Here is a 141,673-nt window from a genome sequence, read left to right as displayed (position 1 = left end):
TGTGTCTGTAAATTCAGCCCTAACTTGTAGGTTTTGCTCTGGAAGATATGAATTAGTAAGATGTAAACTTGTGTGGAGTCAGTGCATCTTAGAAAATATAATTTCAATGGATTATGGTTCAGTTATGTTCCCTGACTAAAGATACTGAGATGGACACCCGAGGGTCCCAGCCCAGTGACAAAAAGGGTACTGCCTCAGTGACAGTGTCTTACCTTTTTTTCTGAGAGTGTGTATATATATATATATATATATATATATATGTATATATATATGCACACACACATTGATCAGTGTTAGAGTTTGAGCAGTCTAGTGTTGCTGCCTGAATTTATTGTGTTGTTTTTCAGAAGAATTTCAGATAATTGCTTCATTATCTCAAAAGGTTCTGTTCGATTTTAAATTGGTAATAATTACAGTCTTTTCAAAACTGCTTACCAGTTTGAACTGCGAGTTAAATGTAATTGCCTAACAATTTTTCACCTGCCCAAAGCTAATACTACCTGGTGTCAAGCACCGAATTGAATCTTCGGACACTTGGAAGCACGCTGCCACCGCTAGCGGGTCCCCAGACCCTCTAAAATGTCACTTCAGCCGAGGACTAACATGCGACACTCCAGGTCAGCGACACTGACACACTATTATCTGTCTGGAGGAGAGAGGACATGGTGATGTCAGAAATGCATGTCTCTACACATGTATCCATCAGGCAGGGGGCAGATGGCTTGGATCGAATTATTTTCGTGTAAAAGCCCTTGTGAAGTTCAAAACGATTACTGCCGCAGATGCCTCTTGCAAGAGAGGCATAATAGAGGAGCATCTTGGGAGGATCCAGCAGCCATACGGATGACGCTGTGGCTTTCTTCTGCACTCAGCCCAGCAGAATAACAAGAGAATGCATTACAGTGCCGCGGGGCTCCCAACAAATATGGGCTTGAACATCAATGAATCTATTGTGCCTTCTCTGAATGTTAGCTCTAATGCATGAATACAGTCTCCTGCCAGTTCCACATTGATTGGCCTTGGACACTGTATGTTGGCCGCTATATAAACTTAAGTAAAGTCAAAGAAAGTGTGGTCTTCAAAAGTACACAAAGAGCGAAAAAGAAGGAACCCAGATTGTGCACCAGTTAATATGTAAATATTTCTGACATACATACGTCAGCGAGTGAACATCATTAGAGGCTACTGAACAAGTCTCATAGGGGCCTGTCTTCTGTTACTTAGTCACTGGCTTCATTAGCATTTAGCATCCGTGCATTCTCTGAGCCCTCTCCTGCATGAATATGTACATATGCCTCCATGTTGATTATTATGGGCTACAGTAAGTTTCTCCAGATCCTACTCCCACACACGGCTACGCACCCCCCTGTTTGGCCCAGTAAAGGCCCTGTTTAAGACTCAGCAGCTTCATAGCACATGGCCAAGGAGCTGATGTGACAATATAGAAGCTCTAGAACCTGTGAGGAGATGATTTCCTTAGAGCAGGGCTTTGTCTCTGCCAGCCTCCTGCTTGTGCAGGGCTGAGGACTGCATGTCTACCTGAGCACATATACAGACCCTTTACCCGGCATCAGCAGCAGCAGGAGAAAGAGCTCACAGCAGGGGCCAGTGTGTGTGTGTGTGTGTGTGTGTATATCTCTGTGTTTGTGTGTATTTGTTAGGCTTTCACTGTAGTCTCTGGTGATTGACTATTGTGTGCGTTCTTTAACCCACAGGAATTAATTAGCCAATCTTTTACCCAAACAGAGGTGCCTATTGTATGTTCGGGCATCACGCTGAGAGGGTTGATTTTTTTTGCCAGAGATTTCCACAAGAAAGCACTTGACATAATTCTAATCATCTCTCTCTTATGCAACGCATGCTAACCTGGACACTTGAATTGCTTCTTTTAACAAAAACAAAGCTTTATTTTCATACTATTTTTGATTAATTTAATTTTTATGCTGGAAGACATATCATGTACAGTACTGTGCAGATGAAAACAGTTTATAGCTAAATGTCTGTCTTTTTTATTTTTCTTTATATATTAATATGACACCTTTTATGTTTTTTTAAATATTTTTTGATATTTTTCATTTTTTTCACTCTTATAAGAACTGCACATCTGAGGGGATTTTAAATATATTTAATGTAGACAAGAAATATACATATCCTATAGGTTATGCATGCAGTTGTTTATGTGTATACACAAATGTTGTATACATGTAAACTCCAAAAATAGTGAATATAAAAAAATTAACGTGTATAAACATGAAAACAGTAAAGGAAATGATAAAAAGGATGTTTTCTTCATTTTCAGTAAAGTTTTTATATGTTGGTTGGAAGAATACCACCACTGTATGAATTGTACATGTTACTGTATGAGCAGCACACCTGATCTCATGTATTGAAAGATTGGTGAGATAAGTACTGGATGGAAATTGAAATGGGTCTTCCATAGTATCAAGGAAAACTGGTTTGATGTTGCATGTAAACACTGTCAAAGGTCAAAATGTACCATTTACTCCCCAGGCCGTATAGTCCATACACAGAAACTACACATAAACCAACACTCACACTGAAGTTATTAGGAGTGTTTCCCTGGACTGCTTTTTGAATAATGCACAAAACAGGACAGCCAATCAGAGCAGAGCACATTTGCATATATCAGTCTTAAAGGCACAATAACAAAAATAGTCTGCTTTAAGGGTTAAAGACTGTTTTGAAGTGGACCTGAGATAAAAAAAATAAAATACAACACAAATGTAAAAATGTAAGATATGTCTATACTATACTAAAAAATTACTAACTATAATATTTTATTTAACAAACAAATGCTTACTGCTCAGAAACAATAATGTTGCATTTCATGCTCTTAGATAACGATATTCAATAAGAAGTCACGCTGCAATATTCAGCACACGACATTGTTATGCTGGGCATTTTGAAATACCATCATTGTGTTTTAGATGCAATTTCACCAGAGATTTTTTAGATAGGCAGATGCACAATGCTTCCACCACACTGTCACATTGTGATCCCATCATGGTAAAGACTGCATTGCTGTCTTTTCAGACTCGACCGCCCAGTCAGGAAAAAAACACATGATTAAAAAAATAAAAAAATGTATAACCAGGATCAGATTATTGCATATTATTACAAATGACATTCAAAACATTATATGTATGTACTGTTTAATCAGTATTGTGATAAAATCATAAACCATGATAAAATGTTAAGGGGCTATTAAGATGTAAAATTTTGCCTGCCTAACACTGATATACCAATATGTGTCACTTTTTTTTATTTTATCAATATTGATAAGTAACAAAAACCTATAACAATGTATTTCTCCAAAATATTTCAAAAGAACCGTTTAAAATGCTGTGTATTGGTGTACTGAGATCCAATATTGTGATCTAAATGACAAGCATGCTACATAAATGTACAGTACTTTAGGCAGCAGAGTTACTGCATTTACTGAAGTTAATATTTACAGCACTCATACTGTAATGTTTGCTTACGGTAATGGCATTGTACTACTTTTTTTTACAAAACTACATATTGACAACAGTATATTAGTATAATTAAGAACATGCTCTTTTCTGAATATTGGATGTATGCACATACTTATTAGAAGGTGCAAGAGCTAAAACAGCAGCTATAAATTTGCAGTTATATTACATCTTAAATACTTTTTACAGAGTCAAAAAACCCAGCAAAAAAAAAAACTGGTACATTTCAGATTTTTCAGAAATATACACAACTATTCCATCAAAAGCTAACAGGCTAAAATGCTCCTCTAATAATAATCACAGTTAGGCTTTAGGTTAAAGTATTTACTAAAGGATTCACTAAAAACTGCTAAATCTAAAACAAAAATATGTTATCTGCAGCTTCAAAAGTCAGTGTCTAAGCTCAAACTGTACAGTATTAAACTCAATGTGGGGAAGTGAATGTACACCACCATTAGCTTGGCTAAAACACTGCAAATCCCAGAGAGACTGAATCCCATTGCTAGCTAAAATTAGCATTATCATAGCAGTGGTATTCAGAAACTTATAAGAAAAATGTAGCTACATAATGACTTATGACAAAGTCAGTGATGATATGCTTTATGTTTTGTTGATACAGGTGATGCTAGGTAAGATAGCATGCTATTAGACTGATAGCTAGCATTAGAACTAACCTTACTACTAATTAAGTATAAACTTGTTGCGTGGATCCTGGTTAATGCAGCTCTGCTCTTTTAACATTTGAATGACGGAAAACAAAAAAAAAATTAATTGATGATGATGATGATGATGATGATCATTTGTTTTTTCAGTAAGTTTTCAGACGTTTTACAGTAAAAGAGATGATGCTGTAGGTTTTTTTATTATTTTTATGTGCTATCCCTACATAGCTGATCACCAGCAAAACCAGCATATGTTGTGTTTTGGATGCTGGCATGCTGGTCAACAGCACAACCATGCCGAGTGGCCAGCTAAACTAGCATCAGACCAGCACAAATCAGCTTAGCCATCTCTCTAGCTCTCTCTCCCTCTCTGTTTTTTCCCCCCAGCGCGATGTGTAGACAGGCAAGTTGGCTGCGCCTATGCATATGCATACACAGTAGTGGTTGGATTGTTTAGACATCAGGTAAGGGGCGAGTGCCACCCGCTGTGTTTTGGTGAGGATTAGACTCAGCTAGGCAGGTTAGATTTGTTTCTTTGGTTCATTTCTTCAGTACTGTTCACCGTGCACCCTTGTGGTTGGTTGGGTTCCATTAGTCAATGTTCTTGCATACTTAACGGTTTGTCAACTCCTTTTCTTTTATTCTATACCCAGTTTCAGCTCAGCTTATTGTATCATCCCTCTTTCCATGCAAATAATGTTCATGTGTCATACACTTTTGCAAGAGGGAAGCAAAGTAAAGCCTTGAATGCAAACGCCACTACTAGATTCTTGTGTCCTTCCCTTCCGTCTCACATGCCATGTTAATTCCCCTCCACCCCTAGCTACATCGGAGGGGAACATACCAGCCAACATTTTTTCAGGATTTTGCTAAAATATTACAGTAGCCATACAGTAAGGTGTCCGATGGAGTCTAATCTGCCTGTGCTGTAAATATTTACCTAGAACTCAACAAGGGACGCTGTATAAAACATAAACACAGTGCAATGTTGTAGAACTTACTTTATAGTGTAAAACCACAGATAGCGTGGCTCAGCATAAGAGAGCATACTATGGTGTAGAGACACATTATTCACTTCCCTCTGACTCACACTGTATGAAACAATTTTGCACACATGTAGAGAATAGCCTGCTCCCCCACCCCAAGTCATTAGCGAGGAAGATATGGGCATCTGTGGTTGTGACACAGGGAAACAAAGACCTGTGATCTGGAATGGACCTGGTCGTTATCTGTTTACACAAACGACTCGGATGAGATGGTATCATTACCTTCTGCAAAAGCTCACTGCACGCCCCCGTGGGATGAGTGCAATGTACCACCATCATTCTGCTATGCTTAGACCCTCCACACGGCCAGGGCGGGCCACTTTGTAGTGCCGGGCCAGAGTCAGAGTGCAGTAACGTTGAGCAAAACGATTCGGTAATTGCCCCTAACTCAGCTGTTTAGGGGACGTCAGGGTCAGGGGTGAGGGGTTTTCTTTCTTTCTTTTCCTATCGAAAACCACTGGCAACAAAAATGGCTGCAGAGCAGCATTCCAATTAACAGCACTCATTACAATCCTCCCCTCGACACCTGTCAGTCTGATCCCACCTCCTCCTCCTCATCCTCTGGCCTTATCACCTCACCTCCCCCCTCCAAGCCAACCACACCAGACCTTCCTTTGCAAAGAAAAAGGAGGGCTGTTAGTGCGCATGCTACCTGAAAGAGGAGACTGATGTTGTTGCCTGTTGTCTGACAGAGGTCTCCATGCAAACCCAGCACCCCCAGCGCATGTAGCACATCAGCAGCCTGCGTCGGGTTCATTGTGATCCAAATTAGAGTGGGACTGTGCTCACCTCGCCGACGCTACCTTATCAGAATCTTAAGTATCTTATGCAAACTGTGAGCGTGTTTGTTGGGGAGCGCTGGCAGCGCCTGATGAGCGTCTCATTATCTCCACACCAGCCGAACACACTGTGCGGAGCATAATCAAAGCCTGGGGGTACGTATTAATTATCCTTTTGAATAGTGATGAAATTTTAAAAAGATCTCCTTAAGGCTCCCATCATCAGCAGATGAAACAAAGCTCGGCGCAGCTTGCACGCCGAGGCTCACATGTGTTTTTACATCTGTTCAGGATATTTCAATTTGATGCTCAACAAGCTGAGCCCGAGATTAAAGGATCACGCATGTCATCCACACAAACATCACTTCCAGAGCGAGCAGAAGCGTTCCAGCACAGCCAGCACCTCTCCAGGAGAGAGGCGTCACCACCGCAGACGACGCAGCCACACTGGTGGTGTGCGTGCGCGTGCGAGTGGTGCGTCTTCGTTCAGCATGTCTGCAAGTCAGGGCTGACGTGATGCCTCTCACATGTTTCAGTTGTCGAGGAAGGAGTCTGTCTTTTTTGTGTGTGGAGATTTGCTTTTTAGAAATATTTATGAGGCGGTTCCTCTCCCACCCCCCCCTTTTTTTTAAAGAAAGTGTTGTCTTTAATGAACATGTTTTAGAAATTGTTTCAACATCTATAATTTATAGAGTAAGACTTCATCTGTGAACAGGGTTAGTTTGTAAATGTGAATACTTAATAATAATGAAAAAAAAAGCATTTCAAAACCAGCTGCTGCACTGCCATAATATGACACTTTTGGAGCAGATGGATATTCTCCACACAAGGCCGCTATGTGGATGAGTGTATATGCCTGTGTGTTAAAAAGGAGGGGTAAACACTCCCCACTTATGAGTGGGACTGCGGTTGTTTTGGCAGCGTCTGATTCTGGCAAATCAATGTGCACAAATGGCCTCCCATTCAACAATACCCAGTGATGAAGATAAATCTAATTACTATTGTACATACAATTAAGCCTGTTTCTGCTGATTAGTGTCCTTTTTGTATCATAACAGCTCTTTTATTAATCTACTAATGTATCCATTGGATGGCACTTCTTCCAACACTACTGCTTCACAAAGATCTTGCAATTTGATCTTGAGGGGGGAAAAATACAAGATAAACCTGTGATATCCTCAGTGCCTCCAGTGCATGAACACACACAGTGCAGTGAGAAACTAACCTTTGGAGCTTGCTGGAGATCGCTACCATCCGCCTTCAGCCCTCTCTCCCCCTATACTGCCCTGAAGCTTCTGCATTCTCCACTGAGAACACTACTTCTCATCTACGCTAGTGGCAAAAAATTAATAATCACTCCACGCCAGGATTCACAGTTTCGCCAGGCCTGCTTTCTTCAAAAGTCTGAGCTGGTGCAGACCAATATATCATCTTTACTGAGATATGGACATACCGTGATATTGTTTTTCAGGTTTAGCATTTTTTTAGGGGCTTATTACCTTTAATAGATAATATCCATTTTACCCATGATACAATACCCATAAAATAGCTTGCATTTGTGTTGCCAAGAGGTTTGTTCTTTTCAGTATTTTTTTCTGGTTTGTGCACTTTCGTGGTGTTTGAAGTCAGGACCATTTTGGAACATTTGGCGGCCCTAAGTGACATCTTACTTCACCCTACGACCTCATATTGCTTCATACTATCACTGTCCAAAGAAAAACAAGTGACTCCGAAATAATAACTTTACAAGAGAAGGCGAAATAATCTTAACTTTTAATGTATGTTATTGTAAAGAGACTTTATTTTAAGTAATTTTGGAGCATTTCTATTGGTCCATTCATCATGAAATTTTCACTAAATAAAAAGGACAACTAGCATGTTCAAATGATGCAGAAAGACATAAATTGATTGAGATTTATTTTTGAATTTTTTTTTGGAAAACCACATGGAAGAAAATAATTCATACTTAATTAAAAGTTATTTGTTTTGCTATGCAATATTCTCTAGCACAGCATCCATTTGACATAATTTACAATTTCATATCATTTTCATGCTTTCATCAATGTTTCTCGCTACAGTACCCAGCATGCACTACATACATACGTCACATAACCATTTTGGTGTCAACCAATCCTGCCTAACCACTGATCTATATGCTTATAAATACAACCAGGCTAGTATTAATGTAACTCTTACCACAGTCGTCAAACAAAATTGTAGAAACAGTGATTCTATATAAAATTGATGCCAGAGGTAAGTTTTTTACTCTTTAACCCATTGAAAAGGAGCCAGACTGAGGTGCAGTATAACTAGGCACCTACCTTGCTAACTGTAGCTTTTAGCATGTTATCTTCCTCATTTGATTAATCCCTTGTCTCTAGTGTAATGATGACCACAGTTCTACTGCTGGGATAAGATATTCAGCTTTTTAGCTGTATTCTTGGCTATCTGACCTTCTTCTATAATCACCAGCTAATGAAAAAGTCCACCCTAAAGCAGGATCTTTTCTATATCCTCCCCACCTTCAAAATGCACTATTAGAAGATGGTTTTCTCACCACTTATGGGATGCAAGTAAGCATGCTTACAAAAGATACATTTATATTATATTACATTTATATTTCGACCAGAGTGTTCAGTGTTCACTGCCCTTTTTTGAAAAACAATCCTGAATACAATTTTAAAACAGACATATTTGAGGCCCCCTGGTGGCTTGGAGGCTCTAAGCAATTGCTTATACTGCTTACAGTAAGAAACAGGCCTGGCTACAGAGCAGGCCACTGCAGTAATGGGTGCTTCCAATTGTTCTGAAAGAAAAGTACAACATGTAATAAAAGCAGTACGTTTCTTTTCTGAAAACATGATTTCTGGCTAAGTAGTGCTTACAATAGTGTGTGAGGTACAATTTTAAGAAAATTGGAGAGAAAAAACAGACCAGCTAAAATAAAGCTACTTATTTCATGGTATTTCATCGTGGTCCAAAAAATAAATAAATCAAATAAAACACACACACATACACTAAAAAATCTCAAAATTGGTCACTTTACAGGAGAAGACAAAAGCATTTTATGTTTTTAATTTTATTCCATGCAGCTTTGAAACATTTCTATTGGTCCATTCATTATGAAATTTCCATAAGATGTAAAGGGCAGCTTGTGTGCTCAAATTAGGCAGTAAAATTAATATAGAGAAATATATTTTTTTAAACGGTGATGATTTGTAAGACATTTTCTTGCTTAAAGTAGTAGTATTCATGAAAACGTTATTGATGGAAACTTAAATCTGATTTATTCTGATACCGTGATGAAAATATCGGCAGTATTGAATTGTATCGGTATCGGGCAGCACTAGCTTGAACCAAAAAATCTTCTGGTGTCTTATCAGGGACTGGTAGAACGACGCAGAAGTTTGATCGATGTGCAAAGCCGATGACAACGTAGCTTCCGTCCTTTGAGTCCTCTGGTTCAGTGTGATTTGTCTGTCTGGTGTCTGCTTCCATGAGCACGCAGGAGCGTCTGATCAGCCTCTTGAAATGGAGGGAGCACAAGTCTAATCGTGACAGGCCCGACGAGCAGGTGGGGTCACAAGCAATAACGGCTAATGAATACCAGATCAGCCTCGGCACAATCAGGCTCCTTCTCTTTTTTCCACCGCGGCTCGAGCCCTACACTCCTCAAATGGAGCTTTATTCTGCGCTGAGGGGTGAGACTATTAACACAGGAGGGAAAAAACCCCAGCTGTCAGACTCTCGGCCTGTCTGCGGCTCTCTTTCCGCTGCCGCCGCCACACTTTATGTACACGCGCCGCATTTGCAAGCGATTCTTCCATTTGTCAAAGCTGTTGGCAAAGCTGTCACCCTCGCCCGGTGAAAAGCAAATAATTTATTTATTTGAGTTCAACATAATTAGAGGCAATACCACGGCGCTTAGCAGTGACACCTTTTTATGCAATCAAGTGCCAAAGTGCGAGGAGTTAAGACATGCCTGTAGGATGTGGGAAAGTTTTCTCTTTTTTAAGGCTCTAATAAAATTAAATGGCGGCAGGGTGGAGGAGGGTTTTATTTAGGTTTAGGTGTTTTTTTTTTTCCTCCTCTGCCTCCTCTGGAAATCGTAGACAGCCAGAGGATGATGATGGAAGAAAAAGGAGGACATATTTGCCTACAACGGGCTGGAATGCATCTAGCAAGGAGGCTTTTTGTTGACGTGCAGTGTGACAGTGAGGGCTTTTCAGGGCCCTCATAGAAAAGTCACACAAATTTCATCTGGGGAAAAAAAAAATTCACGTGACACCATGTGAATAGTAAGTGATCACACGTGACATACAATCACAAAAATCAAGAGTCCAACCTTCATTTATTTCAAAACAGCCTTAAGTACAGTTTATCCATTTTCAGCATCAAAGCATGTATGTAACATCGAATTGCACAGAAGCCTCAACAACTAAACATGATTTTACATTTTTCAGTATTTAGTTTGTCCGCCTTCTCTCATTGTCCAGCTTCTATTCTTTTCAAGAGACTCGCTATTTTTAGACACCTCCAAAGTTCAGCCTTAGAAGTTGGTTGCATTTTATGCTTCTCACAATCCAAGTAATGCCCAACACATTCAGTGATGCTGAGGTCTGGACTCTGGGGTGGCCACACCAGCAGCTTCTTTGTTTTATTTGCAAATTTTCTTTTCTCGCTAACAGCTCTGAGTGTTGAGTTGTCTTCTCACAGTGGAAGGATACGCCTATGGAGTGGAGGCTGATTTTCTCCTCTCTCTCAAAGATGAAAGCCTTAAGTGCTGTTGATCTGATGGCGACAGTTTTGGTGGTCTATCAGGTTTTGCACAGTTGTTAGGAGTCCCAATTTTCCTATAACATTTAAAGATTTGTGAGCTCCAGTTTTGGAGAATTTTTTTTTCCTCTTGTTTTTCTTGACTTTCCCCTTCCTTATGAAAGTCAATGATTTTATATCTAATCCCCTCAGAACTATCTCCTGAATAATGAATAACTTGTACTTAATGGTCATTTTGACTGGGAGTGAAATAAATGGAGGATGCTCTGTGACTTTTGAACAGTACTGTAATGTGAGTAACATGTGATCCTGTGGCACAATAATGTAAATACCTCTGACTATATTTGGCATAATAATGACAATAATGTTTGAACACGTGCGACATCATGTAAACAATGTGATCACGTGACATCATGTGAATAATATGTGATTATGTAACATAATAATGTGATCACAGGATGATGTGGATGTTATCATAAGAGACAACAACGAATCATTTGTGATCACATTTGAAATAATCTGAATACTATGTAACATAATGTGAATAAATTGTGATCACATGTGATGTGAATATGTGTGACATGACATCATATGAATAATATATGATCACATGGCATCATGTGAATAACATGTGATCACATGTGACATGTGAATATGATCACGTGTAACATACTAATGTGAATAATCTGTGATCACATCTGACATCATGTGAATAAGTGATCATTAAATGTGAATGACATATTAATAATTAATAATTTCATGTTACATTAATCGAAAAGACCACATGTAAAAAAACACTGTGTGACTAAATAAGGTGATTATTGACAAGTGAATCAATGTGATTTCTGCAAGTGATATGTGGGGAGGTGCTGTGAGCCCAAGAATCCAATCGGAGGTGTTTGTTTCCATTTCCGGCTATTTGGCGAAGCCACTGTATAAATGTTATTCATTCTTGCTGAGCAGTGAGGCTTCAGAGAGAAGATGTTGGTATTGGTGCCTCTTTTCTTTAACTCTAAATAATTGAATAGAAAGGAAGGCCTCTGTAGAGCTCATATTGAGTTTCTATGCCACAAATCCCACACATCACAATTTATTTCTCTGATATTCAAGAAAACAGGCTGGATGACAAAATAAAAAGGTGGCTTTCCTCGTTTCTTTGAGCCTTTGACTAAAAAAGAGCGTAAAGGAGCCCAGCACAGGTACAATATGGTCAGCCTCCGGTGGGTTTGCCAACAGTAGCATTTGTCATCCACCGTTTACTGCCTGGGGCCCGTGACAGGCTCGACGTGGTGTATTAAAAACAGGTTGATGGGACCAAAAAACAAGGCTGGTGGAAAAAGAGATTGCGGTGTTTTACATCTCCCCGTAAGTGCCTGCTTCAGGGACAGTTTATGTGCGAGAGACAGCGGCTCTTTGACACTGTCAACTTCTGTCACGTCGCCACAGTTAGTCTTCGATCATGGGGCTCCACCTGCACGCTCTTTAGGCAGCGGGTAGAAAAGTGCGAGTCTGCTTTTGCTCTTTGTGCGGAATGTCTCGGGGCCTTTATGATAATGAATCTTCCCCCACTAAAACATTACAATAAATAAAACATGCCACTCCAGTGAGGTTGAGATCTGTGTGTGTGTGTGTCTGTGTGTGTGTGTGTGTGTGTGTGTGTGTGTGTGAGTGTGTGTGCGCACGGGTGTAGCTATGTGTGTATCAATGCTGGATTTTGTTCATTTAGCGACAGTAGTTTCTCTCTCTCTCTCTCTCTTTCTCTCTCTCTCTCTCTGCACACAGCACTGTAAATGTTTAAGAGAACAATCCACCAGGGACCGAGGTTCCTTCCCATTTGCCAGGCAGTAAAGTACAATGTATAATTAAAAGTAGAAAGTGTTAAAGATGTAATTGTTAGACTGTTGATTATCATTAAGTAGTTCTAAAGAAACATGACTGTAAGCCATATTTAGCGTACTTCATTTATTAATTGAGCAAGCTGTTTGTTGCTGCTCTTATGCAATCTGGAGGGTGTAGGAGCACTTCGGCTGGCTGTAGGAAAGCTACCTAAAGAGGAGTGGCTAATCACATGATTGAATTCTGACACGGATGGCCTACATTCTTAAAAATAAGGGGTCTTAAACAGTTCTTAGCTTAGCTTAGATGTCCGTTTCTGGGATAAACTTTTCTTTAATTACAGAGATTCCTCACAGACATCCACCACATTTACCAAAATGCTTCTTTAAATGGTCATATTGCAGAAAAGTTTTTTGTACCATTTTGAGTTTGAAGTAGTATGTAAGCATTAAAAGTTTTAAAATGGACTACTCACTGTCCTTTCCATATTGTCTATCTTTGGATACAGATACATAATTTTTGTGACATCATAAAAAGCAACACACACACACACACACACACACACATATATATATATATATATATATATATATATATATATATATATATATATATATCCAGCCCACAGCCTATAGCGGTTTAGCCCCGCCCATTCACACTGAAGTTACAGGGAGCATTTCAGTCAGGATTGGTTTTTGAGTAAGTTACAGTACAGAGCAGCCAATCAAAACAGAGTTTATATATACGGTGTACACAGTCATTAATTGTCGTGTGAAATTGTTGATGGTACAGAAACTTAGAGAACTTATAAATGTCTTTACAGTAGTGGTGATATGAGTCTTAATTTCCCTTTAAGGGTGTTCATCAAAAGAATCAGGAAATTAGTCCAGTCACATTTTATTTGACAGTTTTGCTTTGAGTGTCAGAAGAACTTGAAACATAAGATTTGCAAAGCAAGTAGATTCAGACAATAGTTCTGATAACTGATAAGGCCGGTCTATTCTAAACAAACCTTATTTCCTCTCTCATTCATTTGAGCACAGCTGCTTTGTTCACTGGGCAATTCCCCACGTTCCCCCTGTGAGATAATTTCTTTGTTTTCACAAGAATTTTGTGGTCACGGTTTGCATGCCCCCCTTGGTTAGTGCTCAGGTGCTTGCAGCGGAACACTTGCACAGCCTCTTCAGCACAGCTCGGCTCAATCACATCCACCCCCAGGCTGTAGGTTTGTGCATCAAAGGAAGTTTACACCACGGAGCAGTTGGTTGGAAGAAAAAGATGAAACATTGATTAAAAAGTGTTTTTTTCTCTCTCTCCCTCTAGAAGCGCTGTAGTTTTGAGAAGTTCAAAAGCTCAATTAGAGTGAGTGAGTTACAAGTTTGGCAGGAAAAATTATTCCAGATCTCTGCTATGATCAGTGTACGAGAGCGTATTGGACATTGTTGTTAACATTGTGGTTATGAGCTGTTATTGAATTGCGAACATTGCAAGGCCTGTATGGAGTGTAAGTGAGATGCACTTAGCTCACAAGTCATGCAGCCTAACTCTAAAAGTCTTACTGTCTACTGAATTCTGCACTTGCAACACCTTCCGCACTACACACTTTGTCAAAGAACATTTCATCATGGCAGTTTCAAAGCATTTGCATTGCTTTTCACAGTTACTACCAAATGTCTGAACTCCTCAGCCACAAGAATCAATGTAATATGAAGAGCTTGTACAAACATGAAAATCTTCAGCTTTATGGTGCTGTTTCTGTGGTAGCTTCGGAAAAGTCACAAGTAAGACCTGTGAATGAAAACTGTTAGAACTAAGACTCTGACATGATTATTGTATTACATATCAAGTATGTAATTGTTTTGGGTTTGGGTTTATCTGTAAAACCTGACCAAACTGTAGAATGTCCAGTGGGAAATAACAACATAGAACCTGTTGACTTAAAACAAACCAATAAAACAAGTCAGTGGACACATGCAGAAGCAGTTTTCTTCTATTATAAGATCTATTATAAATACAGTCTTTATTATGAGATATGTACATCTAGAGCGGGGTGCCCAAACCTTTTTGTGGGCCAAGGGTCAGAAAAGGACTAAACACTGCACAAGTAAAGAAGATTGATAGGTAGTAGTTTTTTTTATAGTAAGTAGTTTATTTATAGTAGTTTGATTATAACATTACATCATATTTTGTACTAAAATCCTTCAGAAATGCAGCTATAAACTGAAAATAACATTTTAGTAAATGAGCATTTTAGAACGTTCTGTATGGTAGACGTATGTTTGTTTCCTCTTTGGGTAATGGGATAGTGTTACAGAAACTTTCTGGTGGGCCAAATCAAATGTCCTCACTGCCCAACTTTGGCCTGCACTTTGGGCAACCTTGCTCTATATTAGTCAAATCTGGACCTTGAAGTCTAAAATGGATTTTGTGAAAACTGTTAATTTACTGAACACTTAATCTAACTGATTAGACTGTTTAACTTTCAACACTCCTGATAGGGACGGGATGGTGGAAAATCTATAATACTTGAGCCTGTGATTTAATATGACGAACTGTGTTGAAAATCTCGGAGTGTTTGCAGATACAGAGTCCAAGCAGCCTTCAATCCAATTGTGCAATGAAAAAATTCAAATAAACTTTGCTGAAAGCATCAAATCATCCCATAAACAGTGCAAGGCTTGTTAATGCTATAAAACCAAAAGTGCTTAGGCCTAATTAAACACCCTAAATAGTTTTCATGGCTGAGTGAAAACAGTGTCTACAGAAGGTTTTGTTTGCACTTCATATGGCTGTAATACGGGCTCTGTGTACAGAGAGTGAAACGCTATACCATGCTTGTGTTCTTCAGGCCTGGCCCAACAAAAGCTAAGTGTAAAGGAAACACTGACTGATCTGTAAACACTTAAACAGGTGTGAACTGAAGTGTCTTGTTATCCATCAATCCATCCACATAGCAGAGTCTTTAACTTTATGAGTGTATCTCTTAATGAGCACTTGAATTATCCTCTCCTGCTCGTGTTTGTTTTCCTTCTGTCCCTCATCATCAATCATGGCTCTAAGGAGCACGTGGCAGGAGCAGATTCTCAGTGCCCTGGCTTTGCGATGGCGTCACACTGAAACTACACATCTATTATGCAGGCAGCTACGCATTAATCTTTTAAATCAGCCTTCAAATTAACCTACATCCTCCTTTTACGGTGGGCTGTGATGCTGAGAGGAGCGTGCTCCTTGCTGCCTTTGATATGTCTCAGCCATACTCATGCTCTTTAGAATAGTCAGAGTGCCCTCCTTTGTCCAGTCTCTGTATTGCACATTGTTCAGAAAAGAAGCAGATCAGATTTCTGTGGATGTTCATGGGCAAAGAAACATATGTGGCCAACCACAACACTACGATTACCGCTGTTAAATGATCAAAGGTATATTTGATAGGAAAAACAGGCACATCAGTAATAGAAAATGTTCAGGTTTTTATTAAAACAAAAAATCCTACAGCTTTTAATGGCTACACAAACTCAGACAAACCACACAGTGGCAACCAAACTTACTGAAAGCTCTTTTAGAAAGCCATTTAACCAACCGTCAAAAAAGTTCCTTAAACCTTATAGAGTGATGCCGAAACAAGCACCCAGGCACTTTTATTTTGTTATTCAAAATACCTTCAGCGCATATATTCACTTCAAACTGGCACACATCATGTCACACATCCTGTCTTTTGACTTTGTACTGTGAACAATGGGCCTCATTTACCAACCCTTCTTAAGAAGAAGCTTCTTTTTAAAACCCACTTACACAGTTTTCATGAAGATTCTGAAATTCACCAATGTTTTATTTTTTGGGATTTGTTCTTAGGTAAGAACAGAATCTATACACACTCAAAGTGCACAAAGGTGTACGCCAGAAGGAACGTGCCATGAATCTGATGTAGACTTTTTCCCTTCTCAACTTTTCTCAATAACATATTTAAGATACAAAAAACAATAATACATACATATTGAAGGATTTGTTTTGTAAAAACAACATTTATAGGTTAAAAAAAGTATTTAACAACATTAGTACTTTCTTACAAAGCTGTTGTTTACAGTTGTATCTATCTAAGTAATTAGCTTTTGTGGTTCAATTTTTGGAAATTTTGGCAAATTGTCTTCAGTTTGTGAGTGTCTGACTGATGGCCTGATTTCAAAGTTCCACAAGGTTACAACGGTTCTGCTGATGGCCATAAATTTTCAAAGGGATTCATTTCAGAAGGCCATCCAAGCATGTTTTTGAGAAACCAGTTATTCTGGCTATATGTTTGTTGTCATTGTTTTGAAACATCCATATTCTCATCAGATTCTGTTGTTTGGCTGATCCAAATAAATTATTTTCCAATATATCATGGTTTCATTCAACGTCACGTCATTCATGTCTCCTTTATGGGTATGGTTTTCTAAGGACCATAAGCACAACTCTTATTTCTCTGAATATGGCGAGCTGAATTCACAGTGTCAGACAGTTGTTTTTTTTTTTGTCTGAGCAGAGTACATTGTTCCAAGAAAGCTCTGATATGTCTAAATACTTGCAAATATGAGCAGATTTTAGATATGCATCTCTGTGCTTCCTTTTTAGCAAAGGTGTGTTGTGTGGGGGTGTAGGAAGAGTTCAATGTTAGCGGTGCATTTCATTGCTTATTGTTCCCTGTGTAATTGCTGCTCCTGCTGCTTTCAGGTCGTCTCGCAACTCTTTTCAAGTGAATGCTGGCTTCTTGTCTGGAGATGATTAGTTTTGGTTCCATGAGCTTATGGCCGGCATATTATCAAACCAATTCTGTCTGTTTGAGGTTTGAGGTGTTTGCTAGGGCTCTGTAGCTTTTTCCATTCAAGTGTTGTTTAATAATGCTGTCCCTGAGAACTTCAAGAAGTTCCTTCAACCTTCACAATTACTGCATAAAATCTTCCCATATCGAAATTTGTTTGTGCAGCATTAATATCTACAACTTCATCTCTGCATTTAACCCATCTGTACAGTGAAACACCACATACACACTAGTGAACACACACACATACTGAGCACACTTGACCAGAGTAGTGGGCAGCCCTATCCACACAGGGAGCAGTTGGGGGTTAAGTGCCCTTGCTCAAGGGCACTTCAGTCATGCCCTGAGGATTGACCCGGTGACCTTCTGGTCACAAGGCTGGTTCCCTAACCTCCAACCCATGACTGCCCAAAAATCACTCATATGTATACTGAATGCTGTGATTGAAGACTTCTCTCCTGTTCATTATGTTTTTCAAACGTCTTTGTTTATGCCTATGAGTACATACTTTTTTGTTCATATTTACAAGTACAAAGTCAAAAGACATTATTGAAGTGTATATATGCACTTGAAGGACATATTAAATTATAAAAAATGAAATGTTTTTTAATTGTCAGTATTTAAATGACAATGTAGCCTGATATGGTGTGAGAACACTGTGGCACCGCATTGACCTCAGGTGAATCATGTGAGTACATGCTGGTATTTGCAATAAGGCCTTGGTCATGGCTTTCTGGGGAAGCATTTGTAGGTTTCTGTTTTGGTTGTTCTTCAGTAATTTCAGACTTCTGATCCTCCCTCTCATAGTCCACCTCAATTTCTACTATTTCGCACTCTTCACACGTCTCTGAAAAGCTGGTGAACCACTTCAAGAGAGGGAGAAAAAGAATGAAAGTGTGAGTAATTGTTTTCCAGCATGACATATTGTTCTGTGGAAGTCCGCATCACCTCTACTGGACTTACCTGGAACTGTTCAATGTTTAAAATTCTCTCCTGAGTGTGCTTTGGATCTGGAATTATAGGAAGGACAAGTCTTCTTACCCTTTGAGGAGAGATTTATCACATCAACACACAGGCCTACTCTTAACCACTGCACTTTTTGAGCTTTGTGCAAGTTCAAAAATACAAGAGACAGTTTAAAACACGACAGACTACAACAGCTACTTTGTAGGAGATGAATAAGAAAAGATCCAGAAACTTACCGCTCCTGAGTTATTGCAAAGACAAGCAGTAAGCATGTCACTGGCAGCACAGTGACCAACAGATAGTCCCTGATGCCAGCTGATGATTTTTCTGCAATGCAGAGACCTGTTGGAAAACAGTAAGCTGTGTAAAGCCTTAATGTTGACTAGGACTGTTTAAATTATCTGTTGGGAATTTCTCTCCGCGTCTGACATTTGGCACATTTTCACAGGAAGTGGGCATTCACCTGCTTAGTCTCTTGGTAAAGTGGTTTTGAGTAACAAAAGTTTTCAGCCATGGCCACTCATGGTGAGCAGTGAACCAACCCCAACATGGCTAAACGCATCATACTGTGCAGTTTTGCACAGGATTAAGAACATTATGAGCAAAGTATGTCATTCCTTTTATGTTTAAGGTCCTGTTCATAACTCCCAGAGCGTAATGGTCAGCTATGACATGTCAACTTAAAAAATGTCCCTTTTATAGTGATGAAACATGACTGTCTAGCAATCATTTCATGGCAGTAATAACTTGTAGCTGACAGTAATCAGTGGGATTTTCCACTCTTTACTGTGTTTGTGTGCTAGTGCTACCTTAACGTTATTTCCCCTGACCCCCAGCACTGCAGGTTCACCTGCCCCAAAACACCTTATTCAGCTCATGGAGGGCTCAATAATCAGTTGATGAGCTGAATCAGGTGTTTTGAAGTAAGAAATGGTTGTAACCTTGTGAAGCTGTAAGCCACTAAATGTGGGGCTTAGAAAACTGATTTTAACAGTTGTGAAGCTTACATGTAGCCCTTTAGTGGACACTTCTAAGTTAGTCAGCATTGGCAGCTGGTACAGCTTTGTTCAACTATGTTTACCTAATATTCTTCCATTTCCACAATATACACTTTTTCCACAGCTAGGCACTTTACCCTGAGTGTGTGACACATTAATAACTTTAAAGAAATATGAAAATCATTGTTCATAATGCTGGACATGTGCAATTGTCTTTGGAAATACTGCCCTCAGCACAAGGTGTATGCTGGGGGCAGTCCACACCTCATGAGGTGAGCGTGACTATGTGTTTGTCACTCCAAATCAGTTGACCAATAGAGAGTACAGGCGAACACCCTCTTCCAAGAACCACCCCTGTTAAAAAGTGGCAAAAGTCAAAAACCAAAGCCACATTTCATAGGAAAAAGGGCGATTTCAGAAAAAAATGAAGGCAAGGACTGTAAAAATGAGTCAAAAAGTTGTAATCTTTATACATCCATTAAAAAAAAACAGTATAATAACATTCTGATCTGCAGTTAGGGGCTGTTTGAATTTTAGCACTTATCAACAACAACAAATAGACACTTTCATAATCTTAAAAGTAGGCAATATAAAATAAAAATTTTCAGTAATCAGATACTGAATGAGGAAAGCAGTGATTTTGCTCATTGTGTTTTAAACATACAGAGAATAGTGTTGTGTTTTGTGTTTGATTGTGTTATTGATGATCAAAAATTATAATAAAGGGAAATAAGTTCATTGTGGACTGCCGGTAAGGATGGCTTGCACTTGGCCGATCTCAAGAACAACTTACTATTAACAAAGAAATAGTTTACAAAAACAATTTACAAAGCTCTCCTTACTCCAAGACAAAAATAAATTAATACAAAAATTAAATAAAATTAAAGTTAATACAGAGACAAACTTAAGGCCAATAGACTGCATGGCTGATGCCTTCACCTGTGTCATTCCTCCAGTATTTCTCTTGACTCCATTCGCTCCAGGTCCCATTGATACAATGCAGCCTTGCTCGTATTCTGAAAGCATAGTTCTTCCTCATATCTGGAGCAGGCAACTTAAAGGAGAACCCTTTAATGTCATTAACAATCTGTAAAGAGTATGGATTAAAAAAATCAGCTTGATTAAAACTCAGTGAGATAAACCACATAGAGAAATTTAAGCTCTTATATTTTTGCACTTACATACTTCATTTTTAAAACAGTTGGGGCACTATGTGAAATGCTAATAAAATCAGAAAGCAGTGATAAGTGATAGTAATAGTAAATATACACTCATTCCAAATTTGATGTCTCAAACATGTCATTCCAGAGGAAGTGGTGGCTTCACACATGGGCACTAATACATACCAACCCCATACCACGGCTTTTAAACTTTCCACTGATAACGGTCTGGATTGATCTTTTTGTTCTTTGGCCTGGTAAACAACAGCTATCATTTCCATGAACAGTCTGAAAGGTTGAATTGAATATTTGAAGGTTATTATGCACCATGGAGGGTGAAATCCTTCCAACTGCTTGTTGATGATGCTCGTTGTTCATAAACTGCTGGTTTATTGGCTCATGCATTTTTTTGACTTGTGTTCGCTTGCCTCGACCCTTTCTTGCGTATAAATGACTACGCCTTTCCTGGCTGCTCCTTTTATAACCAAGCAAGACTGTATCAACTGTTTGAGATGTTCTTTTGAACATTTCACATGATTTATGGTCTTACGTTACCACTGTCCCAACTTTTTTGGAACATGTTGGAGGGGGCAATTGGAAAATAAGTGTATATTTACAATGAAGTTGATCTTGGTGTTGTCTTTATAATGTGTTCTCTGTAAATACAAGCCAATGTGGATTTAAAATTCCTCTATGAATGTCTTAGTAAATTTAAATAATTACTATAGTTTACTATAGAATACTACCTTAGTGTTACAGATTACTATAAGACAGAACCTAAAAGTGAAAATGTTTCGATTAATTGATATAGAAGGATTATACAGCACCATAAGAATCTTATAGCTACTTATAATTTTACAGTTTTTTTGTGTTTTTGTAGAGAACAGCCCTGTATAGACAGACATGCAGTACCTTCCAGGATGAGTCACAGAGATGCCTGTACTGCACATCAGCTCTGAAACACGGGTCGCTCTTTCTTTTGTCTGGATTTTCCCATGTTATCGTTATACTGTCTGATGTGTTAGTAATTCTCATATTAATAATTTTATCTGGAACGATAAAAAATAAGAAAAAAAGGCAAATAAAAAGACACAATTTATTAAACATCCTGATGATTCATATTCCATCTGATAATAATCACAGGGTAAAGTTACAACATGCATCATACAGACTTTTTTCCCTTCATGAACAGGATACCCACAGTAGCTTGTGAACACCAGCGACTTTTGATGTGGCTTCTCTCTCAGTTGTCATGCCGTGACGCACCTAACCTTATCACTGCTGTTTCAATGACTTTGGCAAAAGTTTCTCCACTATAATGCTGTCTATGTGGTGAGATGCTCCTCCCTACTTGCGTGTGACGTTCCACAATCTGTGTGAATCTGATAGAAAAACTGTTCTGTATTTCTAAGTTAGAACATTAATGTACTGTTGTAGATCCAACTGTATAATCAGTTTATATAAATACAAATGGGGTGATCATAAAGAATACTGACGTTTTCAGTTGCTAAACAACATCCTACTCAAAAAATATAGTATTTAACAGTATTTAACAACAACTTACTTGCTACTCAAATGTACTGGTTAAACAGCTTTAGCCTCTTAACCTATGTAATTAATACCAATATTCATTAAACCTGTAATATCTATGTTAATCTGGCCAGTCCCAATCTCAGCAGTTTTTAAAGGGGGGGGGTCCAAGTGAAAAAACTATCTAAGTCAAAAACTAAACAGACTTACCTGCTGAAGAGCTTTCTGCCCATATTTGAAAGCAGAGGACCACAGACAGGACGAGCAGGACCCAGCGGTTCCAGCACTTCATGACTGCTCTTCTTCACAGTCATTGAGTGAAGCGTTCTCACCCTCCCCTACATGAAGAAAGGATTGCTGCGAGATATATCACCACCACTAGAGTAATTCTGCTTTCTCACTATCACTTCCTTCCTTTCTACACCTGCCTGTAATCTCTTCATGGGACGGCTTACTGCACAGCTCCTAACATATTTAAGTAGCGTTTAAATTCTATGTACAAGTTCTTGTATAATAATTCATTGTTTAATGAATTATTCTCTCTCTTCTATCTATCTCTATAATTTACAAAGGAAGAAAAACATCTGTCAGTTCATTTTATCAAATTTTAAGAATTAAATTTTATAAGCATTTCAAACTTAAGTACAACAACAACAAGTTAGACGTGCTGGCTGAAGTAGTCTTGCCATGCAGTATCAAAGCATGGGAAACAGTCATTAAAGCTTTAAGTGGGGGAATTTCCTAAGAACATTTGGCCTTTGAATTGATCTTATTCATACAATGTTAAACTGCCAGTAAACACCCACTCTGTGATTTTAAGGTGTGTGGTAGGGGGTGCTCATTTTTTTTCTTACTATAAAAAATGCATTAATGAGTGAAGGGATGATATACAAACTCAACTGTCTTTGAACTCTAACATCAGTTTCTAACATCATTATCTTCTCATTTATGTCAAACGTAACATTCCCTTCACCCTAATATCTCAATTTAACTTTATTCACATCACTGTAATGTTATGTAATGTAACTCTTATGGTAAGATTCACTGTAAACAAAACAGTCAACCCAATGCCTCAAGAGAGCTCACCACCTGGTCCTTATCCTAGCCCTGCTGTCGAGAATCAACTTACTTTTCATGGAGTTTCACTGGACTATCCAAATAAAATGGAGTTTACAAATGTACTTGCCAAAGAACATTTTGATCTATTCCAGTGTTTCACAAGCAACACTCTTAAAAATAAAGATGCCAAAGAAGCAACAGAGCTTGGGAGCGATGTCACAGAAGAGCAACTTTTGAATGGCGGGACTTTTCTCGAAAAAACATTTTTGTCAAGTTAACGGTATAGAGTTAAAATGTTAAAGTAAGTCCACATAATGTAAAGGTTCTAAACCAATTCAAGGTGTTTAGAACTGTATGCCCAAGAACCAAGTAGGAACCTTTTTTAGAAGTGCAGATACAAGACAAGGTCTCATCTGATCTCACATATCTTGGCATATCCATCATGGATTATTAAAACAAACTTAGCATGGTTGAACAAAATTCAGAGGTCACCTGTACACCGAGGCATTACTAAGAAAGTGAATTAGCAAAGTTAAGCTGAAAGAAGATGCATCATGACGTTTGTTTCTGAGAAGCTCATAATTACTTGTAATATTCACTTCACGTTTAATCTTTTACCTGAATTTACCTTTATCTTTTTATGAAACCTAAATTGATAAAACAGAAGAACATCTTTACTAATTTCATTTCAGTCCTGCAAGAATGCAAGCCAGATAAAGCGTTCTTTGTAATTCAGTAGATGCATGTCCAAAAGTTTGTAGACAACTGCTCCTCCAGCGTTTCTTCTAAAATCATTTAATTGGGAGTTATTAATATTATTATTAATAATATTAATCATATTAATAGGGAGTTTGTCCCTCTTTTCTGCAATATCAGCTTCAACTCTTCTGTGAAAGCATTTGTGAAATCAGGTACTGATGTTCGGTGATTAGTTCTGGATCTCAAATGCCATTCCACCTCATCCCAAAGGTACTGGATGGGGCTCCTTTACTAAGTGAACGCAATGTTTCACTGTGAAAAGTGGAAAAAGCACAAGTTGATTTGAAGCAGTTTAAACTGTTGTAAAATTTTGCTTCACTTCATTTCATTCAAATACTTACAGTTCATTTCAGTTGAGTAAACCCAGTTAAATTGCCTGTTACCACATGAAGTACTTTTTAATAATAGATATCTTTCTAGAAAAGTGTATACTGGGATCACATCATATAGCTTCACAGTTGTATGCAAAAGTTACATATTTTGTTGATTTTATAAGTCAAAAGAAGTCATCACAACCTCTACAGCAAACTATTTAAAACAGATTTTCCCCAAATGCTACTTTATCATTAACTTAAAATAGTAGTTGTAATATGTTAGTAACTTGTAACATGCAAAGGTTTGGACAACCTAATTAATCAGTACTCTAATCAGCAACAACTCTTTTGGCATCACAGCTCTCACAGCTTGCAAACTCATTTTGCTAGGCAGCTGTGAGACTTTCTATTCCTGGTTTAGGATTTTCACTCTTCGCTTCTTGGTCTATGATTCATGAACCATCTTGCATGCACAGCATTTAAGGTCTGCCCACAGATTTTCAATCATATTCCGGTCAGGGGACTGTGAGGGTCATCCCAAAAGCTTCAGTTTGTATTTTCTGCAGTAATTCATGTTGGATTTTGAGGTGTTTTGGATCATTGTAGTGTTGTAGAATCAGCCTCTTTTCAGCTTTAGTTTTGTCACTGATCATTTCACAGTTACTCCAAGACTTTGCTGATATTTAGTGGAGCTCCTCGTGCAAAGTTTCCTATGCCATTGGTTGCCACACAACCACAAAGCATAATCGATCGACCCCCATGCTTGACAATTATTCTTTTCATCAAATACTGATCCCTTTTTCCCCAGGCACACTTTTGGTAACTGAGGCTAAGGAGTTACATTTTTACTTCATCTGTCAGCAGCACTTGTTTGCAAAATTCCTCTGGCTTCTCAAGATGTTAATTTGCATACTTTGGTCATGGGGTGCTTGGTCCTGGTCCTGGAGATCTACCACCCTGAAGAGTTCAAATCCAGTTGGCTTTAATATTCAGACACCCCTGAAAGCCTCCATTACCAGGATCAGGTGTGCTAGATTAAGTGTTTAAACCCCTGTTTTAGATGACATTTGTGATGAGATTGCAAGTAAGGGATCTTCCATGCAGATCAAGTTTTAGCAATGAAGCACAGCTCATGTTGCTCCAGTATTCCTGTGTCAGATAAACCTTCCTCAGGTCCATTTCTGTCATATAGGGGTTTTACTTGGCCTTTCTGGCCAGAATACAAGCAGTTTATTCAAGAGTTCTCTTGCTTTTCCAGATCTTGCTTTGACTTCCACAGTTCCTGACTGACACTTCTTAGTGACATTTCGGAAAGTAGAATTTGATGTCTTTTTTTTTTTTGATGTGACAGCCTTTTATTCCTGCTTTGAAGGCCAGTCAATTCAAATCAAAATTTATTTATATGGTGCTTTTTACAATAGCTGTTGTTACAAAGCAGTTTTACAGAAAATTTCGGGTCCAAGTCCCCATGAGCTAGCCAAGGGTGACAATGACAAGAGGTAGAAAAATTGAGAGGAACCAAAGCACAAAAGGGGAACCCATCCTTCCCTGGTCAACACCAGATAGCAAAACAAGAATAATATGGACATAGGTTTTATATATAAAGTATAAAATATAAAAAAATAGAAGTAAGCATCATTTGTTTACATTGTCACATTATCAGCTAGCTGCTTAGAGGAGCCCATGGTTGTTAAGTGTCAGGCCAAACTTGGAAGAGTCAGATAATTTAGTATGGTCTGGAATTATCATCAGCTGACAATTCCTAATGACAATAAATGACAAGTCAGTTAAGTCCTAATGAGTAAATTACGTTTTGTGACTTTAAACTGGAAGAGTGTTCAAACTTTTGCATATGCCACCGTTACTATCTTCTATTTTTAAAGTGAATCAAGTATAAAGTAACTGTGTGTTAACGTTAGCAGAACAATATAATTTTTACAAATATTTTGCTATAGAGGCTGTGCTTATTTCCTTTCACCACCAAAAATTAACAAAATATATGATTAGGAAAAGGGTACACAAACTTCAGCATTTTATAATCAATCTATCAATAATCAAGAAAGTGAGAACCGACAGTGATGTATAAAGACACAATTTCAAATGAACAAGAACACACAGCATCACTGACGCACCACTTTTATGAAGCAGCAAAAGCAATTTGAGTGCCAGGAGCTCCCCCTTCTAAAGAATTTTCCACCTGCTAAACACGAGTGAGTGAATGAATTTCAATCCAGTTCCATCGTGCACTTTGCTTCTTTAAAAATGCAGCTGTAGTTTTTGGTTTGGGCCAGTTCACAACCAAAAGAAAGTATTCTATAAATGCTGAGGTTGTATGTATTTATTGTGGTATTATCTCAATGAATGCCCCGGGTTTAAATAGGTCTTAACATGGTAATTAGTTTCTTTATACTAATTTTTCAAAGTGACACGAGAACACTTTTCCACTAAGCTTACATCTTGGTTTCCCAGAAGAATTCTAATTCTGTTACCTATTTTATCAACGTGAGGCATCAGAACAATTTCTCTGAACACCCTACCACAGTCTAAAAAACTCCCCCTGCACTGCTAGCAAAGGAGAGAAGATGGACCAGATAACCAGCTGAGTAATAAAGGCACCAAGCAAAGTAGCCTTAAGGTTCCAGCAAAATTAATGTTCTAGCATTAAAGATATATTTTAGTATTCAAATAGTATTAAAATAGAAATACATATATATTGGAACAAAAATCATAATAAGATGCAAAACAATAATATTTTTTCCTCAACAAAATGGTGATTTGACTGTCCAAAAAATATTTATGTAGTATATCTATCACATACCAGATCCTGTAACAGCATATCCTTTAACCAATTAGGGTTTTAATAATAATAATAATAATAATAATAATAATATTAACAACAACAACAACAACAGGAACAGGAACAGGAACTGGAACAGGAACATGTAGACCTGCTTATATGTGCTTCAATGTTGAAACCTCAAACTGCAATTTATCTCAGCCCAGTGTGGAAACTGTCATTTTGAAATGTGTTTTTAGGTTTGTGTCAAGAATCTCAGTCACTTTTTTACATAGAGAGGATGTGAGAAACTAACATAGGGGTAATATCAGTCACTTAAGATAACGTTCTGTACACCCTACGGGGCAAACCCTTTGTAGAGGTCACCACTCATAATGTTTTTAGCATGTAACCAATCAGTGGGGGGAGAGGCTGCTACTTAAAGCTAGACAGCAGCTAAAATAGATCTAGATATGTGACTGGAGAAAGAACCATAAGCATCTTTAAGCTCTCCAATGACGTTTAAGCTTCCAATTTGCAGGTAGCTACATCATTTCATTTAATTAGATTTATATCACCACCTACCAACTTGAGTAATGTTTGCACATGCATGTTTCAACATTCAGTATCAGTGACTCAACTTTAGAGGCTGGCCCGCTGGGTAGTTCATCAAAAACCAATAACGTTGAAGCCTTTGCTTCCAAATGCGGTTGGGAGCTAATCTCAAAAACGATCAATTCCTCGATTCAATGCATTCAGGAATTGAGAGTCAACTCTAAAGCTTTGGTTTAATTCCATACTGTGGTGTTCAAAATTGCCAGCACCTGTCTGCACACATAGTGTAAGATATTCTGCTGTTACTGTAACAACCTGTAGTCCTTTCAGACTCATAGTAGTCCAGCTGTATTTTGCTGCAGACAAAGTGGAAAACAAAGAAAAATGTAAAATTTGTATTAAAAATGGCTCATAATCAAACAACATTGTCAGTGCCAAATCATCTATTCACCTGAAGTAGTTTTCAGAGGAGAATCAAGTACTACATTTAGCAACAGTTAGCTTTCCAAATTTCTTTCCTAACGCAAATATAATTAATATTGTACTCTTTATTTTTTCAAGGTGTCCCTCTCTGTATCTTGCTTTTTTGGAATCAATATCATCCACACAATAATATCCAAATAAGCTCTTCATCCAAATAATCAAGAAAACAGGAACGATGTGCATTGACACATTGTCTTTTTTATTTAATATTATTTGTATTGATTTATTTGATTTATTATTTTTTTCACTGCATTTATGCTGTTTAAATAGACAAGTTATTATTTTTTGGTTAGTGGTTAGGTTAGTTGTCATTTCCCCCCAGTTCCTTTATTATTCAGCCACAAGAGTATTAGCAAGGTCAGGTACTTTTGAATGTTAAATGATTAGTTCTGGATCACAGCTCATCCCATAATGTACTGGATGAAGTTCCATCATTCCAGAGAACGCAGTTTCTCTGCATCACAGCCCAATGCTTTCTAAGCCCTAGCTGACACTTGGCATTCAGCATGGTGGCCTTGTATGCTCTTGTGTAGTTGCACCAGAGCAACCTATTCTACTGGCTAAGCTTTTCTACTGAATACTTGTGTCGGCAATTGATGCACATTAAAAGTAGCTGAATTCACAAATTAAAAGTGTCTGGATACTTTTTGAAAATCCTGAAACAATTTAGGTGCACCTGTACATGATGTGGGTTACTAGGGAATAGGGAATAAAGAAAGACCAAACTACTGTGCACCATTTATTCCAGTCTTTTAAAAATGAGGTTTAAAACTTCTTATAATCACTGTGGCCACGTCTCAGACTGTGTTCTAAAATGTCTTTATCTTGAAATAAGTTTTTGAAGCTAGATCTGCCACTCAGTATTCATCACCGTCCACTACAAACACACGGACCAGAGCAACCAAGTCGAGATGATCCAGCAGCTGAGAGGATTGTACACCGATCCAGTCTAGAGAGGTCAAGACAGAGAGTGAAAGGGAAAGGCAGAGTAAAAGAAGCAGGAGAAGGCTTTGAGAAAAGCTCAATTCCTCACCGGCTACAGGGCTCCTCCTCTGGGAAGGACTGTGTGTCTGAGGAGAAGTCGAGCTAAGACAAGGCCTGTCAGGAACAAAGAGTGAAATTCCAATGATATGTTTAGCTAAAAGGGTGAGAGAAAAGTGAATCAAAGCACCACAGGATCAAAGAAACACTACAGTAAAGTCAACACGGCTGCCATGGGAGCAGCAGGAGATGCATATCATTTCTAAGTTGTTCTTCAGCCCCTTCTGATGTTGGAGAATTGATTGATATTGTTGGTGGAGAGAGGTTCAGTGAAATGGCGCGTAAAGGTGGAGGGGCAGTCCTCCACAAGAGGAGGAGGTCATCACTTGATTGCGTTCAGAGTGTGGCGTTCTATGATGTGTGCCACAGTGCCAAACAGCGACATGGCACCTCCGACACGTCAACAGTTTGAGCCCACCATCATGATCAAAGCACTAGAGATGCATGTTTGTTTGCCTTTGTCATTAACTTACATTCAACTTCCATTTCAAAGTGTTTTAAACATGTTGGTTGACTTGAATGTAAGGCAACGTTTTTTCATTCCTGCTATTCATAACACGAGCAAAGTGACACATGCAGCACGTACACTGTGTCCACAGGTTTGTAGACACCTGCTTGTTAAATACATCTTCTCAATCAGGGGTATTAACAGGGTATTTGTCCCCCTTTGCTGCAGTAACAGCTTCTACCCTGAGAAGGCTTAACACTAGATGTTGGAATGTTGCTGTGACGATTTGATTGCATTCAGCTACGAGAGCTTTAGTAAGTTCAGGTACTGATGTTGGAGGATTAGTTCTGGATCTCCACCTCATCTCAGAGATGTTGGATGGAGCTCCTCACTCCAGAGAACAGTTCTACTGCTCCACAGCTCAATGCTGGGGGGCTTTATACCCTTCTAGCTCATGCTTGGTGTTTTTTTAGAAGTCTTGCTTTCTGTTTTTCAAAGAAATCTGCAGGGATATTTTTCCACACCTCCAAAGTTCAGTCTCAGAAGTTATTGTCCACTTATGATCCAAATAGTCCCAAACACGTTCAGAGATGTTGAGGTCTTTTTGTCTATTTCCTTTTCTCACTAACAGCTTCTTGACAGCTACACATCCCTTCAGACTCAAAGTATTAAGCTGTCTTCTTACAGTAGAAGGATGGACAAAATCACCTGTGGATTTTTTCAGATCTGAAGCAAGAGTGGAGCTTTAAGTACTGTTCATCTGATGGTAACAGTTTTGGTGGTCTACCAGATCTTGCACGGTTATTACACTGTTGTTGAGGCCCATTTTCTCTTCAACTTTTAATTACCCCAGTTTTAGTAATACCTGCTTTTTCATGTAGTTTAGTTTGGCCTACCCATTTCTTATCAGCGCTGTCCAAAGAAAAACAAGTATCTCCAAAATAGTAACTTTATAGGGGAAGGTAAAAACACTCCTTTCCATGTAAGTCAATGTGAAGAAGTTTTATTTTAGAGCATTTCTATTGTTCCATTCATTAAGAAATTTACACACAACGTAAAGGAGTGCTGGTGTGTTGAAATGATGTAAAAATATTAAGATGGACAAAAATGGTGTTTTTTTGTTTTTTTTTGGAAATCAACATTATGCAAGTGGGGTTTAAACCTGATCTCCTCAGAAACATCTCCTGAAAATGAATAACTTCTACTTACAGGCTATTTTGACTGAAAAACAAATAAAATAAAAGGTGGTCTGTGATGTTTGCACAGTACTGTACACTATAACTAACAATGAAACAAAAGATTTAGTTTCCAAAAGAAAAACAAAAACTTAACCTTGAGATCATGTAACCTTTACAGAGCAAACATTCTGATTGCATTGCTGCACTGCTGCATTGCATTTTGACCAGGTCACAATAAGTTAATGATAAATCTTTTCAATCTCACTGGAGTTGGTTGGTTAGGAGAACATTGAAACCTGGCTTTTCAGAGAAAACATGTTTGTCAAGAACACAACCACACCAGCCACTGTTTCCTTTCACTGACAAGGGATTTTTGAGACCTTTCCCCATATCAAAGGTTTTATCGCCTTATGTGCAGCACTGTTGAACCCTGTCATCTTACATTGTAGAGCTTTTTTTTTCCTTGTTAAGAGTCTAGACTCAGTGCTTCATTGGTCTCCTAACTGACCTGTAATAATCAAAGACATAAATGCAAGGAGGAGCAGAAGTGAAGCTTGTAAAGCAGATGACCTAGTTGCTTATCTGTCAGGGAGTGATTGATAATTGACTGACAAGAAGTTCTCTATCAAGCACTTACAGAGGTGCGCATTCAGTCAGAGCTGTCAAGATATCTTCGAAGCTGTAGTGCTTCAGTTCGTACCCGAAAGGATAAAAAGATATTATAACTGAAAGCTACTTATTGGGGCATAAATATATCAGGGAATCATGATCGCATTAGTAGAACGACATGCATTTTTATTTCAAAAAGAAAACAGTGTGGCGAAGGGTGCACGACAAGGAGACTGACTTGACAATGAAAGCCACGCAGGATCGTGTAGCAAGCCATGAGCGTATGTGTGTTGATGTGAGGCGGGCTGCTGCCTGCTAGGTGAGAGTGGTCTTTTGGGACAACCCAAAATAACAACAAAGAGTCATCAGAGTGCTAGATGAAAGGCTTGTCATGAACTATTTTCGCTCTAATGGTCTTTTTGTCACTGGCTGACAGGGTCTCCTTTTACAGCATGGGGCACTTTGACCATAGCTTTTATACATTTTTTTAACAGCATTTACAGTGTAACTGCTGTTACTGCTTTATCATATAGTTTTTTAATACTGTATCTGTGAATATGTACTTGATAAGATTATTAAATAACAAAAAAGTGCACTCTTTCTGTAAGCTTTTAAAATTTTACATTCATACACTCTTAAAGACACTTCTTCAAGGGTTCTTTAGCAAAAGGACTGCTTCTATTTAGAGGCATGTTTCTATAGAGCACCAAAACGGGTTCTGCTACAATGTCAAGATTATAATAACTCCTATCTGAAGAGCCTTTTCACCATGTAAAGAACCATTTAAGCATGAAATGGTTCTACATAGAAGTCAAAGTTCTATATTCTTTACCAATAATTACATATATATATATATTATATATATATATATGAATGTAGACCTGGACTAGCTTTTGGTTACACTGTTGGTGCTTGTATAGCTTGAGAAAAGCCTGTGGCAGTAGACCTTCTCATTTCTGTAGGTATGTTTAGTTGATATATTCTATTATAATTTCAACAGTGCCACCTAGTGGATGTATTTGGAAAAAGAAACAAAATAAATGTTTGGGGTTAGTATCTAGGAGATATATCACAATACAGGACTTGTATTAATAAACTGGGAAGCATAAGCCAAAAATTCCAAAAGTTGAGGGCTGTCCAGTAGGAACACCCATCAGCTCTTCTGGTTTGGCTTTTAGCTTAGTCAAGATCTCAAACTGTGATCCTTCAGGACCAGTGCAGTACAGTCTGGTGATTTCCAGAGTTGAGTCAAGGGTGTTGGAGCAGGAAAATCACCAGACAGAGCTGGACTCTGGAGCTAATCGATGTTCCAATTGGACAACCTTCAACTTCTGGAACGTCTGACTTTTACCTCTGGCCATGACTGTACTGGACACCTGCCCATCTGTGTGTGTTTGTGCATGTGTGGAGAGAATATGCATTTAACCATTCAGAAAATGTGACAACCCCATCTGTACAAGCTTTGTTTGCTGACAGTTGCTCAAATGGGTAACAAGGTTGAAAGGTTTTTTTTAGCATTTAAAATTTTAAACATTTTTTAGCAATTTGAAAATACACAAATAGACAAATTACCTTTAGTATCCATAACACAAGTATACAAGGACTATTTAATTGTTTTCATATATACACACATACATGAAAATTTTGTCTTGCTAGATCTGCATCTGTCAACTGCAAGTACTACTGTTGTGAAATGGAAGCACCTCAGAGCACCAACTGCGATAGACCATACAAACTCAGAGTGTGGCTGTAGACTGCTACGGGGGTTGTTTTCAGGTGTTGGCCATGAGTCCTTAATTCCAGTGATAGGAAATTTCAATGCTTCAGCAGACCAAGACATTTTGGACAATTGTATACTTCCATGCATGACTGAGCCCCTGTGCACAAAAAAAGGTCCATAAAGGCCTGGCTGGGTGAGCTTGATGTGGTAGAACTTGACTGGCCCACACAGCAATAACAAACAGTAACAATAAACAGCAATAATATATAATAGAAAAAGTGCAGTAGTGTCTTCCCCATAGAGGATGTGTTAATTTGTGGTAATGTGGTATTTTCACTTAGAAAATCAACAAAACATGATGTTAATAAACTTTTTTTACAACTGTGTAACTTTGAATGTTTAGTCCTACAGTTTGACTGAGCCGAAACATGTGAACCGATTTGTTTTCACAAATAAATTTTAAAGAATTATAATCCAAAAAGGCTGAACTTAAAGCTAAGTAAACTAAGTGCCTCCTGTTTACTGCTGGAGGAAGCAGATAATATGTCACTGCTATCCATATACGCTGCTTTCCAAAGTATCAGCATATGGAAGCAGTTGTAGATTTCCCGCTATCTGAGGACAGTTAATGGTTTTAAACCAGTCATTTTAATATCAAAGCACTTAACACGAGTATTATAATTACTTACAGGTTTGGCAATTCCGAGGCCTTGTCAGAGCCGCATTTGAAGAAAATGACTTAATATTTATCTGACATGTACAGTATGCTAGGAGTCAGACGAGGCAGCTCGCGTTACAGAAGATTGCTCAGTTATGTGGCCATTCCAGTAAATTACGTTGGCCTTTGATCTCTGCCTAAGTTGCTTGGCTTGCATGGTTTCCATTACAAAGACTTGCGAAGTCTCTCTGTTGATACTAGTAAACAAAATGGGAGACATTATGGAATGAGTGTGCCCAGCTGCGATTTCAGACCAGCCTGATTGCAGACTCTTTGAAATACTCTGGTTCAAGGGAGTCCGCCAGGCAACTGTTTCATCTATTATTTCCATATTTAGATTCTTATTTAAATTCATCTACAATTCTCTTCCAGTGCTGGACAAAGCTGTACTGTGTTAAGGCTTATTTTATTAGTATACTAAGCAGCAGGGCCAATATATCCGTGCACTGTTTAAACGGTGACCATATGTGTAGTCGCTACAGCAGAAGAGCAGATACTATATTTTGAAATTTATTAAGGGGAAAAAGTTTTATAATTACTTAAAAGTGGTTGTCTCTACCACATTCAAAATTAGACAGCACACACGTGAAAAACACATCTAAAAGTATCCGAGGTATTCACTTTTATTGAGTTTACAAGCATTCCTTTTGTTCAGTCAAGAATAAAGACATCTCTGTAAATATGGCCTCTCAAATGTATGCTGTATCATCGGATTACAATATGTTTTACATGCTGGATGACTTCACATTGTAAATGTCTTACATCAACTTAAAACGGCCTTTTCTTTGTTTCCTTCACTTTCACATTTATGTTAACAGCATCTACTTAATCAAGATCAACCTGGCACAACGAAGACTGAGACCGACAAGAAAATCACCATGAAAACATGACTCCCCTCATTATTGGAGAAGGAAAATACTTTGGCGGCGTTCCACAGAGAGAAATAATGGAAATAGGGGCTACTTTTCATGTCACCCAGGCTCTGAATGTGAAGACTCTATGGCCTCTGTGCTGGAGCCATTTACTGCGCTGATCTCTCTTCTAATGTACGGCAAGAGAGATAAAGGGTAAATCTGATGTGCATTAAAGCATCATGTCTGATTTAACATAATACTAACTCTGTACCTTGGAGTGAAAAGAAAGGAAAAACTCCATGACCTGATTTCCATTCTGTTTGAGCTTTTTGTTTTGATATTTTATACCCTTGTTATTGAAGATTGTGGGTAAGCAGTGCTGGAAAAACAGACATATCTTGTGACAATATATTACACAATCAAAAACAAAAAGACGTAAAAAAAGATGTAATCGTGCCATCTTGAGGAGACAAAATGCTATTGCACATGGTGGTTGATTTAGAGGCAGTTTACTTTACTCATTCCTTTGTTCCCTGTTTTTTGAATGTCAAGCCTAAGACACTCAGAAATGGTTGCTTATGGGACTGATAAAGATTCACATTATTATTGGTATATGTGTTAACTTTTACATTACAGCCCGGTACATGGGCAAATATGGACAAAAGCTATCATATGATCATAAGTTTTTCTGTTTCGAGGTGACGCATGTGCATTCACAAGAAGGCAAAACATTCTCAACTATAGATGAGAGAAAAATAAAAGTACAGTTTGTGTATTAAAACATACAACTAGCAACACATTCACATAGTATTTAAATAAATACCGCATAGGGTGAAGAATATGATGTGGGCCTCTATTTCTAGATAACTCATAATAGAACTCATCTATACATTGCTGAGAGAACAGAGAAAGCTGGGGAAAGCTTGACAAACTTCATTAATAAGATCTATTCTACTAGTTTTTTTGTTTATTCTCAACAGTTGGTGTAATTAAACAAATTTCTTAAATTCATCATATAGCACAAGCACAAATGCACCTCCCATGCCTCTGAGAACGTTGGACCAAGCCCCTTTGAAGAACGCTTTGGTACCCTCGTCACGTGCAATCTTTCTCCAGCAGTCAAGGGTCCCAGTGTACATAATATCCGCTGAAAGGACAAAAGACAAAGACTCATACAAATGCTCTCATTATGGAGAGCAGAGGGAGTCGCTCAAATGCACTCACAATATAGTGCTACAGTCATTGTGCTCTATATTGTGACTGCTAAGTGTGCAAAAGTTTTAGGCACCCAAAAAATTATATTTTAAAAGCCTATTTAACTAGACAGCCAACATTTGTTTGCTCGGTAAAACACTCAGAATAAGTACAAATGACATTAATACAATAAGTAGTGATTAGATATATACTGTTGGCTTTCCCACCTCTCCTCATGCCAGCCCAGTATTAATTAAAGTCACCATATAATATCTACTTTGTCTAATAAATACTTTATTAAAGCAGCTCTATGTTTAGTTTTCTGTCACTACGTTTTTTTAACTGGAATAAATAGCATTATTGAGTCAGAAGAAAATAAAAAATATAGTAAAATATGGTGTATATGCACTGCTGTGACTAGCTCTGGAAAGCCTGAAATAATTACTTAAAAGTCAAAAGGTATGGGGTCAGATATTAAAGGAATTTTCAAACCACGTCATCTGTCTTGACATATTAATGTCACACACACACACAGGCTAAAAAAGGAGATCCGGTTTGATGTTTAGGTCTCAAATGCAAAACTTATTCCGCTGAAGATACAATGACAATTCATTTAGGCCTTATTCAGACTGCCATCCCAAATCTGACTTTTGGCATATCCACATAGTATGCAGATTAATATGTGATAGACGGCAAAAAGCACACAACAAATCAGAAATTTTGTGAATCCGATCCACAGCGCATTTGGAGGAGGTTTAGAACATGATTCCACTTTGTACATATGTGTCAGTGTGGATGCTCTGGCTGCTCAAATCAGTTTTCAGAGTGTCACAACGCGACTAACAACAACCGAGGCCAAATCCAGAGTGACGGAAGTGCTAGGATTCAAGAAGAGCACCAGAAAATTTGTTTTGAGGGCAAGACGCACCTCCATCTCTCCTATATCCACATTTGATATGCGTCACCAGTGTAGCTATGTAGATGCTGATGCCACTACCACATATCATTACCACAGCAACCCATGCAGATAGGTTGGTGGTGTCTGGACACACAATTCTGATTTGATCATTTGCAAATTACTGTGGACAGTCGTGTGAAAAAATCTGATTTGAGAAACAAATTTGATTTGTCTGCAGCATATATTTACATACTCAAAAGACATGTCCTTAAGCAAGTTTTAATAGAGTTCTCTTTGAACACTCTTTTAATGCACTCATAGTATCAGATTCATCCATGTGGGGAAGGGGTCAAAAGCACAACTGATGTTACAAAATGTTCTTCTGTACATTGTGTGCAATTACCCTTGTCCACCACAGAGGTCTCCAAATCCCTAAATCTTAAATAGTGCTACTTTAACTAAATCAGGTGAGCTGGTGATGGAATCTGATCAATCCATGCAATCACTGGCAGCAACAAAAAAAATCTAGAACGAAACCTGTTCCTCTTCTATTTATTTTTTACTCTGTTTTTATATAGTGTTTTTACTGTCAGTGTGTGGGTGTACCTCCTTTACGTCCAGACTGCATCATCATGCGACGCCTCACTGTGTCGAAGGGGTAAGAGACAACACCAGCCACTGCCGTCACACTCTGTGCAATCATCCAGCTGACCACAATGTGGGTGTTCTTTGGGTCAGGAAGCATGCCTGTCCACCACCACATACAAGAATGCATGTAAATAAGCATGTCAAACACCATTTATGCACTTCACAGCACTGAACATACAGATGACTTCTGTCCCATCAGCTACATTCTTATAAATAAAACTTCTAAAAGTGTTCTCTGCAGTTCTCTGAAGAATGTTCTTTAAAAGAATACCTAAAGGAATCATATTTTCCAATCTAATCTCTATCTGCGTCATTTCTAGCATACAAGTCATTACCACAGACAATTTAGATGTGCTTTCCTGTATTTGTTGACTCATGACTGGGTTTCCTGTTCTTTTTATCTCCAGGACTGAAGTTGAGGATCACTGCTTTAGGTATCCAAATGGCACTGTTACCAAGAGACCTTCATTTATGTGTGGTGTGGCCAACTAAATTTACCTTTAGCGGTGTCATAGACGCCAAAGTAAGCCGCCCTGTAGATGATGATGCCCTGCACAGACACGTTAAAGCCCTGGTACAGGCCTCGCAGTCCATCAGACTTGAAAATCTTTGTCAGGCAATCTCCCAGTCCGTTGAATTCTCTGGAGGAGGCAGCTTTGCCCACATCAGCAGCCAGCCGGGTACGGGCAAAGTCGAGGGGATACACAAAGCAAAGGGAAGTGGCTCCTGCTGCGCCCCCGGATGCGAGGTTTCCAGCAAAATAACGCCAGAACTGTGTGTGCTTGTCCACACCACCCAAGAAGATCTGCTTGTACTTGTCTTTAAACGCAAAGTTGAGAGCTTGTGTGGGGAAGTAGCGGATGACGTTGGCCAGATTACCGCGCCAGAAGGAGGCAAAGCCTTGCTCTTTGGGAATCCTCACGACACAGTCGACAATGCCTTTGTACTGTTTGTCTGCACTAATTTGCTTGCTTGCATGCTGCACCTGTACAGCCAAAAAAAAGGATCAGTTACAATGTAGCCATAATTGTTTTTTTTTCTCCTTTTCCTAGAAACACCCAGAGAATTAAACTGCTTAGTGAAGCTGATCCAACACTTCAGCTACTTGTCATGCCCTGAATTTTAGGAAACGCATTAAAACAAACCTCATCTGCAAAGGGCCAGTGTGGCTGCAGGTTTTCTTCTCAATCAGGCAGAAGCGCACCTGCTTACACTCGTTCAGTCAGTTGCTCTCAGCCCTATGAGCAGTTAGGTGAGGTGTGATCCTGCTTGGTTGGAATGAAAATCTGCAGCCCCACTTGCTGTCTGTGGATGAGACTGGTGACCCTTGCACTAATATAGGGGTGCACAACTCCTGGAGGGCCAGTGTCCAGCACAGTTTGGTGGTACCCATACTCGAGCACACCAACTAAACCTCCCAATTAACAAATGAGTTAAATCAGGGGGTTCTGATCAGGTAAATCACCAAACGCTACTGCACACCAGCCCTTCAGACCCGATGCTATGCACCCTGCATTGAATCATGCAGCACTGAACACCAAAACTACTAAACTTCAGATGATTACGCCCAGAAGGTGATGACAGTCGAATAGGTCAAGCCTGGCAGCTCTGTGCAGCCAGAGGCTACAAATTCATGAAGCAGCCAGTACATTTCTGAGGCAAAGCAACCCACTGGAATATTTAAAACGTATCATAAAATACAGCCTTTGCAGTGAGATGAGACCGCCTGTCGCTGCAGGCGAGTTGTGCAGCAGTGCAGATGCACGCAGCTGCAGGGATGCTGCTGCAGAGGACTTCAACATGGCCTCCCAAGGATAAAGCCGGACACCGCAGTGACCACTACAGGACACTTTATACGCTTTCAGTGAGTTTTCAAGCCAGCACTCAGCAATGTTGCATTAAAAAGTGATTTCCATGGCTGAGTAAGAGGACAGAAGTGGAGCTCGACGTGTTCTCACCTGCAGCAGCAGCTTCACCCTCTCGATGGGAGCTACTGCGGTTTTAGAGATGGCAGCCGCCACTCCGCCGGCTAAGAAGTCTTTAGCGAAAGAAATCGCGGCGTCGGCCATGGCACCTGGTCTTAAGCTGGCTGAAAGCTGCGAAACGGCTGGCTCGGATGGCAGGAGAGGCAGAGGTGATGGTTAGCTGGAGCAGAGAGCAGGATGTGGTGCGCAGACTCGCAGCGAGCAGGACGGACAGTGAAATCTCGCAGGCCCAGCTGCTGTTATCGCGAGAGGTTCTGTGCTAAGGGCCGGCTTGATTGGGGTTTGCTACAGAACCATCTTTTTAAAGATGTGTGGACTTAATTCGTTCCCACAAAACCAGTCCTGTTTGCCCGAAGCTGTTTGCCTGGAAGACGCCCGTTCTAATGAATGAAATCGGCTATTTTAAGCTGCTTCTATTTCTAAAATAGGTGTCCACTTCCATGAGCACAGCTTGTATAATAGAAAAGCACAGAAAAGCATTGCCAACACAATGGGGCACTCTGGGGCAGCTTCTCAGAGGGGTATAAAGGAACACAAATCCTCTCAGCTTTAGATCCAGAACTATTCATCCAACATCAGTATTTGACCTCACTAATTCTCTTCTGGCTGAATGTAATCAAATCCCCACAGCAATGTTCCAACAACTCGTATTAACTCTACGCAGAAGAGTAGAGGCTGTTCCTGCAGTAAAGGAGGTACAAAGTCCTCATTAAGACCCTTGAATTCAGAGGAAATGTTGGGTGAGCAGGTGTCAAACTTTGGCATGTAGTGTTTTATTAGACGTTACAAGAGCAGAGTGATCCGCTGAACGGAGGTGCCCTAACAACAGCAAAATGAGGGTGTATAATACACAACAAAGTCAAACAGTTCACACATTTAAGCTTTGTTGTTTGCATTTGAGTCTTTTATGTAGGCAATAATAAGCGGCTTTGAAAATGGATGGATGTAGGCAATAATATTAATTAAATTTAAAAAATAAATTTAATTAATTAAAACAAATAATGTTAATAACCTGCAAAATACTGGAATGAAAACCAAACTGAGTAAGGAGTTGCTTATTTTTCAACTTAAGATTCAACTTAAGATTCTTCAACTTAAGATTCAGGGAAAATGTCCTGTTATTTACTGCTTGAATGCCAAAATGGCATCTAAAAAGTTCCTTGTGTGAGACACTCTCATCTGGGAAAATCCATGATTCTCCAGCAACTGTCTATAGTGAGTCGAGCTCCTCTCCCTGCCCTCCGTCTGCACCAGCATGTTCAGAGACTGCATGTAGGCCCTGCTGGCCCACGGCTTGGCCTCGTCCAGCACGGTCTCGGCTAAGAGCACAGCACAGCCTGCCAGTCGAAAACACAAGGATTATGAACTAAAATTACCCTTGAGAAATTAAGCTTGTTTGGCTTCTGTGGGGTATAGAGTCAGCACTGAAGAAAAACTTTGACACTATTTTCTAGTAACAATGGCATTTATTCATTTAGAACAAATCAAGAAATATACCTCTCACAGAGATTAATGATAATTATACAGACATGTACAGCAGACTGTCAAAATAGTCAAAGTAGTGCACATTTAAGACATTTCATTGATGATAACTATTTCCTGTACAGTTAAAGCTGATGGCTAGCCAGTTAAAAAAAAAAGAGCTCAAAACTAGCATTTCAGGTAACCACAACAGACTCAGAGGATAAAATTTGCAAAGTTTTATCAACATTTGGGTCCTCTTTTACAAAAAGCATGGCGTCCAGCAGGTTATCTGTGCATTGGGTATGTACAGGAGTGAAGCCGTGCTTCGTCAGTAAATCGCTGTACTCTGCAGCACTCCTCTGCCGCCCTTCTGTCATGCTGAGGGCCTGGAGCAGCGCCCTACTCGGCCTGCTCCTCTCCTCGTCCAGGAATATCTCTGAGACCAAGAGCCCACAGCCTGCACCACAGCGACAAATGCACGGAGCATGCAACTTAATGAATGACCAGTACTGCCCATTTTGAAATTTTGCTAACTTCTCTCATTCCCAATACATTATCAGCTACTGTAAATGAAATTAACACAGATGAACCCTGTGGACTCAAACCAAAGATCTCCTGAGGATTTCAGCTGCTTCCTTAAATGGTGTAAAAATGTAAATGCATTTGTAAGAGCTTTTTAGTATTTTAAACATACCAGTAAGGGCTGGAGGTTCTTACCTGGAGTGCATGCCTTGGAGAGTTTGCTCAACAGCTCATGTACTTTGTCATCAGACCAATCATGGAGAATCCGTGAGAGAATATACAGGTCTGCTTTAGGTAGCTCATCTTTGAAGAAATCTCCTATTCAGACCAAACATTAAAAAATGAGAACAAATAAACGAAAAAGCACATCATGCAAGCATTCTAAAACCAAAGTGACTACAACTTCATAATTTTTATACACCTTTCGTTCACCTGCAATAAATGACACTCTGTCATCCTGTTCTTTAGGTTGGAAGTGGCTTCTCATTTCAATAACTGGTGGCAAATCAAAAACTACTACAGACAGTCCAGGATGGGCTTTGGTGAACTCATACGCCATGGCTCCAGTACAGCCTATGGAAGGAAATAAAATCCTTTAATTACAATTATTTACAAACAGATTTGAACTTCAACAGGGTTTTTGATGCAAAGGTTGCTTGTAAAAACAACAGCTACCTCCAACATCGCAGGCTGTTTTAAAGCTGGACAAATCAAATGCTGTGGCCACATCTTTTCCAGTCACCTTTGCAACGCTGTGCATTGCATTCATGAATCGCATCTTAATGTCATCCTTTCTGAAGTAGCCATCCTGGAAGAAGAAAAGCAGCACAAAAAAAGTTCATTATTATCTTCACATCAATTTTCAATCATTCCTTATAATTCAATTATTGAGAGTTTGATGTGAAATGGTAAACTGTAGCACACTTCTTAATTCTTGAGTATCTTTACAATACTGGTGACAGACATCATTTGAACTCAATACGTTTTGACTCAACAGGTTTCTTTAGAATGCACCATTTCACATCAAACCAAGTCAAATTACTTTGTGTACTTCTTACCGATTTAACTTTACAGAACTTTAGGATTTAACTTCATCCCACAAATAACATTGTCAATCAATATGTCAGTGATATGCTGTTAAACCTGAAAAAGGTTTTCAGTCTTCTTCCCAAAAGCCCTCTCATACTGATTGGTCCCCTCTCTGACAGCGCTCTCTAGGTGGGTGAACAGAGGCCAAACCAGGTCATTGCAGTGCAGGATATAACCACACAGAGACAGAGGGCTGTCCAATACCAGGAACCGACTGGCCTGTTCTGTGTTCCTGTACACTGGGGCAGACAATGCACACAATGTGACTTTCACAGCGAGCCTTCAGTGCAGTGACACATGAGCAAAGTCTCCATGTAGAGGAAATGTATGAAGGGATGATGATGTTTCTCTTTTCTTGGCAGGCACAATGTTTGCAGGTTATACACAAAACTCTTATCTGATCTCCTCATGCCCATATATTCAGCTACTAAGTGTAAGGGCTTGTTACAAACCCAAATCCAAAAAGGGACAGTACAAAATGCTAATAAAAACAAAGCAGATATTATTACACTGGAAATGGTACAAAAATACACTATGTTCTACCAACCTCTCAATTTGATGCCTGCAACACATTCCAAAAAACTTGAGACATGCTGTGCTGTGTTACTTCCCCTTTCCTTTTATCAATATTTTAATAGTTTGGGGACTAAAGACACACAGAAAGCTGGAATTTTGTGTGACATCCCATTCTTAATCCATAGGGTTTACTATGATGTCGGCACACCCTATGCAACTATAAGAGCTTCAACTCTTCTGGGAAGGCTTTGCACAAAGTTTAGGAGTGTGATTATGGGTATTTTGACCATTCTTCCAGAAGCACATTTGTGAGGTCAGACACAAGAAGGCCTGGCTCACAGTCTCTGCTCTAATTCATCCCAAAGGTGTTCTATCGAGTTGAGGACAGGACTGTGCAGGCCAGTCAAGTTGTTCCACACCAAACTGACTCATCCATCAGATTGTGCGACGGAGAAGCGTGATTCATCACTCCAGAAAACAAATCTTCACTGCTCTAGAGTCCAGAGGCAGCGCTTTACACCACTGCATTCGATGCTTTGCATTGTGTTTGGTGATGTATGCATCACTTGGATGCAGCTGCTCAGCCATGGAAACCCATTCCATGAAGCTCTCTACACACTGCTCTTGAGCTAATCTGAAGGCCACATGAAGTTGTTATGTTGAAATATGCACTGGCATCCCTGAGAAATACATTGTCAGGAATGCATTTAGCACCAAAGGGGTCTTCACAGATATACCCCAATGACACCCACCCATATCCTAACAGCCCCTGGCTTTTGAACTTTATACTGGTAATAAACTGAATGGTCCTTTTCTTTTTTTTAGCCCCCAGAACACACTGTTCATTATTTCCAAAAAACTATCTGAAAGGGTCGAACCACAGCACTGTGCATCAGTCAATTTCAGATGAGCTCAAGCCCAGATAAATCAGCAGTGTTTCTGGATGTTGCTCTCATTTGACTTTCGTTATGCATAGTTTAGTCTTAATTTGTGTTTGTAGATGCAGTGATGGTCAGTGTTTGACAATGATTTGTCAAAGTACTCCTGAGCCTGTGTGGTGATATTCATCACAGAAGTGTAATGGTTTTTAATGCAGTGTCATCTGATGGGTCGAATGTCATGGGCATTCAGTTGTGGTTTTGGCCTTTATATACAGAGATGTCTCTGGATTTCCTGATTCATTTGATGTTATTAGCACTGTAAAGGGGTTACCTATCTTGTCCTTCTACTGTTTACATTCAAATTTAGGTAAAAGTAAACTTTAAACATCACTGTCCCAACCTTTTTGGAGCTGGGTTTGTATTGGGTATGTACTAAGTAATATGTCCTGCCTATGCCAATTTAAATATTTTTACACACTTAAAAAAGTACACTCTTACTAATCTTATCTTCAACTTTGTGCTTGTGTAGCAGCTCTAAGGAGACAGCAGCTTCTAGCAGCCGCTCAGTGCCCAGCACTGAAGCTTTGATTTTGTCAGCTACTTCCTCCACCGTTAGGCCTTCAGAGTCACTCAGAACATCAAACACCCCCAGCTTACAAGCTGTAAACAAAGTCTGACAGAGAGCAGAAAAGAATTAGATACAATAAGGTTAATGTGTCAGCTATATGCTGTATGTACACTACATATAAAAAAATATGCAAAAGCCCATTCTAATTTGTGGATTTAGCTATTTTTTGATGCGCCCATTGCTGACACAGGTATCAAAACGCATGCACACCGCTGTGGAAAACCCAATAGGATGGGACAATCTGGAGCAGTGGCAGGTAAAAAACCTCCCCAGCATTGGCATTTTAGAGTGGTGGAGCACCATCGGAACACCTCTAGGATAAGTTGAAGGAAGAGTTTGAAGAAAATTTACCCTAGATGTAGTAAATCAGCAAAGACATGTATGGCATCCCAATTTTATGTCTTTAGTTTAGTGCTGGAGCTATGACAACAATGCTGCTAAAAACATTGATAGTCATGGGATAGGGATGTTGATAGTCACCCACATTTTTTTTTTGTACATACATCCTCTAAGTCATCATTAAGGTCATTAAGGTAAAAACTAACAAAACTTCACAATGTAGTTGAAAGCAGCTGGCAACCACCTTAACAGGTGTTGTGACAAGTAAATGTTTAAAATACAGAAACAACAGAAATGTTGAATACTATCTAGCTTCCATGTGTCTGTGTAAAATGGGTTCATGCAGCCTGGAACTGGATTATGTGCAGGGGTCGGAATTTGACACCTGTTCTATAAAGTGGCTGCCACCAGCATTTGGGTGATGTTTATGTCCATTTTTATAGTTCACAGTAGGTCACGATGTCCTCTAAAAAGACTTTGACGAGTCTGAGAAACCCTAATGAAGACATGGATGGGATTTGAGCAGACTGGGAGTTTAGGGCTTGTATTTATGGAAAAGTTTTGGGTGACTACTCTCTAGTAGTGTTTGGTAACAACACTAGCCTCGCAGCTCCAGCACTAAACTACTGAAGAGCAATTTGGACACCAAACATGTCTTGGCTGATTGACTACCTGAGGTACAAGGAAAATTGTGTAAAAAAGACTTTTTGTTCAAAAGTAATGCACATATATCTGGATATTTTTTAACAGAGTGTAATTAAGTAAAAACACAGCTTTTACATAAATGTCATATGTACCAATGGAGATACTACTAATGACAGACATTAATGCACTATGAGTTTACTTTACCTTTGATGCTTTGAATCCATCCAGTAGATCCACTATCTTGTGGGGGAAGCCCTCGTTGTTGCACTTCGCACACTCAGGCCCGACCACATTCTGCTCTGGAACTGGCGTTTGGCCAGCTGAGTCTGAGCTGTTGAAGTTGCTGACCTCCCCATTCTCAGTGACTTTGGACAGGCTGTTAACGGGGGAACAGGGCCCGTCAGTTCCTCCAGAGTCCTCTCGTTTCATCTTGTGAGAAGGGCTCTCGAGCGGGCTGTTGTAAATCATCTCCAGCTGTTTGCAGAAGTGATTGAGAGGGAAGCCCACCACATTAAGAAAATCTCCTTTCACATACTCCACCAGCATGCCACCCAAAGCTTGGATCCCATAACCACCAGCCTTGTCCCTGTCAAGAATAAAGTACAAGGATCTGTAAGAGATTCTACATGTATTAACTTTCTGTAGAAAAACACCTACACGGGGGTGGGGTGTGGGGGGGGGGGCAAGGAAACAGTGTCTTTAATTCAACTGAACATGTGACTGCAGTTAAGCATGTGTCTGCAGTTCAGCATTATTTATTCCACATATTTCTGAGGAGTTTTGCTTGCAAATAGTGTCAGTGTTGTTCATTATACAGAGTATTATATAAAAAAAACATTTCAGCTTGCATGATAACTCTTGCCATGTGAGGAATTTGTTCTGGAAAACAGCCAGTACAGATTTATAAAAAGCTGATTTAGAAATATCAAGCATGACACACACACACTAGGCAAAGAGAGACTAATTATTAGTGTTTTTACCTAATGTGCAGTTATAAAGATCATTACAAGACATTTAAACATAAATATCTGAGATCTTCTCTCATTAACGTCCTAAAATATTTTAAAGTACATATATTGTGACAAACACTATGTGACTAAAAACTATACTAATAACACTAATACATTTCTGGCATGCCTCTTAAATGTTATATTTATAAAGTGTCTAATTCAACAGGTTAAAGCAAATATATAAAAGAAAGCAACTGCAAAAGTCCACAAGTTTAAAAATTCAAAATTTAGCTGAGACAATTACAGCAAGTAAAGCAGACAGACACAAAATACACTTACATGGGTTCTCCACTATTGATGTATTCCCATAGCATCTCTTCAGACAGCTCTGCAAACTTTACCTTAGTCTCCTCATAGAAGTCTACCACCTTAAATTCTGTACCTCCCTCTGAAATAAAAAATAATAATAGTAATAATAAACACAGATTATTCCTAGCCTCAGTAAACTAAGCATTTTACTAGACTTACCCTGTCTTTCATGGCACAGGACTATGGCCACTCCTGTATACACACTGTGTTCTTTTCCACTCAGTCTGAAATACATTTAAGGGAGATGAAGAGCCCTTAATGGCATTCTGTAAAATGAACATGTCTGTAATATATTCTCTATATTCTAAAGCAGGTTGAAAAACCAACCTGGACAGCATGTGATACGCATCTTGTTTATCAACAGGTTTCTCCAGGATCAAACCATCCACTGTCTAGAAACAGAAGATGAAGGTTCAAGAAAAAAAGTCACTGACAGCAGTTAATGACTGTAAGCATGTAACTGTAAGCATGCCATCATTTAGAAAAGTTTCATTTAACGTCTTTAACAGCAAAGACTCCACTCACCACAACAGTGTCTGCTCCGATCACAATATCCGGAGTTTTCAGGTGTTTCTGAGTCATGTAAAGTTAGACGGACATGTAAAGTTAGATGCCAAAGGCATAAACAACTGATACTTTAACACTGACCACTGTGAGAATCTGTGGTAGAAGGAAGAAAAATCACTCACAAAAGGCATTCTTTGGGCCACCTCCAAAGCCTTTTGCTTTGCTGTCTCCACTGCATATTCATAGGGCATTTTAAACAAGGTTTTATCCAAAGTTTCTTTGAACCATGAAGGCACTACTTCAAACCGTAAGCCCTGTATTACAGACAAAAACATCATTACTAATATCAGTAGTAATAACAGTAGTAGCAATGATGTTACTACGCCAGGTCATTGCTTGCAAAGAAAGTGGTACATTTTTGCTACTCACTATGTTGGTCAAAATCTCCAGCCTCCTTGGAGACGCACTTGCCAGTACAACAAGCTTTCCGCTCAGTTTAGATATGACTGGATTCAATACCATGTTCTGCCCCTTTCTGTTGTCGTCTCTGGAGGTACAATCTCAGAATCAGTCAGAGACAAAATCATGTTTTTAATATTGAGACAGCGGTTTGATAAAACACATGGCTGACTTCCAAAGCAGTGAAGCTGTAGCTGTGAGACTGAAAGAACCCAAATCTACACATCTGGCGCAGATTCATCTGCAGCTTCAGAAGACCAGGATGAAGCGTGGACACTATTTTGTTCGCCCTGTCTGTCATTAATAGCGCTGTTGTAAACGGCTCCATCACTTTCCACTTCGCCTAGTGCAGGCCACAGCTTTAGACTGAAACTATTTGACTACGCGGTACGAGGTCCAAGTCAACAGTGGGCTCTTGGAGTATGTCCAAGCGCGTTTCACTACATGTTCTTCACACTGAATCTTCTTCCACACTGGCGCTACAGCGTGCGTTTTGTAGTTAGCCTCTGCTCTAAAACACAGCCGTTTATAATGTGGTTTTACTTGTAGGTTTCTTATGTCAAGAGACTTGAACTGAACATCTTTAGAGGACTGCCAAACGACTCCACACGGCTTTAGTATTGATAAGCACATTATTACTGCGTTCCGCTTTGACTTCACGTTGTAATTAAGTGTCTTTGTTTTTATTTACCTGGTCCGGAGTCTTAGCTGTGTGTTGTCGGCCTCCTTCTCCAACACACCGAGCTCTAGGGCTGAGGGGCGGAGACCGAGGGCGCATGCGCCCTGAGAGAAGGAGCGGGGTGTGTTCCACACCGCCAGCCGTTCCTCAGCGTTGTCCAGTCCTTTTTAAACTTTCCCTCACCCGCTTCCTCTCCACTCGGACGTCTGTGCAGCACCTTGTTTCACAAGTGTCCACTCGCGGCAGAAGGAGAGCAGCAGACTACTCAAACCAACAGCTTAGCCCCGGAGAGCTGACTGACTAGCCTGCGAACTTTCCACAGCAAAACGTTTCGTAAACAGTTTGAGCGCAAGTTGCACCGCATGTCCCGCCCATTGGTTCTTCCATGAAGGAAAGAGGGAACAGCAGAGAAAATGAAGACGTGCCTGCTTAACATAAAGCAGCCTCCTCTGCCGCATATACGCCAGTAACTTTTACAGTATTTTAGTTTTAAAAAGAAAACAGAACCTAGGAATGTAGTGGGAAAATTTATACTTAGTTAGCAGTGGTGGACAGTAACTAAGTAAATGTAATTAGTTACTGTACTTAAGCAGTTTTTTCTGTATCTGTACTTTACTTAAAATTTCCATTCTGGGCGACTTTTTACTTTCACTCCACTACATTTCAAAGTGAAATATCTTACTTTTCACTCCACTACACTTTGAGAAATCTGTCGTTCCTTTTGTTTTTTGTGTTTGTAAAAACGTAACATGTCAAAACAAAAGAGCACCAATCAGGCACAGCGGTCACTTTATTCTGAGCTTGTTTTGACCTGTTGGTCATACCGACCCAGTGTAGCACACGGCTCAACATCAGTGCAGCAGCGTAAAAATCTGGGAGCACATACGTCACTAAATGATGAACTAACCTAACTTTGTGTAAATACACCACAATATAGAAATATGTACACATATGCAGTTTGACTGGCAGGTTTCTTTTTTCTGAATTCATTCAAACACTTTAATTTTATAGTAAATTAGTTTGGGTTAGTTTATGTTTATGAACAGAGACCTACAGATCAACACAGTAAAGGAAAACTTATTTGTGATCCTGAGTTTAAAGCAAGTTTTTATTCAACTTGTAACTAATTTACAAAATAATCTTAAACTGAAACTTTGCTTGTTTGTAAAAGTGATTTCAGAGCCACTCGGTTCTCCCTGATGGAAACTGTTTACCTTCAGTGTTTTGTGCTTATGATCATTTTAATAGACATCAGTGTCACTAATTAATGATGTTCTATTAAAAGACGAGTCTTGTTACAAAAATGATAATCGGACATCAGAGCCACAATTAATCTTTTAGCACTTTTACTTTCGATACTTATTTACAATCGAAGGCAAATGCTTTTGTACTTTTATTCAAGTGGAGGTCTAGAGTAAGGACTTCTACTTTTACTGGAGTAATATTTTACCTTGGGTATCTTGACTTTAACTCCAGTACATGATTTGTGTACTTCGTCCGCCTCTGTTAGTTAGCACCAGTAGATAAAAGCCACTGCTAGCCCTACATACTGTGTATTTCCATAGAAGGTGGTAATCATTTACTGATATGAAGCAGCTATACACACATGACAGTGATTTCTATAATAATATATGCATCATTTACTTTTTTATTGTTTTTAACTTAAACTTTTTAAAACATGAATTTAAAACAGAAACACTGGTATCAATGTGACGCAGTACTGAGGCAGGATTTCAGGAATTAAGCACTTGTACCAAAAGAAAACTTTAAAAGCTACTCAGGCAGTGAGAGGCAGGAAGACACCCAGTTGTTGGCATGTATGCACAGCGTTTCTTAGTAGGAGTAGGTGTGTTGATCTAGGATCATATTTCTTATTTAGTATGACTTCACTAACAGGAAAAGGTCCTAGATCAGCCATCTGATGAATACAAGCTACTGCTGCATAAAATGCTGTCTTAAGATGCAGGATGGAAAAGTAAAGTACCTTTTTTCTGAAAGATAAAAGTACTAAAAGCAAAAGCCTTGATTCATCTGCATGTACCTTCTAATCAAACTGCTTCTAAGTGAAGGCAGCAAGGCATCAAGGCAGCAGCCTTTACTTTCAGACACAGCCTAAATGTTTAGAAGCACAATATTAATATCAACTAAAAATGATAATTCAGTAAAATGCAGTTCAATTTTGGTGCGATTCAATTTACTAAATCAGTCCAACTCTGCATATCAGCCCCAAACAATGGAAATTAGTTTGTAAAGCTGAAGTTACAGCCAAGAACATTTCATGGATTTTGAAATTCAGTTTACATAAAAGAAAAGTTAATTTCTCTAAAAAGTTCAGCAAAGTCAGTAAGCATCTGCGCCACCACAGCCACACACCTCAGAGCTCCCGTTCTTCCTGCAGGGATAGCGGGTGCCAAGACTCTTCTTCAGAATCACGTTCTCTAGAAACTGCACTCTGTCCTCTCACGTCTTACACTCAACCAAGCTTTTATGTAGCTGCAGCAGCCTGAAGAATACATACAAATACAAGCATAAGGAGATGTTCATCTCTGACTCAAATCATAGAGTGTTAGAAAGTTCAAAATAAATTAGGAATGTCTAAACTTTACGTTTCTGTTAAGTGGTTCTAATTAATGTGCAGCATCACTACACAAATAACCTGAGCCTAGACCAAGCTGAGTGTGGCTCATCCATGCTGATCTCAGCTTAGGTCTTGAAGAAGGAGGACACTGACCTGCCTCTTCTCTGGATGCAGTCCATCAGGCGAGCAGATATCCTGCACCCTGTGCATTCTGGTGTGTCCCGCTGCATCAGAGAGGGAATGATGTCCACTCGGGGCAGTGTGGAGGGGGTCATCACATTACTGAGAGAGAATGAGATACACATTTCCAGTGTTTTCTCATTAGTGATCTTTTCTTCCTCTCTCTGTTTTTTCTTTTGTGCCAGCCTCTCCTTTAAGGCCTGCATCTCTCCCTTTAGACTCTCTCCTCTCTGTACTGAGTATTTTCTCTTTAACCTTCTCCAGCTTTTCTTTCAGCTTTTTGTCTGTCTCTTGTAAATCTCATGATCTCCATCTCATGCTGTTTCACAGTTTCCTCCAAACGTCTGATCCCATTCTCTCATTAATCTGCTCCATTCCCATCCCATCACCTCCTCATGTTGGCTCTTTGCAGACTCCTCTTCTCTCTGTTTTCTCTTTCTTTTTCTTCTGCTTTCTTTTCTTCTTCTTAAGGTTCATCTCTTGTCTTTCTCTCTGTACCTGTTGGAGTGCTCTTCCTCTCTGTGCCTCTCCCGGATTGTGTCCTTCTTGTTGAAGAGGGTGGTTTTAGGCAGTTGTTCCACCACCCTCAGGCTGTGGGACTGAGTGGGTGACTCGGCTCTCCTACCTGCTCTGTCCCCTGTGGAGTAACTGACTATTAGACACAAAATAACTGTGTTAATACAGTTGTGGTTACGAAGTGTTTGATAAAAAGCTGCTGTGGACTAGTATTGTTGTACTTGCATCACCTTTCACTGCTTTTTGATTCTTTTCATCTTTCCGACTTCTGCTCTTTCCTCATACAGTTGTGTTCTGGTTTGGTAAACCACAGAAAAAAAAACATTCATAACAATTTATACTTATTGATTTTGTTTAAGGAACTAACCACTTCACCATCCACTGCTTCCTTATCTAAAGAGTAAGTTTACACTCCAAATTAAGCATGAAACTGTCCAATTCAATTTCAAATGCTGTCCTTAATGTAAAAAACAAAAACTACTGGATAATATGCATGAAATATGAAGCGTTTAATGCTGATGCGCTTCCTTGTTATTAACTTGTTATTAACATTCACTCACAGTGATTCTCCATTGTGCGAAAGTGTTTAGTAGTTGAGCTAATGTTAGAGACTGAAGCTGTAAAGCTGGGGCTGGTCAGACGAGTTTCTAACAGCTGTTTTTCCAGCAGCACAACTTCAACTGAAAGTAACTGAGTCAAAAAGAGCTGGTAGGAAAGAACGATTTGTGAATCACAAATCACTAGTAGAGTTTGTTCACAAACAGCTACTGAACTTTAGGTTTTTTCCATTAATGGAGCTGCATAAATCTGAGAGTTACACTGACCTTTGGTGATCTCACGCTTGTAGCAGGTTCCTCTGCATTAATTAAAATTTAGACTGTCTGAAAAAAAGGTATGAAACTGTTACTGGGGCTGTACCCCTCTTGTTGCTGGGGTGTTGCTGTACATCTCAGAACCTTTAATCTGGGATCATAATTGTAACGTAATCCACTAAAATCATATTTTTGTGTTGACTGACACTCAGTATTGTATTGACTCCACACCCGTCTCGTTTCCAGGCCTTTTATTTTATTGTTCTGTTTTAAAACATTAAGTTAAGAAAACAAATGTGTACTTTTCACCAGGAAAAATCTCATTTAAGGTGCACAGCTGGACCTTAAAGCCACTGTTACATTTACACTGTTACATTTACACTTTGATGAATGAAAAACGAACCGGAACAGAACCTGTTTTTCTGACAGTTTACCTGCTGTGGTTCCCATTAGTCAGAGGGGCACTGTGGTTGTGGCTGTATAAAACAGTCTTATTAACAGAAAAATGAATTAATATCTTTGCATGCTTTTATTTCTAAAGCAAAAATAAGTCAAATCATTTTTTCATTATTTAGAGCTAAGTGATGTCAAAGACCTTATGGAAAAGTCTGTTCACTCGGTGGCCATCAGTTCAATCACACAAGACCAGGCTCCTGTCTTTTTGAAAGGAAAGAAACCTAAAACTCAGAAAAGAAGGTCAAATTACTCGCTAGAAAGTACATTTCACTGGTAAAATGGCTACTGCGATCACATAGATCTCTGCAACTGAACCAGAGGGGGGCTTTTTGCACTTGTAGCATAAGCAAGCTGATTTTTGCTGAAGGGTGGGTTTTTCTTTGTAAACAGATGACATGTTTAGCATTATGAGCTTTCTTATTCATTTTCCAACAAGTGACCCGTCTCCTCCTTTACAATGTCTCAGTTAATGTCTGTACTTCCTCAGCTGACATGGCAGAACAATTGATTCATTTTAAATGTTTCAAATGATTCGCATTAAGCATCATGACTGTACTTCTGGCGCTGCTGTGGGTGGCAGCCTTTCCAGTAGCTCCGTGGTAAATTTTCTTTGGGATCAATAAAGTGTCTGTCTGTCTGTCTGTCTAGTGCACAGCGGCATCAATGAATAAATGACCTTAAGACACAGAAAAGACAACAGACACAAATAGTGGTCAGAATAAACTAAGGTCAACTTAATCTACAGTGCTAAAACCAATAATGGCTCTGAGACTCCATCTGCACCCACAGGCAGCCAGTCTGCCTCTTAAATACATCATCCAGACTGGACATTTTACAGGTGAACTTGCACTATCACAATAATTGTTTTAAACTTTACTTTTAGTTTAATTTAAAAACATCCTTACAAAAGCCTTAATGGAGTTTTCAATCACAGACACTAGGGTATTACTATTTAACATAAGTATCCGTTCAAAAAGACAAAGACGACCACTGACTCCTCCACTCAGAGCTGCACATTTATTGGCGCCAGTGAACTAGAAACTACAACTCCCATCAACCCCCAGTGGTAAAGTCTTTGACCTGGAACAAATGGGGTGCATTATTTGGAAGGAAATGCATTCCCTCCTAAATCTGGCTCCGCTGTCATTAAACCCAGGAAACATACACAGGTAATGCTGACAGCAAAGACGAAGCTCTGCGAAGCAGTGGAGCTTTTCTAAACTGTATTTAAATAGATTCCGAGCTAAGCTTTTATAACCAGTGCACACTAATGACACCTAGTGGTTAAAAGCATGAACAGCAGCCCTGACCGTCCAAATCTTTGCCTTCTGGTGTTTTAAAAGTATTTGGTTCGTTATTCAAGTACTAAAGGTAATTATATAAACATGACGCAGGGCTGCCTTATATGACCAAATGTTCCTTCACAGGCCTCATATATGAAATCGAAATCAACATATAAGCGTTTGGTTTTGGCTTAAGGCTGTTAAAACCGAGCATATGCAGCCCGGAGAACCAGTGGGCGTAACGAAGGGGCGGAGACACTGTCAATCATTTCTTGCATCGGCCAATCATATAACAGAATAACAGATGGCTTGTCAATCAAAACTTGCTTTGACCAATCACAAGTGTGAATGACCTGCGTCTCAGTTTGTGCATCAGCCAATGGTTTGAAGGAAAGTGCAAAAGGGGCGTTACATACTGTTCAGGCAAGTGGGAAGATCGTTTGAAGTTGCCAAATATCAACTAATTCCTTCTTTCAGATCAATACATTATTATAACTATTGTTTCACTACACACACACACACACACACACATGTAATTCGTTACTGTACTTAATTATTTTTTTCATATATCTTTACTGAAGTATTTCTGTTATTTTTTTACTTTAACTCCGCTACATTCACACGTCTTATTTTTCTCCACTACACTGTGTGAAATCTGTCGTTCCCGTTGGTTTATGTGTGCAGGTGTACCTGCTTGTGTTCACGCAAACACTGACGGGCCATCACACACAAACGCTTTAGAGAACTGATGGAGCATGTTCCTCCTGACTTTGTGGGCAAATACATGAACACCATATAGAAATATGCGCAGGCGTGCAGTTCTGACCGGCACGTGTCTGTTTCTGAGTTGATCCCAACTCCGTTTCCACTTAAACTCCGCTTGTTTACAAAAGGTTATTCCGCGGCCACTTGGCCCCTGATGGAAACTGCCTGCCTTCAGTGTTTGTGCTTATGATCCTTTCTGGTCTCCGGTCTGCAGAATTTCCCCTTCTCACACCAGCTACCCAACTCGATCACACGGTGACGTCTGGCTGCTTCTGCCAGGCGGTTTCATCACTTAATCCGCTCTTCGCCCGAGAGAGCTACATCTAATCCCTCCGTGTTGAAAAAGTCACAGAACCCATTAAAAGTGTCTGTCGGTTCCTGGTGGTTTTCAGTCGCTAATGGTGTTCTGGGTTGATTTCGCAGTCTGAGGGATTCGGGTCGTTTAATTGGGTGCTCTGGGACTGATTCCATATACAGTTCTTCGTTTCCTAATGGTCTCTAACGGCAACCATCAGCCAATTCCCATTAGGAAGCAAAACCATCAGGTTTTATTCCTAACGGTCCTGATCGTCTTCAGCGCGGTGATCGTGAGTTTCAGCAGTAGCGTTTGTTTTCTCTGGTTTTCTCTGACCTCTACTTCATCGTCGCGGTTTTATTGTTGAGGCTTCCATATTAAGCTGATTAGTCTGACACCGTTCATTCACGCTCAGTGTGACTCTCGCGGTCCAGCAGCGCGTCTTTCGCTGTTTTTCCTCATTAAACCAGCAAAAAGCCCCGTGGCGTCGGAGCGGCGCTGACGGCGTTAACGGGCTGGTGGACCGGTCTGCAGTGCCGGAAATGAAGACGAGGAAAGGAGGTGCGGAGATAAACGATAAAACAGAAAAGCCATCGAAGAAGGAGCTGCGTTTAAAGAATGGCTGCTGTATTGAGTAAGGGAGCGGCAGGTCTGCATGCGAGAACTACGACAGCCTAACGCTAGCTAGCTAGCCAGGTTAGCTAACTAGCAGTTAAACATCCTCATTTAGTGCTTCATTGTGCAACACAAATACTCAGAACATGAATAGATATGGAAGACCATTCGGCAGTTTGACGGTTGAAGTTTTGAGTGACTTTCCCCGGCGCTGCAGGATGTCACGTGACAGTAAACTCCCGCAGGATCAAGGCGGCTGCAGTTTTTGAAGTCAGGTGCTGCGTGAGATACAGCGCACATTCGTGACCTCTGAGCGTCACCCTGGTTGGCTGGAATCATAGATGACAAGCATGACGTGTGTGTCACGTATGGTAACAGTTTATTTTAAAAATGCATTGACGTCAGAATTTACTGAATAGAATTGTGTTCATATACTGCAAGAGGAAAAACCTCTTCAATGGGTTTTTATCATGCAGAAATGTGTGTGTATCCAGTTAAATATTAGTCAGGTGTGCTGACTTTCTCTTTAAACAGAGGCAAAATCTAAATAGCTTTACAGCATATCACACAACAAAAACTACTCAATCGAACAGGGTGAACTTTCATGTGCATGCAAAATGAATATCATTTGAAACTAATGATGCAGTCTGTCTAACTAACGATGCATCTAATGATGCAAAATATAGGTGGTTTAAGAAAACTGCATCTCTTTTTTTTCCAGGTTAAATGGGATTTTTGCCAGTTTTTTGTGAAGCTAGTCCAACCTAGCAGTGGTTGCTAGAGTTGCTTCACATTTGATAATCCACTTTATTTATCATGTAACTTGAGTCTTTCGAGATTATGGCCAAAATATTCAGTATGGGAACGTAAATGCCATTCATTACTGTTTTAGTTGAATGAGTTGAGTGCTTACTTGTTATCGTTTTGTGTACTATTAAATTTCTTTGAGACATTTCTGAAACAATGTGCATGTTGCAGATGACACCACAGGCAAGTGAAAGTGGGGCAAGATTACTTCAAAGGAATGTGGCTTCATAATCACTGCTTGTTTACCGTTGAAATCTCTGCTCATTAAACTCCACCAAATGGTCGACACACTTTTTTTTGTTTTTACCTGATTTTCTCCCCAATTTAGTCATCTAAAATTCCACCCGCTACTTAGGACTCCCCCAATCACATGATACTACCAATGCTAGGAGGGTGAAGGCTGGCACAGGCTTCCTCCGAGACCTGTGAAACCAGCCACCGCTTCTGCTCTGCCTGCGCTGACTAGCATCGCGTTGAGTGATGGGGGGAGGGGGGTCATCCTACCCACCCAGAGAGAACAAGGCCAAATGTGCTCTTTTGGACTCCTAGCTACGGACGGCTATAGCATCACCAGGGATCAAACTCGCGATGTCCTGATGACAGGACCGATGCTTAGATGGTTGCGCCACTCGGTAGCCTGTGGACTGCCACTTTAACTTCACAAGTTGCTGTTCACAGTCACTTTAACTGGTTTACATGTTATATTCTCTGTAACTGCCATCACTGATCAGGTTAGCAGAAAGCTAACAGGCTAATGCTCCAGTCATAAAAGACTTTGAGTTTAAACCTTCACAAAAAGAGTTGCTTAAAAACTGAGAAAAAAATAAAGAATACATTACCTGCCTGCCGGTTACATGCTTAAAAGATCTGTATTTAAACTTGAGGTGACAGCAAAGTTGAACACAATGCTGAGCAAACCCTTCTGGCATACCATACGCGGAGCATAATCTTAGCGCAGGTTATTAAAAAAAACAGGTTTCTACATTAAACATAGCTACGTACTGGCATTGCTTTAGGGTTTTATTTCTGGACCTGACCTTTGTGTGAACAAAATGAAAAAATCTAAATGACTTAATCAGCGTAAGTAATTCATACCTCCCTCAAACACTTGTTTCTCCCACAGGTATTTTATGACAGACACATGAAATACCTAAGGACAAAAATTATTCATGTATCCCAAGAATAAAGATTATTTGCCTTTTTATTTATCTCCTCATATCTGTCATGTTTGTTACATGCCCGCCAAAGGGTTACAGTCTACGGCAGTAAGCAGAGACATTAACTATTTGACTAGAATAGGTTGATGTAAATTTGGAGGAATGGTAAGTACTGGTGAGCGTGGAAGGACAGGAAGGATATGGCAAAAATAGATTTTATTCAAAACAACGACCACAGACTTTAGGACTTACAAGCACAAACAGACATTTACAAGCAGTACAACATGCCAGTTTTGAGGCTGATCTAATCTTTTTAATTTTAATTTTTGAAGTCTAACATAACTACCACCACAGGAAGCAAAGCTAACTGACTACAGTAGGCTAAACTAGGCTAAACTGACTACAGTAGGCTAAAACCCAAAAATGCAGGGGATGGCACCTGCCCTCTAACCTAGTATGCCTAGAGAACATTTACCTATGTGGCGGGACGTAGGCATGCGCACAGTCTAACCCCCATGTGTCAAACACGGCCAGAGGGCCAAGTCTGGTATGGTCGGGTCATGGCAAAACGTTCAGTAGAAATGAAATAGAAACACAGCTGGCCCACAGATTTTTTCGATTTTTTGACGTGTCTCTTCTAACGGTTGAGTTTGACACCACTGATGAAACCTGTTCTCAGTCCAAGGAGATTAGTATGAGAAAAGCGCGAGAAAGAGAGAGAGAGAGAGAGAGAAAGAGAGAGAGAGAGAGAGAGAGAGAGAGAAAGAGAGAGAGAGAGAGAGAGAGAGAGAGAGAGAGAGAGCACCAGAGCAAACAATAATGTCACAATAAGGAGACAAAACCACTGGACAAAACTAACAACACTAGTGAAATAACAACAGACACACAGGAGCAAAAACGAGCTAGACAGTTCAACAATTCAGTATAAGCAAAACCTCAAATGAGAGATCAAATGACAAATGAGGGAGCAGCTAGAGCAACGCGCAGTTTGTCGAGCACACAGGCAGAGGGGAAAAGAGAGAAAACACGCAGGCGTGCTGACACTACAACAGTGTTAGAATGTTAGCATTTAGCCTATTAAATATACAGTGGGGACAAAACGTCTGAGACCACTAGTGAAAATACTTCCATTCTGCATTTCTTTCTAACTGAATACAAAATCTTTCATTAAAATGATAATATAAGCATAACAATCTGATTGAACCGTGCAATCTTAGCAATATTTGTATGAATTTCAGAATCTCACAGCTTTTACCTCTCTTTTGCTGTAGTGACAGCATGTACTTGAACCAGCACAGACTCTGATCAGTAGATAAAAACCTCCTGTCAGTCGTCTGAGCACAAGTTTCAACAGAAGGAAGACTCAAAAACAAACAAAAAAAATTGAAAAAAAATTGCCCTCAACTTCGTCACTTTTACAAATTTGCATTAGTGTGAATAGTGACCTAAATGTAGCGCAGAATTTTCTATATTTCTTCTTCATTTCAACTGTCATAAAATTTATTTGATTTAATTTTTCAATTCCAAAATGTGCTGTTGTTCACCATCAACATTAATGTCACAGGCTTGAATTAAAGTACTCACGATATGATTACCTGAAAAATGGCAAGAAAAAAGTCTAAAGAATGTCATTTAAATGGTTTACATGCTTCAAACTCTGAATCCCAAACATCTCTGTTCTCCCTAGCTAAATACTGTGCTGTGTAACATTAAGTTTAGGCATTCTAGCTTGTGCTGTCAAACAGTGCACTGCTTATCGAGTATGAATGAATCTATCTATCTATCTATTTTGCATTGTTGGGGTGCAAGAGTCACTATTTAAATTCATACGTAGTGCACTATGTAGGGAGCAGGGAGGCGTTTGAGATTCAGCCACAGCGTGAGAAAAGTGGCATCGTCAGACTTGCAGAAGACTCACGGTGGTAGTTTGGTGACCAAAAAGTACTTAGAAACGGAAAGTTTTTGCATTCAACAGCGCTATGTTACATATGTTCACCGTTATATGAAAAAAAGTTGTTCCTCTGTTCATTCATTGTCAATGGTTGCTTAGCAATTGTACTGTACTCTAAATGAACTACATTTCTTGATGGAATACATCATGTCGATTATTAATAATAATAACTTAAAAAATTAGCTAAAACTTTGTGTACTTTAATATTTATTAATATAAACTGTAAGCCTCTTGAGGCAGTGCATCACTGCGAGTTTATCACAGGGAAGGGTTTTGCAGTAACCCACTGCCTCTCGTGGCTTATTGCTTTAATATATGCCTATGACTGCCACACAGCAGCTGAACTATTATTAATATTAACATGTCAAGTGATCAAAAAACATTGGGCTATGAATGGAATAATCTTTGATCTTCATTGACCACCTAGTGTATTGATAAGTGAGGAAAGAACCCAATTTTGTTTAAACTGAGGTACTGACGACTTGCTGTTGCGTTGTTTTCAGTGTAATACGGGTCAAAATTTACAAATCATTGTTTTTGATTTTCATTTTAATTTAATATACTTTAAAATAACTTTTTTGCGGTTGTAAAACTGCTTGTACAATTTTTGTGTAATAGAACGAAAAAAAAAGAGAATTTCATTTTGCATTTATTTAAACAAAGATAACCGATATAATTTTTCATTTTTTGTCTTTTGAAAAAGTAAGCACCCCCTGGTTTCATAAACTGGTATTTCCTTCTTTGTCAGAAATAACTGTACGTGACGTTTCCTATAATTGTCCACTAGTTTCTGACATCTACTAGGAGAAGTGATTGCCCTCTCCTCCATGCAGAATTCTGTCAACTGCAATATTTCAGGGGTTTCTTGCACATACAGTCCATTTCAGATCCACCCACAGCATTTCTCTGAGTTTCAGGTTACATTTAGATATGACCTTTGTCTAAGCCATTCCACTCCTTAGTGATAATACTTGTTTTGGGATCGTTATCTTCAGCTTCAAAGTTTTTACACTCTTTTCAATCTCCCTCTGGTATAAAAGAGAATTTATAGTCTGAATGACTGCAAGTTGGCCCGGCACTGAGCAGCCCCAAACCGTAACATTTCCTCCACAGAGCTTTACAGTTGGTGTGAGTTGTTTCTGATCAAATGACGTGTTTGGTTTTCACCAAACATAGTTTCTGTTACTGTGAACGAACTTTATCTTTGTTCCAGAGGTTCTAATCCTTGACCAAATATTCATTAGCAAACTTTAGTATTTACTCAGTGTTGTTTTAGAGAGCAAAGGCTTCCTCCTGGCGCACCTCCCATGTAGGTCAATTTGTGCAGTCTTTTTTTAATGGTATACATGCGGTTTTACATCAACAGTGCTGCATGCAGGTGCTGTAATGATATGTTTGGGTTCTTAGAGATTTCTTTTAGTATCTTACAGTCTGCTCTTAGGTTAAATTTGTTGGGGCAGTCTGGCCTGAGCAACTTGGCAGTGGTTAAAAATCTTCTCTGCTTGTAGATGACCTACAACTTCTTTCTGAAGGCCTCAGAGAGCTCTTTGAATCTAGGGTTGATGATAACACACTCTCCAATATCAAAAAGCAAACCAGACCAAATATCTGAGATTTAAATTCCTCTAAAATTTTCTCCAGTGGTGTTCTAATCATTTTAACTGACACATTTGAATTACTTTTTTTGGTTTGCTTACTTTTTTATACATAAGAAAATTGCTCTTTATTAAATTAAATTAAATTAAATTGAATTGAATTAATATTTAATACAAATTTAATTACATTTTTAAAAGTATCACTTGTTAAAATATATCACCTGTATCTGTTTAAGGAACATTTTGCCAAATGAGTTTAAATTGCGATCACACATTAATTGATATAGTAATAAGATAAATATGTACAAAATTACTGTTGGTCACTTGCTATTGAGATGTCTGTCCCAAACCTTGATGATAAATTTCAGTTTGTTAAAATATTTACATTTGCATTTCTTTCAGTCATTTTTAAAAGATCTTTTTATTTCCTTTATTCCTTTATAGTTGTGGATTTATCAACATTTTAATTTTAAATAGGCTTCATTCAAAAAATGCTATCCAATTAAAAAATAAATTATATAATTATATATATATATATATATATATATATATATATATATATATATATATATATATATATATATATATATATATGTATATATTATTTTAATTGGATAGCATTTTATGAATGAAGCCTATTTAAAATTAAACTGTTGATATATATATATATATATATAAAATGCCATTATCATTCATTTTTATATTTTTATAAATATTTGCTTCTATTTGTCTACCTTATTACAGATTTTAACAACCAGTAGTAAATTAAGTCTGCTCCAAATGACCTGGCTCTTGTTTCAAAAGCAATTCACTTCAAAGAAAGTGTTAAAAACCAAGAAATGAATGTGACACATGTATTGGTTGATGGTTTCTGGCAGATGACTCGCTGCTTCATTCTGCCTGCTGTGCTGTTGCTAACCTCGATTTACAGGTGCACCTACACAAGCAGCAGGGTAGATAACCAACCAATTTTTGTGCAAGGGGACAGCGCTTGTCTGACATTTTGTAGCCAATCAAATAACAGCAAAGACAAAGCATAACTTTAATGCATATTTTGGACTCATCATGTCTGAACCTGCTCTGTATTTATAATCTGCAATTCATGCATTGATTAGCAAATTGAGAGGACTGATTCAGATATCATGATAAAACCTCATGGCCACTTGCTGAAACAAGGCCGAGATTTTTGTTCTCATTTTTCAACCACTTTTTACTCTTTTTGATCTAAACATTAGATGAAGTAGAAAGCGAGTGTCTCAGCAGAAAGTCAAAACCAAGGTTTCTCAGTGCTGCAGTAAAAATCGGTGCGCCATCTTACAAGTCATGGCCACAGATTATCTTGTTCCCATGCATTACAAAGTCGTAGTCATATCTTTTTTCCATTAAGAAGGGTTGTCATGGCCAGGGCTCTATAAATGTCTAATGTGCCATGTTTTATGAACTTCTCTCTAGTGGGATGCTCTTTGGTTTTGCCTCAGATTTTGATAAATATGAAATGTTTTTGTCAGAGTTTTAGTGCAGCCTCACTAAGCACTATCATTTTATGTTGGCTTGATGTTTTATAAAGTCTGTCCTGTTTCAAGGTGTGCTTTCAGTTGTCTCTACCCTCCTGGCTCTAGCTAAGGCAAAATGTTTAGTACAAAGGGCAAATATGAGGAAGTTTGAAGTGTGACCTGGCAGTGGCACTCTTCAGAAAAAGGGATGCAGTGAAAGCTGACCATATGAAGTATTTTGAAACAGTGAGAAGGAGACTAAAAGTTCTTGGCTTTCGTGGCAGTTGGCAGGCTAACCTCGTGCACTGTGCTCATGACTAAGGGTGTATGAAAAAAACAAAAGGTTATTTAAAAAAGCAGGATTTATTGTGAAAACATGTTACAATTGATTTCCACGATACTGTAATATAATCAAAAATCATCAGAAAAAAAACATTTGAGATACAATAACAAGCTTACACAAAATAAAGCAAGAAAACACAATTAATACATCTGAATGCTTTGGTAAGAGCTACTATATAAACCCCTGAGATTCTTAGTGCATTTCTACCAAATAATGTTTACATTTGGTAAATGGACACTTTTTACAGAACAGTATATTTATAATTTATGTATAATTTATTCATAATTAAATAGCAAAACTTAGATAGCTGCCAAATAAAGATTTTAATACATTTTGCTGCAGAATATATATTTTTAAAGAAATCAGTGTGGGAAAGAATGATCCCAGTGAACTACAGAATAAATATTCACATGCTACATGAAAATAGCTCCAAAAAGCTTAAATATTTAATGTGATGGTTTGTAAATAATGTCTACACGAAGATTTTAAAACAGCGATATTGATATCCTGGCATTTGTTTTTAAAAGTCACATGAGCAGGCCAGCTTCCCCTTAACAGCTGAGGAAAGTCAGAACAAAAACGAAAACATGAGACCACATGAAAAAACAAGTGCAAATTCAATTGTGAAAAAATATGGCCTTGGACTTTAAACTAGAAGCTTTCCTCACCCGGAGTAGTGCGGTTCTCTATGTTTCCATCCTCAGCATTGCCGTTAGAAACAGTACGATTCGAGAATAAGCTCTCTCTGTGGCCTTCAGTCATTTCATTATCTAGTGTGCTGAGGCTTCGCAGCCTCAACATCTGTCTCATCTTTCGACGGAACTCCTTTGAGGCGAAATAGTAAATGAATGGATCCAGACAGCTGTTGATGCAGCTAAGTGACAGGGACAGCTTGTAGTACATGTAGAGAGATTTGTCAAAGAAAAGTTTGGTGACTGAATGAGCCAGAAGCAAGATGTTGTTCGGTGCAAAACAGACGACAAAGACGAACAAGACTGTGAATGCCAGGTGCACAGCGCGCCTTTTCTGGATGTTCTTGGCGCTGCTGACCAGCGCGCAGATGATCCTGATGTAGCTGTAGACTGTTATGATGAAGGGGCAGAGAAACAGCACACCAAACAATGCAAACAGGAAAGCAGCCCAATGTGTGGTTGTTGGGAGCATGTCCTTCTTCAGAACATCAAAGCAGGTGGTGATGTTGAGCTCTTGCACATAAAACGTCAGATCAGTGGTCTCCAGTGGGCTGAGAATGGTTAGGACAATGGCCCACATGACCATACAAATACCAATTGCATACTTGGTCTTCTGTCTGCGCTCCCTGAAGCGCATTACTTGCACTATGCCCATGTAGCGGTCAATGCTTATTGCAGTCATTGTCAAAATGGAACAGTACATGTTAGCAAAGAAGACTACAGTGAGGATGTTGCACATGCTTGAGCCCAGGGTCCAGTTGTAGCCATGCATTAGGTATATGATCTGGAAGGGAAGCATTAAGCCCAGGGCGAGGTCAGTGATAGTAAGGTTGATCATGAATATGATGGAAGGGGTCTTTGGCGAGGTGCGGACCAGCAGCAGCCACAGTGAAAGGCCATTTCCACAGAGGTTGACCAGAGTCACAATGGCATAGATGGCTGAGGTAAGATCACTAGACCATTTGGTTTGAAGTATAGACAGAGTTTCATTGTCCAATCTGCTGCCACTGTTGTTTGGAGCTTTGTCAGCCATGGTTAGGGGTCTTTTCTTCGAATATCTATTCAAACAGACAGAAGACAGACTTACTTTATTACACTTCAGACCACAGTCTCCCGGGTGTGAACAACATCCGCTTTTCACTGTGTTGAATGTGTTACATTTTTTCTACCTGTGACTTTGTCTGGATTTTATGAGACAATGACCATGTTTAAGCAATGTAACTTTATTCAAGAGCTAAGGCTCTTTGCTAAACAAGAAAGATAAACTTATAAGAGTTATACTACAATGCTTTGCTCTACTTAAGCAGATATGTTTATCTTCTTCAGTTCATGCCAAAAAGTAACTGGGAGAGTGTTTAACACAATTTCAATGGATTGTATAACCTGAAATTCTTCTGTATGTTAGAGTGCAGAGCCATGAAGGAACAGGATGTGCAAGGGTGTTGGTTAGATTCTCACGTTGCACGTATATTTGCCTGTAGTTGTGCTTAACCACACGGTGCAACTGGCATACGCAGTAAAGAAATCTCAGCTTATCGGAAGCTTAACGTTCAGTTAGCATCATTTCACTTCTTTTCTGACTATATTGTTTCATATTGACCATGCGTGGTAGGCAAGGGAGTTTTTACACCCACATTTCATCACATTTTTAGCTGCTTTTTGAGTGTACAATAGTTTTTATGTGTCTACGTCATCCTTGCTGCACTGATTTTTTTGATAGGCTTGAGGTTATAAATGTGCAGTTTAGCTGTTTATATGTCCAGTATATGTTCCGACTAAGCTTACATGCTCTCTGACATCAACTACAGATGTCTGATCATAAGTTTGTTTCAAAACCCATCCTACTAAACAATGGGGTGTGTCCTGCCTGGTAGCTGAATAGGCTATGCATGGCGTATTTTTGTAGCAGTCTGCCTGGAGCTTAAATTCTCACTCTAATTTTTTATTTTTTATTTTTTTCACTAATATGACAGCCTGCGCATTTGTATTCATCAGGACATGCTGTTCCATGCTAGGACCGCAAGAATGCTGTAACAGAGGAGGTCTGTTTCACTGCTTTTCATGTGAGTTACTTCCACACAAATGCAAAGAACTCAGTCACAGAGGCCCACAAAAAGGGCATAAACTGAGAGATGTGTGTTAAAAGTGTCATCAGTGAAACCACATTATTGAGTCTTTTGTGATTCATACTTGTAGGAGAGAAAACCTCCTCTAGTAATCTGCCAGTTATAAAAGGCTAAAAAGAGATTGAGTTACGCAAGACAACTGAACTACAATAAAACAAACAAAATAATGATCGTGGTCTTTTTCTTTACATAAATTTCTATTTATTTGTTTAACAAATTGGGAGCAAAAAGCATACAATATGCAACATGCCGTGAAATTAGCATAGGCCGTGCTAAAAGACATTTTATATTTTATGTTAATTATGTTAAACTCTGCAAATAAACAGTAATTATACATTAAAATGTGCAGACGTTAGTAGAATATGTCTTAACTTAGAAAATCAATGAAATATAATTTGACCAGGGGCATCTGCATACAACTGTATAACATCCCATGCCCACATGCCAGATGCTGATTCCTCATTCCAACTTATTAGCCCCAAAAATCACCATCAACAATGCTAAACAATGACTACAAACTGCAAAATTGAAAGCATTTCCTAAAATCGCTAATATATCATATTTTGCATGAATCAGTTATGTATGTAAATGTTTCATTATTGCAACAGGAACAAACGGATGAAGTTCAGAAGGTGCCTACTTGTTTGTGGTTGAGTGGGGCTCAAGCGTACTTACCTCAGAATGAACAAACAGCTTGCCACGTGTGTGTTACTCTGCAAATAAACAGTAATTATACATTAAAATGTGCAGAAGTTAGTAGAATATGTCTTAACTTAGAAAATCAATGAAATATAATTTGACCAGGGGCATCTGCATACAACTGTATAACATCCCACGCCCACATGCCAGCTGCTGATTCCTCATTCCAACTTATTAGCCCCAAAAATCACCATCAACAATGCTAAACAATGACTACAAACTGCAAAATTGAAAGCATTTCCTAAAATCGCTAATATATCATATTTTGCATGAATCAGTTATGTATGTAAATGTTTCATTATTGCAACGGGAACAAACGGATGAAGTTCAGAAGGTGCCTACTTGTTTGTGGTTGAGTGGGGCTCAAGCGTACTTACCTCAGAATGAACAAACAGCTTGCCACGTGTGTGTTACAGGCCGCTGGTGTGTCTGACTGTTAAGAGTCAGGAAACAAGTTGTTATAAGTTGTTTCCAGGGAGGGGAAGTGCGTCATCGGCAACTTCTCAAATTCACTGGTTGTATGAAAAGTGAAATTCGCCTAAAAATGACCAGAGTGAAAAAAAAGGTGAAATAGGTATTTTATGCTTAACTCAACTCACTGGGGCCTCAACCAGCCAAGTCTCTCACACATTTTAACTTTTTAACAGGTTTACTAACAATCGGGTGGAAAACACATGTTTACATTTATGATATGCATAGAAATTAATATGATTATTGTTCAAAGAGGAGTTCTTAATTGTTTTATTTATTTTTACATACATTTGTTTATATATGTACTGACTTTAATAAACTAACCTATAAATACTGTCTAAAAAGTCTACATTTTTAGGAATTTTTTTGTAAAATTTTATGATGAATGGATCAGTTGAAGCTTTAAGCTCACTTGTAATTCAGTTTCTTTACATTAACTGTTGTTTTTTCTGCACAGCAATGCTATGTCATGTGATGCAGTCACTTGTTACCTAAATGCCATTTTACATTTTTTTTTGTTTTTGCCATACTTAAGTTGTATCAAGTAAATCCACTCATTTATTTTTTACCCTTTCTCTGTTTGGTAGTTGTAGCGCTGCTGTGAGGATGTGGGAAGGCAAATCATGCCACAGTAACCATTAAACGAGCACACACCCAGTCCCAAACCACCAAGAAACAGTGACATCCTACACACCAAATTAGTTTAACCCCAGATCAGTGAACCAAACAAAAAGCTGCTCTTCTTTTAAAAGACAGAATGCATTATTCAGCATTTCCTATTCATTCCTTCACTCCTTGTTTTGACGCCACATGATGTTTTGTATTGTAATGTGTAGCTAATATACATTGTTGCTGTCAATCTTAGTGACACCCTCAGTGGTTGATGGTGTACACCAACCTGTCTTCCCTCATGACCACATCTCTAACCAGAACATCATTAGAAAGTGTGTTTGTGCTCTGGAGAGGGTTTTCCCACCTGGTCAGGGAGAACTTTCAGTGCTAAATTATCAGTGAAAGGGCCCATATCATGGACAACAAACATTTCCTGGCTTTTCTTTGGAATAAAAGACCTCTTTCAAAATGTACTGTTCATGTCCAGATTCATACAGTCCATATATGAAAAGTATGTTGCAAAAACAGCCCATTTTGAATGTATTTTTTTGTGATGTTGTGAAAAACCAAATCATTTGCACACATAACCTGTCTTTTTAGACTTAACGGTTTAGCCCCACCCATTTGAAGTTGTATTGGGTGTTCCAGCCTTCACTGCTTTTTGAATGTGGGACAGTACTGAACAGCCAATCAGAAGTGCATTACAAAAACAAAAGCATCTTGCTTAATACTAAGGACAAGGACAGGCTGAAAAATGATCATGTAAAATGAATTAAAACTGTACATAAACAAGCGCAAATGTTATAAGTGGACCTCGGTGTAAAAAAAGAAATGCAGGAGAAATGCAGAATATGGGTCATTTAAAAAGTATGAAGCTGTTCTGATTTGATCCAAAAAATGTTAGACATCATAAACATTCAGAACTTTTTTCACACCCCATCACAACATCATAAAGACCTGAGAGCACTTTTGATTCAGTTGTTTGCAAATAATGATGAATTTCACAATGTTTCTGACAGTTATTGCATGTGGTGAGCTCTATTATTTTAAGTGATTTTTACACTTAAATTTATCATAGTTCACAAATTCAACCTCGGCAGAACACAAGTTATTCTCTTTTATCAGGACACAACAGAATAGGTACAGATCAGTTATCATGTATCATATTATGTATCATGATCAAATTTCTTTTCATCACCAAAACTCTCTTGTGAAAGCGAAGCAGAAGCGACTGAGTCTTTGTATGTGCAGTTCATAAGACTGCTTATTTCCTGTTATGACCACACGTCCTGCTTTTAATGCTTCCATATTGTTACACCTGGGTCTTATCTGATTTATCTGTAAGCTGGCATAAGCTGATTGTTGCAATTAGCAGAACATAAGCTTCACATACTAAATGCAGCTACTTATCTAATGTATCTTCAAAATCAGGGTATAAATAGGGAGTTTGTTCTCTCTTTGCTGCAGTAACAGCCTATACTCTTCTGAGAACTAAACGTTTATACTAGATGTTGAATGTTGTTTCACCTACTAGAGCTTTGGTGAGATCAGCTACTGTTCAGTTCTATTCAGTTCTGGATCGCAAACTCCACTCTAACTTATCCTTAAGGTACTGATTGGAGCTCCATCACTCCAGAGAATGCAGCTCCACTGCTACACAGCTCAGTGCTGCGATGGCTAATGATGGGCTTTGATCATGGTCACTTTAGCTTCATGTGCTGCTGCTCCAGAGCATCCCATTCTGTTGACAGTCGTTTTCTATGGAGATTATATATGCTGTGTGTGCACAACTGACTGTCAGCAATGGATGCACCTATAACCCTTTTTCACAGTAGCCTGTTTTTGTTTTCAATAATGTTGGAGTTTTGTTGTTGATGTAAATGTGTATCGTTTACAAAACCAAATGTTTCATCGTCATAGATGAGAAAACAAGTCAGCATTTCTAAAAGTATGTTTATTTGTAATATGTAAATATTTAAGTGCTATTTTTACATTGTAGGAGCTGTACACGATTTTTTGACATGAAGAAACCTGGAGTTATGCTGACTGATTTTTGTTGACATGGCCATCTTTGTGGAGATGTGTGAATAGATTTCACAGTTGGGGGTTCTCCCTCTTCTTTCACCATGTATTGCCCGCTAGCAGCTCAGTACAGAGTCACTACAGTATCCCAATTAATCTGACAATGGGGAGAAAATATTCTGATCATATTAATTACAAATATCCAAGTCGATTTCTATTCCGCCAATAGAACGGCCATTAGGGGCAATTTCAGAAAGAGGTTAAAGTAGCTAAATTCACTATTAAGAAGGGACAGATAGACACAGTGTGAATTTCACCTGCAGTGAACCCCCTCTCTGAAACCACTCATGCACCACACATCATGACGATCTGACATGTATTACATGTTCAGGCCTAACGAAGGCCCAGTATCAGGTTTGGTCTGAGACATTATAAATGAGGAGACCGGCCACTGGTTAATTTATGAATAGCAAAGTTTGTAACTTTCAACACAGTGTTTGTTCTCAGAGGATATCATGCCCTTTAATAAAAAGTGCCAATCAGCTCGCTGGTTATGCTGCCAGCGGAAAAGGGCTCATAGGGTGGAAACCCCCTCCCTTCATTGTGCATCAAGCGCAGCATCCAGAACAAGCCAAAAATGACTCTACAAACTATTTCTTTGGTTAGATTTCACTGGTGATTCCAAATATGTTTTTAAACAGTAACTTGACAGATAATTATGAGTATATTGGTCTCTCCCCATTCAGAGAGATAGGAGTTTGGTTTTAAGCGGCTGGAAATAAGTATCTGGTGGTGTTACAAAGATGGCTACCAAGTAAACAGACTTTCCTGTAAAGACCGAATACTATATACCACAGTCTTATTTTTGGCCACCCTCCATTTAAGTCAAATACTTACACGTTAATGAATTAGTACTTTGGCAGAGCTCTGTGCCAAAGTTCATTCTTTTGATGCCAAATGCAGAGGCGTTAACAAACGTTCATTTGTCAGCCTTAATGCTCCGTGAGAACTGAGGGCGGAGTGGAAGGTAAACAGTTAGATCTTTTCAGTCATGTCCTGCCACCACCTTTACTGTGCCAGTCTCTAGGTTGAGAGTTGACTCAGAACCAGCAAAAGTGTAAGGCAGATATCGCTCATGAGCAGGATGTGACAGTAATATATACTATAGGCTTTCACCAGCACACCCGACACTACAAGTACATAAAAGGCTAGAGCCCTAGAGACCACACCCGCAAAATACCGCAAAAGAGGACATGGCTGCTCATACAAACTCTTAAGAACTCTTGGACTATGTACAAAACATTTCAAAGATTGTTTACTCCGTTTAATCTCTTTGTTCTCTAAAATGAAACTGATGAGTTGGCGTTGGGTATTTTCACTTCCATGTCTTATTCTCTGCGGACTATAAACTGAACCCACCAGGCTGCTTCATGGCCACCAGATGGAGACATTATATTACCTATAAAGAAGGTAATAAGCTGAAATAAAAACATGATTAAAACACGACGAGAAACAATATATTCAAAAGAGAAGAAATACATATTTTTGTTAAATATCAAAAATAAATAATAAATTAGGATAACGAAGTGCCTTTACATAAGAGTTGTGCAGTAGAGCTAACAGTGTTTTAAACTGAGCTGAAATCTGCTCAGATATTTTCAGCCTAGATTTTAACATTTTAATGTGGGAGCTCTTCTAATGCTCTCTGTCAACTCATATCACTGCAGCATATCAGACAACTGATGCCGCTCCTGCTCCACTGAGCGATTTATAGACCAGTAATAGTATGTTAAAGTCTCTGCTGTGGCATGCTGGTAGCCAGTGGTTTAAGGGTTTAAGGATAAGGTGTGTTCCTTTCTTTACTCCTAGTGAGGACTGAATGTTGTTCATCTGCATTTTTAATCAACCGAAGCTGTTTGTTTCTTAGTCAGTCATGCTAGAAATAAGCACATTAACATATATCAGCCAATTCAGCCTATAGCAGTTTAGCTCCACCCATTCACTTTGATGTGTTCAGGAGAGTTTAATGCTTTTGAATGAAGCACAATGCAGTGCAGCCGCTCATTCTCACGTGATTCACTTGGCGAGCAATTTGAACAAACAAAGAGCGACAGAACCGGGACTTTTGATTAATAGTAGTCAATAAATGCATTGATTTACATTATTTATACAGCACACTGACCTGTGTGTAGTTACATCAGTATGATTTTTAAGTAAAATTTGAGGAATTAACAGCTAGCGTTACTTGCCTCGTTGATACACTGCTCAAAAAAATAAAGGGAACACTCAAATAACACATCCTAGATTTGAATGAATGAAATATTCTCATTGAATACTTGAATACAAAATCACACAAAAATCAATGGAAATCAAATTTCTTAACCAGTGGAGGCCTGGATTTGGAGTCACACACAAAATTAAAGTGGAAAAACACACTACAGGCTGATCCAACTTTGACGTAATGTCCTTAAAACAAGTCAAAATGAGGCTCAGTATTGTGTGTGGCCTCCACGTGCCTGTATGACCTCCCTACAATGCCTGGGCATGCTCCTGATGAGGTGGCGGATGGTCTCCTGAGGGATCTCCTCCCAGACCTGGACTAAAGCGTCCGCCAACTCCTGGACAGTCTGTGGTGCAACGTGGCGTTGGTGGATGGAGCGAGACATGATGTCCCAGATGTGCTCAGTCGGATTCAGGTCTGGGGAACGGGCGGGCCAGTCCATAGCTTCAGTGCCTTCATCTTGCAGGAACTGCTGACACACTCCAGCCACATGAGGAACCCAGGGCCAACCGCACCAGCATATGGTCTCACAAGGGGTCTGAGGATCTCATCTTGTTACCTAATGGCAGTCAGGCTACCACTAGCGAGCACATAAGAAATGCCACCCCACACCATTACTGACCCATTGCCAAACCAGTCATGCTGAAGGATGTTGCAGGCAGCAGATCGCTCTCCACGCGTCTCCAGACTCTGTCACGTCTGTCACATGTGTTCAGTGTGAACCTGCTTTCATCCTTGAAGAGCACAGGGCGCCAGTGGCGAATTTGCCAATCCTGGTGTTCTCTGGCAAATGCCAAGCGTCCTGCACGGTGTTGGGCTGTGAGCACAACCCCCATCTGTGGACATCGGGCCCTCATACCATCCCCATGGAGGTTTCTAACCGTTTGTGCAGACACATGCACATTTGTGGCCTGCTGGAGGTCATTTTGCAGGGCTCTGGCAGTGCTCCTCCTGTTCCTCCTTGCACAAAGGCGGAGGTAGCGGTCCTGCTGCTGGGTTGTTGCCCTCCTACAGTCCTCCTCCACGTCTCCTGGTGTACTGGCCTGTCTCCTGGTAGCGCCTCCAGCCTCTGGACACTACACTGACAGACACAGCAGACACAGCTCACATTGATGTACCATCCTGGATGAGCTGCACTACCTGAGCCACTTGTGTGGGTTGTAGAGTCCGTCTCATGCTACCACGAGTGTGAAAGCACCACCAACATTCAAAAGTGACCAAAACATCAGCCAGAAAGCAGAAAGGTACTGAGAAGTGGTCTGTGGTCCCCACCTGCAGAACCACTCCTTTATTGAGTGTGTCTTGCTAATTGCCAATAATTTCCACCTGTAGTCTATTCCATTTGCACAACAGCTGTGAAATTGATTGTCAATCAGTGTTGCTTCCTAAGTGGACAGTTTGATTTCACAGAAGTTTGATTTACTTGGAGTTATATTGTGTTGTTTAAGTGTTCCCTTTATTTTTTTGAGCAGTGTATATTTTAGACTAGCACTACCTCGGTTACAGAGGATGTTGCTGTTGTTTACTGCTTTGAATGTTTTTTTGTATTATAATTATTTTGCTATTACTTGTTTGGTAGTTAAGAGCAATCATATCCTAATGTTTATTAAAATGTTTAGATGTAAGTAAAGGGAAAGAATGTTTCAAAATACAGATGAGATTGATTTCTAACATTAACATATCTTTCATTCATGGTGGTTTCAGTAATCCCACAGTAACTGAGAGCCTAAATAATCTTAATGACTGTTGTAAACTGTCAGATAGGACAGAAGAAGCTTGTATGTGCAGAAATCTGCTATTTAAAAACATCACATCCAGATGGGACAGGACATACATAAAATACCTATTTACATTTGTTCGTACACATGTAAACATATATTTTATGTATCTTGTCTTTTTACTATGCACTTATTTACTGCAGTGAATTCATTAAATAAAGCTCTAATTAACTCAAACGTGAATAGCATGTCAAGCAGTTTGTCTGTGCCCTTTTCTCCTTGCATATAGTCACCACCATGGTTTGCTCTGCTGCATGGAAATGCTCCATTCGCTTGGAGAAAGGAGTAAAAATGCATGGTTTCCCCTCCAACACGGAGCAGAGAAAAACATCTTTTACTAAATTACTAAATTACTTACCATTACTAAAGATTACAAGAACAAAAAAAACGTGCCACAGCATAAGCAGGCGGTCTAAACCTGTGATTATGGGCTATTGAGTTTTTTATTCCAATAGCAGAAATATGTCTGTTGTCTATTGGCTTAAAGGTTAATTACATCAACTTTTCATAAGCTCTTCATAATTAAATCCATAAATTGTAATAAGTGGTTTTAAGGGAAATGCTCCAGTCTAGAGGAACATACAGTCGGAATTGTTCACAGGGTGGTCACAGGAACAACACGAGTAAAAGCATTTAACGAAAACTGTTAAATTAAATATAAATACTGATACCCGAGCCATTGTTTTACAATAGTTTTGAGATTCGGTTTTTTTAAATCCTTTAATGCTGTGTTGGTACATGCAGAGTGTTATAAGACAAAGTATTTCCCACAGATTTGTGTTTATCATTAGTTTACTGTTATGAACATTATTTCTAATAAAATCACAGAAGATGAGTGTAGGTTAACTGCTCAATTTGCATAGTAATTAAAATGCCTATATTTGCATTGTGACCACTGGTTCCTGTCCCCACCATTGTGTTTAAAAAAAAAAGTTTAAAAAAAAGTAAAAAATGGTTTTAGTAAGTTTCTCGCAATGCATCATTTTATATCAAACCACTCTAAATCACGTTGTTTACATCTAATAAGATTGAATTATGTAGAAACATCATTGGCCAGCCTATGTCTTCAAAATTTTAGAAATCACCTAAACTTAAACTTTGCATATCTGAAATTAGTGATCAAGCCAAAAGACTGACAGAAATCCATTTCTTATGGGATAACATCTTTATTGTAGACAAACAGTATAGGGAAACCCATCAAAAATGTAATTTTATATCTTTGAAGTACCTTATGTGAACAGATTCAGTTTTCTTGGTCTTCTAAGTGAGAGCAAAACAACCCTGTATTTCAAACACCCTTATAATGGTGGATGAAACTGTCAAGTGCAAATCATCTCTAAGGCATGTGACACGTGACACTGTCGTTTATCTGAATCTTCCACATGAAAAACCGTTGAACACCGTTTAGAAATATAATGTCATTCAAAAGATCTTACATGACCTATGTAAAATACAAGTTTATTGTGTTTTCAGTAGCTTTTCACTCAGAATTTGTTCTTCTTGGCTCGCAGGTGAAACACTGATCTGAAATTAGCTAAAGGCTCACATCAACCTAGAAGTACTGTAATCGCATGAAAAGCCACAATGTCAGTCTAACACAGAGGATACTGATCACTTAAAGGCATTGTTTAGCATTATTATTTGAAATAAAGAGGTACATGCTGAAGCAAAGGGCATGCGCATACATATGCTCACGCTGCACACACAAAGAAAAATCGTAAATGTGTCTCTTACAGAGCCATACTGCATTAGCAAAACTGATTTGACATAAGCATACATTTAACATTTTAAAAATACAGATTTCACAACATGTATTTATGGTCTTGACAGCAAAATCTATATACTGCCCATAAAACTTTCTAGTCTGTCAGAATCCATTTGATTCACTACAAAAGGCATATAAATCTGTCCTCTGTAAATGATGAGGTATTTGATCTCAGACAAGTGGTCAACAGATAAAGTGTGCCGAGTTCCTGTGGCGTGGTGTAGAAAACGTGTATCCTAACAGGCAGTGATCTTATACATACATACATATATATATATACATACATATATATATAGACACACACACACACACATATCAAGCATACAGTAGCCTTCATGAACATTGACTGACCTAACAATTCATGAATCTGTACATACTGGTGATGTAGTGCATGAGAATGAGGGAGGAGCCTGGCTCCATTCACAACACTCACTGACAGCATAAAGGAAACAGAACATGATTAAACAAGCCGATTCTTCAGCTGCATTATTGCCCTTCTCCCTGCCTTGCCTGAAGATGCTTTTCTGTCACTCATCTCCACTTTTCTCAGAGCTCGTTCCTATAGCAAGCTCATAGCAGTGTTCAGCGCCGGACTCTGGAGAGATGGGGCTGAAGTCAAAGGCTTTGTTCCCGGAGCCCATGCGCTTGCGGTTGCGGGCGCCTGGCTGGTACAGCTGCATGGCAGGCCGGTCCTGTCCCAAGATAAGAGTGAGACACAAGAGACAAAAGCGAGACACTCATATTTTATTTCAAAGCGATAACACTGAACCCCCCCTAAAAGGCCTGTTTAAGCAGAGCAAAAGTGAACCACTGTCTGGCTCTGATTAGTGTTCTTCCCCCATATTTAACAGTTTAGAACAGCACGCAACACGTTTTTGACAGCAAAAGCATTGAAAAGCAGCAGAAATTTGCTTTAAACTTTTAAATGAAAATCTTTTCCATTGTAGTCACTTTTGGTCTTGATGTTTGTTGAACATCAGCTGAATTGCGCTGAAGTTTCAGTGGATTTTATTTTAACCTGAATGTGCTAATGTGGGTTAAGTTAGGAGTGTAACATTTGATATTGAACGTGCTGGTGTGGGTTAAGCCAAACATGCTGCTGCGAATTACGCTGTATGTGCTGTTGTGGGTTATGCTGAACGTGCTGGTGCGGGTTAAGGTAATTGTGTTGTTGCTGGTTAAGCAGAACATGCCGGTGTGGGTTAAGGCAAAAGCTGTGATGCAGGTTCAGCCGAAAGCTCTGGTGCAGCTTAAGCCGAATGTGCTGGAGAAAGTTAAGCACAATTTGCTGGTGTGAGTTACGCTGTACATGCTGATGCGTGTTAAGCCAGAAACTCTGGTGCAGTTTAAGATGAACATGCTGGAAAAAGTTAAGCTGAACGAGCTGTTGCGGGTTAAGTCAACAGCACAGGTGCAGGTTAAGCAGAACGTGCTAGCGTGGGTTAATGTGTACGTGCTGATAAGGGTTAAGGTGAATGTCTTAGTAGTGCTGAACGTGCTAGCTTGGGCTAATTTATATGGGCTGATGGCATTAAGCCAAGCGTGCTGGTAGAGGTTTAGTGGAACATGCTGATGTGTGTTATGCAGAATGGGCTTGTTTGTTAAGCTACACACAATGATTCGGGCTAGGCTGTACGCGCTTGTGTGGGTTAAGCTGAATGTGCTAGTGCCGGTCGAGGTGTGAGTGTGCTGGTGTGAAGTCGGTTGAAATGAACGTGCTTGTGTAGGTTAAATGTCATTTTAAACAAAAAGCAGTTTATATTGCCCATCTGCACATTGCTATTTCCACTGTATATTGTTTCACAATGTATTGTTACACCCCTACTAATGTGACATTATGAAAAGTGTCACACCAACATGCCGTGCCTCTTTTTGCTGTCAATAACGAAATCTAGAGTTGTAAAGTGTGGGGTCTCCCAGCGTACAGCAATGTGGTATCCCCTCCCCTTGGGTAGAAAGGCTCAAAATCTAGCTGTACCTTGGCTGGCAGAGCCCCTCCTATCTGGTCTGGCCCCTCAGACTGGGAGGTCCTTTTCTCCTGATGCACTAACACAGACTGAGAGACACGTTGTCTTCCGTCAATGATCAACCCAAGATTTCCAACTCACAGCCAAATTCAACAGCTAACTGCCTCAACAACACATTCAGCACTCTACGGCTCACAACACAAGCATGGGCTGCAATACAAGCCCCAGGAGGGAGGAGGATTTGTATTGCACACCCACAGCTATAATGACATGTGAATAACAGTGACCACAGGAGAATAGTCTAAATGGAAACAGTACCACATAGCTGAGTGCTGAACTAATAGACTGATGAATGTTATTACTAAATGCCATGACATGTGCTTGTGTTGTCCTTAAGCAGTGACTGAACTTTCACATTAAAGTGCATGTTTCTTATCACTGAGTGGCTCTGGTACACACTGATGCTTATGAGAAGCTAGAGTCTGCGGTAAAAGAACTGTGTTTGAGACTCTGTTGGTCTATCAGCTCTTGCTTACCTTATTGCGAATACGCTCTTTCCTGTTCCCCATGTCATCCCTTTCGTCCTTGCCCAGCTTGTCCCCTGTCTCTGGGCAGTATGAATAACTGTGATTATGACCATCTTTTTTGGCCCTGTCTTGACAGTAGCCTTTGCCCCATTTGGTCTCCTCCTTGCGCCGCATGAACTTATCGAACTCATAGTGGTGCCGCTGCCGCTTGCGCTCCTCTTCTCGACCCCTGTGCTCTTTGTCCCTCTGCCGGCGGCCATGACCTTCACGCTGCTCCTTGTCACTCTCCAGCTGAACTCTACCAAAGAGCAGAAACCCACCATACAGAAGCATCTCTATTTACGCAGCAGAACATGAGGAAAGGGGTCATCACAACTAGCACCACGGCTGTAGATCATCTCAAAGGTTCCTTTGCTTTTCCAACAGAGAAAACCATGCAACACATGAATGCCCTGAATGTTGTCTCAAAGATTTTTTTATATTGGGTATTTTGTCTGTCAAAAAAGTAGTGCCGGTGGTTTAAAGTGAGCACTGTTATTACACAGCAACCAGCAGAATAAAACCAGTATGGTGAAAAAAAATTCTATAGGTCCAAATGTTTGTAGACACCTGCTTTTCTTCATAGTGTTAATATAATGTTAAAAGGTTTTAATTGGGGTTTTTTTCCTCTTTTGCTGCAGTAACAGCCTCTACTCTTCTGTCAAGGCTTTACACTTGTGAAAAAAGTATTTGATTTCATTCAGCCTCAAGAACATTAGTGAGCTGAGTGCTGAGTGACTAGTCTGTATACTTTTGGACATATAGTGTACATGCTGAACAAAACTAATAGAATACTTCTCAACCAATCAGCGTTTGAAACTAACTTGTAGAATTTTCAGTTATCAATGGAATATTATATTGATTTTGTAGGTTTTTTTTTTTTTAACCAACATGATGGTTTTTATTACTTTGAGGCAGATCACTTCTACACTGCAGGAATAACTAAGAATATCATTATAAGAGCCCTTACTTGTCCTTTGGTTCCTTTGACTTAGTGTGTCCTGCAGGTTTCTCCCACTTGTTCCTCTCTGTCTCGCCACTGTCTCCTTTATCTTTCAGTCTGTCTGAGTCCACTTCATCATCCCTGTCACATTTCTTCAAGAGCTAGAGAAACATCAGGATTATATATAAGTTCTTATGACACAAACCTGATGAAGCTTAATTTGTGACAATAATATTTTAATGAGGACTAAAATCCTTGACTCTTTTAAAAAGGATGATTTGAAAAAGGAAGTGGCCGTACTTTGATTTTGATCTCCTTTTCAGAGAGTTTCTTCTGTTTCTCTGCTTCCTTACGCTTTCGCCTCTCCTCCTCCCTGCGTTTCCTCTTCTCCTCTTCCCTTTGCCGTTTCTTCTCCAGCTCTCTCCGGCGCCTCTCTTCTCTTTTTTCCTCTCGAATTCTCTGTGGTTTGAAAAATAATTTGGTGTAATAAAGAGTAGCAATGGAGTTTTTATGTTTACCAAGATAAAGATCTGATGAGTTTCTGTGTCCCAACCTGTTTTTCCAACTTCTTGTTCTTTATGTATTCCAGAAGTGGGGTTGTCCTTTTAGCTGAAATGAAGTAAAATACATAAAAATGTGACAAAGCTAGCAACCACAAAACTTTGATTGTGAAATATATTTCAGCATGTCCTGTGCTAAACATGAGAAGCAATAGGAAAAGTGATGTTATCAGTTTCACTGCCATAGTGCCAAAGCGTAAGTACATGCATACCTATAAGCTCTCTTGTTTTAGCCTCAATCTCCCCCAGCAGTGTTTCTGGATTGGCCATTGACTTTTCCTCATCACAGGAGTAGTTCTCCAGAAATCGTTTGTATTCTGGGTCTAATAAGACAAAACATTGGAAGTAGTAAAAATGTGTTACTTTGTAGACCAGAATGGGAGTTTTTTTTAAGCTAAGAATGAGGTGTGATTACAAATCAACCACCTAGTTGTGTAAGCTGCTTGATTAACTACCAGTCATTAAAAAAACCAGGCTGATTTGGATTTGAGGTCCAAACTTGAAGAGCTCAGCTGTAGGGGAAACACAATAGACTTTTTCAAAAATCGCCAGTGTTTCACAAATACCTTCCTCAATGCTTCCTGCCTTGGCATCTTTCTTCTTGAGTTTCTTCTTGGAAACTTTCTGAAAAGGTGCAAATTCTACAATAGCCGGATACTCTTGGCCTAAATGAAGGACAGATGTGAAATGTTATTTTTCAGTAATCAGAGTGGGGAAAAAAAACAAGTTAAAACATGAGGCTGTCAAAAATGGTAAAATACTGAGAAATAATGACAGCATCACCTTTATTGTCGATGAAAACGTAACCATCGAAGCGATCTCTGAAGAGAACAATATCATCAGGGTTTTTAAAGTTGATATAGGCTCTGGAGAAAAGATGTGGATACAGACTGTGGGAGGAATCATGAACAGGCTTATTATAGGTTGTATTCTCATACCAGTCGGAAAAATGACGTTTAAATAGGTCTGATAAACAGCACCTTTGATCAGCTGGAAAGAATTCAAAATAGTCAAATGAAGGCAGTGGACTGAGATGCTCCGCAAGTTGGTCTTTTGATAGACTGGGTGGCAGCCGGCGAATAACAACCTGGAATGAGAAATGAGCTGTTGGTCATTTGTCTTTGGCACTGAAAAAATCCCCCAGTGTCACAGGGAGTTTAGTGTTACAAGACTACTATTCAGAATTAGATTCCGCCCCTTCATATCAGCTTCAAACTCAACTTTAAGCCTGCAGCTGCATGACCCCAAGGTCGCCATGCCAATTGCCAAACATTGGCCGCAGTGTAAGAAATGGTTTGTCAGTTCAACCTAAAAAACTTAGCTCATGTGGTAACAAACAACTGGTTTTATTCAACTCGCATAAAAATGTGGAATAAATGAATGTTAAGCAAAATAAATAAATGATCAAAAGCAATAATTTACATTTTAATATAAACCTCAAAAACATTTAAAATCAACATCTGCCCTGGTATACTTTTTACAACAGAAAGGGGTATCAAGCTCCAAAAAACAGGCTGTGGAGCAGTGGAACTGCATTTCCTGCAAGGTGGAGATCCATCCAATACATTTGTGATCCAGAACTAACCATCCAACATGATTAGCTGATCTCACTAACGCTCCTGGTGCTGAATGCAATCAAATCCTCACAGCAATGTTCTAGTGTAAATCCTTCCCAGTTCCTAGAACAGTACAGACTCTTAGCAGCAAAGGGTTAAATACTCCCTATTAATACTCACCTTAATTAATACTTAATTTTCGAGAGGAACCATGGATGAGCATAAATCTAGAATATTTTGAACACAGAGTGAATTTTAAGTGTATCTAATCTTTTTGCAGAGCACTTTGAACGACGTCTGTTGATTTTAAACGTATAAAACCTGTCAACACCTTTCTCAGCTGCGCTAAATGGTGCTTGGGAGGCTCATGAACACATTTACAGCACAGACTAGAACATGTTTCACGACTGGATTGCGCAGCGTCTCAGCAAAGGGTCAAACTAACATTTTCTCCAAAAACGAGGCTGAAGCTTCTGGCTCGAATTGTACCGTCCCCTCTTAAGTAGTGCAGCAGTTTCGTTCTCGTGCCTCAGGCGTTATTGTAATAACTGCTGCACCATTTAAGGTGGAACAGGGAAATTCGAAGAAGCTGACTTCAGCCTCGTTGATAAAGATTCCTCACAAAACAAGCAAGACCGGCCTATTAATGAGAAGGAGGTTTAACCCACTGAACAGCTCGGTGTCTCTTCGTGTTCACGGGTGTTAGTTTGACGCGGTGGTCGCTGTCCGGGGTGCTGAATCTCCTCCACCTCCCTCGACAACCCCCCCTTCCCCCGTCTCTCTCCACAGGACGGCAGGCCCTCCCCTCGTCTAACGTACCTTAGTGAAGATTTCCTTTTTCTCCTCTTTCTGTTTTTGGTTGGCCGAAGCGCTCTCCTGCTCCCTCTGGGCGTCCCTGAACTGGATCTCGACGATGCCTCTCTCCCTGCTTCCTGTCGTCTGCTCCCTTTCAGCCCTCATATCTCCATTTCTCTTCTCCGCCCGCGCTCGCGAGAACTCGGCGCCAAATCCCGCGAGAGTTGAAGTGAAAACAAAACCAGTGGCGATATCATCGCGCTTCGTGTTTCCCTAATGTCACCGTCGCGGTTTTTACTTGTGTGTTGAGCTGCTCTGAACTGTATCACAGATGAGAATTAAACTTGTCCACGTGTAACAGTTAATTTAATTAAAAAGGGTGAGTTGTCGTGAGAATTCTACTTTAAGGCCTTTCAGGCGCTCTCACTGCTGACACACGTGTTCAGCTGCACACACAGCTTATATAATCTCCCTAGAAAAAGCACTGCCAGTAGAATAGGATGCTCTGGAGCAGCCAAACATGAGCCTAAGGTCACCATGCCCACTGCCAAGTGTCAGAGGCCTAAATAGCCCCCAAGCGCTGGTCTGAGGAGCAGTGGAACTGTTGGAGCTCCATCCCAATACCTTTGAACAAGTTGGAGTGCCAGAACTGATCATACAGCATTAGCACCTAACCTCACTCTTATAGATACCAAGCAGATTGTGTGCCACTGCTGAACCACCCTGATTATCATCCTGCATACAAGGTCTAGCCATGATTTAATCTCCGCAAGCAGATTTTAAATGCACACTTTTATTTTACAAAATACAAGACAACTATTACAAACAACTGAGGAAAAAAAAGACAATGTCTAGGCCTAATATAAAATGATTGTCAAAAATGTTGTTGCTGCACTTTGCTAATTTGGAATGCAAGCAAAAATGAGCAATGAAAAGTGGCATTTGTTTAACACTCTGCTTAACCACCTACAGGCCACAGAGAAAATACTGAGCGAAAAGCTAGTGTGCCGCCAGCTTTGCCATCAGTAGCCCGCTAGCTTCTTTCTATCTGGATCTTGCGGCCAAATGCAATCAAATCCTCACAGCAATGTTCCATCATATAGTGTAAAGCTTTCCCAGAAAAGCAGAGGCTGTACTTGCAGAAAATGGGAACAAACTCCCAAATAATCCTCCTGTTTTTAGGGGAAACGGATGAGCAGCTGTCTGCACTGGGGTGACGTGATGGGAAGGGTCACTTTATTTTGTTGTGTTTAGTGTTTCCCTGATGGACTCTCGCTTTCCTCAGAGTCACTGCTGCTGCTGCTGCTGGTGTCAGTGCTGCCACTGGCTGGTGGGGGCCTGTGGGGGCTGCAGGGTGGCTGGAGCCCAGGACGACCACTGCACTCCCGACCAGGCACTGAAAAACAGCATGAAAGCAGAGATGCTGAAAAACACAGAATCCACTGTTGTAGTGGATTATGTGACGTAAACACAAAGACAAACTCATATGTAATTCTTTATTGACTGACCAGCTGGAAATTCCGGCCAATATCTGGGGCCTGTGTGACCAAGCAGGATTTCTCAGCCAACTAACTTTTGTTTGAGATATATATAGTGTGTGTGTGTGTGTGTGTGTATATATATATATATATATATATATATATATATATATATATATATATATATATATATATATATATATATATATATATATACACATACATACATACATACATACATAGATGCATGCCCTCCTAAAAAGGGACTTTAATGTTGTTTAAAAGTCATTGTTAAAGTAAAGATGTATGTAACTGTGGTTTATTGTGTCTGCGGGTGAGGGCGTTTTGTGTTGGGGGTTGGTCTCTAAGGTTGAAGCATGCTGCTAGTGATGTCCTCTCTCACAGGTTCTATGCTTTCTATGTGCCTTTCTGGCCTTGTTTAATAAAGAGCACTCCCCTTTGTCTTTCTATAAACTGAAGCTACAACATGAACACTATAACTACAATACCTGTGCCTCTACATGTCACGGTTGCAATAAAGATGTGCACACGCTCATAATGGTGTTGTTGGACGGATGCATTTTCCATCCAGACTGTATTAGACCATGACAGAATATTGGGCACGGGGAAACTTTAACCACACTGTATGAGGTCAAGTCCAGAGGTCTTGATTACTGTGTGCCTGGAATCCGGGAATCGATTCTACTGGGGACCGACTCCCAGCCCTATTTGTTAGTTTTTTGAAACTGAACAAGTCAGAAATCCTGCCTTAGTCAAACAATCGGTTTTTGCTTCTCAAAACAGATCTTTTTAGATGACCGTCCGCACGGTCATTTGTAAGTGATCAGAGCATCCGGACAGAGACGCAAATGTAAAAATCTGATTAGAAGAACCACCTTAAAATGTTGTTTGAATCTGATTAGCCAAAATCAGATTTCATGTGGTTTTTGTGCTGAGCAGACCATCAAAAATCAATCTGGCTACATTCTGGATGTACAAAAATCAGATGTGGGCTGGCAGCATGAACAAGGCCTAAGATCTCTTTAAATAATCTTAAACCGTGTTCACATTACAAGCCTCACTGCTCAGACCGCTCAGACGTTTCTGCTCACATTGCTGTATGGGATGCAAATCTGTCATTAACGTGAAAGACTGGGTCCTGAAACGACTCGCATGCGCACGTCAGTGACGTAGCGTGTACGAATCACGTGCGTCATCAACGGCAAACAACGTAGCTGTGTTGCTTTTTCCCGTTTACTGGCTCTGCTGCCTCGTTGAACGCTATGCAAAAACTCGCATACCCATGAACCGGACGCGTATGTAATCTAGGACCACACACTAAAGTGGCTCAGATTCGAAAAGACCATATCTGTGTGTTCACACAGCTCACATATCTATGTGTTCACACACCAGATCCGTCTCACATAAGGGCACAGCATCGGATTCGTGCCTCTTCACCCTGCTAATGTGAACGTATGGAAGCTCATTACCGGTTTAAGGTGCTCAAAGTGGCTGACAAAATAGACTAGACTGATAGACTGGGGGACAACCTGGCCCACCAACTTAACAAGCTTGAGCTGACTAAGCTGATCTTTTTTCAGCAACGAAGGGAACAAATACAAAGTCTATCTTACCACTGAGAAAAGTTTGTTTTCCACTGCTGGTCTCCACACACAGTCTGGGGGAGGGTCCCTCTGGAGTGGACACGGAGCTCTTCAGACTCGGTACGAAAGTGGAGCACGTGTCCAGATCTCCACACACGCGCTCATGAGTGTAGGTCAGATTTGATTTAGTAGGTGCGCAGCCCATCTCTCTCACTGCCGCTTCTCCTAGCTCCCTAACCTTGCTCTGTCACACTGAGATCACATCTTTGCCCCTCTCACTGACTGCTCTGTGAAGAGCCATGACGTTGAGTTTAATGAAGAGGGGGCGTCACTGGATGAGTACTGGGAGACTCGACCACCAGCTGTGGTAGAGGGAGAGTAAAGGGAATGAATCTTAGAACTGCTTTCTAAAGGAAACAGAGACCAGCCAAGTAAGGGCATGTCTCGTGTTACTGATTTACAAGTTGTTGCAAGAGATTAGAAAAACTGATGAAAGCATATGCTTCTCTTTAGCAATAACTACATTTTTTGTTGTCAATAATGTCAATACCAGCAGAGACTTCATCCGTCTGACTAAACCCAGTTTTTCCATTATTTTCTTTACTGCAGGACAGTATTTTTCAAGCATGAACAAGATCACTAAAGACAGTGTGCAAAAATACTGATACAGGATTTATTACCTGGATTCCTTTTTTCATCTTTAAAATGCTTTTGCATTTATCTCAATACATTTATTCATAATAAAACTTCACCACAGCTGCAAGACGAACGTCACTGTAGATTTTGAGGGTGGAGTGCAGCATGTGAAGTCTTCCTAGGAGCACTCGCATTTCTTTACTCAGTCTTTTATAAATGTCAGTATCCATTTCTCTCTAGCACACACAGTTGCCACCATCACGTGCTGGTGTCCGACATGGAGGTCTCTAGCATCATGTCATTCTCGTGCATGTCACATTCTAAGAGGAAGCGCTGGAAGGCATCGGCAGGCGGCGTCTCCAGGGCCATAACGCTGCTCTCCTCCAGAGGCTGGGTCTGGCTGTCGCTGGCGTCAGCTGATGTGCCGAGTATCTTCTTTAGAGCTGTCGTGCTGGGGATCATCTTCACTTTATCCTTGATGTCAGTCCCTGTGACAGAAAGACAATGTCTGAGCACACTGATTTTTTTACATTTCTTAATCTATCATTAAATCAAGAAACAATTTACTTGGACACTGCTACATAACATTGACATAACTATAGCATAGACATGACATTGCAGAGGCCATATGCTGTCATGAGTGGTTGTGACAAATTTTGTTCATTAACTGGTTACTGGTAATGGTATATATTACTGGGCATACTCTGTCAAGACCATTCATGACAGCATATGACATCTGTCATAATATGCTCATGGCATGCTTATGTCAATGTTAAATAGCAGGGCTTAGGTAAAAGTGTTACCACAAATCTTTCACTGGCTTCTTCACAGAGAGAGCAAGTTTAACTCACCTATATAAGCATCAGAGTCACCGATATACATCTCAATGCAGTTGCCGAGCATAGTAACAGAAAAAGTGTCATCCCTTTTTAGACCAAGTGCCTGCAACAAATTTTTTTTTTAGCACCTCTGCTCACTGAGAAAGTCTGCATTCTGTAATAAGAAATTGAGCATGCATTGAGGCAATCATATTGCTTACAGTGTGAAAGTAGTCAATGGCACTTTCAAAGTCTCCCATGAGGCTGTGTACATAGCCAATAGCCGAGTAGGTGGAGGCATGCTGAGGAACGAGGACCAGGGCCTGCCGATGGTACTCCAGTGCCTGCTCATACTTTCTGCAAAATAAATAAATAAATAAATAAATAAATAAATAACAGCACTAACATTTACGTATGTTTTACAGGGTAACACTCTTCTGCATAATCCTCATGTTATGATCCAAGTGCACCAAGGTAGTATTGTTCAAACTAAATGCAATTTCTCAGCTGCTCAGTAACACAGCTAAAGAAAGCAAGAGAATACCTCATTCCCAAACAAACATGTAAAGAAAGAAGCATGGTCTTGAAGTTTTAATTTCCATGATGTTCAGTGAGTGGGCATGCATAATTCATTAAGAACCGGAATGACAATACTGAACAAGTACTCTGTTTATACAGAGAGACAAGAGAAAATGATTCAATGTGTTCAGGGCTCTCTGAAAGCTCTTCATTAAAAACACCACTTTGAGTAATTTTAGAAGCCTGTGCTTTTCAGCTTATTTCGTAGTTAGATCATCACATGCCCTGCCTGGAAATAATGTGGCCTATTGACAAGATATTGTGCAAAATAAGAGGACCACCTCTCAGAGGGCTCATTAAAACACAAGAATTAGCACTAATGAAGTACTTAGGCATTATAGTGAACAGCAGTCTGAATAGTAAATGTTCTCATAGATATTCAAACTCTGCTCACAAAAAAAAGCTTAGTAAAAAAAAAACAAAAAAAACTTGGAAACCATAATGCTCACTTTTAACTTACTTCAGTTTTCGACACACATGACCCAGATTGTTTAAGAGTGGCTCCCATTTGTCCACTGTCACCTGAAGAAAATAAATAAACGACAATATTTCACTTCACCACAAGGTCCAATGTATACAAGCCCCATGTTATTTCTTTTTAAACACAAGAACAGAAAGTGTCAAATGAAAGTGTGAAATGTTTTTCCTTTGGTCTGTAACAAATTTCTCTCAGACTGACTGTACAATTACCTCATTGCCAATAGCTTTGATCTTCTCCATTGCATCTAGAAACAACTTTTCTGCCGTCTTCCAGCTAGAATGATATAACCGGTTAATTATCTCAGTAAAAGTAAAAAAATTGGCTAACTTTACAAAAGTGTTAATATGAGGACCTGCAAGGCCTACTCACTCGCCATTCTGGAAGGCCACCACAGCTACTTCATGGATGACAAAGGGGTCTTCTGGAGCAATACTCAGAGCTTGACTGAAAAAACGCTCTGCCAGCTTTGGGTTGTTGGTGAGTCCATACTCCAAACCAATATACAGCATGGGTAAATGACACCTTTTCAAAAGAAAAGTCAATGCTTTTATACTACTTTTTCTTTTTTTTTTAAAGAGAACAGCAATTCCCAAGCTTGTACATCACCTACAGTAAACAAACGTTAACATTTATTTTTTTAAAAATTAAAAATCCTTGCATACCCTTTCATTAGCTGGGCAGCAGTGAAGTAGGCTGCCATGGCTTGATCATGCTCGCTCTCCACAGCAAACGAATGGCCGTACGCAATCCATGCTGGCCCATATGTACGCTCCAATGTGGTGGCTTTACTACAACCCAAACAAAACATTACAATGACTGATCAATAGCAGCTTAGAATTACAAAGTCTAATGTGCTGCCTTGCTAGCCATATATTTGAGTATTCATGTCAATTTGTGAGTCACTGATGGGCAAACTCATTGGTCTTACCTAAGATACCGTCGTGCATGTTCATTTTTATGCCCTACCATTAGGTAGTAACACCCAACAGCAAACCATGACACCTAGGCAATTATTAAAAAGACATTTATAAACAAGCAGGTACAAAACACATTGGTACATACAGGAAACTTCATTTAAAGGCTGTACTCACTGGGTTATTTGGGTATAGATCCACCAGTTTATGAGATAGGTAGAACAATTCTGTCAGGACACGAGTACAGGACAGTTACAAAAAATTAAACTAAATTAAATTTAAATTTAAATTTAAATTAAATTAAAAAGTGGAAAAATAAAACAAAGTAATAGATTTCCTACCATTTGCTTTGCTCAGCTCCACCAGGGTTCCTATGTGCACTGGTAAACAATTAGCATGGAATGGGTCTTTCACCATTACCCTGAACAGAAAACATGTGAGAAGCACTCAGTATAAACCCACTGAGACTAACAAGACATTCACAACAAACAGTATGGTGAAACACAAAGTCAACACGGGCACAGAGGAATGGGATTCATTTTATGCCACGTTACCTCACCCAAGATGAGGTTTTTAACATGAGTTCAATGAGCTTTAAAAAGTAAAAATGTGATTCTGAGATAGTACTCGAGCAACTGTACTTTGTTACTACACTTACACATTATTCTACTTTACTCAACCATTACTGAAATAGGATAGTTATACTCTTAATATTACATTTCCAGGAGACAAAAGAATTTTGTATTTCTTTTCATTTAGACCTCATTCCAAATCTCAAAACCAAGTTATTCTTAATTACTATATAAATCTCTCTCTCTCTCTCTCTTATATATAATCTTAATCTTATAAAATCTTAATTTTATCATTTTGATCATGAATTTGTGTACAACTCTATGAAAAACATACTTACATAGATGTGAGAGCATAGCACATCTTAAAGTCACAGTTGTAATAATGTCGTTCTGCAAGAGAGACGACTACATCCAAATTGTCCTGAAGACCATTGACCATATCAGGTATGACCATCTCACTCGGTTTGTTATACTGTCAATGAAGAGATCAGCAATTTAGTGAACATTCAATTCTAATTTTGGCACTATTCAATAATTGATGATTATTTTGAATTGAAGGGCATAATTTTAAAATGTGATTTCTGCATCTACATATCACATTATATGCAAATATCTAAAGGAGAATGAGATGCTTTCTCACCTTCTTTAACTTGTTTTCATAAAGAAAGTGTAGCAATTCCTCTTCCTCTTCAGTGCATTGCTGGCCTAAGGGAAGGGAATCTAAGAAATCTCTTTCTGGAACGACAGAAAAGGCCAAGATGAAGCTCCAGTGGAAAGTCTTAATAGCTTAATGGTAAACACCAAACAGTAGAAAATGCAGTGAGCTTGAATATAAATCATTTCTCTTACCCTCTTGTGCAGTCAGCATGTGATGGGATGTTAAAAGGTCAAATGCTTCAAAGCAGTAGACATCCAATTTCAAGGCCTCTTTGTAGCTGGACGTGGCTAGAGGTCTGTTGTCCATGGCATCATAGATTTTTCCCCGCAGGAGGCAGATGGAACTGCTGATCTGAGGGGCATGACCACAGGGAGTCAGAAACACTTAACCTGCTGTGGCCTTCAAACATCAACCATATTTCTGTGTGCTGCCATGAAGGCAGGTAACTTTCAGCCATGAAATAAGGCGTACAAGAGTCTGAAGTTATATTAGTCATAGAAATGTGCAGCTAGGGCACTATCGAATTATCATCAGCAAGGCATGTATTTTCGCAATAAATACACGACTACATGACACAGCTCAATGAAAAGATGTAGACATATTACCCTTAGTCTTATTATAGATTTACAGATTACAGAAATTTCAGAATTAAATTTCACCTGAGATGAATCTGATATAAAAAGCTATTTTTCTGGACAGTAAGCATTTATTTGCTTAGAAAAACTAATATTCAAAATAATATAAATAACAATAATTCAATAAATAGATAAAAAAATAAATGAGTATAAATGTGTTGGATTAACCAATTAACTGCTTAGTCAATATTTCATTAAATTAAGTAAACTGGTGATAGAAATTCACACATCATCCACACATCATCATATATATATTATATATATATATATATATATATATATATATATATATATATATATATATATATATATATATATATATACACACAGTTATTACTTTTTACTGTAATTGTGTTTTTTATAATGATGTATTGTCTACGTTAAAGCAAAAACATACTTACTGCTGAGAGAAATGTTTTTAAGTAATATGTTTAGGTGCCCAAGACTTTTGCGCAGTACTGCATAACATGTAATTGTGATTTAAGTGTTTATTAGCATTTCTTTTGTTTGCATACAGCAAGATTTGATCATTTACAATTAAAGTAGTCTCTACAATTTTAATGTTTAGGAGATTTCACTGACTTTGTCTCTCTTTGTTTTCATGCTGTCTACTTACATGAAATAGTTATTATTAAGATGAGTATTATTTACTGATTTTTTTAGTTTGTATGACCTGAAGTCACCTCTGAGAACAGCGGAAGTCTGACCAAGTATAATCTAATATTCTTCCCTCTTTACGGCTATGAATCTCTGTCAGTCTGTTATTCTTTTCGATGCAGTTATCACAGGTAGCACAGCAATAATGAGAAAGTATTGAAGTGAAGGAAATGTGGTGTAGTTTGTTAAACAAAACAAGAGAAGCAAGCAGATAATATAAATTATTGTTTTTTTTCTGAGTCAATATCATAAGAAGAAAAAACTGCTCACTGAGGCTGGGGACATTTCCCATTCTTTGGTTGTTTCTCTTGTGCCACTGTCCTCCTTTGAACCTTTGTCCAATAACTTTTTACTTGCTGGCTCTTCCATGTCCAAAATATCAAGTGCCTGTTGGTACTCTTTGGCAGCATACTGAAAGAAAAAAGAAAAAAGAAATAAATAAAAAAATAAAAGGAAGCACTTGCTGGTGAGAAATTGAGCAGTAAAATAAAAACGTCAAAGAGAAAAACATGGAAATGCATTGTAAAAATAAGAACTACACCTATTGTGGTGTAAATAGTTCCACGACCAAGTATGCAAATAAACAAATGCATGTCAACATGCTTTGAAATGTCATATGCTTGGAAATACTCACATGGCACCTTGCAGCAAGATACTGACAGGCTCCATACAGCTTTAAAACAAAAACAAAGCACACATCCCAGAAAGATGGTGTTATTTGCCAATGTCTTGCCTACAAAAAGTGGATTTCTACATACTATCCAGAACACACTGCTCCATTAGTTAACTAATTCCTGAACTGCATAACGTTTGTCTCTCTTACTGTTAACCTGAATAGAAAATTCAGACACAAGGCGTTTCCCTTCTGTATCTGTATTCATTCTGATGTACTTACAAGTAAACATAGAGGGTCTTTTAACTAGCTGGCTGTTTTTTCTTTAAGATAGGAAGGGTTTGCTGGGAGGTGGAGGTGAAACATGATATTAGTGGTTATTATTTTTTTCCTCTACCCACTAGTGCACAGCGCACTAAACAAAACTCAGAAGATGATCTTAAACTCATTACATTTCAATCAACAATTATGAGTAAACAATAAGCTAGTCTTTTAAATCATATGGTATGATTATTTGTGCTTAAGATCAAGGACATCACACTAACAAGTTTAAAAGGGCAAATTCTGATTGCATGTTGACTATTAAGTAAGCTAGTGGTCAGTAAGAAGCAGAACTGGCTTAGAAGACCCATGTCCCACGTTCCAGAATGAATTGACAAATTTGACCTTATTGTAACAGCCCTTACCTTGTCAAGTTTGCGAGACCGTAGAGCATGAGAGGCTCTGTGGTACTGCGAAGTAAGATAAAGGCACTGTGCTAACCAGTAAATGTCTTGAGGATCCTCTGATGAAAATAAACACAAGTGTCAATCATAACTGTATTAGTCAGCCTAGAAACCTAGAAGAAGTGTTTAAAAGTTTATTTAACACATTAACGTTAGTCAAATGCAGCACCTGAAGCTATGATACTCACCATGAGATAGAGATGCTACTTTATCAGCCCAGAACAGAGCACTCTGATACTGTTGCTGCAAAATAATGAAAACAGTGAAGACTGAGAAGAAGCGAAAAAACTTGGCCAACTTCCCATCACATTTGGACAAAGTTTCCAGCTAACCTAGCTTGCAATACTAATAGTTAGTGACTGAATTCATCACTGCTCAAAACCAAAATAACACATCACTGCCAATGTCAGTACTTCTGATAAAAGATGCAAGTTACTGTTAAGCTGTTAAATGTGAAATAGCGGTAGGTTTGTAGTCCAGTAAAAGGGTTAGCAATCTAGCTAGCTGCCTGTAGCAGGACTCAGAGAGCGCTCTTCCCTTCAGTGAAATCAGAACAGACACAGGGTCACATGTGTTTCTGGCTGCAGGGCCTCGCAGTACTCTAATAACACCAGATAGGAGTGAATCTGTTATATCCGTTAAGTAACTACACAGCTCAGACACTGCTGAGCTAAGCTAACGGCTAGTCTCTGTAATACTGGCTATGTAACACCAGTCCGGCCGCGCTAGCTTTAAGCTCTCAAGACTCTTTTCACCTGATCTATGTAATGTCGCACACGCTTCCGAAGTCTGTCGAGGTTCATGGCGATTATCTGGGTTCCTCAAACCCAAACCCGAGTCATGCTAGTGAAGCCTGTGGGTGGAAACGCGCCGGAGTTTCTCTCAAACCAACACTCAAACCCGCCGTTAGCATCAACTCTGTGTAACGCTACAAGGTCCCCAGAAACACCCGCTCTACAGCCAAGTTCCTATCTGACTGTTTGGTGCTCTGCTGTCCTAACATTACTCCTGACATTTTCCTCGATTATACATTCGATTTACAGGAAATATATTGTACTGTTTTTATTGTTTATTTAACATCTAACAGTTTTTTTTGTGAAGAACACGTCGTTTTCAGGGTGTTGATTTTGTGTGCTAAGGAATACTGAGTAGGTTAGAGGTGTGGTGACCTCGTCGGAGCGCAGTGTGAGTTCAGCTGGCTGTCCTAATGGGAGTATAATAATGTGTTAGCGTACATGTATTTTCAGCTTTTATATCAGCTCTCTAGCTTAAACACAGACGTTTGAAGCTCATAACAGGCACCTAAGTAACATATTCTTTACTTTGGATGTTACAGTTTGGACATGGACTCCTTCAGTAGAGCTGTAATGCCCATCTCTGAGTGTTACTAGAGCCTGTTAGTCAAACTATCTGCCTATTGATCTTATTTTAGTGAGAGGCCAGAATATAGAATACAGAAAATTGTAAGCAGATTGTTAAAATATTGTTATAGTGAATTATTGTATCTATAATTTGGCAAGGAAAATGCCAAAAAATGATGTTTTTGTTTGCTATGTCTCCTTTAATATTAACACCATGGAGAGCCATTAATCGCCAGCTTTTTATGTCAGAAATTCAGTTTGAACAGGTTTGAACAGTAAGTAGTACTAATAAAATTGCCTGATATCAAAAACTGTCAAAAATATTTGTGTATTTGTATTTTATAAGTTAATTTTTTTTAAAAAAGGGCAGTCATGGGCTGGAGGTCAGGGACCTGGCCCTGTGACCAGAAGGTTGCCGCTTTGATCCCCAGTGCCGACAGTCCATGACTGAGATGTCCTTGAGCAAGACACCTAACCTCCAACTGCTGACTGGGTGCCGTGGATAAGGCTGCCCACTACTCCAGGCAAGTGTGCTCACTGCCCCCTAGTGTGTGTGTATTCACTAGTGTGTTTGTGGTGTTTTACTTCACGGATGGGTTAAATGTGGAGGTGGAATTTCCCATTTGTGGGATTAAAAAAGTATCACTTAAACATTTCAAGAACAGAGTAGTACTTGCACTTATTCAAGGAAACAAAGGAAAGTCTAGATGTAAAGCAACACTCTAAACCGGGAAGGTTAGACTCCAGTCTTGGAGGGGCTCAGCACTGTGAAATCTGGTGTGTTAGAAATGTAAAACAATTATTTTTGCAGCAGTATGGCAACCACAAGGACCAGAGTGTGTCACATTTGCTCTAGTCAGACTTTTTGTCCTTTCAGTAAAGATTACAGTCATAACTCTGAATTACCACATGATGGGGCTCCTGAGCAGAAGAACCTCACGTGGTGCTCTCTGTGAAATTGGAGTAGAATAAATGTGCACAAACATGCAGCTGTATTAGTATTTATTAGTAGTACTGTTGCAAACTGTAGTTTTTTTGGATGTTGTGGTGTATTTCGCCTGTTGTCACTGTCCAAAGAAAAAACATTGCAGTGAAGGAGAAAGCAAAAACACTCTTAACTTATGATGTAAGGTAACGTAAAGAGTTTTATCCATCCATCCATCCATCCATCCATCCATTTTCTAAGCTGCTTCTCCGTCAGATGAAATGTAAATGTAAAGGATAGCCACCATGCTGTAGAAAAATAAAAATGGAAATACATGTTTGTTTTATAGTGGACAGCAACTTCTGACCTGTGATCATGGCAGTTCAATAAGCATCTCTACTTTACTATGCAGAGTTTGCTCAGAGATCACCCAACATAACCAGGACAGCATGTGATTGTCCAGTTTGCTAATTTATACTTTGAACGCAAGATGTAAATTTTTAAAAAATGTATGCGTGTGTGTACGAGTCAGTGATGGTAGGAGTGCGTGTTTTATTTTTTTTTATTTTATATTATTCAATACATGTTTGTCTGCTACTGTGCAGTGTGAGCTCCTGTAACCAAACCTAATTCCTTGCCTGTGTAAATATACCTGGCCAATAAAGCTTGATTCTGATTCTGATTCTGAAATACAATCATGTGCAAATCATTAAAACCATATATTTAATTGAAAACAATACAAAGACAAATTTCAAATGTGTTTTTTTTTTTTAATATAATTTGCTGTGTTCTCAGCACACTGTAAGCATTTTGGAACTGAAGAGACTGAGTGCTGTAATTTTGAAAATGAAATGTTTTTCCATTCTTGCGTGATATATGATTTCAGCTGCTCAACAGTTTGGGGTCTCCTTTGTCATATTTTTCATTTCAGAATGCACCAAATGTTTTCAATGGATGACAGGTCTGGACTGTAGGCTGTAGTTGTCTGGGTGGCAGCATATGTTGCTCCAAAACCTGTAAATATCACTCAGCAGTAATGCTGCCTTCACAGTTGTGCAAGTCACCCATGCCATGTGCAGCAAAACTCCCCCAAACCATCACATGCTGACTTTTGAACTGGGCGCTGCTAATAAGCTGGTTGGTCTTTAGTTCAGAGGATGCAGCATCACTAATTTCCAAAAAGAATATGAAACTTTAATTCGTCTGACCACAGGACAATTTTCCACTTCACCTTAGTCCGTCTTAAATAAACTCGGGCCCAGAGAAGGTGGCATGGTAGAGTTTTACCTTGCATTTGTGGATGCAGCGATGAACTGTTCATAGCATTATTAGCATTATTCTTGAATTGTTGCACTATTTGCCTGCACACTGTTGAGTAGTGAACCCTTCATCATCTTTACTTCTGAAAGACTCAGCCTCTCTGGTTGCTTTTTTTATACCCAGTCAGTTATTAACCTGTTGTCAATTGACTTTATTAGTTGTTAGATGCTGAACCAGGTATTTTTTTTAGCATTACACAAACTTTCCCAGTCTTTTGTTGCCCTGTCTCAGCTTTTTTGAAATGTGTTGCTGGCATCAAAATGCAAATGGGCATATATTTTTCAAAACATAGTAAAATTTCAGTTTCAACATTTGATATATTGTCTTTGTGCTATTTCCAATTAAATATAACGTTTAAATTATTTGCATATCATTGCATATTGGTTTTAATTACCTTTTGCACAGCATCACAACGTTTTTGGAAATGATGTGGTACCTGTTCTCATATGAAAGAATCTGGCTGCACATTCAGGATGTCATCAGTATAATACTTATGTGGTAGGAGTAAAGGCCATGGTTAACTAGCCGGCTCATATTGAAGTCTGATCATCCAGGTAATAACCATTAATTGTTGCTGTGATGTAATAAATGTTAGAGTAAAGTTAAAAGTAGAAAACACTGTTGAGAATGCTGTAATCACACTATAATAACGCAATAGTAATATGAATTACATTTACTCCTGAGTAATACAGCGCTCCCTGCTGGCCAATTTAGAATTACCTACAAAAGTATTTCATCCAGATTCTACAGAAGTCCAGAGACCATGAGGTAGTTATAATTTATATATATAATTTATAATTACCAGTGAGGTCAGCTAATGATGTTGGATAATTAGCCCCGGATCACAAAGCTCTTGGTTGGAGCTCCACCACTCAGTCCCACTGTTCCACAGCTCAGTGCTGGGGAGCTTTATACCCCTCTAGGAAACACTTGGCATTTGGCATGGGGACTTCATGAGTGGCTTCTCCAGAGAAGCTGAACTGCTTAGAAGGGGTGTCTGGATACTTTTGAATACATAGTGTATATCTGAAAATGATACTTGCATCTATATAGTGGCCTAGTTAGAACCATTCATGATCTCCTGTATGCAACAGATTATTTTGTCCCACATACATTACAAAGTCATGTGAAATGTGCGGCTGTGAAAAGAATGAAAAGGAAGGACATTCAGACGTACTTGGGCAATAATTTATTTTTACATAATTCTGCGACTGATAAACAAAAAAATGAGAAACACTGAATGGCATTGCTCTTAAACCAGATTCTGCAAGAGCGCAATGTTAGTGGAATACATGACCTAAAATGAAACCATATGTGATACTGAGGCATTAAAGAAGAGTTATTCATTTTTCCTTTACACAAATCACCTTTCCACACATTTATAAATGACTTTTTCATATTTTATAAAATATTGTTTTATTTATAATAGTCATCTCTGTACATACTGCTACAGTAGATACAGTATTTTACAACGGCAACAAGTTTTGTGCTGGTGGTGTGAGCTGCATGCTGCTCTGTCCAGGGGTCTCTGGTTTTGAAAGTGCATTTGATCTATACATCATGTTAAGTCTTAAAGGAGGTACGTATCCAGGCAACAAACAAAAAAATTCTGTTGTGAAACACGTTACTTCATGTCCTAGTGTTCTGTGATGCAGAGTGTGAATGGGATAGGTGTGCAAGTGGGACACTGTCTGCCATTCTGCCATGAGGATGAGGTACTGGATTTGTGGAGATCCCCCAGAATCCCTCAGGGTCTCAAGACAAGATTAGTTCACCAGCAGCAGCAGCTGACATCGTGCACGTGACAGCTCTAAAACAAAGCTTGAGTCTCCCACTTTCATCTGGACCTTTTCTCCTTTGTACTGCATTGAGGCCTGAGTCTTTTCTATCCCCTTCTTCTGTCATCAAGCTTGGAGTTTTCAAGCGTTTCTTCTTTTTTTCCCTTTTTGTTTGTTTGTTTGTGTGTGTGTAATTTTATACAAGTCTTTAAAAAAAGCTGAATTCAGTGAGGTGACAAAGACCCAAGCTGTCAAACAGCGGAGCCAGTCCTATACAGTTTTGCGCTTTGATCCAGTCACAATTGGCCGGGCATATTCCACAAAGTCATCTATGAGTACTGGCCACGCTCCTAAAATAAAACATTGGTCACATGATTACAATTCCCCATTTTAAAGATTATTCGCAGCTTTCTTGAAATTAATTCCAGCAAGTACACCACTGTAATTATCTCAATGTAGGCAATGTAAGCATCAGGCCATAAGCATGGTTTTTATTAAGGAGATACATATTAAACAATCACTCTCACCTTCCTCATCATAGTTTGACATATCATCTGCAATCATGTTGCCAAAATCCAGAAGCAAGTTCCACGTATCTCTTGGAATTGATCGCTTATGGTGCTCCTGTTAACAGTACAGGAAAAAGAAAAGAAAGTTTTTGGTAGTAAATGAAGTTGAAATAAGCATCCCACCCAGCTGGAAATTTCAGACTCAAACAGACTCATTCCTGAAGATGCTTACTCTGCAGTCACCATAACAGGGGTTCCTTGAAATAACACAAACATGCTGTCAAAAAGAGACTCATTCATTTCTAGCAGCATCAACTGTTTCATCTTTTTTTTCTTTTTATGACAGCAGAAATAAACTTTGATCCATGTTTCAATGTAATGCAACACATCACTGTGCAAAATATTCTTATTTACTTTCTCTGAGCATTTAACATTTTCCAAAACTCTGTATACTTACCAATAAAAATCTATTCCAGAGGTCAAGAAACTTGAAACGACCGGTCAGAACTAGGTTCCAGTAAGCTACCGCCATCTCTAAATCTAAAATGCGAAACAACAAGGAAAATAAATTTACACATTGTGGTCAAATTTGGATAATGCTGGTGTGTTTGCTGAATATCTCATCTCCACCATTACCTAAACCCTTCTGTCCAGGATTCTTTGCAAAGTTGAATGTAAACTGGTAAAAGTCCTTAAACTTTCCACTGTCTTTCAGTTCCTGTTCCAATCGAGGCAGCAGAGCCCGGAGTTTCTCTGGACTATCACACCTGCAGGCCAAAGAGAGAGAGAGAGAAGTCACAAATCCAATCACAGGAATCTTCCACAGAGATAAGCCTAAAGCAGAATTCCACCTATTTACTAAACATTTCTGCATAACTCAATCATTTACATAAGTTCAATGTGAAATATTGTGTTCTAGAGAAACTTACTGAGACAGAATTTATCACAGTGGTGGTGATAGGAACTGGACGTCCAAAGTGCTACTTCACATAACGTTACTACATGAAATAGTTATAAATATGCTGTCTGATGTCTGAGACACTGCTTTACAATAGTTTCGAAATAAGGTTTTCACCTGATGTTTATTTCTTTAATACAATTCAAGGCCAAGAGATACATGCAGGGTGGAATAGTACTTTTTTCCCCCAGATTTAGCATTATTTTATTATGAGTAATATTACACATAAAAGGTGAGAAGATGTGTAGGTTCACTGGCCTAATGGAAAGTAAACAGATGGCTACATTTGCACTGTAGACATCACAGACCCTGTTTCCTATATCGCCTCCATTGTAAAGAAGAGCTGATAAGTTTCTTTACACAAGTTTCCGCAGTTTCCCGTCAGTTCCCATACTTTTCTTATTACATTTTGATGACTTCATTGTGCAGAAGCTTTGAAAAAGTGCTTTTTAAGACTCAAAGATACAAAACAACAACTGTGCAGTCTATGATCACCATGGCGTCAGAGTCATGTGATGATGTTCAAGCGCACCCCAAGTCCGTCATGCCATCGAGGAACTCCTTCCTGCTGAACTCGCACTGCGTCGCTGCTCGGAATTTCCATGCCACTACCAGAACACTTATGCTGGCCGGGTCCAGATTGAGATCATCACAAAACTGTTGTATTCCATCAATCCCAATCTTATTCTCATCCTGAGGATCTGAGAGAGACAGAACTTTCCATTTATGCTCATATAAACACGGGTAATTCCCTCTTATTGTGCAAGATCATGCGCATACCAGTCATGTTAGGGAGTAACGTTCAACAAGTGGTAAACACACAAGCACCCACTGAAGCAGCGCACAGGAAAACTTGCCTTTGTATCTGTTGTAGAGCTGCTCCAGCTTCTTTCTGTCGACTGAGGTTTTCATGGATTCCTTGAAGTAGAGGTCTGGGTTCTGGAAGTAGTTGTCGGTGGCCACCTCTAGTTTCCAGTCATTCTGAGTGAGGCAGTACACAGCTGTCTTCTCCCCCGCTTGCGTGAAGGACATGAACTGTCGTACCTTGTCCTTCTGTGAAGATTTCAGCTTATGCTGCACGAACACAGGGGACAAGAGGCCTTCAGTCACACAATGTGACAATCGGAGAAAGACACAAAGCAGGGTGTACAAACAGAAACACACAAATACACTGAGGGGCAAAAGTACACACATTCAGAGACGCAGGACAGTAGTGGACAGTCAGAAGACACAGAGGGGGTAAATGGGTGTTAATCAGTTAATCAGACACTAGGCAAAATCAAACACCTGGCTAACACACACAGATATTAAGTCTCTGAAGCAGGCGGTTGAGATTTGTTAAGCTTCCAGCAGAAGACACACACCCTGAACTGCGACGGGTCACTTGCAAAACTAGCACTTGACTTGTAATATGAGATGACAGACCCTCTCTCTGACGAGCTCAGGGCGTCCAGTGCACGAAAACAAACCATGTTGTGAAACGGTTATTTTCATCATGCAGAACGAGCTTTATGTTACAACTATTTTTACAGTCGTGGCCGGAGGAAAAGAAATGGACAACAACCATCCTGCCCATTCTGCTCCGAGGCGGGCGTAAAAGTTGCACTGTATGCAGGAACAGTTATAACGGCGTGTTGCTCGGTGTCTGACAGAGCTGCGGGAAATCCCGGTCTGTTGGAAACTCATCGACTGCGCAAGTATCCAATTACGCACGACTAATATCCCACGTTTATAAAAGTCATCAACAGCGAAAAGTACAGGCTGGTCGTGTGGTTAGGGTCTAGTCTGTCGACCCCTGCAGACTATGCGCTGCGGCGGGCGAGCCTCTACGCCGGGGTCAGTCCGCTGCTCTGCCCTGCACACCAAAAAGGGAAAGGTACGTGCGGGGCCACCGCGGCGGACTCTAATATCAACAACTGACCTTCCTGCTCTCGCAGCCTACATTTCTGCACTCCGACACTTGGAGGTGCGACCGAGGCTGACGAAAAGCCCGTTTTGAGTGGCGCTACCGCGGCACGACTCACACACCCTCGCTTCCGCCTCATGGCAACGGTAAATATGACCGTTTGATAATTTCCCAGATCACCTACCATTTTATCACCCGCTGTCTGACCAAATTGATACCCAGTAGTCCCATATACGGCTGCGCGTGAGCGTCGAGGGAATGCGCTAGAGGAGCACGGAGCATGCGCACTGGCGCTCCCTTATGACGGGAAATGTAGTTTACAAGCGAAAGCCGCCGGCTCTGCAGCTGATCTGTGGAGCTAGTAACTCTTAGCGCGCACTGTCACGCCAGCAGTACTGTGTTAGTACCTCTGCAATTATGCCATTGCCTTCTGAAGAAAAGAACAACTAATTCATCAGAAAAAATTAATCATAACAATAATCATTTAGGCACAGGGATGTATCTGTGAAATCCCACTAATGTCACATTATGGCAATAACACACATACACACAAAACAAAGACCTGAAAATAGCTTTAATAAACAGATTTTGTTTGTTCATATGCACTTTTAACAGCACTGGAAACCAAAACAAGCAAAAATTATCGCACAACAGCTAACTCTTTCTGCGCAGTCATATTTCCGCACTTTTGTGTCTGAGGGAACTTTTGATTATTTTACATATAGTGGCAAGGCTAAGGGGCCTTTATTTCATGTATTGTTGTTATGTATTTAAGGGCTGTTCAGTCATTTGCACCTGCAGTGGACTATCCTCAGGACTATCCTACTCGAATAGTCAATAATCCATCCCTGTTGGCAGATGAAGAAAACCTGCAGCCTACAGCATTGCACAAATATTACACAGGAAATGTTTATAAAGACAACGGACAACTAACTGTATGTGGTGACTGTGGGTACTTATAATTTTTTTATCAGTAGGCAGATTTTGTTTTAGAATAGGGAAAATTGCTGAATGAGCTCTTTTCTGGCCACTGTCTTACAACTATCCTGACTTGCATTTAACCCTCAAGGAGAGGCTCTGGCTCAACTCTGCAGTACTACAGTATTACAGTAGTGAAGGGTGGTGCATGGTTTTCGACACTTTTTTATTTCTAGGTGCTCTTACTGATAAGGTCTTGTCTGCAACCATCACAAGTTGCACAGTCAGTGCTCCATGCCCCACCCAGAAATGTACATTATATGTTTTTACCACATACTGTAAGAGAAAACTGGGTCTTGGGTTGTCCAGGTTTTCATAACAGTGTACCTTGTCTCTCTGAGTGCATATGTATCTTGAATAGTGAACTTTATCATTCTTGTCTTGTAGTCAATGCTCATTTGGCAGTTTTATTTATTTAATTTATGATAGCCTTCTGTAAGGTCTATGAATAAGATGAATTAGTCAATAAATTAAATTGAATGGAGTGGCATTAAAATAGTCATCATTCACCCAAAAAAAACCAAAAAAAAACAAGATGGCCCAAGTAGAATTTAAGCCACACTGTGGCAATTTGATGAGGCTCAGTCATGACCCAGCTCTTTGAGGTGTGATTAGCTCAGAATGTTTTATCTTTATTTGACAGCCAGTATGTAGCATATTACAGTGTACTAGATAAAAAACCAAATAAACAAACAAATATACCTGATCTTTATTTAAAGGACCCATCTGGGGCCTACAACAAGGGTAAAAATTACTGGCCTGCTATATTTTTTATATAAAATAATGTCAGGTACATATTAATTTGGCTGGACACCAGCTGCCATTTAAAAGCTGCAACGTTTTAAAGTGAGCCACCTTTTCTACCAAATACTGATATATACGATATATTATATATAGATATACTATGCTGAGAGGGGGTTGCTCTTGTGGTCTCCCTCTACCATCGCCCCAGCTTAAGCTTAATCTTTCAAACTTCTCCCGAGCTTTGTTGGTTTTCATGGCAGCCGCGTGAAGGCGAATCAGCAATCAGCTGCTCGGCGTCCTTAAGAAACAAGAGGGTGGAACCACGTCGGCTGCACTAATGTGAGGCTACCAACCGAAAGCAACGCACAGTGTTAACCAATCAGATCGCGGCAGGGCGTGGCTTCTGTGAAAACGACTCTGCGGCGTCACAGGTCTGCTCGTCCAATCGCAGTGGAGCTGCTGTGGACACCGCCAAGCTCAGTTTTCGGAGGAGCAGGAGCGAGAGGGAGCAGCCCGGGCTCGGCGAGATAACGCTCATTCAAAACGCGAATGCGGCCAACTGTGAGCGGTTTGTCCCTGGATATGACGTTTACCAATTTCACGCAGTATTTAACTGGGAAGCCTGTCTGTGTGTCCTGCTCGGGCATGTCTTGTGTTTGCAGAGCGTTAGCGAGCTGAACGGCTGACTGACCGGTTAGTTAGCCGGCGCTCTCGGTGTGTCACTCCTTAGCGTTGGCTGGTTAGCAAGCTTAGCCGGCTGGTAACAGGGAGCTAACGGGAGTGCTGTCGCCTGCTTCTGAGGAAAAATAACCCGCTACGGATGTTTGCGCCGCCGGCTAGCTGAACTCGCAGTAACACTGCCGAGTCGCTATTCTTGTCGCCAGTAATGCTGCGAATAAATAATAGCTACCCTAGGTTATATAGCGTTACCTAGTTACTTGTAGCCACCTGAGTGTCCGTTAAGCCAGCTACAAATTACTGACATTACAACGGAGCTCATCTCACTTATCCGAAAATGATCTCGCCTGATGGCTACACAACTAACTAATTTTCTTCCTCATCCTCTTTCTGTTCTTTCTGTCAGGCTCGCTAGCTATCCGCAGACAGCAGCAAGCTAATAACTACGTTAACTATAAATCCGGTTCTTTCCTCCTTTCAGTTGGGCCTCGGTCTGAATCCGTTTAGCAGGAGTCGATCTAAAAGATAACTGACAGTTAGCTATACTATCGGTCCTGGTTCGTTTAGGCCTGTGATAAATGAACAGGCGAAGATACCAGTTGGCTTAGCATGTAAAAATGGCTGACCTAGCAAAAGCATTGGTTCATATTTTGCTGATCTGCTTTTGTCTAGTGCAGCCATCTAATAATATTATGAATTATCTCTTCAGACAAACGCAGCGGTCTATGCAAAGTTCAGTTTGGTCGTCCTTCAGCCGTGTCGTAGCTTATTGAGCTGCACCGAGTTCAGTCACGTTAGCCAAGAGAAATCAATTTTCATATATGGCAAAAACTAGCTAACATTAGCTACTACCTTGGCTTTGCTGAAAATGCAAATAACATTTAAATCAGAGCACGCATTCCCCGCGGTAGTTGCAGAAAAGAGACTCCTCTGAGTGAATAAACTGGCAGTGTCGATGATAAGCAGCTGCTGTCTTGCTTATGTTCGCATCCATTTTGTTGATGCAAGTTAGCTGGCTAGTACTAGAAAGGTTTCAGTGACTAAACTGAACCGCTAAACCGTCGTGGACGGGTTAATGGTAACGGGGACCTTTCAGTATAATTACAAACTTTTATATGAATGTAAATTGAGTTTTTTGTTTCCTGTTGTGAGAGGGGCTTTCAGACCTCCTCTTCCTCTATCTATCCTTAAAAGCTAGCTAGCTAGTAAGCTATGCCAACAAAAACCCCAGGACCCAAGAAGGTAGGGTATACAAGACGGTATTGACTTCTAAGTTCAGTGCAAAGTTTTTATAATTCAGATCAAACGGCTGGTGTAACACTAACCTGTTTGCGAAGCATTGCACGGGTGTGTAGGCTTCGTGTTTTGAACGGATCGCGTTTTGTTTTGCCCCTAAATGACGGTTTCGCTATAAAACAACGTGTTTCCAGACCAGCTAGCTAACTAGCTAGCTCTGCTAACATGCTTTTCGTTAGAGCTGTCTCCTGTCTGGCCCTGTTTGTTGACTTTTTTTCTCTTTTCGAATTGCTTATAACGAGGATGCATAGCGCTGTTAGCTAGCGCCCTGCAGCTCATCAGCCTTTTCGCAATCTTTTAATACTTAGGAACTGGCAGAAACGTAGGTCTAAGAAGGGACATACTTTCCGAGCAAAATAAGTTACCTAGACCGATCAGAGCTTGATCACATCGATTGATTTGGGTAACTGTGCTCTCGCATAGCAGTGTAAGTTAACTTAGTGGTTCGGCCATGTCCTGGTTTAGAGCTTGAGGCTGGTTTAGATCAGGTCGCTGGAGAGAAAACCCCTAAAATAAGATGTTGAATCGTGTAGAAAGCGCTTCTCGTCCACGTTTTGGCTGTTTTCGAGGCTTTGTGGTGTGGATAGGACTCAGTCACGTAGATGCAATAAATCTGGGCAAAATTATGAAAGCAAATTGCGGCCTGCTGTAGTGTAGCCCCCCTGCTTTTGAGAGCAGCACATGTCAGAGCAGACGAGCTTCTGGAGTCATGCACTCCAAACTGCAAACAGTCTTTTAATAAGTGCTTAGGGATTTAGGTCAACCATATTGTGTTAGTTATAGTAGAAATGTTGCTCAGATAGGACGTTTTGGTTCAATGTGAACCAAATGTTTGCTAGTAACCTCGGTTACTGCACTGACATACTTTTGTGCCAAAAGCACTCTATTTGTTCATTTGCAGGCATACTCCTTTGTGAACATTTGGCTTTGAATCTCCAGTTAGACCAGGCCTTTGCTCCTCTTCCCCAAGGATCATGGCTAAAGATGTAAGTGTTTTATTTCTGCTTTTTGGTTGCATGTGAGAGCCTCTCCATTAGCATGAGCAATGAATTTGTCATCATTCTGTTCTTCTCCATAGGCTGATCTGATTGAGGCCAATGGGGAGCTAAAGGTTTTCATTGACCAGAATCTCAGCCCTGGCAAAGGTGAGCAAAGCAGTAGTTGATGTAACTAGATGTGCATTCTATGTCAAATTTAATAAGGTAAAGCCATTAGAACCATAAAAAAGCTGCGTGAGTGACACTGTGTTAAAGGAGACATAGTAAACAAAAGTGCATTTTCCTTGACATTTCACAAATTCATTACTTGTCACCGTATCTGCCACCCAAGAACTTGTAGTGAAATATCTGTTTTGAAGTATGTCCCTTTTACAGAAAACATGGTACAGGCTGTTATGATTTGCTGCTTGACATAGCTTGCTACTTGGGATATCGGTAGCAGGCTACTGTAATATTCAGAGACAGGCTTTGAGTATTACACTTTACATTACAGTTAAAATCCTCTTTTTAAGGCCAGCAGAATTTGGCATTATCTTAGCAGGGACAGAACAGGTAAACAAAACCCACTTATGCAAATGACAAGTTTCTGCATTAAACATTTCTGGGTAATGACATGCTTTGCTGACACCTGTTCATGATTTATTCTGTGTTCAGACTACAGGAAATTCAGATTTGTTTATCAAATCCTTGATTGAATAAAATCTTTTGATACGACTGTCTGCCCTGTCATTTGTGAGTGATCAGGTTGAATTTGTGTGTCCAGACATCAACTTATCTGCATGGGCTGTTGTGATAATGATGTAGGTGTCATTACCTACGTAGCTACACTGGTAAAGTATATTTCAAATGCAAATGCAGGAGAGATGGAGATGTCATTTCACCTTCTGAATCTTTCAAAAGTCTCTGGCATAAGCATAAATCTTTCGTGCTCTACTTGAATTCCAGCATGTCCATCAGTCTGGATTTGATATTGTCGTTGTTTGTCATATTGCAAGTGACACAAAAGACTTTTAAATTTAATTTGAGCAGCCAGAGCTTCCAGACTGAGAGACACTTATTTCTATTGACATTTTTTGCTGTCCAAACTATCATATAATCTAGATATGCCAAAAATCAGATTTGGACTGGGAGAGCATAGCTTTAGTGACTGCTTTCAGCATAAACAAGCTTATAAAGGTGAACATTTGGTACACTGTGCTCTGCTGCAGCCATTGTACCACCATGGCACAATTTCCACACTCCTTACTCCACCCACTGTACTGAGCCAGTGAGAGCAATGGTCATTAGCATGCAGAATCAACGCCTTGATAGATATCTTTGCATCACAGAAGAAAATTGACCGTGTAAAGTATACCATACAACAGATTGGTGTTATGTTTTATGCTCCTCACAGTTGCCTCATTCCACAGGGAATTATTAAAATGTGTTTATATATCAAAACACATTTTATATATCATATCAAACGTATTTCCTTTAAGTGTTGCTCTTGGTTATAATTATTTGAATTTCTTTTTCCTCTGAATTTGTCACACTGATGAAGCTGTTCAAATGTCACTAGGGCTAGGTGAGTTGTTGCTGTGCAGGTCTTCATTTAATCTCTTGATTTTTTTTTTTTTGGAGAGCTATGTGCATTAATTACTTGCAGCAGTTTGTGGGGTGGGGGGTTGACCTGTAAAGGATCAGGTGGGTCCATGTCTGCAAGAAGGTCATCCTTGAATGGTCCAAGAGGGGTTTCTGAGCAAAAATATTCTGGACTTTACCTACCTTGAAGCAGGTTAGGCTTATAGCATAAGTTGCCATGCCTATGTAGCTTGGTGAAGGTGATCCACTGTCCTGCCTCATGAGACAGGCCCCAGGCTTTGTTAAAAGTGCTAGGTAAAGTACATACCACTTTCGTGTCCTGCATTATGTGCTGCATATTGTAACTGTGTTTTACCCTTTAGGGGTTTTGTCTTTAGTGACTGTACATCCACAGTCAGTTGGAGTGGGAAAACAACTGTTGCCAAAAACTCTGGGTCCTTCCAATGTCAACATTGCACCACAGATGGTAAGTCTTTAAGCAGGACAATGATCCCAATTCAGCAAAACAGTACAGAGTATATATGCTGTTTCCAACAAAACCACGTAGCTTGTCTACTTTTTTGAGTTGCGAGTGATATGCTTGCTGCTATATGCTATACAGGTCATTGGTACACCCCAAAGGCCGAGTGGGTCCAATGTTCTCCTTATGAACAGTCCTCACACACCCAGTTCTCAGTTCATCACTCAGAGCCAGCCCCCTGATGCCTCACCATGGTCCTCAGGGTAAGCTGAAACCAAAGCATTCCCACCTGAATTTCAGTTTTTGTAAGTTTTGTTCCAGCAGCAGTGGATTCAGTGAAATCCCTCTGTGTGGTTTAATTAAGCTAAATGAAGTGTGAAAAAATCATTTTTTATTCTAGAGTGAAGTCAAGCCCTTTTAGATGTTATGCTAATGCTCTGTCCACAGGAAGAGAAGTAAGAAAGGGGATAAGAATGGGAAAGGGCTGAGGCATTTCTCTATGAAGGTCTGTGAGAAGGTACAGAGGAAGGGTGTCACCACATACAATGAAGTAGCAGATGAGCTGGTGGCTGAATTCAGCTCTGGTGACAACCATATCTCTCCAAACGAAGCGGTAAAGACCAGAATGTTGCACATAGTTTGTTTCATGTTTTGATTGTCTATTAAACCTCTAAAGTCATGTGTTCTCAGATTGTTTTATGGAAGACACCTGCACTGTTGGTTATTTCCTCAGTTGTTTTAGTCCTTAAAAATGTAATGCTTTCTTGTAATACAACTATCCAGAGATTACAACAAAACAGTTGATACAGCTGTTCAGCATTGCAAAGTGCTAGACAATAAGTTTTCTGGTCGCATAACAGTATTACTTTTTAGTTTTAAAATTATTGATTAATGAGCAGTATATGTAAAATATGGAGCAGTATGGCTGAAAGTTTTTCCACGGTATAGTTAAAACCTCTGATTTTGGTGTAGAGCACAGAATATGTGGTTTATTAATCTTGGGTGTCCTGTCACTTTTTAGTAAGAGACATTACCAACAGTTAAAGTAAATCAAACATTTTGTTGTGTAAAATAGTAAAAACAAAACTGATCAATAAATAGGTAAACCTATGTCAATATTGCTCTCTGACACGAGTCCCGTAGGTCTTGCAAAAATGAATTTCTGCAAAGCTTCTTAATGGGCAGCTTTTTGGTCAAATTTCCTGTTTCACCTTAAAAGTAGCAGCATTCTGTAAAATCATTTGAAAGTTACTGCTGGAGCATTTAAGGTGCAATTCAGATAAGAGGCCAAAATCTTTAGTTATGTCTCGCACACTTGATCAGACACTGCTGGAATTTGGAAAATATTGCAGGCTATCAGTACCGGCCATCATTACTAGCTGGTCCAAGGCCCTGAGACTGCAGCATCGTTTGAAGCAGCTGAAGACATCTTCTCAGTCAGACGGCTTCTCAGGTGGCACTCTGAGGGTTAGCCTATGCCTAACATGGACACCAAAGACCGGTCATTCCTTTATGCTCACTGCCTCATAAGCAAAGTGTAGTACTTCAGATGCAGTAGGAAGGTCAAGGTCAAAGGACGACTCATTTTCATTTGAAACATAACCACTGCATCCATGCCTCACCCAGTTGGCTAAATAGACTAACATTAGTGTGGTTTGTACAGTTTGTATGCCACATTATCTGCACCTTTTGTGGCATACCAGAATGGCAGTTATGACAACTCGTACCTGAGGAAGAATTTCAGCTGGTATCCTGGACGAACCAGTGTACCGCCCAATACTATGTCTATGGTAATGTCATGTTCTGCAAAATAGCAATGTCTCAGCTGCTTAACTGAAATACATTATTTAAGACTTATTTTAATTTTAAGAGAATAAATCAGAACAAAATAGTGTAGTTAAAACAAGACATTTTAAAAGATTGTGCATGGGTTCATTGACTTTATTAATGTAAACTTAAACATTCCCAAATACCGTGGTCCCATAACGTATTAGGAAAATATTGTGACAGAGACTTAACATTATATCCCAGCCCCAGCAATGAAACATATTTGAAATTCAGTACTGTATCGGAGTCTGTATTGTGCATAGGGAAAATTGTTGTTGCATCTCTAATTGTATTCCCTTACTCCCTTTCTTACCAGCATGTGTATGATCAGAAGAATATTCGGCGGCGTGTATATGATGCCCTCAACGTGTTGATGGCCATGAACATAATCTCAAAAGAGAAGAAAGAGATCAAGTGGATTGGACTCCCCACCAACTCAGCACAGGAATGCCAGAACTTAGAGGTGAGTTTCTCTGCTTTCTTGTGTCTAAGCTCAGTGGATGCCAGTATATCAGTCTTGGCATTTACTCCGGTCCTGAATGTCCCTTGTGTTGTAGTTTAATTTTCCCTCTGGCCCAGCATCATATTCTTTAGCCCAGGGTTTGCACACCCCTGATGATTTTGGTCAAATTGGAGGGAAAAAGACTAGTTGGATAATGCCTTAAATGCAAATTTGAAAGAAAAAAAAAAATTCATACTTTGTGTACAATTCAGTTGTTAAAGGTACAATGTGTTAGGTTTACAGGTATCTGTTAGCAGAAATGGAATTTAGTATACAAATCTATGTTTTCATGAGTGTATAATTACCTGTAACTGCAAATTGGTAGGTTTTTTGTTAGATTAGAATGAGCCCTTCATATCTACATAGAGAATGGTTCCTCTTCCATCAAAGACCACCATGTTGTGCTGCCGTGTATCTACAGTAGCCCAGAACGGACAAAACAAACACTGAGTCTAGGGAGTGTTTTTTGCATTTTTACATTGAAGTGGCGGCTTGAATTTGGCGGCACTGTAGCACTGGTTGGAAGACGTAGAAGGAAGAAGAATCAGTGGTTGCTGCTTGTGTTTTCTGACAATTTTCTATTTGAGAACCCAAAGTTTGATGAGTGGAGGATCACTTTTACTATTTATTACAAGGAAAAGAATAAGAGGATGAGTCCTCGTCCTCAAAGAAAGGAAAACGCAACCATCATAGGTTCTACTGCATGCTTGGAATGGGAGGGTTGATGGAGGGGGGGGGGGGGGGTGGTGGTATGTTGGTTGCAGTCTGCAACCTCACTGCTAGATGCTGCCAAGTCTTACACACTGCACCTTTAAAGCTCCTGTCTACTTATGTTCCCGATTATCTTCTTAATATTGTATTTAATTTTTGTGATGTTTTTATAATGACAGTAAATGTGTGGTGTTCTCAGACATTTTTGTTCTTTCTGCTGCTTTCTTCAGTTCGATTTGGATGAGACTAAATTTGGCACAGTTGACATCAGGTCTGCCAAAATACAAATCAGATAGTGCTTGTTACATAGAGAGATGCCACTCTTTCATTTTGCTTTCTGATATGCCCACACAATTACAGCAGCAGCAGCTCAGAATTTTTGGAGCATTTATTTACTATTAATTTGTATTTCTTTATATGTTTCTTAAAAGAACACTTGTAAACCTTTGCCATGGCATATCTTTACTAGTAAAGCAAATATTAAGACATTTGAAGCTATGTTGACAGGGACTTTTATTAATGTTTAAATCAGGGAGATTTAAACATTAAACTACTTTAAGATGTTAGCAGTTTAATGTGAAATCCTCTTTTCTAGAGAAACTTTCAGATCCTGAATTGTTCAGAGTGATGGTGGTTAGAACCAGATGTCCAACATGTTTAGTGCATATGAAAGCTTCACAGTTTTGGATAATAAACAAAATGGCTAAATTTATGCAGACACAATCACTCTGGGTACCCATCACCACTGTTGTAAAGAAATTTGTGTTGGTGGTAAAGATGAGAACTGTTTCAGCAGTCTAACTGCTGCGATTGGCAGCAGTGTGTAGTAATGTTTAGTGAAGCAGCTAAACGGGTTACTTCGTGACCCTAGTGTTACGGTGTAGTTACTTTTTTCATTAATAGCTGAAATGCAGTTGTTAGTTAGTTAGAAATGTAGCATGTTAGTTCTAGTTAGTTATTATTAGTAGTTCATATATATTGTATTTGTCAATTTGTTTGTTTGTTTATTTAGGTTTAGCCTTTTAGACTTCACTAGCATTATATTGATAGTGTTCAACATATGTTTAGGTAACCAGAGGGACTGATTAAGTGGGGATTCTTGCAAGTCTCCCTTTAGTTGCTGATAAATGCCATGAACAGCTTGCAGAATGTAAGGATTTAGGGCCACTGCAACAAACTCTGGATGGCAGGAGAGACATTGTAAGACCCTAACCTGGTCACATCTATGAACAACCTCCTGGGTACGATGTAGTCTCCCTCTTATATTTCTGTGCTTGGCAGCAAACGGGTAGCATGCTGAAAGATAGGTTGTGATGCCAGTTATGCTAGAGAACAGCTAGTGTAAGAGAACTAGCTTGGGCTACAAAGGTTGGGGGGGGCTGCTTAAGTCGTCATTGGCTCCTAATGTTAAGCAGTGGTGGACAAAGTAAACAAACCATGTACTTGAGTTAAAGTAGAGATAACCAAAGTGAAATATTACTCCAGTAAGATTAGAAGTCCTTACTCTAGACCTCAACTTGAGTAAAATTACAAAAGTATTCACATTCAAATGTACTTAAGTATAGAAAGTAAAAGTACTAAAAGATTGACTCTAATGTCCTATCATAATTTTTGTAACAAGCCTCTTGCTTCATGAACTCATTTTAGGTTAAAATACTCCAGTGTCTCTCTTGGTAAACCAATCTTTTAATAGAATGCCATTAATTAGTCCCTGATGTTTATTAATGTTTTAATTTTAATGTTTATTAAAATGATCATAAGCACAAAACACTGAAGGCCAACAATTTCCATTACGTAGAGCAGAGTCGCTCTGAAATAACCTTTTACAGACTTAAGCTGTCTGTATTTGGAACTTAGTTACAAGTTTAAGTTCAATAAAAAATCTTGCTTTAAACACAAATGAGTTTTCCTTTACTATATTGCATCTGTAGGTCTCTGTTCATAAACATAAACTGGCCAAAACGAATTTACTATAAAATTAGTGTTTGTATAAATTCAGAAAAAAGACGCATACCTGGCACAATTGCATATCTGTGCATATTTCTATATTGTAGTCTGTTTACACAAAGTTAGGTTTGTTCCATCATTTATGTTGGCATAGGCACTTGCAGTATTTTACACTGCTGCACTGGCATTGAACTGTGTGCTTGCACTGGGTTGGTATGTCAAACAGGTCAAAACAACCTCAAAACAAAGTGCCGCTGTTCCCTGATTGGAGTTCTTGCTTCGCGCTTCTTTTATTTTGACATGTTACGTTTTTCTGCACGCATAAACCAAAAGGTATTTACAGATTTCACAAAATGTAAAAAGTCAGATATTTAATAGTAAAAAGTCCCCAAAATGGAAATACTTAACTAAAGTACAGATGCACAAAAAAACTACTTAAGTACAGTAACGAATTACATTTACTTCTTTACTCTCCACCTCTGCTGTTAAGGCTCAACATACACTGTCTTATCAGAAATGCCTTCCCTTGTTTAAGATTGAAAAAGTGCTGTTGGAGTCTGTTTTCTGGTAGCTAATGTTAGCTATAAAAACACATCAGCCCAACCCATTTTTGAGCATTTTTCAAAGTTGAGCCAGGGTTGGGGTGTCGTTACGCTTTGTGTGTCAACAACACATGATTATTATTGTACTGCGCTACAAAGCGCCCCCCCCCTCCATTTTTTTTTCCATTTGTAGTCTGAAATGGCACATTCCTTTGTGTTTGGTAGCCTTTGTGTGCGTGTCTAGTGGCAGCTAGCTATTCAGTGAGCTCCAAAATTATTTGAATTTTATTTTGACACTATGATTTGTGCATAATTAAAGTAATAAAGGACATAATGTGACCATGGAGTGTACAAAGGATATGACATAAAGTGGTAGGGATTTTAGCTGACAGGCAAATTAGGCTGCTTCAGCAATATCCAGCTTTGAGCTTTACTGAAGGGGCCAAATGAAATGAGACTGAATGATGATGTGAACAAAATGTCTGCTCAGTCATGCATTGACTTGCTTAACTCTTAGTGCTAACAGTGCTATGTGTGATGCATTCATGAAATGACGGCAGTATTACATTGTAAAAATGACAGTAAGACTAATCACTTAACAGAGTTTTCAAAACTGCACCATTCTCATCACTGGAAGGCATAATTTTAACAAGCATGCTTCAAAGCTTGTTGTATGAGTGCTGGGTGTGGTTACACCTGTATGCCATTGCAGACCACCGAAAGAATTCTCTTAGTTCAGACATTCTTGATTTGTGGTGACAAATTTGATTCTAATATGCTCTTGTTAATTAATTTTGCAGTAAGAGCATTTCTCAAGCATGACAGCAAAGAACACAATGGAGGTTGGACCTGGCGTAGTTTGTCAGTTTGTAGTGGGTTTTTTTTTTTTTTTTTTTTTTTTTTTTTTACAGGAAGTGATTATTGTACCTTAACATTTACTGCTAATTTAAAGTTGCTACTTGGTGTCAAAGAGTATAGCCTTTTCTCTAATGCAGTGGATTCACGTAATAAATAACTCAACACCTTGTATTCATTTTGTCATGCTGTGAATTTAAAAGCACCTCCGAAATGTTGCTTTTTCCCTTGCAGGTGGAGAGACAACGACGCTTGGAAAGAATCAAGCAAAAACAGTCACAGCTCCAAGAGCTCATTTTACAGGTAGATGGTTGTGTAAAATAAGTTATTGTATTTATTGTGTTTATAATTTACCCTAATTCTAATATTTGTGTGTAGCAAATTGCCTTCAAGAACCTTGTGCAGCGTAACCGTCAGACAGAGCAGCAAACAAACAGGCCGCCACCGGACAATTCAGTCATTCACCTGCCTTTTATCATCATAAACACCAGCAAGAAAACGGTCATCGACTGCAGCATCTCCAATGACAAGTAAATTCTCGCATCCTGTTACAGTATCTAGTTTTTTTTTTTTTTCTTTAACATCAAAGAAGTTTTCTACAACACAAGTTGAAAGATTAATATTTTTATATCACAGTTTAAAAGATGGCAAGTTTTAAATGGTAAGAGCTGTAATTTACATTATTGACTGAATGGCCGCGATGTTGTCTTGTTTTAACAGGGAAATTTAGCCCAATAAAAGCTTGAGTTATCTGTAAGTTACACCAATCAGAAGCAACCAGGCCCCCATGTACTGTGTACATGACATCACAAACACAACTAATTGGAGGTCTGGCACGCTACATTCAGCGTTCAGTGTATCGCCAAAAAAGTGAATCTGTCTGTGGTCCAAAAACAGGCCTGGGCTTGAATTGTGATTTTCACAATACAATCAGAACAATATGTTCGATATTGTCCACAGCAGCCCTATCTCTACTGCTCTTGTTTTCTGTTAAATTTAAGGGTTTTATTGATAGATTAAAAAAAAAGTAGTATACTAAAAATGTTAATTTTTCTGATTTCTTCTCATCTCTACGTGCTTGTTAACGTTCAAATAGCTCAAATAGTTTTTTTTCTGGTACTTGTGGGTTTGGCCCATTATATGTTCCTTTTGTTGAAATGTGTCTTACAGGATTTGTTTGTGTACTGTATTTACTTTTTGTCCTCTTCTGTGATTTCATGCAGGTTTGAGTATCTCTTCAACTTTGACAGTATGTTTGAGATCCATGATGATATTGAAGTACTGAAGCGCATGGGTATGGCATGTGGGCTGGAGGTGGGGAAATGCTCTGCAGAAGACCTAAAGATCGCCAGGAGTCTGGTGCCTAAAGCACTGGAGCCTTATGTCACAGGTCAGACCAAATGTGTGAATTGAACAGTCCATGATATTCTCAATATTAATAACCAAAAGCATTAGAAACTCTACTGCACAGCTCTCTGAACCAAACTAATTTTGCTTAGTCTACCTTGGGTGGTTGATTAGTCAGTAATGATGGGCAACGAGTGGTTGACTGAACAGTGACAGTGCTGACATTCCTTCACACTCGTTCATCAAATACCCAAAAAATTGGCATCAACCAAATGTAGGGCTGCACCTAACAGTTTTTATTATCAATTAATCCATGTATTCTTTTTTTAATTAGTTGATTCTAAAGATTTTATTACTTAAATTTATCTAACATTTAAATTTACGCAAAATAATTATCAAACTTTTATCTCATTAATATTTCAATGTTTTATCATCTCTTAAAAAAACAAATGTAACAAGAAACAAAGTATGCAAAGTATGAATTGTTTCTCATCAAAAATGGCCTAGTCTTAACAGTTGATCTCATTTTCTGTGATGGGTTGATCATTTCACAGAAGGTTTGGGCATTCAGAATATCAAGAGTTCTCATGTCTTTGTTAATCACCTGAAAGATGCTGTCAGAAAGCTCAGCAGCCATCTGGGCTGTTCATAGATTTGGGTTCCTTTTATGAAAGTCCCCCACACAGCTTTGCCCCATCCTGAAAAAAGCACATTTAGAATAATGACAGTAGTGGCATGTTTTAAAATTGATCTAATTTCCATAGAACTGCTGTGCTATGGTATTAATTATAATAATATGCCATATTTGTCAGATGCTTGGGCAGATAAATCCTGGACTTCAGATTCAAAAAGATTGCTGCATTACAGGCATATTACTCCAATAAAGACAAGCACTTGCAAATGTAACTTTGGGGCAAGGAACGTAAATGTACAGAGTCTAATGTTATTTTAAGCCATTTTCTCACTTATACATGGCTGTTAAACAGAAAATATAGAACTGAATAACAATGTATGGTTTGACATTACCATAACATCAGCACTGCAGAAAATAATTTTAACATGGGGCAATCAAGAAACATTTAGAAATTATTTTTAAGTGGCTACTACTAATGTTCTGCATGTTGATGATCCTGATATATCACGCTTGGGTGGAAATAAAAAGTAAGCAAGACATGCAGTGCTATTTTGCTGTGCTCTGGGATACTTTTGCTTCAAGTGTTCATGCACATCAGTTGTGCTGCTTGGATAAACCATAAACATCTTTCGTTTCCAGAGCTTACAAGGCACCTCATCTTTGGGTCTCTGTCTGAAATACTCATACATTTTAGATGATCTTGGGTCAGGACTTTTTCTCTGCAGTTTATTCTACGAGGGAATTCATGATTTGACTGGATGCGGCAATCTTACTTTATAGCGAGACACTGATGCACGACATGCAAATTGACATATGACTGAAAACAGTGGTGCCAATAGCATTACTGAGCAGCAGCTCAAACTGTTATGCAAGCAAATAAGAACATTTAGCTGAATTACTTTTGGAGTAATTATACAGTATACCTGAAGTTGTCATTTTTCAAGTAAAGTGGTAGCATGGTATTATGTACTTCTACGTAATTCGGTATTCATTTATTTATGCAGAGATGGCACAGGGCCCTATCAGTAATGTATATATGACGGGGACATCATCTGCTAATGGGGGTCGCTATCATGTTGGCAGGTAAGTCCGAATTTTTATGCTTTATGGAGTTGATCAGATGAATTAGCGGAGTGCTTTTTCATATTTATTTATTATCTAAATTCTTGCTAAAGTGAAATATTTTTATGTTGAATGAAGAACCCAATAGTACCTAGTCATGCTTAGAGACAGTGGGTCTCAAAGTTGTGTACGGCCAAATCTGAATGTAAAATAAGCACGTAGATTTCACCACTGGCTTTGTTATGCAATTTCCACTTTGGCATTTCTGTATGATGAAACTTGTCTCTGGTAGAAGTGTGTATGGATCGTTAGTGTGATTTTGTAATACCAGTAATAAGAATAAAAATTGAAAATAACATGCTAATGTTTAAAGCTGCATATATTCCATGTTTGATTTAGACATATTACAATGTGCTTTTGTTTTATACTACTCACGCCGGCCAAAAAATATAAAATATAGCTAGTATAGAACAATTTCATACTGTGGTAATACTGCAATTACATTTAATTTAGGAAAATAATCACATTATAAATCACATCATTCCTAAAAACTATATAAAATTTAACAAATACACTTTCCAGTTATGGTAATTGTAAAGGAGACCTATTATGCTAACTTTCAGTGTTCATAATTTTATTTTTGGGCTCTACTAGAAAAGATTTACATGCTTCAATAGCCCAAAAACACACTTTACATCTCTATTTACCTACTGTCTGAAATGCTACATTAGAGCTCTTGTGTCTTTAAGCCCCCCCCCCTTTCCGTTCACCTTCCCCCCACGAGATTGCATCATCTTGCAATAAAGGAACAGCTGTTTTCCCAATGAGGCGTTTAGGGAGAAAAGTGGTTTCTGTGGGAGAGAGTCGTTTTGGGATTCTGAAAAAAAAAAATGGAGGTCCCCTTTATATAAAGTTTGGACAGTAGGGGAGCAGTGCTACCCTGCTCAACCTTAAACTCCAACTATTAGTGCAGACATTGGCTCAAAAGCTGTTATTTGTTGTTTCATTTGCTCCCTACCAACATCTCTGCATAATGTGCTTCATGTAAACAATATGTAAATCAAGAAATCAAGTACTGGTTGGCTGGCGGGTGATTTTTACAAACAGAACATATTAAGGTTTCATGAATCGGATCCAAAGATGTTCTTGTCATTAAAAGTCTTTTTTTTTTTTTTTTTTTTTTTTTTTGCAATATTTATGAATTATGGTCCATGGTCAACTCCACAGTGCTCTTCAGTGAGCCCAGTGAGTTGTGTTCAGATAAGCACAACACATCTTTTCCCAGTTTAAAAACAATCCCTGTGCTCTTTTTTGAGTAAGTCTGTCATTTACTCCTCTATAAAGAAAAGGTCATGTTTGTGTGTTTTTTCAATGCTAATGACATGCTCTCATTGGCTGTCTTAATGGAATGAATTAGTAAGAGACATGGTCATTTATGGCTATGGAGAGCTCACCAATGGTTGCTGCAAAGCACATTGTAGAGATGCTATTTATCATTTAAACTGTTTGTTTGCACTTGGACCCATTGCAGTCACAAAATCATGGCTACCTGACCATGCCATTACACAGAAAAAAAAAGAAATAAATTTACTTTGGCAGTAGCTGTTAGATATTGTCTGTAAGGCTACAGTATGACTGTCTGTTTACTCAATGGTGTTACTTAAGAACAGTTGTTTTTAATAAATTGTTGAAACTGCACTTAAACTATGTACTGCACTTTGTATTAACTATAGAACTCTGAAGTTGTGTTACTTAATAATAAATGTACTTCTGTGTGCTGTCATTTCAGTGCACAGAAGTGTTTACCTCGCTTGTAGCATATATGCAGCAATTCGTATTCTAACTCCTTAACAACCTCGTACTTCATTGGATCCAGTGACATTTGGGGGGGATGCAGATGTACACATGACAAGTATCAGCTTAGGAACCATTATGTTTATTAAAAGTTATGATGTTGGCAGTTGTCAAATATGCCATTCATTTGTTCCTAATATGGGTGTGATGCCCCCTGCAGAATGATGCAGAATTTTTGTTTTAGTATAAAACTTGTTTTTGTTATAAAAATGATTTGATGGAACTGATTAATCAGTTAATCTTTAGCAGCACCTCTAGTTTCAAACCTACAGCTGTCTGTGAATATTATTATATTATAACTGCTCAAGTGAGGAGATATGTAGTCCACTTGGCCCATAGAAAGCCCAATAACAGAGACTGCTGAAACAGTCACTAACACTATTGCTGATCATTCCGTCACTACCCCAGTCTGTCAAAGATGTCTGTACGGGAAAAGCAAATCGATTGTATGAGTTATACAGCTCTTCAGAGTATGTTGCATCAAAGTTGAACTCGGGTAAACATTTTACATGGATAAGGCAGCATAAATCTTGTGCATTTCCATGTTCCGTGGTGTCAGTCATGTTTTATCTTTTTTATTTTTTTTGATAGACGCCCAAATATCCTTGAATGCTGCCTCACTGCCCTGAGCAACGTAACCTTGGTTGTTTAGAGATGGCATGATCTTGCCAATACTGACATTAAAACCTTGAGTATTGGCTGATAACATACTTTTTTTTTTTTTTTTTTTTTTTTTTTTTTTTACTTTTTTTTTAAATACCAATCTTTAAAATAAGCCGTTTTAAAATGAAATGTTAATCTTAAAATTAAACTCTGCTACCACACAACATGCACACAGCTAGAAATATCTCATCACACAGTGCTATTTTAGGATATATTATATACAGGATTGGACCAGATTAATTCTTTTTCCCCAATCTAGCATCTTCTGCTGTTATTGGCCTGATACCAATAACCAATACCGATAAACAATCCTCAGTCGTGAAGGGTACCTTTTGTTAGATAATGAGTTTGTAGCTAATTTAAACGTTGCCATAGAATCATCATCTGCACCTGTTTGTTGTTTTTGTTGACTGTGGGAATGAATGCTTATTTTCTCAGTGAATATCAACATTTTTATCTCTTCCTCTAGTGACAGTGGGGCAGATGGAACAATGGCCTCCAGCTCCAATGATTCACACTACAGTGGTTCTCGGGTCGAAACCCCAGTCTCTTACATGGGTGATGATGATGACGAAGAGGAATATGACGAGAACGATGATGATGATTAGTTCTATCGCCTTCATTGCCTGCAATTCTTCCATCGGCTGTATTCAAGGGATTTATCAGTCACACAAGCTCTCTCTCCCCTTCCTCTAGCACGTCTTTTAGTGTCCCCTTTTTTTTTTTTAAATCTCTGATACGGGCATTGAAGAGCATAGACTTTAAAGGGGTGAGTTGTTTTCATCCTGCTCTTTCTGCTGTATGGCTTTTCCTGTTGAATCACAACTCTGCGTTTGGTGCTAGCGCAGATCTTTTTGATCCTTCTGGGTCTAGTTTTCAACAGAAGGGCTTTAAGGGGAGTCACTTTGAAGTAGCAGCACTCTGCCGTTCAGTATCCACCTGGATTAGCACAACTCATTGGAACCTTCCTTCTACCTTTCCGGAAGAAACCTTCTCTCATCCAGCCAACCACCTGCTGTTGGAGAATGTGTAGTGTGATCTCTGTGTGAAATAGTTAGGCGTCTCCTTTTGAATTATTTTTATTTTTTTCTTTTTCTGAAAAGTGCTGGCTAGATTCACATTCTAAAGACTAAGATGGCTGCCTACTTCACTCAAAGAATCCGCATAGCCAGCTGCCATTTTGCCCCGTTGGGGCAAGTCTTTGGATCTATGGACATTTTTTCGTATGATTGGATGAATTAATGGCTTTTTTGTAGATTTCCTCCGTGTGTGTGTGTGTGTGCGTGTGTGTGTGTGTGTGTGTGTGTGTGGCCTCCTGTTATTCTGTGGGCAGCTGTTTTAGAGAGTTCTTTTGAACAGCCATTCTTTTTTTGTTGTTGTTGTTTGAGCTTTAGAGGTGAACGTCTCCTGTTGTTCCCTCTGTGTTTTACATCTGACGGGCATCAGGAAATCTGAGAAACTTTATTACCCACTGAAATTTATAGGAAATTTGAGGTACTTTGTTTGCATAATGTATCAGAACCCTCTGAAGATTAGTTTGTAGTATCCTCTCCAGGTCAGTAACACTACGGAGTATGTCTGAATATTCATGTATATCCCAATGTGGGATATAGGTCTCTTTGGACTCCCCTTGAAAAAGCTTCAAAAAAGAAACTTGTACTGACTCAACAAAGGTAATTTTTTCTGTAACCTAATATAAGTTTGGAATTAAAATGTTTTAAAAAAAGAACTCAATGTGTTTATTGGTGACATTAATGTAATAGTACTAATTACAATAAACCTTTTATATATATTTTCTATGTGTGTCTGGATTGTGGTACCTGAGATGTTTCTAAAAATCCAGTCACAAGATGCCAGGCTAATTTACATGCATCATCCTTTCATGGTCTAATAATCTGTCCTGTTTATGTACTTTAATGAAGACGGCACAGAAATACGAAATGTGGTCAAATTCAGAGGAAAGCATCACAAGGATGGCCGCTCTGTTAAGACTCGGTCCTGTTTATCAGGGCTTGGAGACCCTCATCCTGTTGTGCTATAAACCTCCAGCCATTTCCCCTGAAAGGCGCCTCACTTTGGTTGCTCTATTGTATGTTGACGATGCTTGGGCAAGCTTTACCTGGATTGTAATTATAGCAGACACTTTTTTGTTTTGTTTTGTTTTTTTGTTTTTTTGTTTTTTTCCTCCCCCCCAGAATTTTCCCACCATTCTTACTGCCTGAACCTAGATATGGCCTGCAGGTGGCAGTATGAGTCGTTGAGTTCTAATAGGCCTTGGTGTCAGTCATAGATGCAGAGGTGTTACACAGTTGATAGTTTTTAATGTTGTCAAGCATAGCAGATTAACAGCGGATAAAGTGTTCAGCTGTAACATAAGGGGCAAAAACAAGATGATGTTTACAAATGTTTTCTAACAAACGTTACACAATGTTGCATTATATGCAACGTAAACATTTTTGACTGTGCCAGACATTAAAGGGCAATTCCACTAATCTTTTGAAAAATCTGTGGGAGCAGATTTTTAAGCATATTTGGTTTGGTGGTCATATTTTTATTTACAGATGTCAGGATTGTCATCATTCAGAGATGTATTTTACCTTGAAGGACATTTCTTAACAGTGAGAATCTCTATGCTCTATTTTAAACAGAAATGTCAACCTACATTTACAAAAAAAAATGGTGTTAGTCGTTTTAATGTATGTTCCTAGTTTGCTCTATGAACTACCTATAGAAGTGCAGGGTGAAGCCCATGTGCTCACATGCTGTTGCTATGATTGAACGTGTGAATACAACTTTTGCCTTTTTTCAAATGGCTTTTAAATCGCCGTTAGAAATCAAACTTGAAAGCTTTTATCCTGTAAAAATCAAGATTTTAATGTTTACAGGAGAATGTTATTGTTTAAATTAATAAATATATTCTGATGAACTGTATGCATTTAACTATACAAAATAATGTTTTTATGTAGTTATTTGAATAGTTTGACAGCCCTAATATATACTTCCAGAGGGATTTTCCTTCAGTCTTTAATTGATTTTCCTTTTTAATTTCTTTGCTTCTGGTATTTTCTCACTCCAGCCGTGCCGTGGCCTGGAAGATTTTCACCTTGTCCTCTGCGATCTCTGCCAGCAGTGTGGTGTTGAAGGCCTTCTCGAAATTTTCGATGAATAGCAGGTCTGTCTGGAAACGGATCTATTAGAAATTGGACAAAAGCAGCTAATGATAGGTTAAACACCACAAAGCATACACTCAGAGATGGCTCAGTAACCCGTTTCTGCCTTTGATGTACTTTTTGTAAAATTGCACAATGGTGCATACACCAGCTGGACAAAATGTCACTGGCACCTTTTAATGATTAAAGGAAAAGCTCACTCAAAAATGCCAGATTTGCTAATAAGTAACGAAATGCAAAACGGTCCACTTAGCGTTATTAAATTAGTTCATGCCGCCTGTCTAGTTTAACCTTCATTTGTTCAGTGGTGTTGGCGTTTTCAGCTGTTTCTCTCATGATAGAAGTTGGGTAAGGGAGCTTGTACTAGGTCAGGTATGAACTGACCTTGTTGGCCCAGAGCAGGGTTGTGCCAGGCCTGCAGAAGTGCTTTATGGTGATCAGAAGCTCATCCAGACAGTCGTGATGATAAACGACGTCTGCGCACAGGATGTAGTCGTAGTTGTAGATGGAGCTGGGAAAGTTTCGGCCCAGTTCCTCCCCCCAGGTCAGCTGGGCCACCTGCGGTGTGTATCTGCAGCGGCCCCGCGTGTTGCGTGAGAGATTGAAGTTCAGATTGTCCAAGATCTCTGGCAGGTCTGTAGCTGTCACCCATGCACCTAGAAGTCACACAGCTTTAAGAAGCTCACACAAACTGTTTAAACCTTTTTGTTCCTTACAGCTTCAAATCTGAGTTCCTCTCAGTAACATAAGGGTTTTGATGATAGCTTCATAATACTGCTGCGTTATTTTTGGTTCAAAAGTATTGAAGGAATACTCCAGCTTTTTTAAACCTGACCTCTATCTGCCACATCTGTACCATATGGTTAGTCACTGACAGTTCCTCTGAACTTGGATCAGAAAACCTGTTGACTCAAAACATGTATTATGGATTCCAAGGGGCAGATGCTTTTCAGGTCAGGATGTTTCTGCAACTACAGGCACGTTTCATATTTTCACCTCAATGTGTGTCATCTTTTTTTAGTTCAGCATTGACGTTGAAGTTGACAACATTTATGGCAGGCAACCTTTTTTTTTTTTTTTTTGGGGGGGGACGTTGGGTTGTCATAACGTCTTTTGGCTGAAATGACAGCAGATTATATAAGTGACTTTGTAACTTACTGATGCCAAGTGGTTTAAATCTCATAAAATAGTATGATGAAGGTCACTTTGTTAAAGGGCCACAGAAAATGCTGCTTTTTTAAATGTCACCTGACCTAGATGTTGCACATGCAGTCTTTATGACAAATGACAGCTATTGGAGTAAGTATTTATAAATGTTTATATAGGATTTTGTCGGTTGTCATGACAGTCTTATGTAGTTATCATACAACCTTATGAACACAACCCCTCAGTAGAGTATTGCTTAATATAGTATTTATTTAGTCAATTTAATTGAAAGTGTATAAAATAAAATGTTCATCAGTCATTTTTCTTTGTAAATGTGCAGAAATTCCCATGAAAGAGGCTGGACTATTGCTTAAAGCTCACTTACCCATTAAACTGGCCACGATGGATACCAGTCCTGTTCCTGCTCCCAGCTCCAGTACTGCTTTATCCAGCAGATTGAATTGCTCCTGATTCTTTTCCAAGTAGTTGCAGAGAGCCACTGCCTGAACACATTTCAATTGATGCTCACCACCTTAATAAGAACCAAAATCTCAGGCATTTCAGTCATCAGTAATGTGGCACTTCTCACCCCAGGCCAGATGAGAGCACCATATGTGTCCAGTGATTCACGGATGCTGATCTCATGACCTGCAAAGGAGAAGCTTTCCATTCCTAATGAACAGAAGACGCTTGGCTCCCAGGCGTTTCTCCTCTTCAACTCCTCTCCGGCCATTACTTCCCTGTCCAGTTCCTCTGTGACAAAATGGAACACAGTGTTTGTACAACTACAATATTTCAGCAAGTGAACTTCATCGTACCCATGCAAATAAATGTCACATCTCCATATGCTGTGAATTACAGCGAAACAAATGCCTGATCATGTAGATTTCTACTTGCCCTCCTCTATGACATTGGGCTGGGGTTTGATGTGATCTGGATGCTTAATGATTCTCTTCTTCGGTTCATTTGCAAGTCTTCGTTTTTCACTTATTTCCATTGTAGAGCAACTTCTGAGACCACTTTCTTGACCTGTGGTTACCAACTTGGAATACATTACAAGCATTACAATATAATTTTCCATTCCATTATTGCACTGTGGTGGCTGCATATGAATCTAACATGCTCCCCCCCCAAAAAAAAAAACATGCTCCCACCGACCTGTTTAATGGATTGTCCTTCTTGACTGCTGCCATCATCTGGGCATCCTTGAGCTTATAAAGCAGCACTATCCCCTCTTGGTCCACCCATGGAATCACTTAGCTATATTTAAAAGGGTTTGTAAATACAAGCCTGAGAAGAGGGGAGAATAGAGCAGCTTATAGCCAAAGTGCTCTGGGTAAAGTCCTCTCCCATGGGTTGGCTGATCCCTCTGACCAGAGCCATGTCCCCAGCCTGTTTTGTAAAAGAGGGTGTGTTGGAGCAGTAATGATCTGCTTGTATTCACAACGGCCTTCTCTGCCTGTCGATAAGGATTACTTCACTGTGCATACCTCCAGCCATGCAAGTATGTTGGGCCCAAAACCTGCGTGGCCTATGAGCGATCAATAACCTTCACTTTGCTTGGCTATTTTCAGGCACAAATGGAGTCCATGCTGAAACTACGCTTCAGTAACATCATGGCTCTTTACCACTGTGCAGATTCGAGCCAAATCCATTCATAGTGCCAGCTGAATTTGATTACTTTGGAAGAGCCACCCAGGTCCAGTATCCCCTCCAGACACAGATTGGGAAACTAAAGCTTGGAGAATCTCAAGCTACTTTGGATGTTTTGACAGCGAGGCAGGATAGAATGACCTAACCCTTAGATTTAATGACCCGGGTGGAGCCAAGCAGCAGGAATAACATGAGCCTCAAATAATGACCTGGCAAGCTTCATGCTGCCTTAAGCTCTAGCTATTCAGCATCAGTGATCATGACTGAACAAGGATAGAGAGTGGTTTTATTCAGTTATTTAGTTCTTATAATTCAATTTTTAGATTGGATATTTCAGTCAGTTATTTAAATGCGTAATACCACTGTGTTCTCTCTTTTGAAAGAAAGTCAAACTAAATGGCAATAAATTGAAACCGACCATTCCAGGATTTGGCAAAGTATTCTTTCCAAATGCATGAGTGAGTTTCAGAGTGTGATTGTTTGAGCAGGGTCTTTTACAGATTTCTGCAGGTTTACATTCAAAATGTCTTTATCCACCTCTACGGTTGTGATCCCATCAATAAACACAAGCTGACTGACACCACTGTAAGAAAAGCAGCCCCAGTCTTTGACGTTTCCACCTCAGTGCTTTACTCTTAGTACAGTCTGGTTGGAATTCTTCTCCAGGCTTTCTCCACACAAAGAGTCAATTGGGTGAAGAGATGAGAGGATTTTTCTCTGAAACAAATGTAATTTTGTTAAACATTTTAGTAACTTAAAGAACTACATTCAAGTTTGCCAATAGTTAAATGGTGTCCAAATGCATTTAAGGCCACTGTATTGCTGGTGCACACATTTTTTAGAAAATGAAAATATAATTTTTTTAAAATTCAAAGTTGTGAGAGCTGTATTTAGACTGTTTCCTGACCTGAGTCGGCCAAAAATTACTTAAAAAAAAAAAACAATGAGCTCAAAAGGATTAGTATTATCTAAATTAACTAGCATTGAAAAGCCATTGCAGAAGTGAAACATAGCTGAAGATGGCAAACTAATTCAGTAACCTATTTCTTTTGACTATATTAACCACTACCAATTCAATTAGGTATCATGTTCTGGGAGAAATCCAGCAGTGTTTGCGATGTAATGGGTCAGGTATGGAGACTCTTTGGCCCTTGTAAGAGATATTTGGTTCCTCTGCCTGCATAGCTGCAAGATGGAAGCCAGTGTGGCTGCTGACACCTGATTACTGTGGCTGTATATCTAACCACATGCCTTCATAATTTTATGTTGGTCACAATATCTGTGATGGTCTGCTTACCAGTAATTTGAGGCAAACCAAATAAAAAAGGGATGAATCATGTTTTGATTTATGTCCAACATGCTGCTAGGTTCTCCTGTAACTGGGTCAAATGTAACTACATAACCATCATTTTAACTGTGTATGGAATTAGATGAACAAAATGAACGTGCAAAACTGTGCTGAAAAAGAAATTGAGTTGTTTCTTGCCATAAACAGACCTTCCTAAAACTGGCTCTTCTGGGAAATCCACTGGATTATGCTCAATCCTGGTGTGTACAGAACATTAACACATTAAAACATGTCATTATTCTTAAACAGAGCTGTAGGGAATGGGAATGTCATTGTGACGACCCCATAAAGGCTGATGTCGTCAGCCAGGAGAGAATAATGGACAGATGAGCTGCTTTGATCTGCGTTTGTTGTCAGGTGGAGACCGATGGATCCCTTGCTCTATGGCTCTCTGGCTATAACAGGTGGGGTTAAGCATTCTGCTCGGTTCGCATTCTATGTCTAGCTTTGTAGGTTCAGTTGGGGCAAAATACACTCATACACTGGGATAGTGGTCTCTGTAAGGCTTCCCCTACAGAATCCTCTGAGTTCCACTCTCCAGAGAGTGGATTAGCTTCATCACAATAGATACTTCACATAAGCTCCAGCCAGACAACACCAGAACAATGATTCATGGTTGAAGCAGAGCCACCCACAAGTTGAGCACTAACCTCCCGTCAGCACTCCCTCTGCTCCCCTAAATAGCAGCCCTGCTGCTCCATCCTGATGTCAGCTACTGCAGGAAATGATCCAGAGAGTAGTGTTGCATCTCATTCCACATACAGTTGTATGCAGAAGTTTGGGTACCCCTGGTCAAAGTTCGTTTCTGTTGATTTTCTAAGTGAAAATAAGTGAACACGGCCTCTACAAGGAACCTAAATATGAAAAAGTTTAACACTCATTTTCTACTTATTTGCATACTATTTACATATTAGGGGAAAAAAACGTAGAATATAAACAGCACCATAACATTTTCACAGGCCGCATTTTCAAATTCATAATAAATAAACAGTAATTGTCTGTTCAAATGTGCAGATGTGTGCTCTCTGTAGAGGATGTATTTACACATAGAAAATCAATAAAACAAGCAATTATACCAGGTGCACCAAAAAACCTTTTACACATGACTGTTTATGGGTCATAACATACAAGTAGGGGTAATGTTACAAAATAAAGTATTGTTAGCTGTCCTAGTTGTTTATAGTTGAGTCATATTTGCAATCAGCTAGCCAAGCCTATTCTGCTTAAAGGGGAATTCCACAAATTTATACAGTTTTCTGTATAGTTCAACAGTTGAGATGAAAACAAAATCTTTGTTTGATGTGGTTGGATGTAAAATGCTCCATTCTAGAGAAACTTGCTGACTCAGATGGTGGTGATAGAACAAGGGGACATAATATCTACAACACAAATATAGCCATTCTGTTTACTTTTCAAAACCACTAATCAGCTTATACGTGTCTTCTGAGGTGTTTTATATGTAAAAATCTTACCCAACAGCTCATTGCATGTACCTCTCTGCCATGAATGTAGTTTTTGTTCTGTTTTGTTTTAAGCCTAACGTTTGTCTCAAAACTAGGTTGAACTTTTCTCCCTCCAAGCTGGTTGTTTCAGCTTGTAATTTGATTGGTTAGTACATGGTTCCTCCTGCACTTCTGCAACCTTTTGAAGATCTGCTTTCCCAAAGAGTTTTGTTCTGACCTGCATCTAATATGCTGTACCCCTTTAACCCCTGTTACCCCCCCAACATGCCTAATGCCTGATGTTAATGCCTAACATTAGCACTTTTGATCCAGCCAATCAAGAACTTCTGCAGGAAGTTCTTCTGGAGCAAGTGTGGCAAATTGTGGCTGGAGCTACACTCTGCAGGATGGCAGGTCTCCAGGATCAGGGTTGGTGACCACTTGTTTGGTTGAATGTTCTTTCCTGTGATTGGCTGAATATTTCATCCTGTCATTTCACTGGTTAGTACAAGTTTCTCTGCTGCACACTGACTGGCTAGTGCTCCATTTTCCCTTTTGCTCTAGTTGACTAGATGAATTTTGCATCCTGAAATCTCATTGTCTAGTACTGTGGTTCCCAACCCTGGTCCTGGAAGACCCTCTGCCCTCCACAGTTTTGTGATTTCTGCCCCACCCACCTACTAATCAGTTAATTAGCAAGCCCATTCTGGCTGTAACTGGGTGTTTTAGAGCAGGAAGACACAAAGGGGATATTCCAGAATAGGGGGTAGGGGATATTCTAGAACAGGATTGGGAACCAATGGTCAAGTATAATTTTTCATTCTGGGATCCTGTGAGAAATAATACTGACAATTTACAGTCCAGCATTCATACTTGTATCAAGACGTATTTATGATTATCTATATTCATGAGTTTTGCACATATTCCAGAATTAGTTATAAAAACAGATTCATGTATGTGTAATCTTGTAAATCTCAGTCGTGTGAGAGTACAAAAGGGAATACAAGTCCAGAGACACCCTGAAATTGGTAACAATAAATACATAAAATAATATATATATATATATATATATATAGTGTATGTGTGTGTGTGCGTGGGGGAGTGGGAGGAGTGGGGGGGAGTGGGGAGTGGGTCCTTTAAACATGACAAAGCTCTTGGATCATTCAGGGTTTTTTATTCAGGATGTTGTTCTTTGATGGTAGTTTATGAGTGAGTATAGACTTAAGTGACTTGTCATAAATGTTTATTGATGTAAGGGTTATTAGCTTCTTCCGAGCACATGAAATCTCTTTTCCTGGTTCAACATGCCAAAGCTTTGTATTTGATGATAACAAAGCAGGACATATTTTTTGGTTCACAAATCACAGTCATAATTCATGCACTCACATGCATACAACATTTTATTGTTCATAGTCTTGTATGTGTGTGCACGTGAGTGGGCAGAGAAGATGGGTTCATTTTTGACCACGTGTGGATTTTTTGATCACGGCAGTTCCTCCGCAAGTGTTCCTATGCAAACACGTGTGCGTGTGTGTGTGTGTGCGTGTGGGTGTGTGTTTGTGTGTTTGTACCTGAGAGAAACAAAGCTGGTTTCTATGTGTTAATTTGTGGTAAAAAATAACAGGATACACTTTTGGTTCATCATCATTGTAAGGGTAGAACTGATATTAATTCATAAACAGCTGCTGCAGAAAAATAGAAAACTGACTCAAGCACAAGGGACAAAGAATTTATTTGTCATTAACCTAATGAAAGAGTTGAACTCCAGTATTATTGAAATTGCTAGTTGTACTTTTACATTTCAAAGGGAAAAACATACTTTTTGCTGCTCATATATACATTAATGCTTATATGTGTGAGTTTATGCCCTGCCATGGACTGGCGACCTGTCCAGGGTGTATCCTGCCTTCTGCCCGATGACCGCTGGGATAGGCTCCAGCACCCCCCACCGCGACCCTGACGGAGAAGTGGCTTAGAAAATGGATGGATGGATGGATAGATGTGTGAGTTTATTCATTAACTCATAGTAACTGACATAAAATGCTACCAGCCCACTGCAAATTCTCCCAAATCTCCTGATTAACTATTCCAGCATTGCCTCTTACTTTTATATTGAGTATATAAATATTGATTCTTTTTTACAGACTGGTATATTTTGGTATCTTACTTTCACTTTTAATTGAGTAAGTTTTAGTTGAATACTCAACTTTCAGTATATTTTCAAGAGAAGCACTGTAAATATTACCCAGGCTTGTATATAATTAATATACATACATTTGATCAAAGATTTCCTCAGCACCTTTTAAAACAAGTTAGTGTTGTCAAGTATATCTTGTTCGAATTTTGAGGAGATTGAGAGAGTAAGTCGTCCTGATTAAGACACGATGTGATCTGTAAGTTAAACCCCTCCTGAGGTATGAAGCCTTGTGGATGTAGACAGATTTTTAGATTTAAAAGGCCTACCTGTATTTCTTTCTGAAGACACCATTGACAACTGTGTATCTGCTCAACAACAAGGCAGCAAAGGATACTTGTAATACTTTATCTGAATCTGAATACTTTATCTGGTTTGGATTTCAAAGACAAGCGTATGAAAGAGTAGAAAGATACAAAGTAAAATAGTTATTACCCAGTTTTCCTTGGTGTATGTCCATGTATGAGTATGTAATGACAAAAGAGATGCCCTCATTCTAATGGAGCATGAAACATTGCGACCAATCTCTGGCTTGAAAAATTCCACACCAACACACACACATGCACTCCCCAGAGCTTCTCAACTTGATCCATTATTCTAGTAACAGAGGTGTTTTTAATGGACCAAAGTATGAATCATGATGATAATCATGGACGGCTGCTGGCCTCAGAACAAACACTGCTCTCAGACCAAGTGGCTCTCCCTTTATCCCCCAGATGACACACAGAAACTGAGGATTCCTGGAATTCCAGGCTGGCAGAGGGGACGGAAAGCAGACAGCTCTGGGTGTTGAGAGCGTCTAGCGCAAAACCAGTCCTGACTAAAGCCTCTCTGATGCATTTTCCAAAAGCTACCGCAGTCTCTAATTTAGGGCAGCTGAGTTAGAGACTACCTCTGTGGAACATTTGAAATCTCCTATCCCCGGAATAAACTAGAGCAGTACTTTGCTTCCAAGCATTTTGTCTCTGTCATAAACCAGAAAAAATCCCCCCCCCCTCCCACACATATGACAAATAACACGTTTTCACAGCTGTATACCTTTAAACCTTTTTTCAGTCTCTCAGCACACACAACATTTAATGCTCACTCACATCAGCAACACACATTACTGAGTCCTGATCATTTCAATCCATCTGGGACCTACAGCACCTCTCTGACTGACCTATCCATGCTCCAATGCTCTGTCTACAGATATGTTATTTCATTTTGTTGTCATGCAACGTAATGAAACTGTAGTATAACCTACTTTTTGTCCAAATTATTCAACTTATTCATTTCGAATGATATTTTGTGTATGACAAGTACATGAGAGAAAATGTTGTCAACAAATCCCTTGGGAGGAGAAACCTCAGGGCCTTCTCGATCTTCAGAGCAGGAGTCACTTTGGATGACTTGCAACATGTAACAGTAGCTACCGTAGCTAGCAGTGTAGGCCACAGCATTAATTAGCTCACAGCATTAAATAAAACAGCTGCAGCTTGTTGGCTTTCAATGTAGCATATCAATCAGATGATTAGCCTTATAAACTCTGATAACATATTGTATCAAGTATCCTTCGGTTTTACCTTTCACTTGCATACAAAATGTGGAGCATTTGGAAATTAATTACTCTCTCTGAATTTGTATTTTAACACAAACTGAGTCATGACTGTCACCATGTAATGCTTTCCAACCTCACAACAGTAGCCATGAATGAACACAATTATGTCCAGAGGATGGATAGGTTTGATGGATGGCATTACTGTGTTTCTTATTATTGCTCTGTATTGTCAGCACAATCAGGACTCCTTAGTGAACACAGTAATGTATGTAGATGATGTTGCAGGCAGCAAATCACATTAGGGTGAGGAATTATAACTGACATTTGCAAGTAAAGCTGTTATTGAAAGCACATTCTAGTCATTGTTCAGTTTGGTTCCAGTACATTCTGGCTTTTTTGTCAGGTTTAATGAGGAAGCCAGCAGGGAGAGGATTAGCGAGATCATCTAGATACTAGTGAGAATATGTTTATGACCAGTTGTTCAAAGGTTGTTTATGAAGGTATATCATCTTACATCACCCTACTATAATAACTCATGAAACTATTTGGGCGACTCTGATGTTCCAGTATGTTCCTACCTTCTAGATTATGTACATGTTGTTAACAGTTAGAGTATACTTCTGTTTGTACATGGCAATTGTTTTTGTGTTAGTAAGCAGGACAACAGGCCACAGTAGAAAAAATTTGTTTTAATGTATTTTTCATATACAAAATCAAAGTATGTGACTAATGTAAGACAATAATAGACAAATAAGACAATTTGAGATAATATGTACATTTATAATATTTGGTGACACTGAGAAGCCTGATGTAATCACAGTGCATCTGTCAAACTGGCACAACAAAATGAAACTAATATTAACTTACAGGGTTTGCAAATTAAACAAAACAAAACAAAAACAGGTGTTTCAAGCAAGAAGTCCAGTGAATTCTAGGCAGAAACCTGGTCAATTCTTAATAAGGAGAGGAGCAGATGAAGGCTCGCAGGTCCCAGCATGGCATGTCATTGAACTTCCCATTACCTGTAAGGAAACATTACAATGGTTGTGACATATCAAACAGCACAGGCGCAACTCACACAGAAAAAACTAACCCTATTAACTGAAATATGTTGTACTGTGATGATTTGGACACTGCAGATATTGTGCTCATTCTGTAAATGTTTAGATTAAGAGCTTACTCAGTAACTCCACACAGTTTTCCACTCCAGCAGTGTTATTAGGCTCCCCAGGTAACCAGTCAGCATAGCCCCATCGTGTCCCGTCCAGCCATATGAAGCGTCCAGTCTGAGAACACATAACAGAGATAAAGACAACAACAAAAAAAGGAAGTTATGGTTAAAATAACTGCAACTAGCTTAATTTGAGGTAAGGAAAAAAGCAACTAGACTAAAAAACTAGCTTTACGCTTGTTTCAGATCAAAAAGACTGAAAGCAAGTGTCCCAAAAAGAATGGAAACTGCAATAAAAGCAAAAATTGCACACACTAAATACTTAAAAATATATTTTTTATTTAGCTGTTGAGGCTGCTTGTTTTGGTTGGCCATAAAAAGGTTGGCCTCTGACTTTTCACAGTACTGTGTGTGCAGTATAAAGCACTCAAACATACATCTAGGTATCTCAGGCCTCCAATCCAGGTACGTCTTCGACCCCCGTTTTTGTCCATGAGCGCCATCATGTGTTGGTGAATGTAGCTGCTTGTCACAGAAGCCAAATGTCCGTCAGGGAATTGTTGTTGGCAGAAGAACTGATGAAAAACAGACAACAATTGCAACGTGATTCAGAGATTGCTTACTAATAGTTTTGAAAACCTCAGAGAAAAATGCAACAGGAATAATTCACATTCACAGTGAATTTTACTATGGACTACATTAAAATATTGAAAAGCATAAAATGTTAAACCAAACCAGCCTTAAAGGGAAGTTCCACCCATCTTTAGCATGTCTGTATAATTAAATCGTTAAGATGTAAACAGTCATTCAGAGAAGTTTGATGTTAAATGCTCCATTCTAGATGAACACAGTAAGAATTGTTCACAGTTGTGCTGATTGGAACCACACATCTGAAAATGATGCCTGATGTCTGAGACATCGATGATCAGAAAACTAAAATGTATTTTTAAAACCCTTTCAGGATTGAGCGTTATATGGCAAAAAAGGCCCCAAAGAAACTTATTTTCAGATGTGCCACTACATTTCCGTTATCACCATTACATATAAAACTCAGAGGACCCGTACAGGTTCACTTGCTGTTCTAGATCAGTGGTCACCAACCCTGGTCCTAGAGACCTACCTTCAGGTTTAGCTAGGGTTAGGGTTAGTCTACTTCCAACTGCAATCTGGCACCTCTGCTCCAGCTAATTAACTTCTACAGAAGTCCTTAACTTGGTTGGATCAGGTGCATTAGAGTTTGGTAAGAGGGAGGCAGCCTGTTAGTTGCAGACTGGAACTAAACCATGCAGGAATGCAGGTCTCCAGGAGGAAGATTGGTGACCACTGTTGTAAATAGTAAATAAAATGGTTATATTTTTGTTGTAGACATTACGACCTCTGGCTCCCACCACCTCCACTGTAAAGAAATCAGAATACGTTTTCTCCACAATGCACCATTTCACATTAAATTACTCTCACTGACTTTGACCATTGAATTCAGCAAAAAACATTTTAAAAATTGGTGAAATTCCCCTTTAAGACTGACACAGATGAAAGCATCCACTGATACCTCAGCGTCAGCTGCTCTCTTGGGTCCCCTGAAGAACTGGTAACATTTACTATTGATGACTACACCGTTGCAGGTCCGCCACCCTGTAGACACATTCCAAATGACAGTTAGGCCCGAAACATACTCTACACACGCTTCGATGTACGCAGACGGTGTTTCAAGTATAGCTGCATTCAAAAATGTGGCATGAAATATTTCGCAAGTGCGAGCTGCATGAGCGTTACAGCAGGGGTCGCTATCACGACAGCCAAGCCTGACCAAGCGGCTAGCTGGGCCGCCAGCGTGTTTCAACTGCCGTAGCAGACGAGCAGTTGAGTCTCACATAAAGATGGCATAAAATATGATTAACTATCACATTTCCCATCTAACAGAGCAGTTAACGCAGCTCACACTCCTCTACTGTCCACGTTTAGGTATCCAATTTGTACTCTATCACCACCTTCAGTACTGAGTGTTTTAACCTCCACAGCTACGTAAGAACGCGAGGTGAGTTTGTAGAGAAGGGCCGAACGTTTGCAATGCGTTGCCCGAGCGCTGTCGTTGCGTTCGTGTCCTTACTCTACTTCAGTGTACTTTGAAAAACCAATCCCTGTTTTGTACACACATAAGTGCCAACTGTCCCGTACACTATAACTTTTGTTTGAGGTGTCAAGGCCTCAGGACTGCCTGCGGAGACGACGTTCGCCCGGCTTCAGCGAGCAATATGGCGTAATTGAGGAGAAAACGAACCACTGCAAACGTCACCACATGGCAGCTAGGCGAACTGCACGGACGAAGATGCTGCATGACAGGGCCAGTGACTGGTCAGTAAAACAACCGAGGTGAAATGAAACAAAGTTGGACAACGTTGAGGAGCGTTACAGTAATATTTCACTGAGAAACGCACATTTGTTAAATAAACAATGAATATCTCCTAAATGGAAGATGGTAAATCTGTTATTCTGTAGTACTAACTAGTAATAAGCAAAACATATACGTTATCTTATATTTAAGTTCACAAGAGGACAAGGCTGAAGTTGGCTTTCCATTTACCAGCTTCTTGTTTGAATTTCCCCGTTCCACCTTAAATGGTGGCAGTACTCTGAACTCAAACGTCGCCATAATTTTTACTTTGAAAGAATCGTCTTCTGGCAGTCATGAAAGTTATCATGAAATGTCATAGCGTCATGTGGAGCATGTGGAAACTGCGGAAAGTATGCAAGCTTGCGAAGGCGCTTTTGGCTTCACACAATGCTTGAGAATTTAGTTTTGCTGAGGCCTTTACTGGCACTTACTGTTCTGGGATGCATCATTATCATCTGCTTCCTCTGCGGTTAATCCTCTCTTTTCTCTTATTAAATTGTCATTCATTAAGGACTCCTCCATATAAGCCCGATCAGCCATCATTAGCTCTTCCTCTCCAACCAGGGACTCCATCATTTGAAAATTTTCAGACTCTGCCTCTCTCTGATCATGATCCTGCATTAACAGTTGCTCTTGTGAAGGTTCAAATGCCAACATTGGATCCTCGGCCATATTGTCTTGGGGCTGCATTAGCGCCATCACTGGCTCTTCATCTGGAAGATAACCTGCCTCCATTAATTCTTCTTCCTGAAAGATATTCCTCTCTTCCTCCACTAATGTCTCTTCAGGTTCCAGGTCCATCAGTGGATCCACAAATTCACTGGGGTTCCTCTGATAGACTTCCTGCACTTCTAAATCAAATTCTGGCTCCATCCTGGTCTCTAATGCCTCTTCCTGCAAGATATTGTTCTCTTTCTCCACTAATGTGTCTTCAGGTTCTAGATCCAGCACGGGCTCTTCCACAAATTCATTGGGGCTCCTCTGATGGACTTCTTGCTCTTCCGAAACAAATTCTGGCTCCATCACAGTCTCTAATGCCTCTTCCTGCAAGACATTCCTCTCTTCCTCCACCAATGTCTCTTCAGGTTGTAGGTCCAGCACTGGCTCTTCCACAAATTCATTGGGACTCCTCTGATGGACTTCTTGCTCATCTGAAACAAATTCTGGCTCCATCACAGTCTCTAATGCCTCTTCCTGCAAGACATTCCTCTCTTCCTCCACCAATGTCTCTTCAGATTGTAGGTCCATCTCTGGGTCCTCCACAAATTCACTGGGGCTCCTCTGGACTTCTTGCTCTTCTGAAACAAATTCTGGCTCCATCACAGTCTCTAATGCCTCTTCCTGCAAGACATTCCTCTCTTCCTCCACCAATGTCTCTTCAGGTTGTAGGTCCATCTCTGGGTCCTCCACAAATTCACTGGGGCTCCTCTGGACTTCTTGCTCTTCCGAAACAAATTCTGGCTCCATCACGGTCTTTAATGCCTCTTCCTGCAAGACATTCCTCTCTTCCTCCACCAATGTCTCTTCAGGTTGTAAGTCCATCACTGGGTCCTCCACAAATTCATTGGGGCTCCTCTGATGGACTTCTTGCTCTTCTGAAACAAATTCTGGTTCCATCACAGTCTCTAATGCCTCTTCCTGCAAGACATTCCTCTCTTCCTCCACCAATGTCTCTTCAGGTTGTAGGTCCATCACTGGGTCCTCCACAAAGTCATTGGGGCTCCTCTGATGGACTTCTTGCTCTTCTAAAACAAATTCTGGCTCCATCACGGTCTCAAATGCCTCTTCCTGCAAGACATTCCTCTCTTCCTCCACCAATGTCTCTTCAGGTTGTAGGTCCATCTCTGGGTCCTCCACAAATTCACTGGGGCTCCTCTGGACTTCTTGCTCTTCTGAAACAAATTCTGGCTCCATCACAGTCTCTAATGCCTCTTCCTGCAAGACATTCCTCTCTTCCTCCACCAATGTCTCTTCAGGTTGTAGGTCCATCTCTGGGTCCTCCACAAATTCACTGGGGCTCCTCTGGACTTCTTGCTCTTCCGAAACAAATTCTGGCTCCATCACGGTCTTTAATGCCTCTTCCTGCAAGACATTCCTCTCTTCCTCCACCAATGTCTCTTCAGGTTGTAAGTCCATCACTGGGTCCTCCACAAATTCATTGGGGCTCCTCTGATGGACTTCTTGCTCTTCTGAAACAAATTCTGGTTCCATCACAGTCTCTAATGCCTCTTCCTGCAAGACTTTCCTCTCTTCCTCCACCAATGTCTCTTCAGGTTGTAGGTCCATCACTGGGTCCTCCACAAAGTCATTGGGGCTCCTCTGATGGACTTCTTGCTCTTCTAAAACAAATTCTGGCTCCATCACGGTCTCAAATGCCTCTTCCTGCAAGACATTCCTCTCTTCCTCCACCAATGTCTCTTCAGGTTGTAGGTCCATCACTGGGTCCTCCACAAATTCACTGGGGCTCCTTTGGACTTCTTGTTCTTCCGAAACAAATTCTGGCTCCATCACGGTCTCTAATGCCTCTTCCTGCAAGACATTCCTCTCTTCCTCCACCAATGTCTCTTCAGGTTGTAGGTCCATCACTGGGTCCACAGATTCAAGCTCTTTCACTGGTTCTTGTGCTGTCAGATCTTCCTCAGCTATTTCCACTTGCTCTGTAAGTGTCTTGTCTTGATCCTTTGGTTCGTCCATGACAGCTTCTTTCTTGAGCTCTGTCTCCTTCACAACTTCATTTGTGTCTGCCTCCTGTTTCTTGACAGGAGGTACATCTTGTACCAGACTTTTCACTTTAACCGGTGCTTTCTGCTGCACTGGGCTTGGTTCAGCCGCTTTCTCCTGCGCTACTGACTCTTTCCTGGCAATAGGTTTTGGATCCTCTTGCACCACATGGCCTTGCTCAGGCAGTAGGTCTGCCAGCAGAGGACTTCTCTCCCTCTGAGCCACCTCCACACTCTCCGCTGGTACCCAGTCCTGCACTGGGAGACCAACAGCCACTGCAAGACACAATAATAAGACACAATAATGATGAACAGCTAAATTCAGATCATTCATACAGTAAGTACTTTGTGGTCATTTTTATGACATAAGATGTCCAACTTAGAGTCTACAACACCACTCAATTAGAAGGTTATTGATTAGCTTCCCATGTGGGAGGAACAAATGTTTTGACCTAATCGTGGCCTATTTTCAGTCTTCTGAATGCTGCCATTATGGCTTTTTTTAAGGTAGCAAAATGATAGACCTTCAGTAGTTTTGTTCTTTTTACAGTTATTGTGTTAGGGTATGAGTCTGTTACAAAACTTCACAAATCTGTGATGTGAGATCTTGACCTGCTCATTAACAGACTTCACGTATTTTGAGAAGATTCACTCCTTCAAATAATCTTTACTGGTGCAAGTAGTTTAGTCATGAAGCCTAGAGCCAACTAATAAGTGTTTGCTGTTAATTCACATGTTAGCATAACATATAAGAGCACTGATATTAAAAAGGTAAAAATGCTGTACCAACGTTTCTGTCAGACACTACAACTTGCTATCAGGTAAATTCCTTTAATCACTCATCACAAACACAAAACAATTACAAACCATTTCATCCATGGCATGTCTATAACAGAAAGTGGAAGAACGATCAAACCTAAATCTAAATAATCACACATCCATTGTAAAAATTTATAAACCTCAATAGGTAAATCAGGTGTTGTATAACACATCTCTCTACTGACAAACACTCCGGCCTCCTGTTTGTCATCATTTGGGATAGTATCGCTTTCCATGATCCTCGTCTTTTTTTGGTTGAGGGAAGATGTGAGATCTGTGTTAACTGTTTTGTAAAGCTATGTGAAACGCAATCAGAGTGGACTTGAGTGAACTTAGAAGATTAAGTTGATTCCAGTTACGTTAAATGTGTTTGAGCGATCAAGAAAAACTGTAATAAGCAGATAATTATAATTTTTTAAGCATGTCCAGTAGAATTACCAAGCATTTAGACCGTACCTGCAAGGCTCAGAAACAGCAAGAGATAAGTCCTCATAGTTATTATTGCACCTGAGAGACGGAAAGAGAGAGAGAAAGAGAGACAGAGAGAACCATTAATTCACATTAATTCAGACTTCTACATGAGATTCTACAGTTTTTCTCGGTTGCTTGAACATTTTTGTCCCTTCAGAAGGCTTATCTTCAAAACAGTGAACACATAATATCTAAAAGAGGTTTGCTGGCCAAAATAACACATGCTAAACATACTACATCTTACAATCAAGTGAATACATTCCTTCAATTACTGACTAAACAACAACCAAAAAATGCAAAAGACAGGTTTCAGTCTAAACTTATTCAGCCTTCATTAGTGCTATGTGTCTATGCTGTTCTATCATGATGATATTTTGCTGTAAATAATTCTACAATAAGTTTTTTAAACTATTCATCTAATGTCATCATGATGCTGTTAATCAACCAGTGTTAAGTCTCACTGTGTGTCATCATATTATATGTGTATTATCATATCAAAAATCTTATATCAGTCATTTGCATAAAGTATGTCCTGAAGGAGAGAGCAGAGTGGAGATTCTAAGTATAGACAATGGCTTATATATAGCTTATATATATATCACCTGAAAATTCAGATCATTCATAGAGTAACAAACAAGAGGAACAAATGTTTTGACCTAATTGTGGAGAACCCTATTTTCAGTCTTCTGAATGCTGCTATTATGGCTTTTTGAAGGTAGCAAAATGATAGACCTTCAGCAGTTTCGTTCCTTTTACAGTTATTGTGTTAGGGTATGAGTCTGTTACAAAACTTCACAAATCTGTGATGTGAGATCTTGACCTGCTCATTAACAGACTTCACACACACACACACACACACACACACACACACACACACACACACACACACATATATATATATATATATATATATATATATATATATATATATATATATTCACAGATATATGTATATATATATATATATATATATATATATATATATATATATCACCTTAAAATCCTTTTCTTCATAGCGCGTCACATATATGCTACTCAGAATAACCTTCCTGCTCTCCCTTTTCAATTTTTTTGCAATGAAAGCAATGAGAGAAAGCAATGAGAGATTCCTGCCTTGCTAAAACACTGACAGTGATGATGAAGTTCACTCCAGTTTAATTCAAAGTGTTTTAGCAATTGAGAAAAACTGTAATTTACCTCAGTTCCATTCTGAGTCTGAAGTACCCTCACCAGACCTGGTTCAGCTTATGAAGGTTTTGTAAATTAGCTGTGGAGCTGCTGTGGCTGGGTTGAGGTAAGTTAAATACTAAAGTGGCAAGCACAAGGGTCCTTTAAGGAGCAGCATTCAGAAACACTGATCTAAATAAAGAGCAAATGTGAACAAGAAGGAAAGACAGAGAAAAAGAAAAGTACAACTTGCTTACCTAAAAAATCCTCTCTTGTACTCCTGAGTTAGCTTTTATGGTTTTGTTGTGACTTAAAGATCGTTCTCGTCTTATATACCTGACTGGGGCTGGATATCTCAGTAACTTTATACTGTACTGAAGAGATTCTGCCTATTTTACAGTCCTCCTTATCTAAGCGATTCCTTATTACTGCCACGTGACTTCCAGAAACAAGCTTTCATTGGGTTCAAAGTGTTTTAGATTGATTGACTGCAGCTTCATTAAAAAAATAACATCAAAACAACATTGTATAATTCTACAGTAGAGCACAACAGAGTGCTAATCAAAGTGCAGCAGTAGTTCGGTGTCTATCAGCATGATTCCTGCCTATCAGCTTTCATCAACATCAGC

General features: G+C 39.4%; 10 protein-coding genes across 25 annotated transcripts; 1 reads left to right on the top strand and 9 right to left on the bottom strand.

Moving 5' to 3' along the window:
• Window positions 1-17,850: 17,850 nt before the first annotated feature.
• Window positions 17,851-22,409, bottom strand: LOC108426019 (cytokine receptor common subunit gamma). The gene is made up of 6 exons (XM_017695165.2): window positions 22,250-22,409; window positions 21,422-21,558; window positions 20,289-20,436; window positions 18,588-18,693; window positions 18,349-18,427; window positions 17,851-18,251 (listed from the first exon to the last, which is right to left on the bottom strand). Exons 1-6 carry the CDS (start codon window positions 22,329-22,331, stop codon window positions 18,006-18,008), a joined length of 798 nt encoding a protein of 265 aa, XP_017550654.1. The 5' UTR covers window positions 22,332-22,409; the 3' UTR covers window positions 17,851-18,005.
• An 11,889-nt stretch (window positions 22,410-34,298) lies between these two features.
• slc25a6 (solute carrier family 25 member 6) lies at window positions 34,299-39,503 on the bottom strand. The gene is made up of 4 exons (XM_017695289.2): window positions 39,252-39,503; window positions 37,792-38,278; window positions 37,252-37,392; window positions 34,299-35,700 (listed from the first exon to the last, which is right to left on the bottom strand). The coding sequence occupies exons 1-4, from the start codon at window positions 39,360-39,362 to the stop codon at window positions 35,543-35,545; spliced, it is 897 nt and encodes a 298-aa protein (XP_017550778.1). The 5' UTR covers window positions 39,363-39,503; the 3' UTR covers window positions 34,299-35,542.
• A 526-nt stretch (window positions 39,504-40,029) lies between these two features.
• On the bottom strand, window positions 40,030-48,629 carry asmtl (acetylserotonin O-methyltransferase-like). 5 transcript variants are annotated; one of them, XM_017695288.2, is made up of 14 exons: window positions 48,339-48,629; window positions 47,618-47,735; window positions 47,371-47,502; window positions 47,207-47,254; window positions 47,009-47,073; window positions 46,841-46,905; window positions 46,652-46,760; window positions 45,567-45,948; window positions 44,249-44,423; window positions 42,408-42,592; window positions 41,940-42,072; window positions 41,697-41,837; window positions 41,460-41,582; window positions 40,030-40,615 (listed from the first exon to the last, which is right to left on the bottom strand). In XM_017695288.2, the coding sequence occupies exons 2-14, from the start codon at window positions 47,708-47,710 to the stop codon at window positions 40,401-40,403; spliced, it is 1,866 nt and encodes a 621-aa protein (XP_017550777.2). In that variant the 5' UTR covers window positions 47,711-47,735; window positions 48,339-48,629; the 3' UTR covers window positions 40,030-40,400. The 5 variants fall into 5 exon arrangements, with proteins under 5 accessions (XP_017550777.2, XP_037395127.1, XP_037395125.1 ...); XM_037539230.1 differs by having other exon boundaries at window positions 40,479-40,615; window positions 41,686-41,837; XM_037539228.1 differs by lacking the exon at window positions 40,030-40,615 and adding an exon at window positions 40,725-41,199 and having other exon boundaries at window positions 47,618-47,748; window positions 48,339-48,623.
• Window positions 48,630-63,173: 14,544 nt separating this feature from the next.
• On the bottom strand, window positions 63,174-67,112 carry p2ry8 (P2Y receptor family member 8). Its single transcript, XM_017695166.2, has 4 exons — window positions 67,067-67,112; window positions 66,666-66,703; window positions 63,841-64,922; window positions 63,174-63,730 (listed from the first exon to the last, which is right to left on the bottom strand). Exons 3-4 carry the CDS (start codon window positions 64,895-64,897, stop codon window positions 63,693-63,695), a joined length of 1,095 nt encoding a protein of 364 aa, XP_017550655.1. The 5' UTR covers window positions 64,898-64,922; window positions 66,666-66,703; window positions 67,067-67,112; the 3' UTR covers window positions 63,174-63,692.
• Window positions 67,113-74,995: 7,883 nt separating this feature from the next.
• Window positions 74,996-82,310, bottom strand: upf3a (UPF3A regulator of nonsense mediated mRNA decay). Of its 2 annotated transcripts, XM_017695291.2 has the most exons (11): window positions 82,030-82,310; window positions 80,635-80,741; window positions 80,438-80,544; window positions 80,221-80,319; window positions 79,867-79,977; window positions 79,648-79,703; window positions 79,395-79,553; window positions 79,122-79,255; window positions 78,122-78,410; window positions 77,597-77,674; window positions 74,996-76,310 (listed from the first exon to the last, which is right to left on the bottom strand). In XM_017695291.2, exons 1-11 carry the CDS (start codon window positions 82,168-82,170, stop codon window positions 76,146-76,148), a joined length of 1,446 nt encoding a protein of 481 aa, XP_017550780.1. In that variant the 5' UTR covers window positions 82,171-82,310; the 3' UTR covers window positions 74,996-76,145. The 2 variants fall into 2 exon arrangements, with proteins under 2 accessions (XP_017550780.1, XP_017550781.1); XM_017695292.2 differs by lacking the exon at window positions 77,597-77,674.
• Window positions 82,311-85,738: 3,428 nt separating this feature from the next.
• cdc16 (cell division cycle 16 homolog (S. cerevisiae)) lies at window positions 85,739-93,300 on the bottom strand. The gene is made up of 18 exons (XM_017695293.2): window positions 93,131-93,300; window positions 92,564-92,618; window positions 92,337-92,434; window positions 91,672-91,710; window positions 91,308-91,448; window positions 89,937-90,096; window positions 89,728-89,822; window positions 89,426-89,559; window positions 88,857-88,936; window positions 88,693-88,742; window positions 88,530-88,603; window positions 88,264-88,389; window positions 87,971-88,123; window positions 87,811-87,874; window positions 87,581-87,642; window positions 86,763-86,898; window positions 86,575-86,665; window positions 85,739-86,211 (listed from the first exon to the last, which is right to left on the bottom strand). Exons 1-18 carry the CDS (start codon window positions 93,176-93,178, stop codon window positions 85,982-85,984), a joined length of 1,836 nt encoding a protein of 611 aa, XP_017550782.1. The 5' UTR covers window positions 93,179-93,300; the 3' UTR covers window positions 85,739-85,981.
• Window positions 93,301-97,155: 3,855 nt separating this feature from the next.
• dcun1d2a (DCN1, defective in cullin neddylation 1, domain containing 2a) lies at window positions 97,156-101,399 on the bottom strand. Of its 8 annotated transcripts, none has more exons than XM_017695304.2 (7): window positions 101,317-101,399; window positions 100,084-100,300; window positions 99,759-99,927; window positions 98,905-99,035; window positions 98,726-98,808; window positions 98,287-98,383; window positions 97,156-98,109 (listed from the first exon to the last, which is right to left on the bottom strand). In XM_017695304.2, exons 1-7 carry the CDS (start codon window positions 101,317-101,319, stop codon window positions 98,030-98,032), a joined length of 780 nt encoding a protein of 259 aa, XP_017550793.1. In that variant the 5' UTR covers window positions 101,320-101,399; the 3' UTR covers window positions 97,156-98,029. The 8 variants fall into 8 exon arrangements, with proteins under 8 accessions (XP_017550793.1, XP_037395237.1, XP_017550796.1 ...); XM_037539340.1 differs by having other exon boundaries at window positions 100,084-100,397; window positions 101,317-101,388; XM_017695307.2 differs by lacking the exon at window positions 101,317-101,399 and adding an exon at window positions 101,148-101,266.
• A 1,905-nt stretch (window positions 101,400-103,304) lies between these two features.
• Window positions 103,305-121,540, top strand: tfdp1a (transcription factor Dp-1, a). 4 transcript variants are annotated; one of them, XM_017695294.2, is made up of 12 exons: window positions 103,305-103,415; window positions 105,730-105,814; window positions 105,907-105,973; window positions 107,770-107,873; window positions 108,009-108,130; window positions 108,315-108,480; window positions 110,011-110,157; window positions 114,486-114,554; window positions 114,630-114,781; window positions 115,475-115,641; window positions 117,237-117,315; window positions 120,281-121,540. In XM_017695294.2, the coding sequence occupies exons 2-12, from the start codon at window positions 105,803-105,805 to the stop codon at window positions 120,417-120,419; spliced, it is 1,224 nt and encodes a 407-aa protein (XP_017550783.1). In that variant the 5' UTR covers window positions 103,305-103,415; window positions 105,730-105,802; the 3' UTR covers window positions 120,420-121,540. The 4 variants fall into 4 exon arrangements, with proteins under 4 accessions (XP_017550783.1, XP_017550784.1, XP_017550785.1 ...); XM_017695295.2 differs by having other exon boundaries at window positions 103,305-103,422; XM_017695296.2 differs by lacking the exon at window positions 103,305-103,415 and adding an exon at window positions 104,330-104,774.
• Window positions 121,541-122,839: 1,299 nt separating this feature from the next.
• zgc:172067 (S-adenosylmethionine-dependent methyltransferase domain-containing protein) lies at window positions 122,840-124,949 on the bottom strand. Its single transcript, XM_037539301.1, has 5 exons — window positions 124,946-124,949; window positions 124,717-124,880; window positions 124,513-124,630; window positions 123,366-123,637; window positions 122,840-123,001 (listed from the first exon to the last, which is right to left on the bottom strand). Exons 1-5 carry the CDS (start codon window positions 124,947-124,949, stop codon window positions 122,879-122,881), a joined length of 681 nt encoding a protein of 226 aa, XP_037395198.1. The 3' UTR covers window positions 122,840-122,878.
• Window positions 124,950-132,978: 8,029 nt separating this feature from the next.
• Window positions 132,979-141,411, bottom strand: si:ch211-160b11.4 (titin). The gene is made up of 7 exons (XM_037539180.1): window positions 141,302-141,411; window positions 139,863-139,913; window positions 136,299-138,863; window positions 135,025-135,107; window positions 133,913-134,050; window positions 133,485-133,590; window positions 132,979-133,326 (listed from the first exon to the last, which is right to left on the bottom strand). The coding sequence occupies exons 2-7, from the start codon at window positions 139,897-139,899 to the stop codon at window positions 133,259-133,261; spliced, it is 2,997 nt and encodes a 998-aa protein (XP_037395077.1). The 5' UTR covers window positions 139,900-139,913; window positions 141,302-141,411; the 3' UTR covers window positions 132,979-133,258.
• Window positions 141,412-141,673: the final 262 nt, after the last annotated feature.

Source organism: Pygocentrus nattereri, chromosome 6, assembly GCF_015220715.1.
Source record: "Pygocentrus nattereri isolate fPygNat1 chromosome 6, fPygNat1.pri, whole genome shotgun sequence".
Lineage (NCBI taxonomy): Eukaryota > Metazoa > Chordata > Actinopteri > Characiformes > Serrasalmidae > Pygocentrus > Pygocentrus nattereri.
This window is presented reverse-complemented; position numbering and strand designations above follow the sequence as displayed.

Bases quoted from the DNA above. Each gene is read 5' to 3' on its own strand.
- LOC108426019 (XM_017695165.2), bottom strand. From the start codon at position 22,331: ATGAAGTGCTGGAACCGCTGGGTCCTGCTCGTCCTGTCTGTGGTCCTC. The intron at 21,559-22,249 runs GTAAGTCTGTTT...TTATCGTTCCAG, and splicing joins GGCAGAAAGCTCTTCAGCAG to ATAAAATTATTAATATGAGA. The intron at 18,694-20,288 runs GTGAAGGCATCA...GTTTTCCAACAG, and splicing joins ATACTGGAGGAATGACACAG to GTCTCTGCATTGCAGAAAAA.
- slc25a6 (XM_017695289.2), bottom strand. From the start codon at position 39,362: ATGGCCGACGCCGCGATTTCTTTCGCTAAAGACTTCTTAGCCGGCGGA. The intron at 38,279-39,251 runs GTGAGAACACGT...TTGGCTGTACAG, and splicing joins GGGTGAAGCTGCTGCTGCAG to GTGCAGCATGCAAGCAAGCA. The intron at 35,701-37,251 runs GTACACCCACAC...TTGTCCTTTCAG, and splicing joins GCAGTCTGGACGTAAAGGAG to CGGATATTATGTACACTGGG.
- asmtl (XM_037539228.1), bottom strand. From the start codon at position 47,710: ATGGTATTGAATCCAGTCATATCTAAACTGAGCGGAAAGCTTGTTGTA. The intron at 47,255-47,370 runs GTGAGTGATTTT...TACATGACTCAG, and splicing joins TGGCCCAAAGAATGCCTTTT to AAACACCTGAAAACTCCGGA. The intron at 46,906-47,008 runs GTTGGTTTTTCA...AATGTATTTCAG, and splicing joins GCGTATCACATGCTGTCCAG to ACTGAGTGGAAAAGAACACA.
- p2ry8 (XM_017695166.2), bottom strand. From the start codon at position 64,897: ATGGCTGACAAAGCTCCAAACAACAGTGGCAGCAGATTGGACAATGAA. The intron at 63,731-63,840 runs GTGAGGAAAGCT...GACTTTCCTCAG, and splicing joins AGAGAACCGCACTACTCCGG to CTGTTAAGGGGAAGCTGGCC.
- upf3a (XM_017695291.2), bottom strand. From the start codon at position 82,170: ATGAGGGCTGAAAGGGAGCAGACGACAGGAAGCAGGGAGAGAGGCATC. The intron at 80,545-80,634 runs GTGCTGTTTATC...TTCCTCCCACAG, and splicing joins TTCTTTCCAGCTGATCAAAG to TCTGTATCCACATCTTTTCT. The intron at 79,978-80,220 runs GTATTTGTGAAA...TTGTCTTATTAG, and splicing joins GGCAGGAAGCATTGAGGAAG to ACCCAGAATACAAACGATTT.
- cdc16 (XM_017695293.2), bottom strand. From the start codon at position 93,178: ATGAACCTCGACAGACTTCGGAAGCGTGTGCGACATTACATAGATCAG. The intron at 92,435-92,563 runs GTGAGTATCATA...TATTTTCATCAG, and splicing joins AGTAGCATCTCTATCTCATG to AGGATCCTCAAGACATTTAC. The intron at 88,937-89,425 runs GTAAGTATGTTT...TTTTCTGTTCAG, and splicing joins TGCTATGCTCTCACATCTAT to GGTAATGGTGAAAGACCCAT.
- dcun1d2a (XM_037539340.1), bottom strand. From the start codon at position 101,363: ATGGGACTACTGGGTATCAATTTGGTCAGACAGCGGGTGATAAAATG. The intron at 100,398-101,316 runs GTAGGTGATCTG...TTTGCCCCTCAG, and splicing joins AGACAGCGGGTGATAAAATG to TGTATTTGTGTGTTTCTGTT. The intron at 98,384-98,725 runs GTAAGTATACAG...TACTGTTAACAG, and splicing joins TCTGGAATAGATTTTTATTG to GAGCACCATAAGCGATCAAT.
- tfdp1a (XM_017695294.2), top strand. The intron at 108,481-110,010 runs GTAAAGACCAGA...CTTTCTTACCAG, and splicing joins ATATCTCTCCAAACGAAGCG to CATGTGTATGATCAGAAGAA. The intron at 117,316-120,280 runs GTAAGTCCGAAT...CTCTTCCTCTAG, and splicing joins GGTCGCTATCATGTTGGCAG to TGACAGTGGGGCAGATGGAA.
- zgc:172067 (XM_037539301.1), bottom strand. The intron at 123,638-124,512 runs GTAAGTGAGCTT...TGTGACTTCTAG, and splicing joins CATCGTGGCCAGTTTAATGG to GTGCATGGGTGACAGCTACA. The intron at 123,002-123,365 runs GTCAGTTCATAC...AATTTCTAATAG, and splicing joins CCCTGCTCTGGGCCAACAAG to ATCCGTTTCCAGACAGACCT.
- si:ch211-160b11.4 (XM_037539180.1), bottom strand. From the start codon at position 139,899: ATGAGGACTTATCTCTTGCTGTTTCTGAGCCTTGCAG. The intron at 133,591-133,912 runs GTATGTTTGAGT...ATGTGTTCTCAG, and splicing joins GAGGCCTGAGATACCTAGAT to ACTGGACGCTTCATATGGCT. The intron at 133,327-133,484 runs GTAAGCTCTTAA...GTTTCCTTACAG, and splicing joins AAACTGTGTGGAGTTACTGA to GTAATGGGAAGTTCAATGAC.